The 142,539-nt window shown below is 49.6% G+C and overlaps 3 protein-coding genes across 3 annotated transcripts; 2 read left to right on the top strand and 1 right to left on the bottom strand.

Moving 5' to 3' along the window:
• Positions 1-11,954: 11,954 nt before the first annotated feature.
• Positions 11,955-38,596, top strand: DPH5 (diphthamide biosynthesis 5). The gene is made up of 8 exons (XM_054564781.1): positions 11,955-12,102; positions 12,310-12,467; positions 17,181-17,305; positions 21,416-21,524; positions 29,560-29,680; positions 34,665-34,704; positions 36,348-36,451; positions 37,783-38,596. The coding sequence occupies exons 2-8, from the start codon at positions 12,333-12,335 to the stop codon at positions 38,058-38,060; spliced, it is 912 nt and encodes a 303-aa protein (XP_054420756.1). The 5' UTR covers positions 11,955-12,102; positions 12,310-12,332; the 3' UTR covers positions 38,061-38,596.
• A 5,546-nt stretch (positions 38,597-44,142) lies between these two features.
• Positions 44,143-90,882, bottom strand: SLC30A7 (solute carrier family 30 member 7). The gene is made up of 11 exons (XM_054564940.1): positions 90,058-90,882; positions 89,753-89,854; positions 86,318-86,431; positions 82,280-82,367; positions 81,534-81,660; positions 78,323-78,448; positions 75,962-76,012; positions 72,591-72,726; positions 59,260-59,350; positions 54,725-54,874; positions 44,143-48,738 (listed from the first exon to the last, which is right to left on the bottom strand). Exons 1-11 carry the CDS (start codon positions 90,135-90,137, stop codon positions 48,691-48,693), a joined length of 1,113 nt encoding a protein of 370 aa, XP_054420915.1. The 5' UTR covers positions 90,138-90,882; the 3' UTR covers positions 44,143-48,690.
• A 398-nt stretch (positions 90,883-91,280) lies between these two features.
• EXTL2 (exostosin like glycosyltransferase 2) lies at positions 91,281-101,220 on the top strand. The gene is made up of 5 exons (XM_054564803.1): positions 91,281-91,423; positions 93,861-93,929; positions 95,303-95,730; positions 96,348-96,418; positions 99,244-101,220. Exons 2-5 carry the CDS (start codon positions 93,922-93,924, stop codon positions 99,730-99,732), a joined length of 996 nt encoding a protein of 331 aa, XP_054420778.1. The 5' UTR covers positions 91,281-91,423; positions 93,861-93,921; the 3' UTR covers positions 99,733-101,220.
• The last annotated feature ends 41,319 nt before the right edge of the window (positions 101,221-142,539 follow it).

Below are 142,539 nucleotides of genomic sequence, written 5' to 3' on the forward strand. Positions count from 1 at the left end.
AGAGCACCTCTTGCTACGAGGGGGCTCTGGGTGGGTTCCTGGGCGGGGACTGGGCACCCGAGAGACCTTGATGAGCAGCTTGGAACTGCCAGTCCCGCCCCTCAGCCTCCGGAGGGTTGGGGTGCTGGACACGGGCCTCCGCGCCGAGCTTCAGGGGAGCCCCCACGGCTCAGGGCTCAGGGAGCTTCAGGTTGGTGGGGACATCGACATGCCAGGGAGGCAGTGGCCCCCACGCCACAGGGACAGAAGCTCCCAGGCTTGGGACCCTGCTAGACCCCACCCGACATGTCTCCTCACCCAGCTGTTCCCGTGCCTCCTCTAGCATATCCCTTACCACACAACCAGGACGCACAACACTCCCCGAGCTCCGTGAGCTCCTCCAGGGAACGACGGGTCCACGGGCGGAGCCATGCACAGCTGAAGTGTGGGGCGGGACTGGGCGGACGTTGTGGGAGATTTATAAGAAACACCGACTTGGTCTCACCCCCCGTTCCTGGCACGTAGCTCCCAAACCTTGTGCTTTCCTATGTAAACCCACAGGGGCACCTTCTGTTCCACTGCGTGGCCTGTGTCACCAGGCCCTGAAACAGCCCCGGAGCCATAAGGAACAAAGGAGTGTCTTTGTTCTTCACAACAAGCCCCTTGTAACCACACCTGGGTTTCTGTCAATGAGGGGACTTCGCAAATCCCCGAAGGACGGAGACTTGTCAGGGGAACCAACTGTGACTAGAGGATCGGAACCCTCAACCCCAGCCCCTCCCTCCAACTGCTGGGGTTGGGGGGGCTGGCGGTCTCCTCAGCCAGCCTGAGGAATGGCGCCTCTGTAAGCACCCCGGAGGAGGGGGTGCAAAGCTCTCAGGTCTGGGGACACCTAAAGCTGGTGGGAGAGCGGCAAGCCCAGAGAGCAAGGCGGCTCCGGGCCCCCTTTCCGCACCCCTGGTCCCACACACACCCTCCGTCTGGCTATTCCCGAGTGACATCCCTCCTTGCTGAGCAGTGATTTAGTAAGGAGTGACATGTTTCTCCGAGTTCCATGAGCTGCTCCAGTAACCAAACGCAAACGGGGTGCTGGGGCCTCTGACCCACAGTCAGAAGCACAACCTGGACCCGTGACCAACATCTGGAGGGGGAGTGTCGTGGGCCTGGGCCTTAACCTACGGGACCCAACACGATTCCCAGGAACAGCGTCAGAACTGAGCTCAACTGTAGGACGCCCGATTGACACCTACTGAGACTTGAAGAACCGCTTGGTGTTGGAAAAAAACCTACCTCGTACCTCGGGACCTGCCCCTGGTGACTGGTGTCTGGAGTGGGGAGCTGTTTCGGGGGACTGAGCCTTACCCTGAGCTGTTGAATTGTGGGAAATGTGCTTGGGGTGGGGAAAACCCCACACGCCTGGTGAAGAAGTATGTGGTAGTAACTGGGAGTCCAGGAGAAAAGGGAGCTTTGCCTGGAAGTAGGACTCAATTACTCAGATACAAATCCTCCGTCAGATATATGTATTTTGAATATTTTCTCTCAGACATGTTTCCTAATTCTGGCTGACTTTTCTTGTCCGGACAGCCCCTAACAGACGTTGCCAAATGGAAAGTCACGCTAGCAATTCAGCACTGAAGTGCCACTCAGACTTAATCAGGACAGGAAGCGCAGTTTCTTCTTGTTTTATGGAGAGGACAGTTCAGTTTATTCTCTTGGCAAAGCTCAGTGCTCCCCCACAGGGTTACTGAGGGCAGGCACGTCGCCCCGCAGCTCGGCGGCGCTCCCCCGCTCCACGCCGCGGCTCCGCGCCCTTCCACCCGCCCTTCCACATGCCCCGCCCCCGGCTGCGGCTGCGGGCCACCGCCTTCCTATTCTGGTTCCAGCCTCGGACTGAAGATTCCACGTCTGTGGGATCACCACTTAGCGTTTGTCTGTCTCTGACTTATCTCGCTTGGCATAATGCCGTCCAGGTCCACCCATGTTGTTGCAAATGGCAGGATTTCCTTTCCTCGCAGCTGCAAACATGTGCTCCTCCTTCCTCCAATCATCTGCTGGCAGGCGCCCAGGCTGCTTCCATAACCAGGCTGCTGTGAGTGATGCTGCAACGAATACAGGAATGCAAATACCTCAATATCCTGCTTTGATTTCCTTTGCATCATGGTCCGTCCTGTCAGTTTTTTCCTTATCCTCACCCAAGGACTTTTCAGTTTTGAGAGAGAGGGAGGAAGGGAGAGCGAGAACAGCGATGCAGGAGAGAACCATCCATTGGTTGCCTCCCATGTGCCCCGGGACCGGGGATCCCAAGAGCCCAGAGAGGGGGTGGAACCTGCACCCTTTCAGTTACAGGGTGACGCTCCAGCCAACTGAGCCACGCCGGCCAGGGCTCGTGGTCCTTTCTCGATGATAAAAGCAGACGAATGCACACAAACCCTGGACTGCAGCATGATTTATGTTTTGGTGACCAGGCTTTGTTTCGGGTGGTCTGTGACCACTGGATAAAGAACGTGGGTGGCCTTTTCCCCAGCTTCCCGTAAGGCAGCTTTCGATCCTGGGAAGTTCCCCCGTGACTCGCCTGTTACGCGTGGAGGCTCCTAGAGTCCCCATGGACGAGGTGACTCAGACGATGACTGGACGTGCCCGGAAGGCCAACCGTGGAATTAGAAGGCTGGGCCCTTCGGCACAGCCCCTGGGGAGGGGAGGGGGGGGAGATGGAGTCCATCCAGCTCACGGCCAGCCGACAAGTGCGCCGACATGCGAATCCCCAACGACCATGGGCCCTGAGGCGCAGGGGGACCCCCAGGTAGCGATCGTGCGCACCCCGTCGGGCATCAGTCTGTGCGCGGGGAGCGTGTTCTGACCCCGCAGGGAGAGCACACAGACCCTCTCATCTGGGACCCTCCGGACATCGCCCCATCGCTCCGGACATCACTCTCATCTCTGGCTGGTTCTCATTCGTACCTGTTCTGCTGTGGTAAAACCACACGCTGCATGTAGCGCTCCTGAGTTCCGTGAGCTGCCCCAGTCAATACTCCATCCTCAGACGGTCGGGGAACCTCCCAAGTCTGCGACGAGCCAGTCAGACGCGAGGGCAGCCGGGGGATCCCCAAGCTCGCAGCTGGGGTCTGAAACGAGGGCAGCGCTGTGGGGGACAGGGCCCTTGGCCGCTGAGGCTGGGCGTCACTGTAAGCAGTGGGTGTGAAAACCACCTTGAGAAGGCTCTTCTGCGTTTACTGCCGCTGTGTACCTGACCCACTTTCTCTTACCTCTAAGTTCTTTGGCTCGCATAGGAGTTGTGGCCATTTTTAGAGTCACCCTATTTTGCATTACATAATTTGTGTAAAAAGCACTGTAATTGTGGACAACAGTAATTATCCGTGAAGTAAATCAGACATCAGGCACGTCTTTACCCAACAAGCGGTTACTGGGTGTCCTGCAGGCACACTCCAGCGGGCAGGGCACACTTCCTGCCGTCAGGGAGCCGACGGGTGCAGAGGCGCAGCCGGGCCCTGGGGCAGGGCGGCCGGGGCTGAGAGCGCAACGAGCCAGGACGCGTTCGCGCCGGGCGGGAGGGTGAGGAAGAGGAGCAGAGGCTCGGAAGACGCGACTTCAGGCCTGATGCAGGTGCGCAGCGTGGGGAGCACCCAGGAGGTGTGGGGGGGCACTGTGGGGAGCCAGGGCGGTGTGGGAGGTGGTGCGGGGTGGCCAAGACTCCCAGCTGCGTTAGAGGGACCCCGCCAAGGCGCCAAAAGCTTCCTACCCACTGCCTCCTACCCGCTGCGCCCAGAAGCTTGGACTTGTGCCTTGGATGCAGGGGAATGAAGTAGTAAGACATGTGTCTCAAAGAAGACTTTGGAGCGGTGTTACTAACAGACTACGTATCAGAGGAGACAGGAATCAGTTTTAGAAAGTGGTGAGGCAATTCTGGAGGAAAATAGTAAGGCCTTGGAATTAGGACAGAAAGAAGGAATTAGAATCAAGCAACAGGAGGTGGCACCTGAGGGGACAGCCCTGGGGAGGCCCCTCTCGGGAGGGACTGGGAAGACAGCTGCCAGGGCGGGAAGGGGAGAGGTCAGCTTTGGGCGCTGCACAGGCTCACACGCTGCGGGGCAACGAAGCACCGCAGGCAGGGCTGAACGAGCCGGCTGGCAGCGCAGGAAGGAAAGGACAGTGCAGCCTGAAAGTAATTTGGAGCCACAGGGGTGAATGTGATCAAGCAGGAGCTGTGCTGGGCAGTGGCGTGACGGGAGCGAGCATCCGGAAGGCTGTGCTGTCCGGCTGCAGTCGGGTACACGCTGCCGCGCGGCCGGAAACACCGGCGCGGAGGGAGCAGGCGACATCACGGAGGGGGGCGAGGAGGCTCAGCCATCCAGAGCAAGGGCAAGGGCCCCGCGTTCACCGACACGATGGGGGCTGCTGCAGTCGGGGTGACAAGCACCCCGGGGGCGGGGGACACTGCGGAAGCAGCACTGACGTCCCACTCGGGCGGCCTCCTCCCAGGACGGCGCTCGCCGCCGAGGACAGCCTGCCCGCTGACCTTTGAAACCGATGCGGAGGGAGCACTTCGCACGCAGTCTCTGCAGAGGCGGCCCCGCAGGGCAGCGGCCCAAGGGGACGTCCCCTGTCCCGAGGAGGCGGGGCTGCCCTGCTGAAATGGACGCGCGGACGGCGGTTTCTGGAACCCATGGAAGGCTTGCCACGCGCGGGGGCGCACTGACCACGCTGCAAACTAGGCATCACTATTCCTTTTTCCTCTGAAAACCGTGTCATAAAACAGCCCCCATAAAATGGGCCGAATTCATCCCAGCGTGAAGACTTTCCACTCGGACCTCAGCAGCTGTCGTGAAGGACCCCAAAGCCACTGGGAAAGGCTGCCCTGCCGCAGCTGGCTGGCACCCACGGGTGAGCGACTCCCTCTAGCACGCCACCCGCGGGCGCCTGACTCACGTTCATGCATCTCAAGTCACAAGTCACTGCATGTGATGGACCGCCAAGGTTGCCCGAGAATTAGGAAATCAAAGCAGAATACCAGGTGCCCACTCCTTTCATTCATTTAATAAAGAGTGTGCTCACTGGGTCCCAGGCACTGTTCCAGCTGCAAAGATGAAGGGAACAGGGCTCCCCCTCGCAGGAGGGCCCGAGAGCAGGGAACCGCGCAGAGGAAACGCAGAGAGGCTCTGCTTTGCGTCTGAGAGGAAGAGAGGGGCTCCTGGAGCACAGAATATGAGCGCTGAGTCTTCACAGTGAACAGTCTACCTGGAGGACAAGGTGGGTGCTCCAGAGCACGGGAACAGCCTGTGCAAAAGGGCGACAGCAAGAAACCCTGACTTCTCGGGGGCGGGGAGGGTTTGGCGTGGCCGGAGCAAAGGACCTCGGGCAGGAGGGTGGAGAAGGACTGGGGCGTAGGTCAGCTCTAAGTAAGAAAGGGCTGGGTGCCAGCGTACAGAATTCAGACTTTCATACACATGCAGGTATCACAGAAGGACTGGAACGTTTTCAGATGACAGTGACATCCCTTTTAGAAGCAACGCCGTTGGAATGCGGGTCAGGGCAATCAATGCGTACGTGCAACAGGGAGACTGGTGAGCAGGCTGCTCCACAGCAGAGGCGAGAAATGACAAAAGCCAGACAGAGCGGAGCTTGAGCCGAGGTCACAGGGAGCGCTGGAAGGGGCCAAGGTTATTCAGGAGACACAGGGAGCAATTGATCAGGGGGCGAGGGGGTGCTGGGGGTCACCCCAGAATCTCTGCTTTGGGTTAGCAGACATACCCTCATGGGACGGTCTGGGGGCGTGGGGGGCAAGTGTAGCTGGAGCTCAGGAACTCACCTGAACAACGCTGTGGAAGGGGCCGGAATAACAATAGCCAGAATCTTTTCTTCTTCTTCTTGGCAAAACTGTGGTGGTTCAGCAATATCAGAAAAGAATGAGATCTTAAACAGCAAAACTGAAAATACAGACAGCAATAAAGGGGTGAGCCTCGGAGGACTGGGGACCGAGGCCTGAGACGTATCCACGCACAATACAAACTCTTCCAGGCGGCTGGGCTGCCACTTAACCAACCAGTGCCTCTAACACACAAAGAATAGGTCACTACAAAAAGGTCACTCGGGAAACAAGGCTCACGAGGCACCCGTATGCCTGTGGGGCTCAAGAGAACCGTGTGAGCCAGTGTGCAGTGTGGAAGGGCACCTGTCCCTAGGCCTCCCAGGCCTATGTGATTCAACCACTTACCTATCCACACCGTATGCTCCCCACGTCTCCCCACTGGCATCTGAAAGCAGGGGCACCCTAGTTAAAACGCACGCTCTTTGCCTCTCCCCAAACCCCAATAAAGTTGACAAAATGCCAGTCAGGATTTCCGTGTCTCAGAAACAGGCAAATGTGGCCAGGGCTAGTCCGGCGCTAAGAGCCTGGTTCTGAGGGTAACCGGGGAAACCCAGCGAGCCCGTCCGCAAGGCCCAGGTCGTCTGCAAGGCCGTCCCGGCTGCGGCATGTCGGGATCCCTGGACAACACCCCACCAGTGCAGTTCCCCTGAACCATGGCATAACTGACTTTGGTTATCCGGCGGCCAGTCAAGCACGCAGAACGAGGTTCCACGTGTCACCTAGGTACTACGAACAGAACAGAATTAGGCCAAGCTTTTCGAGCCGCGCGGAGGACAGTGACTCTCCGCCACCCGCGCCTTCCCGCTGTGCTGCCTGTCCCCGGGGCGCGCAGCACCCCGCATGTTACCCCTCCGGGCACGTGAGCCCTCCGGGCACGGCCCTGTGTCGGGCTGCTTTGCCCGCCGGGCACCTTCTCCGGAGGACGCAGGCAGGAGCGATGCTTCTCTTAAGCCCCGAGAGTACAGAACACACAGTCTCATGCGTGACACTAAACAAACAGTCTTTTCTATTAAATCAGGCGCAGTTAAGGCCACGTAGGTGCCACAGGGCCGCCAATCAGCTGTGGAAGGACTCAGGCTAAATCTCCGCACCTGAGGAACGCCCATGACGGTGCCCGAGCCTGTCAAGCCTGTGGTCCTCAGGAACAAAGGGAGCCCGGCTCTCAGGCGGCCTCTGGGAAAGGGGTGGGAAAGCACTGCCAACGACGGGCAGAAGTGCTCGTCTGTTCCCGCGTCCGACTGGTTGCAAAAGGCCCACAGCTCGTTCCAGCTGTGTGGAAATGCCATGAGGAAGCGGGGTTCGCGACTGCAGTAACTGAACGTTATGGCAGCCGTGGAAAGACTAAATGAGAGCTTTTCCAGGGTCCGTTTCTTTGTGGTTTTAAACATGATTACGCTGCATGCAGCGCACTGCTAACTTAGACCTGAATTTATTTTCGTTTTCCTGACATCTGACAAAACTTCTGAAGTCAGAAACACCAGGCTTTGATCAGCCCTGCCCTCCGCGCCAACGGCATGGGGTCCGTGGCCATCCACGCCGATGTGTACAGTCAGCACATTTCAACTCCGTTCCGCCACTGAGAACGTCCCAGACGGACCGTCACCTCATGCGCGATCCCAACGCTCGTGGGCCAGTCACCTCCCTGGGCCTCGCCTCTGCCCTCGGCTGCACCTTCACCAAGACACTCTGCCAATATTCAGGGAGCGTCTGTTCTGGGCAAAGCACCGACCCAGGGCGCAGAGAGCACACAGACAAACAGAGCACTGCCCTCCGCCTTGAAAACCCACAGTCTAACGAGGGAAGCAACAGGCAACAGCAACAAGGCATCAAGGGAAACTGGGAGCGGCAGGAGAGAAAGCGCCATGAAGCGCGGGGGAAGGGCAGCAGGGAAGAGGGGCTTCCACGCTAGAACTGAAGGGTGAGGTGCTGCGGGGAGAGGACGCCGGCGCACAGACAGCAACAGGTGGCAACGAGCAGCCGGGAGAGCTGAGACGATGGAAACACGTCATCACATCATTACTCACGAGGAAAATGTTCATCTTTTTTATTTTTAAAATGTCAATTATTTATTTTTAAAAGTTATTAATACTAGTTATTGCTTCCATCATTACAAATAGCATTTCAGTTACATTATAATTTTTAAAAGCTTTGAGCTTTAGCCTGGAAATGTCTTCTGACTACCAAATATTCCACTTGTAAATTCCCTTTTTTGGGGGGTGGGAGAGGAGTGGTCCTAAACTGCACTTTTACCTAAGTAGAAGTTGTGTAAAACCATCCAGCCAGAGGGTCTGCTCGGCCGCAGCGCGTGAGCGCCCAGCGCACGGGACACACGCCCGGCCTGTCGCACGCTCCGTCCTCACAGAGCCCCGAAGCCAGCGCTGAGTATGATGGTAGCTGAGGTCTAACCCATGGATACCGAGTACAAGACACGTCCAAAGCTGTCACGTATGTGACATTTAATCCGCCTGACAGAAAAGTAACTTTTTTTATCGAATTTTACACATAATACACCCGAGTATTTGGGGCCTTTCCTGACGTCACGCTGCGAACAAGAGGAGTCAGAATTCAAGTGCCGCAGTTGACGCCAAAGCCCAGGCTCCAACTACAACATTGTACTGTTTCTGCAGTTGGTACACAGGGAGTAACCAATACTGCTGACACTACTGTTAGAATTTCACCCAGCTGGATTTAGTGGATGCCCCAGGACGGGTAATAGCCAGAAGCAAAGATTTGATTAACCTAGATTCTACATGAGTCTGGATCCAAACAAGCCATTCTTTGCAAAAAAATTTAATGAGCTCTGATAGTGAATAGTTTAAAAATGCTGAAAGGAAACACTGCTACTCAGAGTTACAACAGAAAATATGCTGCAAAACAATAAAAAAAACCAAAAAAACAAAGTAAAATGCAAGAAAATGAGGTTAGAGTGAATCATATCCTACTGTCTGCCTAGGTTGTAGAAAATGTGAAACCAAATCTACTCCAAGAGAATTAAGTTTGTGGACATTCTGCAATCTGATATAGAAACAGGGGTTTAAATTTGGTTAAAAAAGTTTCTAGATTTATCATGGGAAAAAAAAGTCAGTCCGTAAGTACCATAAGTGACCACATTGCTACATCTGAATAACTCAGAGTCTGTACAGCTTACTAGTAGACGCATTTAGTAACAACGATTTACATGGTTTTAAAATGTTTTATATTCTGCTTATGCTAATTTCCTGGTTTAAGGAATTACAGCATTGCTTACTTTCAAATCAAAATCTGTGAAAGGTAGAGGAGAAACAGGAGAAGGAGGCTCGTTATCGGGGTTTAGACCCGGGGAAGGGGGCCAAGCCCTGCCGAGGGCCTGGGCTGCTGCTGACCTGGGGTCCCTCCCGCTCACACCCACCCCTTCCACAGAGCAGGCTTCCTGAACCCCACAGCAAGTCTTAGGGATCATCGAGGGCGGCGCATCCGATCTAGGAGAGCAAAATGGCCCAGACTCGCACGGCTCCTGGCAGCAGGGCCAGAGCGAGGGGCGCGCTGACCGTGGGTGCTGTTGCTGGGCATCACTGTGTTCTTCCGCCACGCACAGGCACTGGGCTAACAGGGACAGTGCCTTACCAGAAAATGGGATTATGCACGGCTACAGCACCAGCACGAAAAGAACACTGTACTGTGATGGGCGAGAGAAATACTTCTGCCTTTAAAGTAAACAGAAGAATTTTACTTGGAAAAAACCAATCACATGTGAGGTGATGACCATCATTAATCATCAGGGACCTGCAGATTAAAAACAGTGAGATATCTACACACCCACTAAAATTCAAAGGACTCACAACACCACGTGTTGGCAAGAATGCAGAGAACCTGGAACCCTCACCAGCAGTTGGTGAACATGTAGGCCGTACATTTGGGAAAGCTGTTGGCACAGTTTACTGGAGTCAAAGCACACACATCCTACAGCCTGGCAGTTCCAGCTCCGGGGTGTATGTTCCAACAGAGGTCAGTGCTGCAGTCAACAGAAGACAGGTGTAACAATGCTCAGAGCAGATTTATTCACACTGACCCCAAACCAGAAGTACTTAAATGTCCAACAATAAAAAAAAAACTAAATTGTGATACATCCCATAGTGGAATACTATTTGGCAAGCAGAAAGAATAAACTTTCGCTATAGACAACACGGATGAACCGAAGTTGAGCCAAAGAAGCCAGGCATGAAAGAGTGCCCTGTACTGTGACTGCATTTATAAGAACAGACAAGCTAATTTACGGTGCTAAGGTCAACCAATGGTTACCGTGGGAGGGGAAGGCACTTACTAGGGGGGACAGAGGGAGCCCTCTGCGATGACAATGGAAGGGTTCTGCACCTTGGTCTACCTTTGGGTACGTGCTTGTACACATACACCACAACCTGTCGAAGTGTACTTACGATTCTGTGGACTTTCCCGTAGTAACCTGCAGCACGTCTGCAAGGTTTCTTCTGCTGCACTTTCTGTGAGATTCATCCACGTCGTTTCGTGCCGAAGAACTTTGTTTGTTTGCCTTGCTGTCTAGTACTGTATCGTATGAACGAACCACAATTTTCCCCTTTATTGTTGTGGAGTGCCTACAAAAGTTTAGAAAATTAATTTTTTAGGTCCCAAATGCGTATTTTTTTTTTTTTTGGCTCGCTGGTAGAGTGTTCACTAAAATACTAAGAAATAAGCCCCATTTGCAGCATTAGCCATCTTCTACTTTAAGCACAGTGTCAGGTCTACACTTGTCACCAACCAAGTTTACAGTGCTAAACTCAATGACCCAGTGATAGAAACAAGTTTTTATCCGAAAAGAGCACCTCAGAGCCTAACGATGTCTGTTTAAGAGGACCCTTTGTAAATTAATAAAATATTGCATCTAGAGGACTGGCGCATGGTGGATGAACTTAGGTAATTATTTCACAGAACTTCTGTGAACGGGAAATAGACTACGAACCAATCCAGGTGGGAGTGGAGAGGCTAATTGTTCTATTATAATCTGATGGGCACTAGATCACTATAAAATTAATTTCAAACTCTATCTCAGTGTCTGCCAAGGTTACTGCCTGCCTGGCGCTCGGCTAAGCCCTCTAAGTGTGTTCTTTCACTGATCCTCTCAATACTGCTGTGAGGGACGGTACCATTACCTCCATTTCACAGATGAGGCAACTGAAGTCTTTGCCGAAGTAAGGTCAGAAGTACTTCCTCCGGTGTTCCCACCTGGAAGTTTTGTTGTTTTAGGTTTCTCCACTTATGTCAATGATGCACTTGAAATTAATTTTTGTTTAGGGCGTGAAGGATGTCTCCACGTAGTGAAAATGGACGGACTCAGTAAGAGCGTACAGAATACGCGCAAAGGGTAGATGAGATCCAGGGGAAAAAAACATCAAGTCAAGGCTTAAGGGAGCAGAGCTGGGCAACAAAGACACAATGCATTGGGGGGAAAGCGGAATTCTGAGCAATCAACACCGTGTACTCAGATTAGCTGTACTTCTTGGATGCAGCCACTGGTGACTTTACGAAGGGCATCTCCGACGTCGGAGCGACTTCAGAACAGAGCAGTCTCAGGAATTCCCCCGAGGAAGCCCCTGGCCGAGGACTGAAGTCCCCGAGCACTCTCAAATGCCACCTCTCCAAGCACAAGGGCTGTGGGCGGCTCGACTCCGAGGATGACCCAGGCAGTCCCAGTCGCGCCCAGGGGACTCTCCGAATCAGGTCTCGGGGACAAATCCGAGGAGTCACTGCTCCAGAGCCCCGGGGGTGCCAAGCGCATTCCCCAAGCAGGGGTGCGAGCGACTAGATGTGGGCGGGAAAGGTCCTCTGCCCTCGGGCAATCCCGGGGCAAAGCCAGGAGGTCCCGCCCACCAGCCACCCGTCGCGGTCCGGAGGAGCAGAAGCTCCCTCACATCCCGGTCCTATGACGGGGACGCCGAAGCCACCAGCTTCGCTCTTTCCCCAGGAGCCACGCTGGGGGCTCTGAACTGACTAATTTCCGCTCCCCCGCAGCCGCGGAGTCACCTGGGGTCCACCGACACCCGACCCCCCTAAACCGCTCCCTGGCTCCGCGCCGCTCGATAGCCGGCTTTCGCCGGTCGTAAAATGCCGTAAAGGCGCCGGCATTTTGCGGCACCGCGGGTGAAGCGGCCGCGTGGGTTCCTTGCTGGGCACGATTCGGCCCCTTTGTGTGCTGCTGCCTAGGAAAGGCGGCACGTCTCTCTCCGCGGGTGATTGTCGGCTGCTAGGTGTGTGTGTAACAAGAGAAAAAGCGGGACAGGGTTGCTTAAGAACATATATTCCGATCCTTATGTAGGAGGCTGACCGTAAGGTTCTCCAGTCTTTCCTTGCGACCTGCGGTTCCTCCTGGTGCTACTTTGATTTTTCTTGTTCGTCCCTAGACTTTTGGTGCCCTCGGGGTAGCTGACACCTGTTCTTGTTCATTTGTCCTGCAGCCTCCCCTCCCCTGGACTCTGAAATGCTCTACCTGATCGGCTTGGGCCTGGGCGATGCCAAGGACATCACAGTCAAGGGCCTGGAGGTAGTGAGACGCTGCAGCCGGGTGTACCTGGAAGCCTACACCTCCGTCTTGACTGTGGGGAAGGAAGCCCTGGTAGGTGCCGGGGGCCTGCAGCCTCCCGGGAGAAAGCTGCCTAGCAGCCCATTTTCCTTATACTAAGCGGAACCAAATTAGCAGGTGTGCTTGTCAAACCCTTTAAAACGGGCCACTTGCTCCTTAAGTATTTGGGGAGAACGAGAATGGACATCGTACACTGGCCAAGTGATGTGGGAAATGAGAGCGTGCTTTGTCTTGCTTTACAAGTCTAATGTGGTGACTTTCTCCAGTAAATAAGAAAGGGAAGTTATTTTACACTTTGGGGGATAGTTCTCAAAATCCCCTATTTAATGAGATAGCCCAGAAATCCTCTCTGAGTTGATGCTAATGAAGGGCCGACACAGCCATAATGAGCTGGTTGCATATTCAGAAACCAAGCTGCAAGCTTCCACCTTTGAAGCATTTCCACAGGGAATGGTAATGCCTTTCTGCCTTGTATATCCAGAGAGGTCTTATCTTTAAATAGACATCTTTCAGTAAAGCTTATACCCAAACACCTGTGTGTATTGAGTGATCCTGGGACATAGTAACCACAGCATTTGTTGGTGTATCATTCGTCAGAGTTGGCTGTCCTCAAGGGCTCATTAAACTTTGGAGAAGGGGTCAAATTCCGGTTCATGGTGAAACACTAAGTACAATGTAAATTAAGATGGGAGGATCAATGAGCAGGTTATAGGAACGAGGAGAGAATTTTGGAATTGCCTGGTCTAAGCCTTCCAAACAAAAAAGGGACCTAGAGAATTCCAAGTTGTCTGTCCTCTCGGATTCACAGCCAAGCAGGCGGAAAAGCTAATGGAATTGGAGACGGTGAATCCAGGGGAACGTTGTCGTTTTGGTGTATACAGCTGGAGCTTCTTTAGGCAATTTCTGGGGACAAAGCCTGACCTTCCATGCCTTTGGTGTAATGTACTCACGTGCTTCATACAGAGATGTAAGCCATGATCTTCGTTCACACGTGGTTCATGATATCTGTGTTGTACCCAGGAAACCGTAACTAATAATGGGGGATTTAAGGCATAATTCACAACGGCAGTGGAAGGGGAAAACTGTAAAATTATATCGCTGGAAGAAATTTAGCTGATCTTATTTAAGTTCACATTCTTCCTCTCATCGACTAAGGAAGCGGCTACCTCATGTTAAATAATTAACCAGTAATTAATTACAATTGGAATACATGTAAGAGACCAGGCCGGTTTGCGCTGTGATGGCCAGGGAATACTACAGAAGCCATGGCATTGGACCTGTGTTTTAAAATCATGTAGCCGAGTGGTTTGGTTTTGTTTACTTCATTTATGCCATGGTCCAAATAGAAGATGGTAATATCTATACCGTTCTGCAGGGTGAACGGCCAAAGGGGACTCATTTGGGGGCACCCGACTACCTGCGGAGAGCAGAGGTCACTGCGCTCCACCTGGCTATGCGCCCTTGTAGCACATGGGACGTCCTGCAGTCAACTAAGGTTCTGTGACCTGGGCAGCCACGGAGCTTTTCTATGCTCCTCTCCTGATCTGTGAAAGGGATAAAAATCGTGCCTGTCTCATGTCGTAGTAAAGATGGAATGAACTCCTGTGCTACGTACGTCCGCAGCCCAGCCACAGAGGGAGCCCCCCAGTGTAAGAGAATGAGTGCGAAGTGCTGTTATTACAGATAAGATTAGCATTCCTCACTGAAGGAGAAGTCACTGTGAGCAAGAGCGCGGAGGAGAACAGCCCCGCACTTGCTCTGCGTGTTCTTGGGCAGACCTGAAATCACTTCCGTTTTCTCCCAGTGTGTCTGTTCCATCTCTTCTCCTCCTAACCTGCTTTGCCTGGGTGCCAGCTCAGGATTTCCTGGCCCTGCCGGCCTGCTGTGCAGAGACATTGGAGGGACAGAGAAGAGGACAGACAAGGACTTCGCATTGAGAAAACTGAGGCCATCTGCTGTGACCTTTCTTAACGTTCCCCCATTTGTCCCTAACCCCAAATCTGAGCCTGTCCTCCCTCTGGCCTTGGAAAATGACTTGTAACATGAGGTTCTCTTCCTGTTCAAGATGAACTCCATCTCGATGTGTGTTTTGCCAGCTTCTTTCTCCCCCTTTTTCTGGAAACTTACCGCCCATCAATTAGTCTTTCTTTCTTATATTCGATCTGCAGTAACATCCTTCTCCCCTCAGCCTGAAACCAAATTCCCGTGGGGTCCATTCTGAAAAGTCGCCTCTTTTCCAACAGTTACTATTCTCTCCCCGCCCCCAAAGCTTTTTGAAAAAAGCAGATACGATTATGGTCCCCACGTCCCCCACCTCCACTCCTGTCTTGGAGCCCTGCAGGCTGACTCCCACTGCTTTGAAATATTTCTGTTTTTTGAGCAATTATGTAGAAGCTGAGAACCCCAGAGGACAGCTCTGAGTTCGTGATCTGCCTTTACCTCTTTTGAGGTGGTTGACCGCTCCTCAAAACTGACATTCAAGACATGACTTTCTCTGGGTTTTACTTCTACTTTTCCATTTTTCTCAGTCCCCTGTATAAGCTCCTTATTTGTCATTTCATCTTTAAATGTTAGGGGTTTTTTTGTTTTATTTTGTTTAGGTCTTTGTGCTCTGATTTGTTTCTGTGTACTACTTTGAGCCTCTACTCTTCTGCTTTTTTGACTAGGTAATAATACGCGAAATGGTTGAAAGTCAAAAGATAGCAAAGGTCTATATATACATTGAAAGATTTCTATCCCAGCACCCTTTCCTGGAAGCAGTCACTACTAATTTCTTGTGTCTCTTTCCAGAAATACCCAAAGTAATTTTAACTTTTAGTTTTTACCCTGCCCCCCCACCCCCCATGCAAAACCTGCCAGCTTGGAGCCAACAGTGAATTTTGAGTTTTCTCTTTTCATCAGCGGAGAAGCCTAGGGCTGAGATTTTGCCACAGTTGGCTAATCATTCGTTGGGTTATGTACAATATAAATTTAAAATCCTGACCGCTGTTCCCCAACATCAAGCACAGAGTTTGGCACAGAAGCTGTGCAGAAGAAACAGTTCTCTGATGGCCGAGGAGAGGGTGGGCGGGGACAAGTGGAGGAGGGGACAAGGGGGCACAAGCTGAGGGGCAGTAACTGGGGTGGTGAGCACCCCATGCAGTGCACCGATCATGTGTTGTCGAATTGGGTAACCAGAATTACCCAATAAATTCAATAAAAAAGATTTTTCAAGTGAATAAAGAAAAAAAATTGGATAAATTAAAAATAATGTAATACCAGTCTCTCTACTGCTTTTGCTGTCCTTTCTTAGATTTTTTTTTTCAAGAGGATTAGTCATGTGATCATATGGAGGTGTTTGTGTTTCTCTTCAAAGGAAATTTTTAAAATAAACATTCTGTTGCCTCAATTAGATAATGAAGCATTCCTTAGGAGAAGTGATAAATATGGAGCGATGTGTGAAGAGAGGGAGGTTTTCTGTAAATATAGGGGGTAGGATTGCTGCTGGCATTAAGCTAGCAGCTGGTGGCTTCTTCATCTTTAAAAGTCCAGAAAAAACATCATTTCCTTCATTTTAAAGTAATATCTGTATTCTCTTGCATATGAGAATATAAACTTTCTGCAAGTGGTGTCTGGGTGTATAAAATTAAAGGTATATAAGAATTGATGATTAAGAAACTATAGGGTAAAGATGAAAATAAAGAGAACATTTTTCTATCCATAAAAATACCCTTGTTGTCCGGAACTTTTGGGACATTATCTCTAAGAATTACAGAGAAAAGGAAAGGATCTTTTTTCACCTTTGAGAAACAGACCCTAGTTAAGCATGAGGAAATAATTATCAGTCACACTTGGCATGGTAGCCTTTGCCTTCAGACGCTTACTCATTTTTTCATTTAGTCATTTGCTTGTCGGACCGCTGAGTACCAGGTACCCTTCCGATACAGCGGTCCTTGGGCTGGCATCCACTTTGACCACATTTGAATTGCATATGGCGCCACAGGAACTCAGCGATCAGATTTGTGACCCGCGCAGTGGCTGTGACCAGGACCACGTGGCCGCCAGCGCCCGGGTCCTGTCCTCACCTGCACACGCCCCGCTGGGCAGGCCAGCCCCTGCCTTTGCTCTCCAGAGCTGACTTCAGGGGATCGGTTCACAGAGCGTTTTTCATGGAGGCCTCCTATATACCAGAAGTCTTTTTCCCCCTGCCTCTCTTCCTTTCTTAGCAGGAACTAGGAAATACAGTTTTAAATTAGTCTTTCCTGCAATTATACAGGAATGTTTTCTGCTTCTATAAACCACTAAGTCTTAATTTTCTCTCGTTTCTCATGGAGGGTACCTTTTATTTTAGCCAGGGTCCCATAGATTTTCCCCTGGAAAATTTAATACAACTCAAACTACCACGGACATTTATAATTTACTGCTTAATATAGTTATCCTGTCTTAGTGTGCATGCATCCATACATAGTCTCTGCTCATCCTACAGTGTTCTGCCTGGTCTGTTGGATCCAGATTTAGAGGTAAATTTAAAATGCGAAAAGCCTCAGATGTTAGGAAGTCTACCTCCTTTTGGCATATCAAGATGGCCCCCAAGACAGAGTTTAATTGCAACATCATACGGACTACTAGCTCACCGATGAGTTCGAGTCAGTGGCCTGTGTTTGGGTGATCGCCAGGATTACACCAGCCCCAAAGATGGTGGGGGTGGGGGTGGGGGTGTTGCAGTGGTCACCCACTGTCTCATGGATATTGGCATTAAATCTGTAGGAAGAGTTCTATGGAAGAGAATTGATTCTTGCTGATAGAGAAGAAGTGGAACAAGAAGCAGATAATATTTTAAAGGATGCTGATACCAGTGATGTTGCGTTCCTTGTGGTTGGGGATCCGTTTGGGTAAGTTAAAGCAGATATTTGAGTTTTAACAGTATTTACTTTTTTTTCTTTTTTCTTTTTAATCAATAAGAATCATCTGTTCCATTGAAAGCCTTTTTCCTGCCAGGTTTTGATGAGGGACTCTGTTTACGTCGGCTCTGTCTAAATTCTGTAGTTTCATTATTTCTGATACTAATGTAGAAAAGCTGCTTGGCAAGCGTGTGATCATACATATCACCTCTGTTGTGTATCAAGTGTCTTTTAGAAAGTCACTTCCAACATCAAACTCCTTAATAGTATATCGCTGTTGAGTAAATGTGTTACATTATCGAGGGTCATACCTGCCATTTGCTTTGCGGGTAAATTGCAAGCATCTTCTGCTTCCTTTGTCTGGGCATTTTTTTCTTTCTTAATCATCTAGTATTTAGCAATACTGCCGTCGCTTTCCTTGCTTTGAATTTATCATCTATCAAGCCTCGGATTTCAATGTCTCCTATCCACGGGGAGCCCCGTTACTCCCCATCACTAAGAAGATGGGTTTCCGCTTGTCTGGTTGGGCATCATCAATCTCTGATGTCAAGCCGAACGGAAGAGTTCTTTGTCTCCAGCCGGTGACCCAAGATTTATGTCACAGGTTTAAGGAACGTAATGACAATTAAACCCCTATGAACCCACCACCAAGGATGCTTTCCAAAAGAATGGAGTTTCGTGTGCATGCTTCTGTCAGAGAGTGATTTATGTCAATATGCTGTGCGGGGGGGGGGGGGGGGGTGTCATTATTAAACTTGGCTGCAAATGACACTGGATAATCATACACTTAAAAAGATTTCAGTAGTTTATTTTAGCCTCTGACACTGTTTTCTGTAAAAGTAAATCTTCCCCCAAAGGAAGTACCTGTCTTCCCTTTTTTTTTTTTTTTTTTTTGAAGCCACAAAATAATAAAATACACTAAGGGTAGTTAAAGTCCTACATACGCATTATCTTAGAGCTGCCGTAGTGTCTGCTTATTATCCCAGCGACTGCTGCCACGACATGCACGCTTTCCGTTGTGTCCTCTGCGCTCACCCCGGCTTCCCAGCGCCGTGGCACCACGGTGCCCACGGTCACCCAAACACATGGTCTCAGGGACGGTCACGGCATCGGGCCACCGACGAGCCCGTGAACCAGAGCAGCTCCCAGCGAGAGCCGCCGACGGGGCGGCCGCACACCTCCTGGTGGTCCCTGCGGGAGCGACAGAGTCGGGCCTTTCGAAACCTGTGCAGCCCTTTAAAAAAGTATAACAGGGATCCACGTCTGCCGAATCTGCTCACACCCCTTTGGGGCTTGTGTTCTGTGTTTGTGCATTTGACAAAGCTGTTCCGTGGCTATTCCGAATCTAAGAGAGAGTTGTTAGCCTGAGGAGCGCTGCTGGCGACTTTTCGTTTGACCAAGTGTTTCATGTCTTTCCATTCCTCTGCCTCCCGGCTGCCACCCCTCACCTAACCCAAGCTCTCGTCCTCCTGCACGAGGTTAGCGTGGTGGGCAGTCTGGGCGTGGCCCAGGCCCTTCCTCCAGGGCCGGGGCCGGCGCCAAGTCCACATTTGTAAAACCGCAGCCTGGAGGGCTCCGAATGGGGATGTTACTACCTCTGGTGCCGCCCGGACATGAAAAACCCCACCCAGCCTGCCCTTCTCTCGACGACACGCCTGCACTGAAGCCCACGGGAGGGGCAAGTCGACGTATGTGAGAAAGCGAGACCCAGAGAAAACCCTCAGTGACTTCGGTGGCCTTGCAACCGTCCGCCCGCTCTTTCCTCCGGCCGCTCTTCTTAGTGACCGCGCCACAGCCCGGTGTGCGGCCGTGCCCTCCACGGGGGCTTGGCCCTGGCGGTATTTGTCCTGTGTGTCTGCCCTTTTTTTTTCCCCTGGAAACCGACTCTCCTTCCCTCTTCCGTCTTCCCCTCCTTTCTTCTCTTCAGCCCCAGTTTTACTGAGATAAAATTGACACAGCACTGCAAGTCCAAGATGCAGGTTCAAGCACAGTGACCCGACCTACACATACCGTGAAATGCGTAAGCATTGCTTCTGCCCCTTGTGTCGTGTTTGAGCAGCACCTGGCGCCTCGTCACTGCCCAGTCAACAGCCACATTGTCATCATGAGCCCCCTTATTTCTCAGCGTAATTAAAGGTGCCGAGTACGGATTAGTGCATAGAATTCTTTTCCTCTCCTCCCGCCTCCCCATCCCCGCATTTTCAATTGCTTTCTTAGGTAGGTTTTCCAGAACAGGTTTATAATATCAATGAAAAAAAAGTCAGAAGTTATGAACACGGACATTTCCAAGCACATATTGTCAAATTCGTTTTCCAAACGACGGTACCTGTTCATGGAGCTTCCGGGAGTTCACGAGAAAACATCGGCTCGCCCGTCACGGCGAGGCCGGTGGGTTTTCCCCTCGTTGGCATGCCTCTGCCAGACATGGCCGCACGATACCCCCCAACAGAGGTTCTTAGGAAGTAAAGTTTAAAACGATCATCCCAAGCCTTACACATTCAAGTCGGTGACCATGATGATCTTTATTTTACTGTTGCCACTGACCAGATGTTCATTGTCTTGAAATTCCCTCATAGCAATTCCCAGCAACAAGCATAGCAAGACAAATTTATTAGTATTTCTGGGCTCGTAGCTCTGTCCGTACTCGTGTGTGTGTCAACGTGATTGTGGAAGAGCCACATGCCCAGAAACGGTCACTTTTGTGCTCGCGCGCGCACGCGCACTCACACTCTTCCAGTCACAGTAAGGGAGGCGTTTTCCCGAGCCCTGGATTGGAAGGAGTGCTCGGTATAATGGTTTAAGGCTGTGTTTCAAACCAGTTTTTTGTTTTCCTGACAGCGATACAACCTAGGTAATCGTGATAAAATACCGATTTTGTCACAAATTTTTATAGCAGAAATCTGAGGGGCTCATTTCCTCACATGTCAGTTTTACAAAGTCGGGTCACTTTGCCAGCTCGTTAAATCTTCCTCGTGCACCAACCACATCTGGTCATCTTCAGTGAACTGGTAATAAAGAGAGAGACAGTTTTAAACCAGATTTTCCTTCTGCTCATCTATTTAAATAACTCACCAAGTACGTAAGTCTGTTTTCCTTCCTCTTAGTGTTAAGTAGTGAAATTCTGTTGGTGTCGATATTAAAAACATTTTTTACAACTGGCATTCATAATATTTTTTTAAAAGCTCACGCGGAATCACATTAATGGCTTTCATACCAGTTTTTATTTGATGTGTGTGATTAACACCAGGCTTCCCTGGGGGGCATTTGTTCATCTGTCTGTGACGGCCCCATGGGGTGGCAGCTCTTGATCTCCCTGCTTGGTATGCATTGTCCGGGCTTCGGCGAGCGGGCCTGTGTCGCTCTCCCTGGCAGGGCCGGGGGCTCTCGTCAAGGGGGACGCTGCCTCTTGCATAGGGCGGCTCTGAACTGATGCGGTGCTGCATTTCACAGTCTCTCCCTATTGATACGTATTCTCTCCCCACCACCGTCCAGCTAAGTATAATCATTAGTTTTAGCTCAGCCCTGGCTGGTGTGGCTCGGTGGATTGAATGCCGGCCTGTGAACCTAAAGGGCGCCGGTTCGACTCCCAGTCAGGACACGACAGGCAGCATTTGCACGCACATATTAACACATGGACAGGCGGTTGTGAGTAGCACACCGGCTAGACAGGTGTGAGATCCAACCAGGAGCCTATCAGCTAGAACTCTTAATGACAGACAAAGACTGGCGGCTGTGATAACGTTCTGTGTGTTCTGCATGTTGGATTTCAAATACGGAAACACACCCTGCCAAAGAGAGCAGATGTCAAGAAGCAGGCCTCGCCGGGCGCCGCTTCGGGCCGAGGCGAAGGCATCTGAGAGTTGCTGCTCCTGAGCTCTGTGGCTGAGCTTACCTCCCGTGGGGGTCTGTGCAGGCATCCAGGGGACATCGAGGCCAGAGCACTGCCCTCTGTCCTGGAGCCGCCAAGGCCGCTTTGTGTCAAGGGTGCCCCGGCCACGGCTTGGCGCTGCCAAAAAGCCCAGACCCTCTCTGTGGCGAAAACTCGGGAAACAACAGGCAGCGTGGGCGACTTTAACGCAGCCCGACCTTCTCTCGCTCCAGGGCCACCACGCACACCGACCTGATCCTGAGGGCCACGAAGCTGGGCGTCCCTTACCGAGTTGTTCACAACGCCTCCATCGTGAACGCTGTGGGCTGCTGCGGCTTGCAGGTAATGCACCGAGAGTGTGAGTGTGTGAGATGGTGTTTACCAGAAGCGTTTTACCTCCTTACAAATTGCAAGCCGATTTCATTCTGGTTCATGAACTATAAGATATTATTATTTTATACTACGTTTGTGTGCACTAAATTTTTTTAATAGTAAAGTTTTTATGCGAAGGTTTTGGATCACTTAGATTTTTCCCCTCATTGGAATACACCATTAAAATTGACTAGAGAAAGATTTCAGTCTTATATTAATTTGTGCACATGTGGAAAAGAAACATAACCTAATTAGGTCACGGAGGTGTTCCCCAAGCCTTTCTGCGTTCCCCGAATGACGTTCTGCGCACTGCGGGGGCCCTGCTTCTTCATACGGCCTTATTTTCAGGGCACCGGCCTTATTTTCAGGGCACCGTGATGTGGCACTTCTTAAAGGAATCCGGAAAAGGGTCAACGCCCAGTGGTGGTAGGCTTTTAAGCCAACTTTGTAGTTATTGATGTGTAAAGTTAGTTATTTCGAACCCAACAGTCTTGGTTCTGAGGGGTTCAGAGAACACTCCGTAACTGCTTCCAGGGTTTTCTTCCAAGATGTTGACATTCATTTTGTGAGTTTTATATTCATGTTCTGACGTTCACAGATAGGATCCGTGACACCTCACACATGGCCAACAGTGGTTTTAAGACTTCCTTGATTGTTAAGACACATTCCTATTTCAGATGCAGTGAGGGGGAAGGGGTATGTATCTATGAAATCTTAGTATCTATGAAAGAAGGTGTTCCCCAACATGCATTCCCGGAATGTGTCATGTAAACTAGGGACTTCCAACTGGAAGATACATTAGCGTGCACACCAAGCTGTGCCTGTATCTTCAGAGGGGCTGTGTTTTCTGTATTTCCCGGGAAGAGTGGCAATACAATTTAATATCAATTTAATATCAATTTAATCAATTAATACTGGCCAATCATTTCAGCAGTTCTGTTGCTTTTGACTCTGAAGGACCAGAGAAAAGGTATAAATGATTTGCCTTTCAGTATTCACCACTCGCTCTTAGTTACTGAATTTAAGTTGGCAGAAATTGGGCTCTTTTGTTTTCTATTAAAATGCACCCTTAAGGAAAACCTTGGCAGTTCAAGTCTGTTTGACACTTTAAAACCCCTCCGACATTTTTGTGTCAGAGGAAGTTGAATGGAGTGGAGTTTCCCTAGTCATCGTCTTTTAACTATTGACGTTCTATTTAAGAATTTCTTTGGAAAAGAGTTTGGCACTAAAAATATAAAGAATTGTGAATTAGATAAGCTCTCATATCCTGTGGATTTGGAAGATAAGAGGCTGGCTGTTTTCCAACTTCAGGCAAAGGTTATGTTAGATACTCCAGTTTTCATTGAGTAAATTTCAGGATTTTTTTCAAAATTAAAATGTTAGGAACACGTATACTTTAAAGTGTTACTTGAAATTTCTAAGTAACAAATGTTTCTAACACTTGTATTATTTGTATTATGAGGATTTTTCTAATAAAAGAAAAACCTGTGTATTTGTTTAGGGCCAGGCAAGTTGGTTGTTTTAGATGTAAAATGCTAGTGAAAAGCCAGGGATTTTTCTCAATACATGAAAGACCAAAGTCCTTCTTTTTCCTGAATTATTGCCTGAAAATCTTAACCTGAATTATTCAGGTTAAGCATTTAGCAACTTTTCCATTTACCCTTGTTTCTGCTTTAGAAGAGCCATTATAGAAAATAACTTTTTTCCTTGATAATAAGTGATATATATACTTACATAAAAGTAAGAAAATACAGCAAGTGTAAAGGAAAAAATACAAGTGTTGATAGTCCCCCCGCCTGGAGGTGCTCATGAGTTACCAGTTCGGTGTGTTTTCTTTTAGTCTTTTTATTCCACACTTGCCATGCGTCTGCTCTCCTGAGTCGGACAGGCCAAATAAAAGAAGAAATTACAAATTCTAAACTGCTTTTTTGTGTGGTATTTATCATTAATGGTTAATCAGTTGTGTGATAGAGTGTACTGATTCTTTTGCAAAAATGCGGTGACGAGTGGTTTGAACGGGACAGGCAAACCAGGTAGCAGTGATTTCTGCATAAAATGCTGTTGCTCTTACAAATCGTAAGCACGTGTTGGCACGTTCCTGGTCTGCACCGACACGTGTTCTGCGGAAGGAACAAGGAAACGGAGTCCTGTGTCCCGGGCCTCGTAGTCCGGGGATCCTTCGTTGCCCGGCCGTCCCACAAGGGCCCTCACGGCCTCGGTGGCCCGCGGGCACCGCGACGTCAGTCCCCGCCGCGTTGTGTGGCACTGAGTGCCTGCCGTGCTGAGGTGCTGGGCAGCAGGTCCTTCGTCCAGCCACGCTGTGGCCGGCGGTTGTACTCTGCAGCTGGGAATTAACCAGTGTTCCTTACATGTAACACCAGGCTTTCTGATTTTTTTCCCTTGAGGCAGTCCTCACTTAAAACAGGCTGCCCTGTCCCCGTAAGGGTACGCGTGACTGGCAATCTGTGTTTCTGATGGTTATTTCAGGTTGCCGAGGAGCCTCCCACAGCCTGACCTGTGCAAAGGCGCGGCCCTCTATGGGCCTGACCGGCTGGCGCCGAGAGGGAGCGTGCTCGCCTTCGTGCTGGAGTGCTGGCTGGGCTCCGCCTGCTTCTTGGCTCCGGGGCCCTGTCTCTGCGGCAGCCCAGGACGGCACACTCGCCCTTCCTTCCAGGCCTGCCCGGAGGTCCCTGCCTTCAGGCCTCTCCCAGCTCCCAGATCCAGCCCGTTGTTGGCGCTGACTGTTTCTGTGCTTACAAGCAAACATTTTAATGACAAACATTGATGTTACCACTTCCCCTTAAGAGTCGGAATTTGGCATCGGGCCCTTTCATTTGCAGAAGGCAACCGTGTCCTTGTTATGTGCTCTCTTGCACTTTTCTTGGGATGATCGTACTGGCGACCGCGTTCACCGTCACGAGCACCGTCATGGTTGGTCCAGGCCTCGGGTTCTCCGCGCCTGCCTCTCGGAGCCCCCAGCGGGGCCCCCCGCTTCCAGGTGTGGTGCCCAGCGATGTTGACCAGACTGAGCTGAGACCTTCGCCTCCTTGTATTTGTTAGCTTTGGCTGTGGTAACATTCCTGCCTGAGCCAGTTCCCTTTTGGAAAAGAAATGTTGCTTTAAAAAAATAGATCTTAACTGATTTCAGAATGAAACCACATAACGTAAGCAGTAACTAATTATTAGCAATCAGCATCATTCAAGTGGCACGAGCTGACGGACGTGCCTGCTGTGCCCGCTTTTGCTGTGGAATGGGCAGGCCTTTCCCACCTCTAGTCTGTGCCTCTTGGAAAGTTGGTGTAGACGAGTGCGAGCTAATGTGCTGCGGAAGGAGCAACTGAAGCTGCTCGCAATCACTGACGGGCTCCGAACTGCTCGTGATGCTCAGGAAAGAGATCCCGAATTCATGCGATGGCTCAGCGGAGACAGCGGCTCGCTGTGCAGAGGCGGTGGGGAGAGGGAATGCGATATGATGGGCCGTGTTCACGCTGAGGACGGGATAAAGAACAGTGCAGAAAATAAAACCGCGCACATCATTTGGCACGGACTGTTTCTGTAATCACAATAAAACATTTTAATGAAAAAATAATTGTGTTGTCGGTTATGGTTGACCTCAGGGTAAGGCTGTAAAACTTTGTCATCATTATGAAATGCTTCTACTTTCTCTGCTCTTGGATGTGACCTTGATTGTTGCCATAAGTTCCTCTGTTTATGTAAAACATTTCTACTTGTGATAATCAGCAGGGTTGAGTACTCGCTGTTCGTTGGTCTAAAGCATTAAAATGGCTTTAGCGTTGTCCAGGACTAACGTGGAAGTGATAAAGCCTTGCCTAGTACACGGAACACGGAACTAGGCAGGAAGCATACGAGGCCGTGCAGCCTTGGAGCTCATGCAATAAGCTCACTCTCTTTCAGTTACTTCAGAACTAATTTTGACCACCTGCTCAATAATGGGCATATTAAAATTTTTTTTCTTCCTTTCCATTTTCACTGTAACTTTTAATCACTGTTTCAATAGCCGTCTAACATCCTTTTCCACTTTATAGCTTTGGGTTGGTTGTTTGTTGTTTTTTTTTTCGGAAGATCCGATTGAGCCTTTTCTGCTCCAGCAGCCCTGCCAAGTCCCCGTGCTGTGCAGGACGTTCGCTGCCACGTGTGCGCGGGCACCGTGTTGCAAAGGCCTCAGGTGACTCGTTGTCCCCTCTCCCCTTGCGCTCTGTGGCGCTGCCCTGCACACAGTCGGTATACAAGTACCTGCCGAGCCGAGTTGCTTGTTTGTTTTAACTGTTTGTTCCCCCAAGTTGGATCTTGTCTTTGGAAGTACAAGCTTTGAATTATAACCCTTTCATTTGACCCCCCACATGGATTCACTCATTTACGTATGTGTGAGAACATAAATCTTGTCATCTTCGGTCTACCTAGTCGTTGAACTTTCTGTCCCTTGTGTGTGGCCCCGTACACAATCTTTCTAGGGTCAGCGAAAAGCACTGTTGAGTCGATGGTAAGCAAAATGCATGAGGATTGAAATAGCCAACTCCAAGACCAGTGTCCTGTATAGAGAACTAGTAACTCGGGATCATGTGGTTTTATGGTGCTGCTTGCCTTCCTTCTGTTTCACAGACTTAACTGATCTGGTGTAGAATATATACATTAGAATATATATGTCTGTATATAGACTTATATGATATATATGTCTGTATATAGACTTATACAGTATGTAAGTCTATCACACCTATACATGATATGTATGGGGCTTAATAGCGTCCTTAGCAAGTTAAATTTACTGATTTTCCTCTGTGCAGAGAAGACTTGTTTTAACTTAAGCATGACAAAATATCTTTACTTGAATATAAAACAAAAAGCATGAAAGCCTGATTATAAAGCGGAGCTCACACAGCACCTGTGCTTCTGAAGTGAGGCAATGTTGGCGGCAGCAAGATGAGCTGGGCGGCCGCTGGCGCCCTCGGGCAGGTGGCGCCAGGGGCGCTTGGGGGGAAGGAGCGAGCAGAGCTGGAACTGGGAGGAACCGGCCGGTGGCTGCTTCCAGGTGGATGGCTCAGTGCCACTCCGAGCCCTGCCCGTGGTTCCCCACCCCCACCCCTTTCGCCCCAGCCCACCCCACCCCCCACCGCTGCCGCCGTTGGTCTCCCCTCCCGGGGAGGCCCCGCGTGCGGCCTCTGTCTCCAGAAGCCGCCCAGAGGTGCGGAGAGGGGCCAGCGCAGAAGTCCTGTGATCCGTGCAGCCCGATCTCACCTTTGATCACGAGTATTTGCCACCCAGGAGTTGCCTTTCTTGTGTATCTTTTCTCTCTAACCAGACAATTAAATGGCCCGTTTTGAGTTGAAAATTTTGTTTGTCTTCAAATAAATAAAAACAAGATCCCATATGCAGTCACACTGCTTTCTGTAGAACTTTCTCCCAGTTAAAGCAAACGAACAGAGAGCGTGCGCTGCCCAGCAGGTGTGAGGAAGCAGCTCTGTCTGGGGCCTCTACGTTTGGGTTTGCACCGGGCTGCCTGTGGGGGGTCCCAGCGCAGCGGCCACTCCCAGCCGGCCAGCGCCCGGCCCCTGCCGCCTCGTGCCGGGCGCCGCGCTCCTGCTCCGTGGCCTTTCGCAGTTTGCCGTTAAGCACTGGTTTGCACGACCCAAAGGCCGGCCCTGCTGTTCTCCGAGGCCCCGGCCTCTCGCTGGCGACACCGTTTGCATGGCGTTCCAGAACTCCCTGAAGAAGTTTGTCCCCGCAGGTCAGGGTCCCAGGGAGCAGCCCGCGGTGGGGACGGGGGGCTTCCTTCGGTCAGAGGCTCATGCACGGAGGGGCTCAGCCACTGTTTCTATTCTCTCTTAAATGACCTACCCCTTTCTTCCTGAAGGAGGAATTTACCTCCATGACTCTTAAAATATGGACGTCCCATTTAAAGTGTTTACATATGGTTGCCTACATAAATTTCTTATCTTTGTTTTTCCTTGAAGTTTTTCTTAATAGAGCAGTGTATTTCAGAATCTGACCAGAGGTGCCAAAAATTCTCTTTCGAATGTAAACAGCTGAACTGTCAGAATTAAACCATAAGCCTCGTTCCAAATATTCGGGAACACTTTTGAGCTGCCTCCAAGAGGGAGCGCGGTTGGACCCCGTCAGGAGACAGCCTCTCAGACCCTCTTCTTCTCGTCATTGTCAGCGTCACTTCATCCTACCATCACGTCCCGGACATTTACTGGGTCTTTACTGTGCGCAAGGTCTTTAGCAGTCTATACGCTTTGTCATTTTACTCCTTAAAAAGCCACATGATTAGCTGTGGAGCCATCATGCCCATTTTTCCAGGGGAAAGTCCAGGAGGTCGCTTGACTTGTCCGAGGTCACCCCGCTTGTAAGAACCAGGGCCGCGGCGCCACCGCTCTGGCCGGCACGTGAAGCAGGAGCGGGACACGAGATCCGGACTGACCGCTCGCGAGACACGGCCGCCTCTCCTCGCGCGGCGACAGCAGCAGAGCCCGCGCGGGGCCAGGCCCGCCCCTGCAGCTCGGCCCACGCCCTCCAGGGACCCCACCGTGGGGCCCCCTCCATGCGTTTTTTACTGAAATACTGTTCCACGTAGCAGGGAGGTTTATGACTGATTTCGAGGGTTACAGGGTCTTTGTGCACCGATCTGTGACTTCATGGAGACACACCTTTTAGACAGTTTTCGAATGGGCTTTGGAATACTGCCCATTGGTAGGTAAATTGCAGGCCGTGGCCACACGAGGAACATGAACCTTCTTGGGAACCCAAAGTCGCTGTTGTGAGCAACGGTTGTAGTTTTTAAGACCCCAGAATATAGTCAAGAAACATCGAGCTCTGGGGATGGGGGGCAGAGGGCCCGGCTTCCCGGCTTCTCAGCTTCCTCCCTGCCGGCCCCCTTCTACCGTGTGCCGCTGCGGAAAACAGGGCTGAGGGGCCTTTGGTGACAGCCCCCTCTCCAGACCGGCTTCTTCATTTTTCAGACGAAGAACCTCAGGCTTAGGAAGTTGGGACATGTCCCGAAGTCCCCCTGTGGTGCCAGAGCCGGGTGACCTGTGGCGGAGGACTAGAGATGCCCCCCAGCACCTGGGGATCCCAGCTCCGCTTAAATTGAATGATTCATCTTCCCATAACAACTTCCAGGCTGTGTTTCACCACACAGCAAATCGTTGGGAATAAATGTCCTTTGCACAGAGCCCCAAGGAGAGGTCGCACCGACGTGTCGTGTCCCAGTTTGAGTGACGTTTTCGTGTCGTTTGGTCCTCACAACCCATGGGCAGGAAGGACAGCATGTGACCACTTCCTGGTTTAGAGACGGGGACTTAGAAAGAGCACGTCACACCGCCAACAAGTCGCAGGACCAGAATTCCGAACCAGTTCTCTCAGCACAGGCTTTGGAGTCGGACTCACGTAAACGAACTGGACGGCCCGCTGAACGCAAACTGGAACCAGGCAGCCTCTTGGCTGCGCGGTGGTCGCTGCGGGGGCGGCCCCCACCATCGGACTCCGGAGGGAGGGGCAGACCGTGGGTACAGCACGAGGCTGGGGAGTGGCCAGAGCAGCGTGCCCTGTGTGGCTTTTCCCGAGGGCCGGGGTGGACGGAGCGCTTCCGCGGGCCTCGGTCCCAGCTTCTGCTTCTTCACTCACGCGTGGGGGGATCTCAAGTCGTTTGTTCTTTGTGAGCCCCACTGATGGCTCAGAAGTCTTTTGGTGGTGGTTTCTCACTAGATTCCTGGTGTTTCGGTATTTTTAGCAGCCTCATTGCTAAGTCATGGACTGGGCACCTTTGTCCCCGAACTGAGCGCAGGACACTAGAGCATCAGGAGCACACCAGCTGCTCTGGACCAAGAGAACTTTGTTGCCTTTTTATTTATTTAATTTTTTTTTGGTGACAGACTTGATCTCCAACCCACCTCGAGTCTGCCTCTCGAGTCTTTTATTTTGGTTGTTATCTATAAAATAGCACTTCGTTCATTGTCCCATCACTAAGCACTGGTTTTGTTTTTTCCAGCTGTACAGATTTGGAGAGACGGTGTCTATTGTGTTTTGGACAGACACTTGGAGACCAGAGAGCTTCTTTGACAAAGTGAAGAAGAACAGACAGAACGGCATGCACACGCTGTGCTTGCTGGGTAAGGGCGTCCCTGAGTCAGAGCGCGGAGCTGTCTCTTGTGCTCACCTTGATCTGTGACCTGCGGGGAGCCAGCCAGCGGCAGCCACGGCCGCAGCCGGCCGCTCTGGGCACGCCGGCGCTTTCCCACTCCCTTGGGAGACGTGCATTTCTGCTCCAGTCCCCACGCGGCCGCACCGCGCGTCCTCCCGCTCTGTCCCTCGGGTGCTGTTGGTGTCCGTTCACCGCAGCGCAGCGGACCGGCCTGGAGCATCCGTCCCTACCCGGCGCCGGCCGTGCCTTCCAAGGGGAGCCCTCGGCTACGGCGGCGTGGGTCCTGGCATAGTCGGGGGTTGGCGGGCGGGGAATCTGACATGCCCTTGGGGTCCTCTTGCTGAAGCCTGGTTCACAGGTGAAGTTGGGGCCCAGGGCAGAAGCCATTTTCCCGCTGTCACCCAGCCCCTTGGTGGCAGAATTGACAGAATCCAGGGAGCCTGCACACGCAGCTCCTTCCACTGCCCCGCGCTGTCCAAGTGCTGTGTCCAGCCTGGTGCGGAGGGGGCCGGGCACCGTGATGGCACAGGCACCGGGACGCGGGCGGTGTGGTCCCGCAGACGCACCAGGAGTGTCCCGGGTCAGGGTGGCCTTCAGTGTCTGTTCTAACAGTGTGTGTGGGCCAGATACTGGAGTCAAAGTTTTTGTCCAGGACTGACAGACAGGACAGAGCTTAATGGCACCTCAGGTGACCGCGAAGGGGCACTTGTGTCCAAATCAGCAGGCGAATCCCAGGACTCCCCCTCGCGAGCCAGACGTGCGGCGCGCCTGACCTTTGCCTTCACCTCCACCGGCCGGGAGGGACCGGCGCTGCCCGGGGAGCTGCGCAGAGCTGCTCCGTCAGCCGCGGTGCCCAGGGCGCAGGCGGCGTGCATGTGCGCATTTCCAGGCTCCGGTGCCGGCGTCCGCCTGCTCTGAGCGGGTGTAAACGCCCGCGCTTGGTCCCGTGGTCAGTCTGCGTGCCTGGCACCGGCCTGCGGGACCGTACCGCCCAGTGACGCTGGAGCCACACGGACAGGCTGAGGGGACGGGCAGAGAGAGAGCCACGATTCCGGCCCCTGCAGCGAGCACAGATGCCAGGAAAGGCTCCCGTTTGCCAGAGATGGTTAGGCTGGTTGTGTGGCACAGCCAGCTGTTGCCCGGTGGGTGATACGTCGCTTGTGCGCTATCACACCCCCAGGCGGCAGGTCTCCTTCCGTGGAAAAGCTCGGAGGAGGCTTTACTCGCGGCCGGCATTTCTCATGGGGTAGAGATGAGAAACTGGCATCTCAAGGAGTTAGGAAGCCAGTGCCCATGGGCCCAGTCCAGCCGACGGCCGCTCCGTAGGTGGAGTTGGCGCTTCATCGTGTGTCACCTGTGGCTGCGTTCGGGCCACCGTGGCTGCAGGGAGCAGCTGTCACTCAGACTGGTGGCCCCAAGAGCCTAAAATGTTCCCCATCTGGCCCGTTACTAAAGAAGTTCACCGGCGCCTGGTCGAAGTGAAATCTTACCTAATCTAGTGCGACATACGCTGTGTCCCTTGCGAGTCTCTTACCCGTTGCCTTGTTTCACTTTATTTATTTTCGTCGTCTTACCGCCCATCCGAATGATTTTATTCATTTGCTGGTTTTCTTCCCTTCTTGCTCTCTAACATCTAGGTGTCTGGCACAGTGTAGAATAAATATTTATGGCAGTTAATTGGTTGAAGAGTTTTTCGTTTATTTTCTCAGAGAGAAAGTCTTTAACTCTTCCTAGTTGATTCAGTTCCGGCCAGAACGCGGTCCTGGTACTCCAGTCACAGAGACACCGAATAAATCCGACGTCGGGGTCAAGCTGTGAATGGTCCTCTTGCTTTTTCTTTTTTTCTTTTTTTTTTTTTGCTGAAGGCTCTATCCCACAATCAACTGGTATGCTACGTCTTCTCATTTTAGCCTGTTGTCAGTGCAGTTGCATGCCTCAGTTTTGTCGTTGGGTTTCCCACGTGGAAGGAGACCAGACGGATTTGTTCGTAGTTAAGTCTGCGGCTGCCGAGAGGTGGAACGTGGGGACCCACGGGGGTCAGGTACTTTGTGTGTCCCCCCCACGAGCTTCACAGCTGAACCGAGAGGTTTTAAAACAGAGCAGGAGACAAGAGGCTGAAGACGCAGGCTACCCCAAACTTCTCCGTATAGCCTTAAAAAACCAATGGGGAGGGAGTGCAGGAAAGTGGCGTTTCTCTTTTGGGAGGCTTTGGAAAAGCTGTCAGAAAATCGGACCACGGGTGTCTGTGGGGTGTCTGTTGGGCGTGCGTTCGCTCTCCGCTCCGTGGGGTCTGTTCTTTTGGAACCCAAAGGAAGTGTTAGACTCGGGCCCTGCCCTCAGGGCTTGGAAGTCTAGTTGGAACTGACATGTTGTGTACAGGAAGGTTCGAGAGAACAATTAAGTGCCATTGTGTGGGGAGGCAGGAAGGACAGACCAGGATTTTGGCTTTTGAACTCTCCAAGAGCTGCCACTTTTCTTGGCTTTCCTGGGAAAAGACAAACAAAGTTAAACAATATATCTTTCTTGCTCCATTAACAAAAGCAGGAACAAGGTGTGAAGTAGAAGATACCCTGATGCCAAATCCTCAAACCGTAGTTCTTATCGTTTAGTCATCTGGAGCCTTGTCATTTAATTAGTGCGTGTTTATTAAATGCCCGCCTTGGGGCCAAACCCTTTGGGATCGGTGAGCATATACCATGGTAGGAAGCCCCGGAAAATTTAAAGTTTATTTGGAAAGAGAAGACCAATATATCGGATACAATTAGAGACTGGTAAAATATAGCATTAGCTGTATAGATGTTCCCAAGAGCGACAAAGGCCTCATGAAGGAGTCAGGACTTAACGCTCCTTCCGGGTGCATAGTTAGGGCGGGCTGGTGGGTGGGCACATTCATGCAGGAGACGTGTGCGGTATCCAGCCCGAACTCGGCATCACGCTGGGCCCTGGCTCTGCGGTGAACAGGAGAAGCTTACATGCTACCAAGTAGGAGGAGAGGAATAATTATGGCCCCTCCCTGACAAGGAAAAGACACCAAGACTGGCCTGGGCTGAGATCGAGTCCCTTATGGTCGATTGCAAAGCACGTACCTATCAAAAGTCCCCCATTCCTCCCCATTTTTAAAATACAGTGTTGTAGAGCAGTGATTTCTTTTTTAGTTGAATTTATTGGCGTGACATTGGTTGATAAAGTTATACAGGTTCCAGGGGTACAATTCTATATAACACATCCCCTGTGTATTGTATTGCGTGTTCACCGCCCCAGGCCAAGCCTCCTTGTGTCACCATTGACGCCGGTACCCTCTTCTCCTCCCCCACCCCCCTTCCCTCTGGTCATCCCCGCACTGACCTCTGTGTCTACGAGGTGTTTGTGTGTTTCTTAATCCCTTCACCGTTTTCGGCCAGTTCCCTCCCCTCTGACGGCTGTTAGCCTGGTTTCTGTATCTGTAAGTCCGTCTCTATTTTGTTAGCTTGTTTTTTGTTCATTAGATTCCACCTATAGGTGAGGTCGTGTGGTGCTTGTCTTTCTCTGACTGGCTTACTGCACCGGGCGTAATACGCCCCGGCTGCATCCGTGCTCTTGCAGAAGGTAAGCTTTTCAACCGTGCGCCACAAGAATTTTTAAAACATGCAACGCCTGAGTATTTATTCAGGGGCACTGACATCTTTTCCCTTAAATGTCAAAAACAAAAACAGCCACCACAACAATAGCCATCTAGTGCAAATGGATCAAAATCATACCTATTTTTTTTTTTTTTTTTTGTCAGCTTGGCAAAAAATATGATAGAGTTTCTTGGTGTGCTGCAGAATTTTAGTAGTTTGTGTGCCATGAGATGAAAAAGGTTGAAAATCGCTGCTGTACGGCATATTATTTAAAAATTTTTTAAAAAATGGAAACACTGAATTACAAACTTTACAACTGCAGATAACATTTCATAAGCTGAAGGTGAATGAATTAATACATGTGTTAAATTGTGAAAAACCTTTCAGAAATCATTTAAAGAAACCTACTTAGACTTATACGGCTAATGGTACTGGAGGCCACATCTTCAGTAACAGATACACACCTTCCCCCGAATGTCCAGATACGCGGAAATCTTAAATAATGATTATTTTGAACCAGAAAAACACTTCCGCTGCAGGTTCCAAGAGCACGTAGAAGCACATGGATGGCTAATCGGCTGTACCTTGTTTAGCATCCTGTCTAAGAAAGAGCTGTGCAGGCACGGGGAGAGCTGTAGCAGCGTGTCAGCAAGACCTCACTGCCCGGCACGTGTTTTTGCAAACACCACCCCTGGCTGACCCGCTTGTTTTGAGCGCGGGGAGCAGGAAGCAGCTGCGGCCGCCGCCACCCCTCATTCTCAGCCAGCCTGGCCGAGACCCCGGGGTCGGAGGGCCCCACGTCTGAGACGCTGGGGCCGCTGGGCTTCCGCGAGCAGAGGCTGTGCATCCTGGCCCCCAGCGCCCCTGTGCCTGGTGTCCGTGCTTGGGGAAGCCTCTTGACATCTGACTGTTTAGTGTGAAAGCGTTTCTTCATGAGTTACAGGGGCGCGGCTTACCGTTCATAAGAAGGCGAAAGTCTTTTTGCGTATGCAGTAAGAGCTGCCCTGTATGTATGTTACATGCATTGAGACTTACCTTCCAGTGCCTGAAAAACAGCCGAGGATGGGCGCTTGTCACCTGGGTTAGCGCAGATGCCAGCCGGGGGAATGCGGCATTGCCACAGGGCTGGGGGAGCAGCGGTCAGAAGCGCCCGCGCACGGCCTCGGGCCCGCCGCGCCTTGGCCTCCGGACTGGGTGCCTTTACGCAGCCGTGGGCTTCCACTCTCTGTCTTTTCATTAAAAAGCTTCTAGATACTTGGGAAGGACGTTTCCCCCAAACGTAGGTTTACACAAAGGATTTTGGAAACAGTGATTAATTACATTAACAGAGAACTATTTTATTACTTCCTACAGACATCAAAGTCAAGGAGCAGTCTTTGGAAAACCTCATCAGGTAAGTCTTACTCGGAGACTGCTTCCGTCTATTTTAATCCGTTGAGCAATTCAATAAGTTCTGCTTCGATGACAGCAGTTCTAAAGATTGTTGAAAATCAGCTTTCATTACAGTTAAAAATTAAATACTTCCTATCTTTATTTTATTTATTTAGACAGAGGGGAAGGGAGGGAGAAAGAGAGGGAGAGAAACATCAGCGTGTGGTTACCTCTGGTGTGCCCCTTATGGGGACCTGGCCTGCAGCCCAGGCCTGTGCCCCTACCGGAAACGAACCTGTGACCCTTTGGTTTGCAGGCCAGTGCTCAGTCCACTGGCCCACACCAGCCAGGGCTGAATACTGCCCATCTTACGGCAAGCGTGATGGAGTGGGAATGACGACAGATTTCATGGGTTCGTTACTGAGCGCCGTGGTCAGCGCCGGACAGGCACCCAGTCGGTGTCTGCGGAGCAAATGAACGGATCTGCAGTTAGAAGGCGGGGGTCTGAGTCCAGGGCTTCCTCTGGTGACGGCTTGCAGGCAGGTTGCCTCCATCTCTGAGCCTCCTTTTTCTCCAGTGAATAATGAGAGGAATAATCTTTCGTGGCTTAGAGAGCCAGCCTCCAAATGGTAGCTACTTCCCACGGGGCCGATGAGCACTCGGCACATGGCTCACGTCACTGAGGAACTGGCTTTATAATTTCATTTTAATTAGCTTGAAACTAATACTCACCTTGCTTATTGGAAAACTTCTAAGTAGATTTAGAACAACTTCAGTATGTAAATCTACTTTTACAACCATGAATTTTATGAAATCGAAATACAGATCAAGCATTTCCAATGAAAACTTAACGTTTGGATCAAGATGTGCTATAAGCATAAATCACATGGCATTTCAAAGACTCAGTACAAAAGCAACCTCTTTCACAAGTTTTATAGGAGTAAATGTTGCAGTATAATGTTTTGGATACATTGAGCTAAGTATTATTAAAACTAATTTTGCCATTTTTTAAACTTTTGTCAATGCGGCTACTAGAAAATTTTAAATTACCCCTGCGGCCTGCATTGCATTTCTCTTGGACAGCCTGACTCAAGAATTGTTTTGAAAGTCTGAAAATAATCTATGCAAACTGTTGGATAAGCTGCGCAAGCTCTGTTTTTATCGTGATCACTGGGCGGACACCATAGGCTTTTGGGTCCTACAGACGTACGCGTATCTTCCCCTCCAAGATTTTGAGCTGTTTACCGTGTACTTTACTTTCTCCGGGGAGGAAGCGAGAGGAGCGATCTGTGGTTTGAACATGGCAGTGAAAACGGATCTGTAGAGCCTGATGAAGCTATGATACAGAACCAGTTGCCACTCATTTCCAAATATGCTGGCCTAAGGTGTTGCTGTGAATTAAGGTAACTGTTAGGCATGTAAGTCGTTGGCCTTTTGTTTCTGCCAACATTTCACTGAGATCAGAGGGCAGTTGAAGGAGAATAATGGAAAAAGCTTGAGAGGCTGAGAGAAACCGCTGTATTTGCGCTTTAGGGATGCTTGAGGTGGCCGCCGCCTCAACCAGCACGCAGGTGTAGGGGCGAGCGTGCCTCGGGGAGAGCTCGCCTTCGTGCGCCGACGCCGTGTCACGGCTGAGCCCCGCGGCACCCGGTGTTCTCCCTGCAGGGGAAGGAAGATCTACGAGCCCCCTCGCTACATGACCGTGAACCAAGCAGCCCGGCAGCTGCTGGAGGTCGTTGAGAACCAGAGAGCACGAGGAGAAGAACCAGGTACCCCAGGCCTCCCAGGGCTCTCTTGGCCCGCCCCCCCCCCCCAGCCCCCACATTGCGACATGTGAATCCTGGGGCCCCAGACACGCACACGTGGCTAGGCCACCACCACTGGCCCGGGAGTCGCTGTGCGCGCACAGCCTTACCGTGGATCTCAGAGGCCGAAAGCTGTCGTGCAAGAAAAGCAAAGGAGTTCTTTCTAGACATGTCAGTATCACTCCAGAAAGCGAAGATTGTTCACAAAGTAACTATCAGTCACATTTGAAGTAAATGTGTTATTCTATATAAATATTGTAATAAAATACAGAACTCTCTAGTGAGCTTTTCCTGCAAAAATATGTTTATTCTGCTTTTTCTCACTCAGCACGGAGACCAGGGCGTGTTTTCTTCAGGAGAGAGACAAGAGGGTTTTTCCTTGTGTTCCTAAAATCTAGACAGAATGCAAAGTTTATGATAAAATGTTTATGGACAGCAGATCTTCACTGAGAGGTTTTTAAATGAACCAGTCATTATAATTGAAGGTGCTGACTGCCTTTGAGCACCTACCTCCTGATAGAAAAGACCCAGAAAGTCGTTCTTTGCCTATTGCATCCTCATTAGTAGGCCTTCCTCATGTCCGGAGGCCAGGTGTCTCCGAGGGTGTGTCCCATCCGTGACCTTGCGGGGTCCCTGCCGCCAGCCTGCTGAGTTCCCAGCTAACAGCCACACCACGGGAGGGCGGCGCTGCAGAGCACACCACACCAGCCTTCGCGAGTGCCGGCCGTTTTGACCTTGAGGGTAGAAGCAATGTCGTAGTGCCCATGATTTCTTAAGGGCTCTGCAGTCTACTAAATACTTCTATGTCCCTACTACCCTGGCCCGTATAACCCCCATTTAAAAAATGAAAAATCTGAACTTTGTCACCTGGCGGATCAGGTGGCCAAGCAGAAACTCTGATTTGTACACTGATAATTCTCATAATTCTGTAGTTTTTCCAGTATAGCTTGGTCCGTGCGAACCTCTCAAGTAGCTTATTAAAACCGTAAGCATGTGATAACACTGTTGCCTCAGAAACCGTTGAAAGACATATGCTATGCAATGTTAAAGAGCGTGGACACAGGCATGGCTTATCAAATCCTCAACACTTACGCTGGGGTTGCCAGCCGTTGTGTTCTGAAAGGGCCAAGAGGTGGGCAGTGCGACTTTATGGGTCAGGCACACAAAGAACTAGAAACGCCTTAAATTAGATCACTGTGGCTCCCTTGACTGCCCTCCTGGTACGGGTGTTGGCTTGGCCGTGGGACAGAGCGGTGCGTCTGTGGGACTGAATGGCGGCCTCTTTCCTTATGCAGCAGTCACCGAGGACACGCTGTGTGTTGGCCTGGCCCGCGTCGGCGCCGAGGACCAGAAACTCGCCGCGGGCACTTTGCGGCAGATGTGCTCCGTGGACCTGGGGGGCCCGCTGCACTCCTTGGTCATCACCGGAGGCAGCCTGCACCCGCTGGAGGCGGAGATGCTGAGCCTGTTCCCCGTGCCGGCGGCCAGCTCCGCGTCCCAGGGCCCCGCCGGGCCGCACACAGGCGGCTCCGACGTGGAGGCTGACTTCAGCCCCGGCGCCCGCTCTCTCTGACCAAGGGGACAGGTCTTCCGTGTGCCCAGGAAGTACAGAACTGGCGCCCAAGGAGAAAGCTGTCACGTCACTCAACGCTCGGCCTCCTATGGCCGGGAGCTTTCCCTCCGACATCATCAGCGGGCGCTGCTCTTTTGCCAGTTTTTCAGGAGGTGAGCGCGTGGACCAGACCTCGCTGGGAAGCTTGTACCTGGACACCCTCCAACAGAGGCCTTGAAAAGCAGCTTCTCGTTATGAATGCATCTGTATAGGGCGGACCTTCCCCTTCCTTCAGAAGTCGGCTGTCCCAACCGCCGAGGAGCCGCCCGGCGGCGGCGGGACAGCTGTGCACACGGAGGCGGGCAGGGCGCGTCACCTCGCTGAAGCTCGTCTGAGCACGTGCCACCGAGCGACTCCCTCTGAATCGCCGACACCCTAATTACGGAGCTCATATTATATATTATGTAAGCGTTGAATATAAATGTGCAGCCAGCCATGTATAGTTGCTCTTTGGTTTTAAATAGCAACTTTCACACCCAGGCCGACAATTGGAAAACTTTCTGACTACAAAATAAAATTTAAAAAAAATTAAGTCTGAATGCAGTGGTGATCAGTCAAGCTTCGTCCTTCCTCTTAACCCCGTATGCCACTGTATAGGTGCATGTAGTCACGTTCTTATCAGTCGTACATAACACTCCATTTATTGTCTCATGAGCATAGAGTTTTATACTGTCTGTTAGTTCACAACAGAAAAAGCTCTGTGACACTGTCGCCGAGCCGCTCTAACTCAGCATTTCCATGCCTAGTCTGTGTGTCTGCTCAGTAAGTTCGTTGCAAGCTGAACAAACACCTCTTGTCTTCCTGGGAACATCTGTTAGCAGGACATTATTTTGACTTAATTTATTTATCTGAGGTAAAAGATTTTAACATCTAGGAAACATTCCATTTTTTAATCAACTGGACACAAAGGGGAGAGAGCTGAGGACACGTAAGTGGCCAGTTCTGCCTTGTTTTCTTCTGAGGCGTTACACCGAACACTGAGGAATTATAAAACGAAGGACTTCTGGCTTTGGTAATGGCGGGGTAGCTCCTCATGCACAAGCCCCCGCAGCTATGGCTCGGGGCGGAATGTAGTATACGACCTGCCGGGGCCCTGAGGAGAGACCGAAGCAGGCCGGGAACTCTCTTACCTGGCTTCCCTCCAGGCCATCTGACGGGGGAGGGGCGGCTGGAGCTCAAGAGGAAATGTGGTCTCACCAGCTTGGTCCCACCGGCTGGAGGTGTTTGAGGAGCTTGGACACTAGAGGGGCTGTCCACTGAAGGAGGGAACCCTCGCGGTGCGGGGGGAGGCTGCCAACCTGCTCGCGACCTCTGCCGTCTCGGGCTAACTCCCGCACTGTGGGCGTGCGGTGGGGACCCAGGGAAAGCCACAGCCGCGGCTGGAGAAGCTGAGCAGAGGGTCCTGCTCGTTGTGCAAGGAGACAGTTTTGAATTTGCGTTCTGACAAGTTAGAAGGCCCGGTAAGCATTTTGGGCTTGCCATCCAGTCCTCGGAACGGCCAGGTATTAGTAATAAAGGTTCTGCCCAGGACAAAAGATCTGCACTGAGACTATGGGCAAAACCTGTAACGTGCCCTAAAATCAAGGTGCCCAGCCAGTACTTTCACTGCAGATAGAACAGAGCTTCCCCCTGTCAGGGCATGATAACCAAACGGGTCTCCAGCAGCAACCGCGACTAGGCTGCCATACAGTAGGAGGTATGGGCAGAAGGAGACCCTCACACAGCCCAGATACTGGAATCCACAGACAGAATGTCAAAGCAGCTCGGGCACATTCGAGGAGGAAAAGGAGAGGCGTTTGGAACGAATGAGTGAAGGTGACTGCTCTCAGCAGAGAACTGGGAACCCACCCACCAACCCCCAACCCAAATGGTGGGACTTGGCAGAGTGCAGGCGACAGGGGACTAGAAACTAGCAGCGCTGAGGAGGCAGCGAGGGGCGGAGGGCAGGAGGGCAGGAGGGCGTGGCCTCGGCGCCGGGGGCGATGCCAGGCAGCTTCACGCCCCGGTGCAGCAGGTGCTGGAATACCGTGCGGCGGCAGCATCGGTGAAGGGAAGAACGTGGATTCCCGGCTGGGGCCCGTCCGTGTGCAGCTGGCGTGTTCTCCCCGCGTCTGCGTGGGCTTCCTCTGCCTCCCAGGGGTGCGCGCGGGCCGTGAGTGGGCTGCCACACTGCCGGGGGAGAGGGGCCGTGCGCGAGCGCGAAGGAAGACCGGGTCCACATACGGGTGACAAGGGTGGATCTGCAGATTGTCTCTGGCCAGAAACTTGGCGTCTAGTCACTGAATTCTGCCGCTGTGCCACATACCTTCACGATCGGGCCTCCATCCTGACCCCTGCAGCCAGGGCACGGGAGCAGGGGGAAGCAATGGGGTTCTGCCCGAAGTCAGGGCTCTGCCCCACGGAGAAGAGCGCCCATCACAGGGTGGCCTGGGGCTTCCCCAGCAGCTGGCCACCAGGGCAGGGTCACCTGGGGCGTCTTTGGAAGCCAGCGGGGAGCTGTGGCTCCAACGAATAGAACCAACCGTGCGGTAACTGCCTTGTCAAACGAACAGCGGTCTGACCTGAGGGCCCCGGGGTGGGAAGCGGGGATAGCGAATCCCACAGACCTCACTTTATTTATAATTTTCCACGTGGTGACCAAGGATTCTAATTGCTGCGCAACGGCCTGTGCTGAGATGTGAACCTGAGTTATTTGCCTGCTTCTACCCTTTTAAAATACTATTATGTGCCCACATGCAGGAAGGACTTTGGGACGTGCTCCTGTTTTTGCATTGTTTTGTTTTCAGTCCTTGGCTTTGGCAGCGGCTGTCTCGCTGCCTTGGAGTGTTATCTCCCCGCAGCCATTACAACTCCTCTTGGTTATAGGAATTCACAGAAAAAGGCACCTTGCTCACTTACATGTTGGTAGTGTGTGCGCTGAGCCTGAACCTCACGGTAAATGTTTTTAAAGCCTGAAGTACAACTGGATGAGCGGACAGATTTTCGCAGTTTCAGTCCCATTCGAGTCCTCCTTTCTTTCTTTTCTGTACAGAATGACCAGTTCTAAGTCGCTGTCATTGTACCTGCGTTTGTCTTGGTCCTGCCTGCTCCTCCGTCTTCGCTGTCTCCCTGGCCTAGAGAAACAAAGGGTTGGCTTGTCACCCTATCGTGGGTAATGGGGCTGGCCACAGAGCGAAGGACAAGGGGTTTCCAGAGCCGCTCAGAGGGACCTGGAGTCCGCGGGCACCTGGGAGCCAGCACCGCGGGGGCGGGGACTGGGCGTTTTAGAAGAATACACAGGGGCCACGCTCGGGAGGGAGACCTCTCCAGGTCGGGCAGGGAAACACGGCCATGAGGAATGGGCCGAAAACCCTGCGTGTGAACAGAGGGGGCTGCTCTGGGGGGTATGGGCAGGTCACGGCAGGCCTCAGGTGGGTCAGAGGCCAGTTCCAGGGAACATCGGAAAGGCAGGGGGTCCTGGCAGGTGCTGGAGACCCGGCAGGTCAAAGTGCAGGACACAGACGGGCCCAGAAGGTAGTCAGGAAACCAGGGCGGGGGCTGTGTTCAGAAGGCCTGCGCGCGAGTCTCACTCAGCAGATTTTCTTGAGTCTCACTCAGCAGATTTTCTTGAGTCTCACTCAGCAGATTTTCTTCGGCTTCCTGCCGAAGGCCAGGGCTGTTTGGGGTAGGGGTGCGGCCTGGGGCAGATGGGAAGCCAGGCAGTCCCTCAGAGTGACTGCACACGGTCATCCAAGAGGCACACAGGGCGGTGGGGACGCAGAAGGTGACTCTGAAGGGTCACGGGAACGAAGAGAAGGGCTTTGTGACAGGGGCTTCAGGACATGGCGGTGGCCACGTTAAAGTGCCAAGACCTGAGGGGGAAGGCTCAGCCTTCCAGTTCCTCTGCTGAATCTGAGACCGTGGCACTTCTGCCACGGCTGCGACGAGAAACCACGGATGGCCTTGGATTTGCTACAAGCTGGGGAGGAGCGGGGCCGCCTCGAGGGGCCAGGGAAAGGGCTGGAAGGAAGTGGAGGAAGCCCGTGCGGACCACACACGAGCTGTCTGACCTCACACAGAGGACAGGCCCTCGCTGTGGGGCCTGGACGGACACCGGCATAGGGCTGCTTCGGACGAGGGGGGCCGAGGGGGCAGGAGGAGGGGCCTGGTGGGTGGGAAACGCACTCTGACAAAGAATCGCTTCTGACGGCGGGCAGAACGACTGGCGGGTCCGTGGACGCTCCCGTCGGAGGCTTTTGGCCTGCGTCCAGTGTTCGCCGAGCTCACCCCGCGAGAATGAGGTCAGAACAACGGGCGTTCGTGGAAGTGTCTGGAAATGGGTGCCGAGACACGGCTCTGCGGTGCAGCGACGAGCGAGAGCCACAGGGCGCCGGGCACGGGCTCAGACCCTAGTCCCGGCTCCACGGGTTCTGCGGCTGCCCGGCCACGGGCGCCTCCCCGTTGCCCCCCTTCCCACGTCCCCGGGGCCCGTCCCCGGGGCTGTCAGGGTCACCGTTCTTTTTGGTGCCTCAAACTGACACACACGAGTCAGGTAAAAATTTTTAAACAGCAATTTTATTGGAAGAATTCTAATACAGTCATTTACTCTTTTTAAATACATCTGAGGTTAAACAAAACATACAAAAATGTCTTCAGGTAACAAAAAGTGAAGTCTACATTACAGAGTTGTTGTACTTCGGCGAATCGGTTGCTCCCTCGCGCATGTGCAAACCAAATTACAAGTCTTGGAAGCGGACGTTCCAGCCTGGCCTTAGGAACGTGTGGTGCCACCATCTCCACCGAAGGAATCAAACCCAAATTCAAACTGGGCCACATGCTTAGAAACCATTCAAGACAGGAGGTCAGGTGTTGAAGGGGCGTAGGGAATATACCAGGAAAGGATTAGGCAATTTTTCATTCACAGTATTTCTGCTATATAAGGCCCATTCTGTTTATTGATTAAAATCACAGATGTTGGGGCAAAAATCTCATTTGGGCAGAAATGTCACTGAACTTGCTGCTATTAGAGGAAGCAACAGGGCTACCTGGCAAACTCTCGTCAGAGATACATCTAGTTCAACACAAAATTTTCACCGAGCCTCATCGCTGCATGGCATGAGAGACGGAAACAAAATTCACGCAAGTAAAGCTTTGCTGACTCAAGCAGGAGGGGAATACACAGGCGGGAGCAACAAGAAGGGATGAAAAGTAAATGAAGAAATACAGAGACACGCTACTAAAATTTAGCGTCTAGGAGGAAAAGAGGGAAAAAAGATTCAAAACTATCCCAGGAACATTTAAATCGCTGACTACACATAGTGTTATTACAGAAGCACCTTTATGGTGTCTCTTGGGAAGAGTTTTGGCCAATACATCTGGGACAAATGAAGGAGAAGACATGCTCTGCACAGGCCTTTAAAACGATATGAATATGGCAACTTCCCTTAAAAACAAAGGAGACAACATGGCTTCTTAACTTGGATGCAAGAGACAAAATTCAAGTGACCCGGGTTCCAGGCCCTGTTCTGCCCAGTCCCCCTCCAGCTGCATACAAAACAGCCCCGGCTTTGCGTTTGCGCTGCTTCTGCATTAAGGTAGACGACCTGCTCACGGGGACTGGGGGGGGGGGGGGGGGTGGGGGGGAGGAATGGCCTAAGGGAATGTAAAGCCACATCTATGTGCAAAAATGCCCAAGAAGAGCTGAGGAGGCTTTGCACTAAACCGGTCTTACCTGCCCCAACCCTGACTACACCATGGCCTTGCTCACTGAACGGACTCTGCGCATTGTAAATCCGTGCTGAGTTCGGGAGTCCTAGGGTGTATGAGACATTCGTTTTTCTTCCAACGCCATCGGCAAAATCACTGATGATAAATTTTGGGAGCCGCGGGAAGAGTTCAGAGTTAAATAGTATCAACTAGACTTACTCCTTTTGAAAAGGTGTCCATAAAATGAAATGCAAATCAACCCCAGGCGCCGCCCTCAGGCCGCACAGAGCGCTCTGCAGCCCGCCCCGCAGGAGGAGGGCGCCGCTGGCTGGCCGGGCGCCCCTCCCGACTCAGCCGGCCAGTCCTGGGTAAACAGCAGCTTCCTCCTCCGCCAGTGTCACTAAAACTTGCTACTTTTTTTTTTTTTTGAAGTTCTTAAAAGAGTGCTGAAAGGAGTTCTGATCGCTCTTTGTGGCCTGCAGTTTCAGTTCAATGGCAAAGGCAGGGAGTGAGCAAAAGAGGTGACAGAAAGAGCCACTGCCACAGCCGCTCCCCAGGCCTGCTCGCTCCCCACGCCTGCTCCGCCACAGTGATGTTTCGTGGGCTACAGCAGGGTAGCAGCAGGGCAGTTGGCTCTGCTGCCACCTCTGGGGTCTTGAACTCACTCGAGAAGACAGACATAGGGACAAGGTCCAGAGAAAGCCCGGACTCTGGTGCCGATGCTCCGCACCGCTCCTCGCGGGCAGGCTGCTCACTCTCGCTGCAGCTTCCTCAGTTGGGGAACAGGGCACGATTCCCTCCCTCCCCGGCGGCAGGAGAATCAGGAGAAAGTGTATTTGAAAACACTCCGTCAATCATAAAATCATATAAAATTCTTCATAGAAACGTGAGGATTTCAAACACGATAACATGAGAAAGGCCACGCAGAAAGCCTGACTCAGGAACACTTGATAAAGGTTAGACCCCAAACTTTCTGGATAATTTCAGTTAGAAAATGGTTAAACAGAAACCAACGCCTATCTTGATTCTGTGGCTGAGATCGGAATCACTAAGGCTTCTGGGGGATGTGTCTTGAAACAATCTCCCATTATTAAAACTTTTGATCAATGTTCTTTACAGAAACAGATAGTTTCTTTTTTTCCAAAGGTCTTGTGAATCGGAAACTCGTTTTGAAGATGGTGACCAAAAAAAATTTTCTCAAGATGATTAATGCTTACATGGAGACTTGAAAGTAACAGTTTAGCATTTGGGATTCTGATTTAAGAGTTCAAAATTTCACCCTACTGAACGAAAGAATTTATTTTGTTCCATACAAGATTTATTGCCCAATTTTGTGTGGCTCTGAGGACAACGTCAGACCGTTCGCAAGCTCTCCAGTGACTGAGCGATGAAGGAGCAAGACTGAAATGACAGGGCCTGCCAGCGAACCTGGCTTCTACAAAGACCCGGAGTTCACAGAATGCACACAAAAGGGAGAAACCAAGAGAGCTTCCCACTTCATTTAGCCTCGGGCAAATGAGCAGGAAAATCCACTCACAGGTGAAACGGGTCCAATGCACAGACGTCGTCAATTGTGTAAAAATCAGGAACTGGCTTCACAAGAGTAAAAAAGTAAAAATAGAGTAAAAAATTTAATTATCTCTTCCATAAGGAATACTATGGAAATAATATTCTAAACTGCATCATTAGATATGAAAAATAAGACAGTAAAACTCCATTTATAAAGTGCAATCATGTACCAAAAATGGAGGTCAGAGGTCCTCTATTTACAAATGCTCTCTCGTCACATTTACAGAAAGGCAGGCAGCCCGTGAAGCGGTGGCACCGCAAGTCGGAAGACCTGGCGTCCAGTCTTGGCTTGGCCACTACTGGTCTCTGCGACCTTGAGGAAAGGCCAGCTTTTCTGGGCTTGACGTTCTCATCTGGAAAATGAGAGGTAGAACAGACTGCTGCGAAGGACAGTCGCCTCAGGTGTCAAATTCTGTGTCAAGCAACGGAATGTTTCAGTTCTTAAACCCCAGCGTTCTCTGAGGGGACGCTCACGTTACTCATCTACGACATGGACGACACAGGCGAAAAAACATCAGAGGACTCGGCCCGACTGCACTGGGGGTCGGTGACTTGGCTGCTTTACAAAGTGCACAACGGTCACAGCATTTTGGTTCCTGGCCTCAACGCTGAGGCATTTGGATGCAGAGGAATCAGAGTGCCAAGGACATGTGACCACACTTCCTCCGGCCTCGGCAGAGGATGGCATGGGGGTGGCCGTGGGGAACACGGAGCTACGGACACACTAGGCCTTGTCCCTCACAAAGGTGCGGGGGGGCGGGGAGTGGAGTAGATTGGGCAAGAGAAGGGGGCCTACAGGGGGAGCCCTTCCTCCTGGTCAGAGTAATCTAGACTCAAAAGCACAAAACTAGTGTAGATATTTCTGCTTGGGGACGTTTACTTGGCAAAGTAAACTTTCCCTGAGCAAGAGAAATGTGGTCTCTGAGAATATTTTGGTTTTTCAAATATAAGCAAAGTTATACTCAGATACTGAGGTTTCCACCTCCCCCTCCAAGGTCGGCCCAACGATAGGGACATTCTAAATTTATTTTATAACAATAATCGAGTAGCTATTTCTCAGCGAAATCATCTGCTTCAGTTGCACATCTGGGCCAGGAATACCAGTAAAACAGAGCAATTCCTGAGGGTGTGGAAACAAACTGCTTTTTCTCTCTAATTTTCTACTGCTGCACGTGCAAGTTTAAAAACATTTAATTAAAGCATCAATGTTAAAGCCAACCAGCCAAACGATAGGAGCTGGCACTCTCGGTGGCAGGTGCAAAATTAGATTTCCCTATCGCTCTGGTGTTCCATACAGTCAAGGTCTTACCCAAGAAAAAAGCCCACACGCCTGCACTTTGCACACTGACAAAAGCTTCGCTTGGAACAGGGCGCTCAGTGAAAGGCAGAATTGGACCTTCAAAACCACTCATAAATTTTACAAGCCAGTGCAGATATTCTCTCCACATGTGAAATATCATTACAATTACACACGGTTAGTTTTTAAAGACACATGTCCTAAATCCCTGACTTCGCCTGGAAGTCACTTCCCGTAAAAGCCTGAACCCAGTGAGCGACCCAGGGTTCCAGCAGGCTTGGCCGTGGGTGAGACCTCGAAGTGACTTCCCTCTGACACTCACGACAAAGCAGCGGTACCATCCTCAGGACACATGCTTGTGTACGTCCCCCTGCCCAATGCAGCTCAGCAGCTGCTGCAGCTGCGCGCGTTCCACTGCAGGAACGCGGAGCTTCAGAGCTGCCCGGCAGTAAGAAAAAAGGGTTTGAAAATACTAGTCTGCAGAGAGGAGGCCACGGAGAGTCCGTGGCCATCTGCAGGGGTTTAGAGAAAGAAGCGTGAAGAGAGCAGTTCAGTTTCCCTAATACAGAGTAGTTCATAAATCGTGGGCCAGAAATAGGGAAAAAGACACTCTAGACCTTAGACAAAATCTACAGCAGTTTCCGCTGCAGCTGTGAAAAGTGCTTATGATCGACCTACATCTCAACATTCACTACCATCCTGCCGGGTTTTAAACCCCCAACAATTTCACTTTTTTAAACTTAAAAGGGGCTACACATTGCGGTGCAACGAAGTACAAATGCGACAGAATGTTTACACAGACTGGTCAAGCGCCTGTCATCTCAAATTGCAGTTTTACTTTCCAAAGACACAGGCACTTGGCAATCAGCTCACCGGTGAACTCCCAAGACGCCTGTGTCGCGAAGAGCTCCCCAGTCCCACGTGTGCCCGGCCTCCGCCGGCCCAGACGCAGCAGTGGCTGCTGGGGGCACCCGGCTATGGCCACGCAGGCACGTGGGGCGCGCGGCTTGGCGTTTGAGGCAAGACGAAGCCAAGGACACCGTCGCAGCCATTTCCGTCTTTGCTCCATGCTGCCTTTTCCTTCATCAGTAAAACCCACAAAACACAGCAAGGACGAACAGAGGAAAGCTCGTCATAGACACAGTAGCTTCTGTAGAAATTTGGAATTTAGCAGTTGGAGAAAGTCAAAACAACTACCTTTATAACAGATGCAATTGCATGTTTTGGAAACAATCCACAAAATAATTTAATGTGATAGTTGAATTTGATTTAAAAAGCAAAAAATTACCTTTTATTTTTTGATGAGACAAAACAATAAAAGAAAATTTCTATACATCTAAACCTCCGCTGAAGCACACAGAATGACAATCTGTATACGTTACTAACAAGAGTGTCTTACTTTGTACAGATTACAGAATATCCATTTAAAAAACACACATGACTTTTGACGGTAAATTTCTCTGCTGGCAAATACATTTTCTGAGACGAAGGCACTTGGAAAACCCAATATGGTTTGGTTCATAAGTTTGCAAGGTACAAACAATTTCACAAACATATGATTATACTGAAGAACGTCAACAACTGTGACATTACATATAAAACAGATTTCCATTTCTTTTTTTTTTTTTTTTAATAACACTGGTTTTGTGGGAAGGAAGAAGGCGGTTTCCAGCCACTTCAGTGAAGGCCTTCCAGATGACCAGAAGCCCACATCTGCACTTTTTACGAGCTGGTCAGAGGGGTGGCATGAGGACATTGGAAATTAAAAAAGAAAAGAGAAACGAACCAACAAACAAAAAACAACACCCTGGGACAAAACCAGAAAGCTCAGAAATCAAAGTGGTTTGGAGGGGGGAGTACAAAGGACCAGAGCAGAAGTCCAGGGGGGGTCTCAACCGGACCCCCGACCCCCGCAGGGCGCACGCGGCTGCCCCGCCCGGCCGGCGCTGGGGAGCGGCAGTGACGCCTCCTCTCGGTTAAAACGCTACGTACAGTACCGGGAAGGTCGGTCTCCGAAGAAGCCCAGCTTCTTCTCGCTCCTTACATGGCTGCAAAGTCAATCTGTACATAAAGCTGTCTCACTCCGGCCTGAAAAGTTTAAAAAACAGAAACATTAGAAAAATCAATTAAGCCCAAAAGCAAACTATACAGTTCAGAACAGTGGTCAGAACAAACAAAAAAACCTCATTTTTATGAAAAGGGATTCCCTCTGCCTCTGAGAAATAATTCTGTTTTTCACTCTAGTGAGCCAACCAGTTTATTTTGGGAACAAGTTCGTTCATAAATTCCAAAGAGTCTCCATGTTGCCGTAGGAAAGCAAGCCAGGCTCCTGGTCCCGTGCCTGCGCGAGTGACTGCTGGAGGAACGGGGTCCCCGCCGGCCGCGGGGGCAGCGCAGGCCCGGCCGTCAGCTCGGAAACCCGCAGCCGCCCGGCCTAAACCGCCCCGGCGGCCGCGCCGGCTCTCCGGCAGAACCGATTCTCCTGTCTGCTGTCCGTCGTCCCTTTTCCGTCTTCTCGCCGAACCCGTTCCAGCCAACACGCCGCTGCCTACCCCGTCGCAGTGTGTCAGGGTCACCTCAGCGTCCTCCGTCCCCAGTCCTGACTCTGTGCTCGTTTCTCCGCAAGGACGGGGGCGAGTGCCCCTCCTGCTCCAGCGCCTGGGCGCCCCTGTCACCGCGCCTGCGGATCTGTCTCAAGCCCCCGCTGACCCGTCCTCCTGCCTTCGCTCCCCGAACACGGAAACGCCTCGGTCCTCGGGGCCCCCCTTTTCTACCCCTGTTCCCCAGGGCAGGGGTCCCCCAACCCCCGGCCTCAAACTGGCACGGGTCCCTGCCCTCTTAGGACCGGCCGCACAGCGGGAGGTGAGCGGGAAGGCAATGCGCTTGAATCACCCGAAACCACCCCCGGGCCGTTCGAGCTAAAACTGTCCTCCCAGAAACCGGTCCCTGGTGCCAAAAGGGCTGGGGACGGCTACCCTGGGGGTCTCACCCCGGCCCGGGGCGTCAGCACCTCCCCCCGAGCGCCCACCCTCCCGCATCTGTGCCCCAGGCTGGGACCCTGTCCTCTGTCAGACAAGCGGCCCCACCCAGCCGCCCTGAACACCGTCTCCTCCCCGCAGCCCGACGCCCATCAGCTCCACAGCTCAGTTCCCCGCGTGGGGTTTCAGCACCGCAAACGCAGACTGGGGCCGCCTGCCCTCGCCCCGCCCCGTGCGCCCCCGCCCGGTTCGCAGGGGCCTCCGGTGGGTCTCTCGTCCGCACCGCAGCCGCGGCAGTGCCGCTCGGTCACCCACGCCCGCAGCAGCCCACCGCCCTTAGCCTTCCCGCGACAACCACAGCCCCGGGGTGCCCTCTGACCCCAGCTCTGACTCCTCTCCCTCCCGGCTGCGGCCACACTGCCCTTCGGCCTGGGACACCGAGCCTCGGAACCACGTGACACAGCCCGTCTGTCACCTCTCCAGTCAGACACCAGCAAGGCCTACGCTGGCCACCCCGGGTAAGACGCCCCCAATTGCTTCCTGGGCACCTCCTGCGCGCCAGGCCCTGTTCTGGCCCCTGAGGGTGGGATGGCGGACCAAGCAGAAAAGACGCCGCTGCGCTCGTGGAGTTTGTATGCCGTCGGGGGCCGGGAAGGAAGGGAGGTGAGAAACCGGCCGGCAGACAGACCGCGTCAGGTGACGCTCCCGGGCCAGGGGCGAAACAGAGCTTGACACAGAGGCGGCGCGGGCCTCGGCGCGCCGGCCCCGGCCCCGCTCCGCGGAGCCTCACGCGCCGCCTGCTCGCACGCCGCGCCCCTCCGCTGGGTTGGTGTGCCCGCCGCCGCCCCCCACGAGGATGCAATCTGCCCAAGCCAGGGGGCTCATTTTGATGCGGACTCCCTCCCAGAGCCTCGAGAAGCAACCAGCACACAGTGGGTGACTGGTAACTATTTGCTGGAGGAACTGAAAATCCACCAATTTCCTTCTTTCAAAGAAAAACGATTTGTTTAAGAGCACAATCCACTACAATAAGTTCATGTTGGTACCACAGAACGGAAAGGCCAATCAGAACAGTCAAGCGAAAGGGAACAGGCAGAGTAGGGGTAAGACACTGGCATTTCCTTCTTCCGGTGATGTCTGGGGTCCTCGAGGCCCACTTCCGGGCACTCGGGGAGGGCAGCTCCGCGAACACGAAGGGGCGCCTCCGAGGGATCGAGATGAAGAGGCGGGCAGGCCCCAGAACCTCCCTGCAGAGAACACAGCCCAGCTTTCCGCCTCATTAAAAAAGCCATCCTCGCTGTGATACAGTTAAAGCTCGCGGAAAACAGGTTTAACAGCGCCCTCTCCTTAAAGAGCTTTGTGGCATAAAAAGAACCAACTTAATATCTGTATGAGTTTTGAGCTAAAAGTGAAAAGCAATTTAATTTTTCTCATTTTAAAAGTGTTGATAAAATACCAACCCTATTTATCTCACAAAACCTTTATACATTCATTCAATGTTTGACAAATATTTCATGAATCCTTTCTACACGCTAGGCACCATTGCAAGGACCGTGTGTGGTAGGAGAAAGGATTTCATATGCTCTAACAGGCTACTGAAACAAATTATGATGATTGATTAATTATATTTGATTCAGTCAACCTACGTGGCCCCCAAAATTACTTAGGAACTCTTCTGTAAAATTCGTCTGTGTCTAACCTTAAGACAAAACAACCATGGCTCCAATAAAGTGGCCTAACTCTTTTTCTAATGAAAGTAAACTGGGGAAATCCTCTGGGTCAGCCCAAGGGCAGAAACGGAGAAGGCGATAGGAAATGACGGATGCCCAAGGCAGTGAGAGAGAAGGAGGAAAAACAAAGAGGCCGGTAAACTGATCTTTGCATAATCAGGAGCTCATTACTCGCCACCCCCGAGGGGCTGCGGCTTCACACAGAGGTTCGGTCTAACGAGGCCTTCCTGCTGCATCAGCCTGCCCTGGTGGGACAGCCTCCAGTTTTCCAGCCTCCCATCTTCCTTTCCCCGTTTCCTTCAAAGCAGAGAGAAAGGGGGAATTTCCAAAGAATGCAAACTAAGTTTTCTGATCAGTTTATTCCCCCCCAGAGATATGGACAAAACACCCAGCTGATCAAAAGCCTGCTGGGTTCCCTGCAGCACCCTGCCCCGGGGGCTGGCTTTAAAGCGAAGAAGTCTAGAAAAACTGTCTCACTCTCCCCCGTGAAAGCTAAACTAGCTCATAATCAGTAAATACTGCCTATGATAGATTACAAGTCATGGACAATCCTAACGTGGGTCTGGGGTCCTTCTTCCATAAACTGGGCACAGGAGTCTAGTGGGGACGCACGGGCTCGCCACACTCACCACGCCTTGTGGGCGAATTAAGGGAGCAAACCTAGGGGCTTCCTAGCCTCACACCCTGCGGCCCTTCACTCTGACCCCCTCAGGGGGCTGGGTTCTGGGCCACCTCAAGTACGTGGATGAAGATAAGGGGAAAATGCAGCCTTGCAAGCCAACTGACCACTCCTACAAACGGGAGAGACAGCTGCCCCCTGGGGCAGGAGGCTTCTCCCGTGGCTGCTCCGGCCCCACGGACACAGCGAGCAACAGTGACCAGGGCACAGGAAGGGGTCCGCAAGGCAGGGGAGTGGCGGAGCTGGATGTCCACAGCCCAGGAGCACCCACTGGGGCTTGCGAGGAGGCTTTCGGGTTCCTTCCCGGTATCAGTGTGGACTTCTGTTTTGAGGCTGGAGAGCAGAACATAGAAGGCCAGAGTAGGAAGCTGGGGGTTCAGGGCTTAAGAGGCAGAACAGAAATGGGCAGAAGAGGAGAAAAGATGGAAGAAATGAAAGAGGTTCTGTCGGGGACTAGGTGATGGGCAATAGGCCTGTCTTTTGTACTTTGTGGAATTTAAGAGGCCAATGAGCCCCAAGCATATTCTAGATTTTTCTTCAAACCTCATTTCTAACAGAACAAAAATGTATTGAAAAACTTGATAGATGATTGTGAGCCAGGTTAAAACAAGAAACACAAAGTGTTAAATTGCCTTCCTAAGCCAGTGTCCCACTTTCTCCTGTTTAAATACTAAACATAAAGAATAAGCTTTCTATGTCATCAATTCCAAAATGATAACTCATTTTTTTAGAAGGTAACAGAAGGGGAGAATGAAAGAAAGGACCTTTTCAATGCCAACAGAAAACCTTCTGGTTTAAACGCTGGATTATCACATCGCTTCTAGGCCTTTTGGCCAAGATCAGCCGTAGCATCTATTCTTACAATTTTAAAAACTGGATTACCACTTATTTAATAATCTCGAAGAAACCTGAGTACTAAAAGCACTGCCAATTCCACATTAGTGCACAGCAAGCCGTCTGCTTTAGCCACTGAAGATTAACCTATTCAAACGGGGGTAAAAAGGACATGCCTAGTATACAGTTCTGAAATAATCGCAAAACACAGTCATAGAAACAAAAAAGAAAGTGACACTTCTCAAACTTCTCATGTTATTAGCCTTTTCAGTTTAATGTTATCCTCAGAGATTATAATGTTTTTAATCAAAAACTATTACTTAAATTCGGATTTAAAAATTTAAAAATCAACTATAAGAAATTTAAAAATATCATAAAGCCGAAGAGTAAAACTAATGAGAAAATTCTTCTGGTCTTTTGGAACTAAGGCCACCTGTATTCAAGTTCCATACCTAGAACATTCGTGTGATTATTCTTCTCAAAAATGGAGTCATTTGTGTTTGATTACCTCTCAAAAGTAAAACCTATAAACAAGATGTAATTTAAAATTTAACAATAAGGTTAAGCCCTGGCTGGTGTGGCTCAGTGGAGAGAGCACCAGCCTGTGAACCACAGGGTCACAGGTTCGATTCCCAGTCAGGGCATGTGCCTAGGTCGCCAGCCAGGTCCCCCCAGTGGGGGGCGCGTGAGAGGCAACCACACATTGATGTGCTCTCCCTCGCTTCCCCTCTGAAAATAAATGAATAAAATAAAAAAAAATAGTTAAAAAATTTTAAATTTTACTTCGTGAAATGAAAATGTTGCTGGAAGCCCTGGATCTACTGAGAGCATCTGGATATGCATTACTGGAGCACAAGCAGAAAAAAACCAAGTGAATCAAACAGCTGTAGCCTGCCTGCATCCCGGCGGAAACAACACCGTGCCGCCGGGGGAGGGGAAGTCACGGGGCAGCAGGCGGCCCCTCCATCCCCCCGGGGCCTCCGAGGGGCCCTCCACGGATGAAATTAGGTTGGCTTGCCCTTGGCTGACAAATAGGCTTAAAATACTTCTCAGAGCTTAACATTTTCAAAACCCGAATACAGTTTCCAAAACTAAAGCAACAGCTGAACAAAGGGCCAGCTTCGCCATTTTCAAAGCCAGCATTTCCCAGGCCCCCCGAGGAACCCCGCTCCGGCTCAGCGGCGGCTCAGCCCTGATTCCTGGGCCGCGCCCGCGCCGAGGGCCCCGGGCCGGGCCTGGGGGACGCGCTGTCCCTGTGCCAGCCGCCGCCCCTGCCGCACACAGAGGCTCGGGGCCAGGCCTGCGCCGGCCACGCGGAGGCCATGCGAGAGGCGTGGCTGTCAAGCGAGGGGCCTGCCGTGCCTGGGAGGACCTCCTGTTTCCCCCAGGCTGAGCCAGTGCCCAGCGGTGGGGCAGGGAGGGCGCCGCCACCGCCGCCGAGGCCAGCTGCCACGGCACTGTGCCCTGTCCTCGCTCCGCCGCACCGCGGGGACACTGCGGCCGCCGTGACCCACACACGGTGCTGAGAGCAGCTCAGGGCCCACGAAGCTACGGGCCCACACCGGTGCCGCCTAGATTTGCCTCCCGCAGAAACGCGCGCGCTGTGGCCTCGGCCACCACCGGGGCCCGCGCTGATCCGGGGGCCGTGGGCAAGCGCCTGCCGCGGACGGCGGACTGTGCCTCCCGGACCCCGCAGGCAAGTGCGCCGCCGAGGAGGAGCACACTCACGCTGCCGGCGCAGTGCGCTATACAAACCTATATATATGCCTCAGAAGTTAAAGGGTACATCTCTTTAAAACAGGGGAGACGACAAATCCTAACACCCTTAAAAGAAGTTAGCAAAAAAGGCATACCTGAGTAAAAATGTTATGTGTTTGGCTTAAAATCCACCTGGCGTCAGCGTCCGGTGCCACCACCAACTTCAAGGTCCCCACGTACACGTCGGAACACAAGGTCCAGAAATGCTGCTCCTGTAAACTGTACACTCCCTGCAGGTGCTGCACCTGAAACACAAGGGCGGGCGTTGCTCATCGCGGGCACCGGTGCCCTCGCCCCGTTGTCCCCCGCCCCCCCGCCCCGAGCTCCCTGCAGTGCGCGGTGGGCGCCCCGCACCTGCGCCCGTGCGCGAGGCACCCAGGCACCCGGGCCCCGGCGGCGGGCGCTCGGGGGCAGGGGCGCGCCCGTGGCGTGGGCGGGGCGGGAGAGAGGGCGCACGGCAACCGCAGGTTTTCCCAGCCTTCAGCCGGAGGGCCAGTAGGGGCGCAAGTGAGCTAGGAAACAAGGCAAACAACGACAGAGTCCATCAAAGATGCAGGAACGACGTACAGCACAGAAACCGATCATCCCGAGGTTTAGAAAGTGAGAGAATTCGCAGGACAAAAATCTAGTTCTGTGAGAAGAACAAGCGGGAGTCAGAGCTTCTTAACAGGGCAGCCGTGGGCGGGACAAGTCTTCACAGTGCCCGGCGTCAGAATCTGCGCCCCCGCACCCCGCGCCCTCAGGGCCCAGGGAGCTGGACACCAGCTCGCCCGTCCCCAAATCGTGTGACCACCGCAAAGGAAGGCCGTCTCTGAGCTTTTCCACGGGCTCCTTAAGGTCTCCACAGCCTTAGGGTGAGAACCACTGGCAAGAAAAACTTGCTGGAAGGGATGGAGATTTAAAAAAAAAAAAAAAAAGGAATATGTAATTTAACGAAATACAAAATGGAAAAGAGATTTTAAAAACCATGAAAGGGAACAGTATGAATACTGCATGAATGTGTGAGTATGTGAACGTACAGGACATTACAACTAGCAGAATCCAGACACTGCTCACCACCCCTGCTACCAGCCGATGTTGCAGGGGCAGGGGACGAGGGTGGGGCGGCAACACCACCACGACTAGGACCGAGTCGGGGTCACGGTGGCCGCCTATTAACTGGTCTCAGCCTCTGGGTCTCTGGCCCGCTCCCTCCTCCATTCAGCCCATGCAGATCACGGGTTTATCCCGAGAGGAAAAGAACAGACACCAGAAACTCTACTACTATCATTCTTCAATAATAAAGAGGAAAAAGCATAGCCATTTCAAAAAAAAAGCATTATAATTCAACACCTATTTATGCTTAGGGAAAAAATAATTAGGACACTTCCTTAATAAAAGCCATCTACCAAAAGGTACAGAAACTATTTAAAGAAAAAAACGTTAGAGGGATTCCTTTGAAGATCAGGAAAAAGACAAAAAGGTCCAAATCACTGTGACTGTTCAATATCTCTGTATAGATCTGGGGGTGCAGGAGGAGGGGACAGACTAAGAGCGATCAATACCCAGAAGTTAAAAAAGAAAGGTCACGCTCTGTGTAAACAGCTCTTTATCACAATTAGAGCAGTTTAAAAAGGGACAGGCTACCCGGCGAGGGGCTTCACAGGGTCCCGGAGCCGGAGGGCCGGCCGAGCGCCAGAGAGGAGAGGCCTGCGCCCAGACAGCAGCCTCGACCGAACGAACAGCAGGGCCTTCCTGGTTTCCGAGGTTCTCTGATGGTTAAGTAATCTATTTGGGATGTTAATGAAGATAAAGATGAATTTATATGTATCAAAAATAGCTACTTTTATCAGAACTGGATGAACACAGGCATCATTTTCTGTAAACCCCACGACGGGGGGCGGGGGGGCGCAGAGGTGAGGCAGAGCCCCCTGCACCCGTCTCAGCACCGCCCCTTCCTGGGGCGGCCGTCAGCTGGACGCTCCCCTCCTCCTTCAGGCCTGACGACAGTGTTGGGACCGCACGTCCTCTGCCTCTTGCAATGCCATCGCCCAGAACGGTCCCCTCTGAGTGCACCCGCCGCCGGGCACACAGGTCTCTCCGCACCCTCAGAGACAGCGGCACGGGGACAGAGGCGGTCGCCCCGAAGCACAGAGGAAGGCTTGCTTCCCGCAGGAACAGCCTCTAACTCTCCTCCCGTTCCGGATGCGGGGCACGGGCGGCTGCAGACGACAATCCGTGCCGCGGCCCCGGCCCGGCCCGGCCCGGCCCCTGGTGGGAGAGGGAGGGCAGGAGCTTCCGGGTCTGAGCGACGTGGGCCAGAGTCCCGATTCAGCCCCTGGCATCTGCGACCTTGGAGGAGTGACAGCGTGACCTCCGAGCCGGGACTGTGCCCCGTGCAGGCACCGGGGAGAACAGACACAACCTGCGACACCGTCACTCTGTGCCGGGCCGCCCCCGGGGGCCGCCGGCGCCGCCCGTCCCCTCCACAGCGCGGGCTGCGCCTGCCTCCCACGGGCAGCCCTCGCGTTCCGTGGACCCCAGAGGCCCATTTCACCCCCTCCTGCTCCTCTGGTCTCCTCATGTGTCTGCCTGACGACACCGCCTTGTCAATCCTCGAGAAAACAGAGGCACCCAGGAAATCCCTTCTCCTGTCCCCAAACCCGCCTGCGGACCCTGACTCACGGGAGCACATCCCGGCTTCCCTTGGGGACACGGCGCCCCTGGGCTCCCTGCGGGGCGTCCCGCCAGAGCGCTGTGGGCCTGTCCCTCCCCCCAGCTCCACAGCGGCCCTCCTTCAGTCACCCCTCCAGGGCCACGTCACCAGTACCCCCCAACCAGTGGGCCGTCCCCTCCGTACCAACCGGGCTCCAGAGCGCGCCGCGCGGCACGGAAGCCACGAGACCCCCGCGGTGAAACACAGACAGCAAAGTGAACGGAAACCAGCCGTATTCGCCACACTTCATGTGCCCAACGGCCACCGGTGTCCAGGGCCTCCACGCCAGAGGGTGCAGATGACAGAACGCTCCCATTACTGGGGGGCGTTCTATGGGACAGTGCTGTTCTAAAAAGGGACACCTTCCCCCCGACTCTGCACCCGAGCCAAGCGATCGTTTCCGTGCCCCTTTAACAGCGCGTCGTCAGAGCTGCCTGTAGTCCCCACTCTCTCTCCCAAGCCACTCAAACCGCGCTCCCGCCGGCTCTACTGAAACCGTGCTTACCACGGTCACGAGGCTGCCGATGCCTCTCCAGTGCCACCTTCCCGGCCGCGCTGCACAGCACAGCCGTCTCCTTCCTCCCTGTGCTCTGGGACCCCGCACACACTGCTGGTCTTCAGCTCCCTAACCCCCACCCCCCACCCGCCCATCCTGGCTCCCTAATGTTTTAAGTCCATTCATGTACTGATGGCTCCAAAATCCTCTGAGTCCTCACCTGTCCCTAAAACACCAGGTGTGCCTATCCAACTGCTTACCTGGCCCGCCCCCTAGCAGCACAGCCCGCATTTCAATCCTAACAAGCTCAGGGCCGACCAAAGATGTGGCGGGTGCTTCCACCCTCAAACTTGCATCAACACAGCCTCTGTCTGAACCAGGGGCACCGGCGGCCACCAGGTGCGAGGGGACACCTTTCCTCCCTTCCGCGGATACACTCCGTCTCCAAAAACGCATCCAAAACGTCTCCTTATCTCCCTCTTCACTGCGACCAGTGGAGTCCAAGCCACCATTGGTCCGCTTAGATGACAAGAGCCTCAGAACTGGCTTTCTTTGCGTTCCTTCTCCCTGGAATGCGTTCTCTACCCGCAAGCAGAACAACTGCAGAGAAACCTGGAAACACTGTATGCCGTTCTTGTTGCCCAAAAGCTGCCTGATGTCCCCATTTCATTAGAGTTAAATCCAAACCTCTCAGCAAGGTCCAGGCCGCTCGCTCTGAGCCCTGCCTCCTCTCCAGGCTTGTCAGCCGCCCGTGCCTTTCTTACGCGTCAGCCACGTGGCCTTTGTTCTGTTCTTCACACACACACACACTAATTTCGTCCCCCCCGCCCTGCACCCAGAACTTCTGCATTACCATTTTCCTTTGCCTGGTACACTTTTCTCCAGGGTTTCATAAGTCTGGCTCTGTCCTGTCTTCAAGATTTCAATGTCCTTGACGGACTTCCTCAGTAAATCTGAGGTAGCCAGTCATGTCTGCCACTTCGCTTTATTTCTATGATAGTAATTATCACTGGTATTTCATTCATTGCTTTCTTCTTCAGAGCCTGTGTGTCCCTGTCAGGCACAGCCCTTTCGGAACAGAGACCCTGCCTGGTTTGTTTACCATGACGTCCCCAGTTCCTTAGAAGACTGTCGGGCACAACGCGGGAGCTCCAAAAAAAAAAAAAAAAAAAGTGAATAGATGCCGCTATCATCTGCTATTCATATTTATATTCTGAAAGAACTGCTCGATTCCTGGACAAGGGCAATTTCTACCGCACTTCGTTTGTAGAGCGCCGCACTTTCTGATGACTCTACCCTGGTTTGTGGGGGCGGCACTCATGGTCAGCACGCAGCCCTGGAAGGAGACTGAATCACGCACACAGGCCGCCCGCAGTTAAAACGCCCTGGCAGTTTGGAAGCACCACGTAACCCAAGGGTTTGGGGGCTTTGAAACTTACCCTCTGATAGCACTGGGGCAGAATATTGTCCAACAAGGGAGGAGTTCTCTGCATTAATATCCCAGCAGACTCTCCTAAAAGAGGTATGACACTAAAGAGAAGGGAGACATCGAGTTTATTAAAGCCACATTCTGACAATCGCGTCCTGCAAGAAAGTGACAAAATACCTCCCTAGAGCAGGATATAACGAGATTTACCAGAGTAATAGGAGGAAAAAGAATCTAGTCATTGTCCCAGGTTTTTCATGCAATCAATAAATTTTTATCTAAAATAAAAGAGCTAGATAAATGCATCTGTGTACAATATAAAACACTACACTTACTCTACTGAACAGTTCTGGAGGATCTAAAAATCTAAACACAGCAGTCATTCAACTGTTATTTAAAATAAGACTTCAAACAATAATAAAAAATAAAAATAAAATAGACTTCAGATGGCCAGAATCTTCCAAGGTAATCTATAAAGCATATCGTGACCAACTAACTGGTCCTTAACAATTATCAAATATTTCATACATTTCTCTAAATAGTGCTGTTAAGAAAAATACAAAAAAAAATCAGTATGATATATGTTAGTCCAGTTGTTTAGTATTTTTTCCAACCCAATTATAAATCTCTTCTTTCATTATTTAAAAAACACACAGAAGCCTGGATATGACCACGGATGCGGTCACTCAGCACCTGCAGTGAGAGGGCTCAAGCTGCCTGTATGTGTTCACACCGGTGGCCGGTCCTCAGCCAGCGATGCGGAAGTTCCTGCCTTAGGCTGGGTAGGTGACTAAATGTACACGCACAAGAGCGGATGGTGAGGACTCGAATGCAGTCGTTTTCGGAACTGGCGACGCATCGGATTCGCCTTTGAGTCTTGTTGGTCTTCGGCTCTGACAGGCGGATTCAGAGCCTTTCCGGGGAGGCCACGCGGCCCGGGGCGGCGCGGACGGAGGGAAGGCGCTGCGTGGCAGCTCCGGGCACCGAGTGGGGCAGCGGGGCGGGCGAGGGGAGATGGCGGCTCCGGTACACTGAAGAGCTTCAGCCAGTGCTCTCCTCTAAACTTGCAGAATCTCAACATTTCCAAAGCAAAACCCCTCCTGAGTACAGCTCAGGAGACAGAGATGAAAGGAGCAGACACCTTTCAAGGAAGGGCGACGCTGAAGTATAGCTGAAGGAGAGCCCACAGTAAGTACCTGTTGGTTCAATGAATGGTTATGTATAGATACCAGATGTTTTAGACCCTGGATTAAAGAAAGAAAAATGACCCGGGAAGAAGTCAGGAGGCCGTTCCCACACTTTAAGTGCACGGCGCCAAGGGCTTGGATAAGGTCACAATAGGGACAAAGAGGAAAATTAAACAGAGATTCCGAGAAGTAGCTGTTGTGTAATTGGATACAGCGAAGAAACAGCGCAGCGATGACGTCAAGGACCAGCCTTGGAGACTAGAAGCCTGGGGGCGGGGGGCGGTGGGGGGGGGCGGGCGGTGGGGGGGGCGGCGTGAAGACGGAAAGCTCGGTGTGGGCAGGGGTTACACCGCTCTCGAGTGGGACCAGTCTCCAGGCACATGGTGACTTAAGAGCCAAGATCCACCCCACGGCACCCCGAACCCTCCTCCTCCCTCCAAACCCCCGTGGCTCCCGGTCACCGGTTCTCACGATTCAAACTCCTGACCCCTTCTTCACTCATCCCCTGCCCTTCTTGCTATGGCGCACGTCTACAACCATCTCCCCGTCTTCACGTGGGTTATTCCACCAAGGGAATTAATTAATTAGTTAAACCGCCCTTGAATTATTAACGTCATTAATTTTAATAAGACGTTTACATTCAACAGCAGCAAGCATGTCACCAAAGCATATGGATGCACCACTCTCATTGTATCTGAAAAGAATTTTTAAAAAATATAAGAATTGCAGCTGTAGGAGCTATACCTGAGCTGTATTGGGGAGGAAAGGGTGTTTGCTAAATCACCCAGTGACATGCCATTTAGAACCAAGATCAATTTCTATAATAATTTCAAAGGTCATAAAAATGCAAAAGAAACCTGCAGAAACCCTATTTTTGCCTTTTAAAATCATGTTTAGCTCTGGAGTTTGTGTCCACATTTTTCTGTTAACTATTGTAAAGGGGAATCATAAAACAGACTGGAGCATGACTCTACCCACCCATAATGAAAGGGTACGGGGAAAACGACAAGCGTAGCAAATTCCAGACTGAGCTCAGACTCCGAGCCGCGTCCAAACCTCAAAAGTAAGCATTTGGAAACAGTTAGAGGCTCGCTTCTGGTTGACCAACTCGATTCTAGCTTTAACAATGAAATGCCATTTTCCTAGCATATATAAGAAGGGATGAGTCATTTGCTATATGAGTTTACCAGTAAAACAGGGGAATGATTTTATTCTTCAAAAGCTGAGGTAAATCAAATTTATAATCATGTGATCATAAACATAAACTTAAATGTTAAAGTTTAAATCCTAGCAGATTAAATAAGCAAGTTAGTTATTATTCTCTACCGCCAGTAACTGCAAATGAAAATATATTCAAATCCTACTTCAAAAGCAGCTTTTAGTGAGTCTCACCATTTCATAAATAAAAAGGGTATACATTATAAAAACTTTTGAAGAACGTCAGACTAGTGATAATCATAATCCTTAACAATAAAAAATTTCCAAGCTAAAACTACTACTTAGATCTGGGGATAAATATCTATTAATAATAACTGAAACATAATTACTACTTCAGCTTTTTTAACTGGCTTTGAGCTAATTCCTTCTGCATGTTATCAGTGGCTCTTACAATATACAAACACAGAGAAAGAGCCAGCTGTGCTTTTTTTAAAAGAGCACATAAATTTGAAAGCCTGGTATATGTCATAGACTCCAAAATGTTTAGCGGACAAAAAAGCCACAGATAATTGACCCCAAACTGTAACGTATTCCACGTTAGACACGGCGGTCCTGTGGCAAGCTGTGAATGTGCTGCCGTATTTGCGTACATACAAGTAGATTCCATGGTAGTGAACAATTACCTACTTAGCCACAGTTCCTGAGCCTCATACAGAACAGATAACCCAAGCGATGAGGACTGCGGCAGGCCTTCCAACACGCTGAGTTTCCGAAGCCCGTGGTTTAAATCACTGCACCTTCACACAGAGGACCTACTCTACTCAATAACGGGAATCCAAGATCCCCTCGCGCACCCCCAGACCTTGGGGCCAAACGCATGGAAAGGTCGCCCTTTTCCTAAAACTTCTGGGACTCAGTTACAACACTTAATGCATCTGGTCTTTAAACCAAAAGCATTAGTAAATAATGTCAAACTAGTAAATGATTAGTGATGTCTCTGATTAGACAACACTTAATAATTTTTAAAGTGCTTTCATACATTTTTTTCTAACTTGGTCCTCACAACAGCCTTAAGTAACCTTAGGCAAACGATGGAATCACGGAGGTAGGCAAGATCACGGGGGATCGTTGAGGCAAACCCCCTCCTTGTACAGAAGAGGACCGCCGAGGTCTCAGAGCCCAGAACGCCTTGGTTGCTGCGCGCTGGGAGGAGGCGGCGCCGGCGCGACCATCCCAAGGCGCGAGCTCCCTGCCTGGCACGGGGTGTCGCACCGTGACTAAGTCCTCTGGAGTCAGGAATCAGGCCACACTCTTTTTATTCCTAGTGCCCACCACAGGCTTGGGCTATAATAAGCACCTGACACACGTCTTCTGAATGTATAATCCATTTTAAAGTTTCAAACACTGGTGGAAGATTATTAAAATATACAACAGCTCTTGTTTGACATGACTTTCAACCCTGCACAGTAACAGCTAAATGGCAAAAGGCTCTTATCCTCTGTGCCGGTATAGGTGAGAAAGAATTATGTGTACTGGGGCCACAGCAAGCAGCGCTCCTAATTCCTGGGGCGCAGTGTATTATCCGAACAAAAGCTCTCTCTTCATTCTCATGAATAAGACACTAGAATCACACCAGCACTAGCAGTAAAGAAAATGAAATGATCTATTATGTTCCCATGAAGAACAATGGTGCAAAGAAGAAAAATGAATGGGAGTCACACTAATATGCTCAAAAGGAGGGAAAATGGAAAGAGGCAATAGGATTGATGAAGTGAGAGGCGCAGAGCTCCACAGAGACGCGCAGCTCTGAGAGGAGGTCGGGCAGGAGGGAGTGCACGACTCTTCCTACCTGCAAGAAACCTCCACTTCCGAAAATACGCAAGTGAAGAAACAGGACTTTGTTTACAAAACCAGATGGGACTAAAAAAAAAAAAAAACAAAAAAAAAAACAAAAACAAAAACCAAATTAAGTATTTTCTGGCAGCTTGTGATCGCAAGTTGTAGTTTGTTAGTTGGTTAATGTTGCGGACCTAAAAAGACCAACTCTGGGTTAGTTTTTTTCTATTGTTTTTCTATTCTGTATTTAATTTATCTACTCCAATCTTTAGTTCCTTCCTTCTGAGGGCTTTGAGTTGTTTGCTCTCCTTTTTTTCTAGTTTCTTAAGGTATAAGGTTAGGGGGTTGTATGAGATCGTTATTCCTTTTTTTTTTTCTTTTTCTTTTTTGAGAATCCTTATGAGTTTATTTCAGAATCCTTATGAGTTTATTTGAGGCACTTGCTCAGATAAACTCATAAAGATTCTCAACTCATAAACTCATAAACTCAACTCACAATTGCCAGGAAGCAAGATTTCAAATGCTCCTTAAAAAAAAAAAAAATGCAGGCATTTATTATTACAAACTTTCCTCTTAGTACTGCCGTCACTGCGTCCCCTGCATTTTGGTCACGTGTGTCTTTGTTCTCACTTGCCTTGAGATATATTCTAAATTCTTTTGCAATTTCTTCGTAACCCAGTGGTTGTTAAAAGTGTTGTTTAATTTCCACATACTTTTGGATTTCTGTGTTTTCCTTCTGCTATTAATTCCTAGTTTCATTCCAACTGTGGTCAGAGAAGATGTTTTGAATAATTTCAATTTTCTAAAATGTGTTAGGAATTCTTTTGCGCCCTGACATAATAGTCTTTTGGGGAGATCATTCCATGTGTGCTTGAGAAGAATGTTTACCATGCTGTTGTTGGGCGGGCGGGTCTGTATGTGTCTGTCAGGCCCAATCGACCTGAGTGTTGTTCACATCTCTTTCCTTATTGATCCTCTATTTCATTGATTTCCTGGTTGCTCTACCCATAACTGAGAGTGGGGCACTGAAATCCCCCACTATTACTGGGTTGCTTTCTGTTTCTTCCTTTCTGTGGGTGGTCACTGCTACTCTCTTTGGGATCTTGTTTGTGCAGAATATATTTTCTACCCTCTCCCTTTTAGTCTGTGTGAGTTCTTAGATAAAGTGCATCTCCTATCGATAGAATAAAGCTAGATCTGAATTTTTTAAATTCCATTCAGCCAGTCTGTCTTTTAATTAGTATGTTTAATTACTCACATGGAAGGACTTACCATTGCCATTTTGTTAACTTTTTGTGTGTGTGTCTGGTGGCTTTGTGTGTCTCTCTTCCCATCTTGCTGTCTTCCTTTGTGTTTCATTGACTTTTTTTATTGGGACAGGTTTTGATTCCTTTCTCATTTCCCTTCGTACACATTCTAAAATATTTTCTTTGTGGCTATCATTGCATGTGACAGGTTGCTTTTCTCTAGTTGCTTTCAAGATTCTTGCTTTATATGTGATTTTTTAACAGTTAGGACGTGATTTGATGTAGGTCCTCTTTATGTTATCTTAGTTGAAGTTCTTTAGTTTCTTGACTTTGTATATCCACTTTTTTCTTCTTAGACTTGAGAAAGTTTTGGCCATTGTTTTCTGCCCCTTTCTCTATTTCTTTACTTTCTGGAACTTCCATAATGCATGCTGTTCTGCTTGTCCACAAATACCTTAGGGTCTCTTCTCTTCATTTTCTTTTTTCTCCTATGCCTCAGTAATTTTGTAAGTCCTATATTTGAATTCACTGATTCTTCTGCCTGGTCAAATACACTGTTGAGTCCCTCCAGGAAAATTTTCAGTTCAGTTACTCTTCTTCTTCAGATTCAGAATTTCTGTTTGGCTCTCCTCAATAGTTTCTATCTCTTTGTTGCTATTCTCATTTTGTTCACATATCATTTTTCTGATTTTATTTAGTGTCTGTGCTTTCTTTTCATTAATTGGGTATCCTTATCACGGTAATTTTGAATTCTTCATCTGGCTATTTATATGTCTCCTTTTTTGTAGGTCTGGTTTCTGGAGATCAAATTGTTGCCTTTAAATATCTCACAGTTGGCTGTTTCTTTGTATTTTGTATTTTTTATTCTTTGGATTTCAGTATCTGAGGAATCAGCCACCACTCCCGACTTTGTGCTCTGGTTTCATACAGGGAGGTCCTTCTCTACATAGTCTGGCTAGAGATTCTGAAGACCTCGCAAGTCCGGTCTGCATATGTATCCTCTCTGGGCCTGTGCATGTGACCTGCTGTTTGAAAGGGTTTGCTGGCTTCTACTCAGGAGCTCTTCTGGCATCTGCAATAGGCGGCCTCTGCAGCTGCAGTAAAGCGCAGCGCAGGGGGAGGGGGTTCCACCTACCGTCTGGCTGTGGTACTGCCAATTCTCGGGTATGGCTGACGTCTTTGTTCCCCAGGATGCCCAAACTGCATCCTGCCCTTGTCCATACGGCAGGTCCTCAAACAATGTCCTGTCGTTCAGCGTCTTTTCATTGTAACACTGATGAGATGCTATAAAACTAACTGTTTTTAAAAAGATTTATTTATTTTTAAGCAGAGAAGGGAGGGAGAAAGAGAGGGAGAGAAAGAACGTGTGGTTGCCTCTCCTGTGCCCCCTGCTAGGTACCTGTCTTGCAACCCAGGCCTGTGCCTTGACCGGTAATCGAACTGGCAACCGTCTGGTTTGCAGGCTGGCGCTCAATCCACTGAGCCACGCCAGCCAGGGCAAAACTTAGCTCTTATTTGTATCAATTAGCCTACGGTAAACAATTGGTTTCATTATACATGCTTTTGCTTCAAGTCACAGCTTCCAAGAACCTATCAACAATGGTGAGGACTTACTATGCTTGGACACATGCAAGACAGACACCAGTCTCTCAGGCAGGCCCCCTAAAAGTCAGTCAGAGCTTGGCTCCACTCCTCTCCCCTGCCCAGAAGAAGAGAGGAGTCGGGGTGGGAGCAGCTCTAACGGGAGAGTGTCGTGAATTTTCTATCAGGCAGCTGGCTTCCCACTAACCTAGGGTGTAAAAACCTTTTAACAACTGGTCTCTGGGCTTCTCACAGAGGTGCTTCATCAGCCTGCTGTACTGAATCTCTGTGTCCACAGGAGGAAGCGAGTCGAGGACTTCCTACTCTGCCAGCTGGCCGATGCCACCCCCGCATTAGTCCCTCAGGACTGCATACAACTCCTGGTTAATAGACACTGCTGTTCTTCCCAACCTTTGGCGGCAATGAATACAGCCACAAAGAATGGCCTTATTTACATTCTTACATATATTCTGCCATTTTGTCCTTGGGATATATTCCTAGAAGTGGCATTGTTTGATCAAAGGCAAATGCACATTTATGCAAGATGCTCTCCAAGTCTCTCCGCAGAGACGGCGCCCTCCTCACTTCTATGAGCAATGTACAGGGTTCTTGTTTTACCAACAGTGTTTAAAGGCTTCCACACTCAAGTTTTACATATTTTATCTCTAGATTGTCTTTGCTGTCGCTACTGAAAAGGTGTCTTCTCTTTAATTATATCATTCAACTGAACGTTGCTTATTTATTAAGGGTATTCATTGTGAACACCAATCATACCTGAAACTTGGCTAAATTATTTGCCATAGTTTTCCCATGGGTTTTACAGAAATACAATCCTATGTGTTACATAAAAGAATAATCTCTCCTTTCGCATTTTTAAGCCTTAACTGCTTTCCCTTCTCCAGTGTTACTGGCAAACGATCACTAATACATTATTGCATTTGCTCCGTTCTTTGTAACGTTTCCAGATGCCCACTTTACAGGCTCGCTGCGCTGGGCTCTTCCCCTGAACCATCGAACACGTGGATGACTGCGGAGACTATTTCTCGATTCCCCCAAGGAGAGTACATAACCAGTACTTTCTAGATGTGTAGGTGCAAAGTCAATAGTTCATATAAACGGATGCTTCAAGGCCTTAGGGTATTCTCTCCCAGAATGCTGTTTGAGAAAGGGTGCTAAACTAACAGGTATTTATAAATGCACTATGATGGTTTTATATATACTTGAAAAATACAATGACCAGACAAAAATGTTCACATTGTGGCTACATATACAAGCACCAAGTTAAAATCTTGGGAAACTCTTTATGTATCTTAATCCCCAAAAGTATACTTCATCAATTTTAACAACTTGCAAAGCTAACCACAAAGGAAATTTTTAGACACCACCCAAAACCATTTTTGCATTTTTGAGAAAAGTATCTCTCTCTCATTTCTTCTTATGTATTTTATGTAGCCTCTTCTATGTTTAAAAAAAATGCTTACGTTTTACTTAACATAGACCACAAACAAAATTATCTATTTGACCATAGAATCGACAAGATTTATCAAAATCAGTATCTGGTCCAAATCCTGTGTTCGTGAACAAAGATGATGACCTAAGATTCAGAATTTCAAATTTATAGTTTTGTTTTATTAATACGCTTTCTTTCCATTTCCTACCTCTACTTATGAACTTGTCTGTCATTTCAAAAGCCTACTGCCCTTGTTTGCCTCTTAAAGTTGATCTAGTTTTTCTTCAATATGACAATAAATAAATGTATTATTCAAAAGGTTTGCCCCTAACAAAAAGAAAATTTCCTTTTCTTTGTAGTAACAAATGAGTATGGTAAAAATGTACACAGCACCACACAATGGTAAGTAGTGAGTTGTGAAAAACTAATTTAAAAGAAAATTTCAGCAAGTCCTCAGAAATACCACACGAGTAATCATGCTCATTTCTGCATCCTGTTTATGTATTTTTTCCCATCATGCTCAGGTGCCCCTTTGATTTAAGTAAATCAGAAATCAAGCTCCTGATCTAGGTAAAGGGCATCACTTCAAAACCACAGTGAAATTCAGAGCTACAACTAATTGCTCAGAGGCCTGCGCTCTAAGTTATGAATCTCCTTGTCATTCCAATTCAGCTACTGATGGGAAGAAAGGAGCAAATACATTCTGAAGTCTCTAACAAGCAGTATATGTGTTCAGAAGATAAAAGTTACGCTCTCGTTGGTACACTCAGTCTGCTGCTTTTCATTGGGAAACAAAATTCCTCATGGTAAAACCCAGTTTCACCACGAAATTTATATCACCATTTGCCTGTGTTGGAAAATGGGGCGAGAACAACTGCCTTTTTCGTAGAAATCACTCACTGCGAGGCTGAGAACGGGACCCTGGGCAGGGAGCCTGGAAGGGAGAGACATCTGCGTCCACCGCACGGTCCCGACCGAGGACGTTTAAACCCGGACAGCGTGGAAGGGGTCCCAGGATGTCCCTTGCTGTGGATGAATTGCTAATATATACACAAATTAAGGGTAAGGGGAAATTGCTCCTTTACACTCTAGTTTGTTGAGTCTGTAAGCATTTTCATCTATTTCCTAAAATCAGCTTTGGCTACTCAGGCAAATGCTTAACCAATTTGAAAAACATCTCAAAGTGATCCTGCCAATATTTCATTACCATGTGAACATTTACATAAATGAGGTTTGCTTTCTAACAGTAAAATAGATAACTGGAATGTCTTTATATCGCACTTGGAAGCTCAAGTTGTTCTTTATTGCCCTCCATTTAAAAAAAACTATGCTTTCTTAAGGCCAAGTCAGAAATGTTGGTTTGCCCTGCAGACTTCAGAAGAGAGCATAATTTTAAAATTATAGCGCCCAGAAAGACCTGCATTACATTCACGGATGATTATATACAAGTAGACAGTGTGCTATGTATACATACATATACACACACAGTATAATACATAAACACACAAACTATGTATGTTCTCTCATCTACACACACTTTACAATAATAAATCATTCTTAACTGATGTCCTGTACCTTATTGCCATTTATTATTGTTGAATTAAGACCTTGCTAGCTAATAAATCGTCCCAAAACTTTATTGACTCAAAATAATAATTGTACTATCATTCACCTAGAGCCTGTGTATATTCTAATGCTAACCAAGCTTAATGAGCAGCAGATAGCAGAAATTTAATAATGGGGAAAAAAGCCTAAAAATGATGTAAAGAAACACACCTAACGGTGGTTATGTGATCTCTACATGTTCTTATCCTGACCTTTATTTCTTCGTACTTTTCATCATTTTCCAAGTTTTCTACACTGAGTACAAGTTTATAATTGGAAAAAGCTAAAAAAGTTTTCTTACTCAGAATATACATAATACAAACAAAAAAAATACCATAAAAAAGGAGGCTCAGAGTCAAAAGAAAAAAGCCACAAAAAAAAGCACCCACAAAAATATCAGCACAGTTCTCTGGGCTGGTGGAACTAGAGTTACTTTTTTCCCCTTATTCTTTTCTACACTTTGCCTGTTTCTTTCTCAGCAGAATTATGTCCCTAATATTTCTAAAAACTACTCTCCAACATGCAGCGCGCATTAAACCCTCGGCCTCTTCCCTGAATGGCCACAGCACGCCCATGCCCCCCCGGAGACCGGCTGACCGGAGGGCACTGCACCCGCCCCACCGCGCTGTTCGGGAGGCTTCCCCCTCCCACCCGCGCTCCGCGCTCTACGGGCCGGCGGGCGGGTGCGCGCGTCCTCCCCTCTGCTCACAACCGCCCCATCACTGTGCCTCCTACTCCCGCCCCACCCCGCCCCGCACACGCAGCTCCTTCCAGGCCCAGGCCACCGGGCTCCCCACCCTCACCCCATCCCGGTCACCGGTGGGACGGTGCTGGTGGCCCCCCTCCCGTCACTGAGAGTGTGGCAAGGACCTGTCTGTCTGTCCACCGCTGCCCTTCTCATGACGCTGAGCGCCCATGTCCACGCGGCAACGCACCCAACACCAGGCCCCCGGGCGCCGGCCTTAGGGGACACGGCCCAGGGCTCACCCCTGGAAGCCGAGCGCGGCACCTCCTCCGAATCCCTGCGCCCCCCACCTGCCCAGAACTCCAACCCAAAACCCCATCACGCTGCCTTTTTAAAAAATCAGCTATCACTTCCTTTAAATGTTAACTTCCCACCGCTCTGACCCCTGCCTTGCCGCTCGCTCACTGTCATCACTCACCCAACAGCCCCCAACCAGTTCAGGCCAACTGTCTATCCCACGCCCTCCCCAGCGGCTGAATGAGACCAGAGAAAGACAGACAGGCGTGCGGGCTGTTTACACTTCGAATTCACGACCACAAACTTCAAAGGGGGTCTGCACAGCGCGCCGCTCCCTTTGCGCAGGGCCTTGCAAAGGAGGCCACGACAGCTCCCCGACCCCCCAGCCATCCCGCCCGCAGCCGCTCGCTCGGCCCAGGCCTGCACTCTCACCACCCCCTGCGTGTCCTCCCCGCGCCCCCACCCCCGTGGGTCCCCGGCTGACCTGACCGCTTCCTACCACAGGCGGCCCTTCCAAACACTGCGGGCCCCTCTCCCCCGCCCTGAGACGCCACGGAGCGCGCTCTGCCTTCTCAGCGCCCTGGTGACCAGGGCCTACCTAAGAAACACGTGTTGAAATGGCGTGTGCAGTTTCTACTGGGTTATATTCCAGCGAAAAAGTTTCCTCTGTGTGTATGTGTATTTGTGGCATAACTGAATGGGAGTAGGAGAACTGAGTAATCCTATTTGGAATCAGAGAAAATAATTCTGAGGTTGACAAAACCGAAGTTTATTTTGATGCGGATCTATAGCGCACCAGCTTCCTGCCTGGAAGAGCTGGGTGGCGGCCCAACAGCCACAGGAAAGGGCTAGGCCGGTGGCGGAGGAAGCGCTGTGGGAGCCGCGGCCGGCGTCCTGCGGCTGGACCCCTGCGGTCGGGAGAGGGACCCCGGGGCGAGAGCATTTCCCCTGGGAGGCAGGGCCCCCCCCCCCCAGCAGAGCCCAGCGTGCGGAGGCGCACGTGATTTCGGGGACCTGGGAGTGAGTGACTGCAGCCCGAGAGTGGAACGTACGCTGACAAGCGCGAGAGGGCGACCGGGGAGGTGACGGGTGACCACGTGGAGCCCACTGAGGGGGGCAGGCTTTATCCTGAGAGGAAGAAAGAGCGGGGCGGGGGGCGGGGAGATCTAGCAGGATGTTTTTCTGAGGGCCACGCTCCTCCTTAAAGAGATGGCTTCAGCCACAGTGTTGAGAACAGTGTGCGGGGGAGCCTTCCTCTTCCCAGCAACGCAGGGCAGGTGCATTAGGAAAAGAGCGCAAAGCAGGTGAGTGTCGAGATCCTTCCCTAAGAAGCACGAGAGGCAACTAAGGATTACAATACAGGATCAAATAAAATAAGCAGGGAACGGACAAATGAAGAGGTACACTGGTAAGGTACCAAATCGATGAGGAGTTACTTTCAAGGACCGCGGGACAGCTTAGCCAAACTTTCAAGGAGGTCGAGTAAGATTCACAGAGATGAGGAAAGGGCTCGCCAAACTTTGTAAAAGATTTTACACAGTTGCTTCCTAGCAAAAATGACTGAAAGAAAACAATCTATTCTACTTAACTCTAAGCTATAAAATTCATCATAGGCTGACTACTAGAAGGCCTTGTCATCGTTACAAAGAAAGTTTTATTACCAGTAAAACCATATGAATACATAAAGTAACACAATTCAAGAGATAGCTTTATAAATAATTCAAGGTTGTGAAATAAAGGCCTATATTATTCCATTATTCTGATAAAAATTAAAACAATAATAAAATAAACTGACATAAATTAAGAGAACAGCTGTACACATTGACACCACAGGAGGCAACAGAGAGCCAAAAAGGCTAAAAGACAGCCTTCCTCAAGAATGTACTGTTTGGAGAGGGAGACAGACACAAACGTCCTTCAGGCCTCACTTCTCCAGGACTTCTGCAATGATGATGTGACTTTACAGGTTAAACACAGTTCTAGAAGAGACGTTAACCTTCTTCACATTTGGCAGCGCAAGACATAGATGTCAAAGAAAGAAGATTCTAACTACGGTTAATACCTTTATATTTCTAATGCCCAGCTCTACACGATGCTGGATTCAAGAAAATGACCACTGATCAGAACGACAGACCAAAACGTTTACCTATGAAATGCAGAAGGCAGCATCAAACCCTGGGCAGATGAGGAGAGGAAGGACCTCTGCAGGAACTTCTTAAGGGCCAAAGGAGAGCCGACCTTACGGTCGTTCAGACGGACCGCCTCGCCCGCGCCTGACCGAGGCGCAGCCCCACTCACCTGACGACGATGAGCACGGCGATCAGGATGGAGCAGATGGGGTCCGCTATCATCAGGCCGAAGTTCTGCATCACGACGGCAGAGATGATCACCCCGATGCTGCCCAGGGTGTCGGCCAGGATGTGCAGAAACACGCCTAGAAACAGAGCGCCCGGAATCAGCACGGCACGGCCCCGCCGCCCCACGGCAGGCACGTGGCCTCAGGCTGCCCTTGGTCTCCTATACCCAGCGCCACCTGCCAGCTTGGAAGGTGGTGAGAAAGCAGACTAGCTGTTCAGTCATGAGGAAGCAGTACCTTGGGAGTTGAAATCATCTTTCCTGTTCAAACCATCAGGGGTTACTATAGCTGATGCAGAGTAATATAAAGGAGGAAGTAGGGTGATAAATTCATCTCTGGTTAAAAGAGTCCAGAAGTTAATTAATATCTTGTTAGAAGGAAATTTCCCTAGGCCGAAAGAATCTGTGAAGAAAATGTTGCTTACGGCTACAAATATCAGAACACGTATTATGGACCCACAGAGCCCTCTGCTGGTCATTAAAATTCCCATTTGAGACGAAGTTCCTACAGATCATGTAACTCTATTAATCTTGACATATTTAATTACCTTGAAGTTTTTGTTACCTAAACTTACATACTAAACTCAAACTTGATGTAAAAGAAAGTAGAAATTTGAATATTTAAAGTAGATGTAAATATATTTGAACTTTTAATAATTAAATATTAAATGGATAGGGTACTGATATTGTAACTGCCCAAGAACCTAGATATAACATTAACATTGACGAATTGACACCTGACAGGAAAGCCATTAAAAAATGTCAAGAAGTAAGTTTAATAGAAATTTTTTTTTTAAATTTTAACTAGGGAAATTATTCAACATTTAGATCTTTAATAGGGAAAATCTACTGTAGAGCAAAACACCATCTCTGACACCAACTTCAACCAGATTGTCACCGAAAAGAGAACATTTGTCAACAGCATCGACTGCTCTATCTAAAAAGAAATTCCTAACGTGTAAATAGTGTGTGGCTACTTTGGAAATACTTATTTTTCTTGATTTGTTATTCACTGAACACCAAATAAAATTACTCCCTCAGTAGCTATGTACTTTTTCACCTGTATAACCTTCTCTATCTCATGGCACACGTAATGTCTACAATTCTGTGGCACACCAAAAAATATTTTTGCCAATTTGGCAAAAAATAAGTAAAATTTTGATTGACAAAAAAAAAAAAAAATAGTTACCTACCCTTTTTGTTCCAAAGCAACTTTTTTAAAAAATCAGGTACCTATACTATATATAAGGATTTCTGTGACCAAGAATTAACCAATCAGACACAACCTTATTATGTGACGTGACCAATAAGATGCAACTCTACAATATGACCTATATATTATGGTTCAAGATGGGGCATCCACACTGGCTACTGTGTTGGCTGCTGCCATTTTTTATTTAACAATCGGAAAGAAAAAAGGCCAGTGTCCCTGACTCAGTAGTCTCGTGCTGCGTGTTTTAAACATTCTTGCAGCACATGGTTGAAAATCACTTGTATAGGGTAGTGACCTTTATAACAATCCTTGGGAAAAACTGGCTATTTTTCAATCACAAAAATATGTTAGAAGAACACTTGTAAGAAAAAATATTTCATGTCCCTAGGGTATTTCAATAGCAAAGAATAAGTGTTGGGATCACCGTAAGTTTTAAAACTAAATTGGAGAAAAATATACAGCAAAGTGGACTGAGAGTCCCTCAAGCTTCAAAACTCTTCAGTGATATGTGATTTTTAAGTCTTTCTGTTTTTTTAATCAGTGTTTTGGTAGAATCAGAAATGAAAATAACTCTGAATATCACAAGGAAATACGAAAGAATCATCTGCTTTGACTTCCCTTTGATTGTTAAGTCCCTAGCTACCTCTCCTTTGCTGACCTGAGTGCTGGTTTTATCAGCAACACGCACTGCAGCAAACGAGTGAACCAGCCAGTTCGCGCACTTTTCCATGCGTGAGTATCTGCGAGGAGAAGTGTTAGTCCCAGGCAGTTCTCCCTCTTCCTGGCCTTCCGCCATCCAGTGGGCTGCTCCAGTCACCATAGGTGGACGGCACTTAGCAAACAGGAACCATTTCCATGGCAGCTTGTGTAAAAGGTGATTAGGAAGGCTAGCTGAACCTCCCCTCCAATTGCGATGATTTCCAAACTAAAAGCAGCCTCTCGTTACCAAGGCTGACTTACAGCCTTGGATACAGATGCATCACACATGCACGATGACACGCTAGGTCAGCAAACGCTGTTCCACAACGGTTCTACATATGTTGCAAACGGAAAGCTAAAGACTGGAGGACAGGCTTCGCCTCCTCAACTCGCCCCTGCAGGAGGGAGGAGAGCACTCCCACAGAGGGTGCTCAGAGAGAGGGCTGTGTCAGGAAGCGGGGGCGACGCGCAGGCGCACGGCTGTCGGGCCACGAGCCGCCCAGAAAGCCAGGCTGGAGCCGGAAGCTGGCAGAGGCAGGTGGGCGGGCAGCTGGGAATGAGGAAACCTTAACAATGACGTCTAGAGGGGAGCTCAGCGTCGGAGACTGGTTCACATCCCCAAAAAGAAAGCACCACAGCTCATACACAAGACTGATTTCCCCTGGCCTGTTCAGCTCGTAATACGCTGTTTTACATGATGTGTCAGCTCTTAGGCGTGGTTTTTGACGCCTGCGGATATAGCTGAGGTCTCGCCTTGCATTATTGCATTACCTTCTAAAAATGTAATATACTTTATCTTTGAGAGCAGTTGCAGATTCGCAGCACAGTTAGACCGGGAGACAGATCTCCCGTGTACCCTTTGCTCCTACGCACACTCAGCCACCCCGTGGTCAACGTGCCCCACCAGAGTGCACGCTGGTCACGCCTGGTCACGCCTGGTCACGCCTGGTCAAACAACGCTGACACACCCTTCTCTCCCAGATTCCACGGTTTAGATTAGGGTTCACTCTGGGTAGTGTGCCTCTTTGGGCTTGGGTGCATTTCATTTGTGGCACTAAATTTTCCTGCAACATGAATATATATGGACTATGATTCTTGGAAAAATTGCTTAATAACCCTAAAAAGGGTTATTAAACGTACTACAATGGTGTTACTATAGTCATCGGGAGGGGTATTATTCATATTTAAGCAGTATCGTTTCTGAATATTTTATTCTTATTAAATCTGAAGAAACAGCTACATGACAATTAAATTAAAAGAATGTCTGCTAATACACCTAATATACAAATACGAAAACTCACTAGGAAGGCTAACATGTTAAACGCAAATACTATGTTATGCGTTTTTCTTAAAGGAAAACTATGAAACCAGCTTCATAAAACCGAGAAGGTCCTTGTCATACCTTGTAAAATCTGTCTGCTGGGTCCTGCCGTTTCTTTAAAGGAGGGGCCATCTGTAGAGAATTAAGTTAGATGATTTTAAAACATGTTTTCAATTCCTGATTCAATTTTTACAGTTGAGGGTATTTTTCATTCACATGTACTATGAAGGATGCAGGACTATATAGCCATATTAGACCTACAAAATTATTTTCAAAACAATATAGTAATTTAATGGAAATAGACGTGAGAAATTTCAAAATACATCAACAGGACAGCGTACAATATTTAGGAAATTATTACAGTAAGCAATCTGGTAAAAAAATACAGTAAGGAAAAACATTGTGAAAGTCTAATATTCGTAACATTCTACCCCTAGCTCGCTACGCTGATTTTAAAATTAGAAATGCACCAAACCCCAAAACTACCGGCTGAAGTAGTAAGAAGCCGAAGGGATGAAGCCAGCACGGGCTCCAGGGAAGCCGGCGGGGGCTGCCGGCGTGAGCTGCAGTGTTCCCGTAGCTTTCGGGGAGCGTGCCAGCTGTTTCACCCAGAAGCGGTGAAAACGTTCATTTTGCCTTTATGATAAAAGAAATGACAAAACTCTACAATCCGTACACAGAAGTGCTCTGAGGATCGGTGATGAGCTTTCAAATGGAAACAGAAACCACAGGTGAACCGTGTGAGGCCGAGCGCTGGCCGCGAGCAGGGGTCGCGGCAGGGGTCGCGGAGAGGACGCGCCGCCGCCCCGCCCTAACGGAGCGCAGCCGCCGCGCGGTCCCTGGTCCGCGGCACCCACGGGCCGGCTTCCCACCGCGGCGCTGGCAGGGCCCTGCCACGCCCACGGCGGTCTGTCTGGACGCCGCGCTGCTGTGCGGGAGCAAAAGCGTGGCCGCCTGGAAAACCCTGCTGAGGCGGCCCAGGCACCAGAGCTCTGTCTATAGGCAGTAGGTCCAGATAAAGACAGTCGTTTCTGGCAAGACTACTTCTAAAGGTGTATCCTGCGGTACTAACATAACAGCTGCGTGAGACAGCGTGACTCCCGGCTATGCGGAACCTGGAAGTCCTTCCGGACGTCAAGTGTGTTACGTGTTGCAGAGCGTGGCCGGCTGCTTGCCAAACCCCTTGCTCCTTCTCCGCGGGCAAACAACTAGACCACAGGGCCCGGGCTGCCTAGAGTTAGGAGCTGCATGTGACTAAGGGGTGAACAAAGAAATAAGAGATGGAAGACACTTCTAGGTTCCTAAGGATGTCCCGCATGACCTCTGACCGCACTCCGAGGGCTAAGAAAGCCACCAAGGCGGGGAGCCTCCCGGGTCCTTGAACTGCCAGGAGGAGCAAGGCCCCCACCCTGTCGGTCGGACACAGGACAGAAACCGTTACCGCTCCCACGACCGAGACAGGAGGGAGCCCCGAAGCACACAGCGGGCGGCGGGACCCACAGGGCAGCACGGGGCTTCCCGGGGCGCGGGGGGACCCACCGTGTCTCCTCCAGACCAAACGGAGTCGTGGCCCCACCGCCATGGCGTCCTCGGGCCGGCTAACGTGACCCCGAAGGCAGAATAACAGTTCGGAGGCTTTGGGGTCAGACTCCTTGTCTTGGAAACCTAGCATTTCTATCTTACTAGCTGCTGCGATGTCATGGTAATTTTTCTTTCCCACTTCCCCTTCTCCCTCCTGACCGAAACAAGGGCTGCCTCTCACCTACCTCAAATCTTACTAAGTAATTACTGCTCAGACTCCAAGCCCCCTTTCACGTTTCCAAATCTAAAGCTTTAGAATTCTGTCGATATGGCGAGTACACAAAATATTTAAGTATATAATTTATTTAAAGATGAACCACATTGTACCACTTAAGCAGCTCTGTCAATCTATACTTGAAAATTTCATGAATAAACGATTTAAAATGGAATTTTTAAATAAAATATAAGTTGCTAAATACCTTATAACTGAGTACCCAAGGCCATGTAAGTTAGCATATAAAGATTCCTAAGATCATATTGAGGTACATATCTATCAAAATTACGATGAAGATGTGAAGGCTGGAAAGCTCCTATCGTACTTTTATAAGCCTATATATAGCACAAAAGGCCTTATCGCACTTTAAAAATACCACTTTCATCTGCTGAAATGCAACTGTTCCTCTCTCACGGACTCTCACTTAATACAGCGGCTTTTTATTATAACACACTCACTGGAAAAAAGCTACACCCCCTGCCTGCACCAAGTTAATGGCATCATGTGCTCAAAAAGAACTAGCCCGGGAACCCACGTCCTCTGGCTCACAGAAAGGAAGTTGATTGCAATACTTTTTAACAGGCTCCCCTGGCCAGGAAAAGGCCTGCGCCGAACTCCCGCCGGGCCAGAGGCGCCCGCACACTCACCGTGGGCACGGCCGTGGGCGTGGCCGTGCACAGCCCCGTGTTTCGGCTCGTGGCTGTGGCAGTGGTCCCCCCGGCCGTGGGCCTGATCCAGAGCGCCGTTGAAGAGGGAATGGCTGTGCCCGTGGTCTAAACACAGGGTGGAACAAAGGGACGTAAAAATGCATCATTTAATGGTACAATACCGGTACCCGCAAAAGCAAGTGGCTCTAAACCCACATTCGATTCACTCAACACTGACTGGTAAAAGGTGTTCTAGGGTCATTAAAATAACACTTGAGTTCCTGCTACATAGCACAGGAAGGAAATAAAAGCAGAGACTGACAAGCCGATCCTAAAATTTATATGGAAATGCAAGAAATGACCCAGAGTAGCCTAAACAACCTTTCAAAGAAAATAAAGAGGAAAATTCACATATCGTGATTTCAAAACCTACCTCAGAGTCGCACAATCAAGACAAAACAGTGCTGACGTGAGGACAGACACACAGATCGAGATGGAGCTGAGGGTCCAGAAACGAACTCTCGCGCTTCTGGTCAGCGGCCTGCTGACGAGGGCAGCAAGGCGATGCGGTGGGAAGATCATCCCCCCCCAGACGGTGCTGAGGCCGCTGACCGTCTGTGCGCAAGAAGCTACTGGACCCATTCCTCACACCAGACACACAAGTTGACACAAATACTGTCGATCCCTGATTTGACTCAAATGAACGTATTTTAACCCCCAAATTTAAGGACGGGTCCTCATGAGAAAATCTACCAATGTAATTACTAATTTTAAGTTAACTAAAGGAGGAAACAACATTACTTCAATGGGTTCAGGAATGCTCTTTGGCTGATAAAGCAGTTTCATCAGAAACAAACCAAGTGCATCGGACCCAGCAGGAGTACTGAGTAGAATTCTTCACATGAGCAACGGTGCTCGACCGTGACTACATGTTCAACTTGGCTGGAGGGGGTTAACATGTACTGGGTCTCTTCCTCCAGAGCAAGGAACTGATATATTTCAATGTCCTGGGATTAAACCTGGGCATCACTAAAAGTTTCCCAGGGATTTACCCTCGCTGATACAAGGATATGAGCCCGAACTCTCTGTAGTCAACACTGCGCTAAGGGTGCTGGCTATGCAGAGACACAAACAGGAACAATAGTTACATCATTCTTAATAAAAACTGTCAACTACCTAAAAATGAACCAAATGAAAAACATAAAGAGCTTTATTTAAAATGTCTGAGACAATTTAATAGAAGACATGAAATTTAGTATGAACATGAAATTTAATGAGTTGTGTCAATTTTTCACAATTGACCATAAAGACAGTGAATTCCCAATCAAAATTCTAAAGAGATTTTTCATAAAACTGGACCAACTGATGAAAAAAAACAAACAAGTAAGACACACCCAAAAAAACCTCAAAAAATCCAGACGCAGGACGTACCCTACCAGACATTACCACACAGAGCTGACAGCAACTATTCCAGTGTCAGAAGGGCAGTCCAAGACGGTCAGGTGAAAGTGTCCTTTGACATTGGCCGGGGGGGAAAAGATGACGCCCGGGAACCACTCATTCACACAGAGAAAGAAAAGTTAAGTCCTAGCTCCCCAGCACAAAAATAAATTACATACAGATGCAGGGCCGAAATGGACGGGAGGAAAACATCAAACCAAAACTGTCACAGTATTCAGTAAAAGAGAACAGGTTGATGACCAAGGGGTAGAACCTCCTTCAAGCAGAACACATTCCAGAAAAAATGTAAGACAGAAAAACTAGACTATATCCAAGTTAAAAACCTATACATAAAAGTTTAAAGACAAGCCAAAGACTGGGAAAAGATAGTTGGAACACATAAAACAAAGAACTAGCATACAAAATAGATTAAATATATTTTAAAAGTGCTTGGCCCTGGCTGGTGTGGCTCAGAGTGCCAGCCTGCGAACCAAAGGGTCACTGGTTCGATTCCCAGTCAGGGCACATGCCTGGGTGCGGGCCAGATCCCCAGTAGGGAGCATGTGAGAGGCAACCACACATTAATGTTTCCCTCTCTTTCTACCTCCCTTCTGCTCTCTCTAAAAATAAATAAATAAAATCTTTTTTAAAAAGTGCTTCTAAGTGGATTAACAATAAGACAATAGAAAAACAGGCAGGCAGGCAGGGAGGGAGGGAGGGAGGAAGGAAGAAAGAAAGGAAGAAAGGAAGGAAGGAGGACGATTCTAGAATAGAGAAACACCAAACAAAATAACATTTTTATCAATATTAGCAAAATAGTTTTAAACCCATAATATTAAGTTTTGATGGGGGTGAGAGGAAATAGAATCTGCAATTATTAATGGGGAACATGTGAATGACAGCCATTTGGGAGGGCAATTTGCTGATGTCTCCTGAAACTCAAAACTGCATGTCCCATGCTCCAGCAATTCTACTCATCTGCTGATAATGGCTTGACTGTTGTTCCTGCTCGTCTTACTGCACAGCGCCATTCAGAGAATCTTCTCCAGCGACGGAGACGCTCTGCAGTTGCTGTCCAGTAGGGCGGCCCCATGCGGCTCACAAGCCCTCGGAATGTCACTAGTGTGACTGAGGAACTGCGCCTTTAGTCAACCGTGATTTAAGTTTAAAGAGTCCCGCGTGACTAAGGGCTGCCGTACAGCACAGCAGAGCTCCAGAAAAGCACGCGCCCGTGTTCGTTCCCAGCACGTGGCGTTGCGATCGACCGGAGGAACCCGAGTCCATTCGCACAGGCTGGTGAGATCTCCCAGGGGACGCCACCTGGTGGAGTCCCGTGCGCCCGCTGACGACCGAAGGGGGAGGGACAGATGGGCCGAGTGAAGGGTCTCAGGGACAGCGTGCACGGCGGGCTGCACACCCACATACACGGCCATTTCCTAGTGCCTAGATGTGTCCTGTGGTTTTGATGCTTATGTGTTTGTTTTATATAAATGGCGTCATAGTCAACAGGTGAGCTACAGGCGTCTAGAAGGACCCGCACCCAAATGGTAACATGTGCAACTGAGAAGGTGCTGGGGGCGGGGGGGGGGGCAGGGAGGGCGTGGCGCAGTGGAAGGGATGGTTCGGGAAGACGTTAATGAGAGTCCATAAACATTATTAGCATTGTTATTAAAAATCAACAGTTTAACTTTAAAAGTTATCCATTTGCCCAAGAGCGGTAACTATGAGAGACACCAGAATCTGAAGACGCAAAGGGCTCGAACCATCATACCAGAGCCGTGAGAGTGCCCGTGGCCTCCGTGCTGGAAGACGAAGATGCCCGCCAGGTTCACCGCAAACCCGAGGACGGAGACCAGCAGCAGCCTCTCGTGGTGCACGTCGGGAGGGGCCAGCGCGCGCTGGAAGACACAGAACGCAGGTCGCAGTGCTGGGCTTCCCAGCGCTCAACCGGCCACAGCACAGAGCAGCTGGGCAGATTTTTCAGTTATGCTCAGAATTAAAATCTCTCCCAGAATAGCGGCCAAAACAGCATATAGAACTAAAACCAGTACTCACATACTGTAGAAAAGGTAAAAATAACTGTTTTTAAATACATACAAATATTTAAAAGCATGAGTATCTGTTCCAAAACCCATCTTTCTTTGGGATCTTAACAAATTCCATTCATTTTAAGTTCATTCATCTTTAAATTCTCTCTTCGTTTTAACACACCGAATAGTAAGGAGTCACTGGCGAAACTTTCAGAGTCTGTTTAAAGAACTCTCCTCACTGCCTGTGTTTTACTAGTGTCAACACTTCATTCACATTCGTTTTCAGTTTCAAGTAGTCACACGTCTATTTAATTTTAAACTCTTCCGTAAACTCCGCCTGCACACACACAGTATTTTATCTAAGCCATGGCTGTCCTCAGTACTTAATAATCGTGTGAAAAACAGCTCTTATCACATGTACCTTTAGGAAACAAACATTTTCATTACAGAAATGGAATTTACTGACTCTAAGCATTATCTACTATACCTCAACTCCTTCTGAGAAAATAAAAAAAGCAGTGAAGATCAAAAATAGCCCATTGACAAAGCCAGCCAGAACTTCTGCTCTGACATACCTAGAGAAGAGCAAAGTAAACTCAATTATTAAGTTATTTCTTACAAGTCAAATAGTAAATTTACGTATGTCAACAATTCTAAACCACCTTATATGGTTTTAAGTGGCCAGCAAAGTCCAGGATTTATAGTGTAATATGTTTTATTGTACACATGTTCTAAAAATAAAGGAACTTAATTATTAAGAATTATGTTTAATAGCAAAATGCCATAAATTACATAATTTCTACACGCAAAAAAAAAAAGAAAGAAAGAAAGAAAGAAAGAAAGAAAGAAAGAAAGAAAGAAAGAAAGAAAACTTTCTTAAAGTAGATTTAGAAAGACCTTTCCCAAAACGTGTCTCAAGTCGCCACTGGAGAAGGAAGAACAGGACCAGACATGTGGGCAAAGAAGGACCCAAAGATAAAAAGTAGAAGAAAAAAGCTTGAAAAAGAGGGTTTTATAACTTATTCATTTCTTCCTTCCTAAGAACACCTCATGCTTTCTGCTTTTTTCAGCTTTCAAATCTTCACAAAGTGAAGACTTGAGCTGAAGGAAAATATAATTATTTCTGAAGTATCCCAGAAACTTGAGACTTATATTCCTAACAATCTTTTTCTAGGATTAACAAATGTTACAAAACCTTTTACCTATTTTTAGAATCAAGTCTAACTTAATATAATTCTAAGTAAACTATTTCTTTTTAATTGCCTGTCTTTTCCCCCATGGGCTTCTGAAGTTTTCTGCTTCCCTCCTGTGTGAGGCACTGGCAGAAGCCTTTGTTTTTCCATAAGGTATCTCTGGCTTTGGAAAGTCATTAGAAACAACGTGAACTCGACAGCTATACTTGTTCAAACATTATTCCAAGGGCACTCACAGCTCTTAATTACTCTGGTCCTTAAAGAATAGGAACATCAAAGACACTGCTTTTTCTCACTGTGTTAACCTCTAGAAAATACAACTTTTACTGTAAAACTATTTTTAAAGTAAAAGGAACAAACTCTTTATAATGTACTCTGTCCAGAATGTTGGGGCTTACCCTGTGCAGTACATTCCAACACAGCATACATTTCTACACTCAGAAATAATGTGTATTTCTGCCTTCTAACATGTATCCATGAATTAAATTAACATATTACTTGTCAAAGCATATACTTTCCCCCCCTCCCGCCCCCGGAGAAGAGTTTCACCAGCTCTGAAGAGCTGACAGCCTGCTCTCCCTCCGCAGCCCGCACTCGGCCCGCACTGATCTACCACATCGGCAGCGTCACTGCTTCCAAAATACAAGCCCTTTCTTTCCCCACCCGCTAGTCCCACAGCCAAAGCTTGCTTGAGGGCCCCGTGTCCTTAGAGTCCACCAGGCTTCAAGGTCAAAGGCAGGAATGCTTCCCAGGCATCATTTTGTCCCTACTGCCTGGCTTAGTAGGTGCTCCATTAATCCTGCTAAATTGTTGGACTGCAGCGATTTAAAGCAGTTTCATGTATCTGCTAAACTTAGTTGCAGGATAAAACGAAAACCGGTGGGCAGCAGACATGCCTGCCTTTACATGGACTGTGTTCACTGCAGCAGAGCGAGCCTCAGGAGCAAACCACGCGCCTCCCGGGTGTGTCGCTGCCTACCTGTGACCGTATCGGAATTCTTCTGCCAGGACAAGAAAAGAAGCACGTGTCCGTGCAGATGTGCATCAGCATGGACCTATGACGTGGCTCTACCACCTGTTCGGCGTCTGTCACCTTTATGCTGGCTTTGCTTTCAAAGACAGGAGTGTACGGGACACAAAGGTGGCTTTCATGTAAAGAAACACCGCAAAGCCTCTGCTGCCTCTCGGACCCGCCCCGCTGTGGTCCCCACGTGGGGTCAGCCCGCTGTAGCGGTCGCACTGAACTGGGCTTTGGGTCTGACCCCCAGGCTTGGCCTACTCAGTGTCATACCGGGGTGTCGACACCCGCATTTTACTCCTGCGGCTACTTTAACAGCTCTAGCAATTATTAAGAGTTTCAAACATGGTGTCAGGTTTTACTCCCTAATTGTTTCTTTCTCAAAGAAAGTCTTTAAAAAGGCAAATAGGAGAAGACAGGATAAGAAATAAAAGGTGCCAAGAAGATTACTCTCTTGTATCAACTAGTTAAAGCGGAGTAGTATAACCCGCCCTGGTACCAAAGGTATTCAAACTCTTAAAAACCATTGTATAGCAGCAGACTGTGCATTCTAACCAGAAAATAATAGATACCTCCAAACGCAAGGAACTGGGCAGAGTTTTTACCGTCACCTGCTGCTCATCCAGAAAGACTCTTGAATAAGATAGTCTCACTAGACTTTTGATATACAATATTTATGAATTACTCATTTTCCAATACAAAATGGTAAGTTTACACATGATCTTTCTTTAATAATCCAAAATATACTTAAGGATCTTTGATTTTATAGTGCCGTGGAAAATGTTCTTTTCTGAGTATTCGGTCTCTTTAGAGTTACAGATAGACAGGATCCCTTGCTCTGAGCTCTAACAACGGTATAATTAGTGTTTTCTGTCTCACTTTTCATAGTTTTACCAGGAACCTTGCCACTTTGGTTATACTGTAAATCAGGAACTTCTGTCACGGACTTTCTATCTGTGTCTCTTTGCATCCGCGACAACTGTGCACTTATCTTTACAGGACTGTTTCCCCATCAGACCACAAGTTCCTCAGGGCAGATGCCAGATCTTACTCATCCCTACTTCACTGGAGTAATGAAGTCACGGCCGCAAGCCCCCGGAGACAACAGAGCGTGTGCAAGGAGCAGAGAGCGCCTGCTCCGGAGCAGAGGCAAAGCTGGGCGCGGAGGCGGAGAGGGAGGCCCGAGCGCGCATGGAGGGGCAGAACGGGACTGGGGCCAGAGAGATGGGGACACTGCCCTGCAGGGGGAGCCCCCAGGGAAGGACGGAGGGCTCGAGCCAGAGCCAGGGGGGCTGGAAAGGAGGGGGTGGTCAGGGGTAGGGACAGAGAAGGATAAGGGGAAAGATGTGAGGGCGGAGAAGGAGAGGGAGAACTCAGGCCCAAGAAACAAACGGAAAATGAACAGGAGAGCGGAAGAGGTGGGAGAGAGAGGATGCCTTTAGGAAAGAGGGAGAAAATGGGACAGACCGTGAAGGAGGGGGACGTGGGAGGCGAGGCCCTCACAAAGCAGGGAGACAGGCGAAGGAGAGAGGGGTGGCAGGGGCGCAGACAGAGGCAGAGGGTGGGGGCGCGCAGAGGGCGCAGGCTCTGCCCGAGGCTCCCAGAGACGCAGCGACACTTCGGAGCGTCCTGGGAGCCCCAGGGAACGCTGAGCAGAGTCTGGCCGGCGGACGGCGACAGCCGGACCCTCCCCAGCGGCCTCTGCCTCGGGGGCTCCAGGCTCGGAAGCGAGAGCCCATCTTCCTCCCGCATGGAAACACACTCCAAATAGCTGACCGACTGGCCGGACTGGCCAGACTCAGCAAGAGCGGGAGGAGAAGCTCGTTACATCACAGCGGAGGTGAGGAGAGTGTGTGACATGAAGCCACTCTGGGAAATAATGACCTTAAATAAACCAACAGCAAAATATCCCTCCTAAAAAGAAAAAGAAGAAAGAAAGCTGATGATCTGCATAGACTACAACTGTTCCTTTATCTTCTTCAAAACACTAGGTGAAGAGTTGAGAAATTCCCTTATCTAGTAACAATCTCACATGAAAATTTCTGGCAAAATCAAGATGCCCTACCTCTAAGCAAACCCCCCCCAAAACCCCAGTAAAATTGTGGATTACAGGTATATAGCATCCAAAAACAGGTAACCCTAATCCATGACATCAGGAAAGTGGTTACCTGTGGGAAGGAACCAGGAGGCATGAGGGTGTCCATGGTTCAGCTTCCACAGGTGCGTTCAATTTGTGAAAATTCTTTGAGCTTGAGATGTGTGTATTTTTCTGTATTTCTTACACTTCAACAAATAGGTTTATAAAAAGTCTTACCCATAAGAGAAAGCATCATTATCTCTCCATTTCGAAATAACAGACGCTGCCAATCCAGCCAAAATGGCAGTGCTATCGAAAAACATGTGAAAAGAGTCGGAAATCAACCCTAGGCTGGAAAAGAACAAACACGGTGCGTATTAGAGTAATAACCAAATAGGAGGCACGCTTCTCTAAAAATCTAAGGTTCAGCCTCTGCTCATCAGAAACTAATCTTCCAAAAAGACAACACTGAAATATGACGAAGAAGAAAAGTGTGGGGAGGTGGGGTAGGGAACAGTACAGGTAGATTAATTCCATACGTTAATTATTCCTTCATTCTTTCACGGAGCGAATACGAGTAGACGTCCTATGTATGACGTAATCAGGGGCCTGAATAAGACAGAAGACCCTACTTTGATAAAGCTTACATTCTAGTGGAGAGGTGAAAGGCAACAGGCATTTGATGTGGGGAAAACACACGCAGAACTTATCTAGTCTTCCACTGTGTACACTATAATTAATTTCTTCCTTTAAAATGAAGGCTCTGAACAAGAACCAGAACCTTTGTTTGTGAAGCGTGAGAATGTTTTGTCCATCTTTTTTCCATAACAGAAAAAAAAAACTTGACATTTCATGTTCATAACATCTTGGAACTTAATTATTACAGAATAAAAATGAACACGGAAATGACGATGACAAAGTTCCAGTGAGAAATTTACTCAAAGAACTTAAAATCTAACTGAACCTTTAGAAACAGATAGCCCAGTCATAAAAAGAAACCGCTGATCAGTCAGCAAAAGGAAGTAAACATTGTAGTATCTAAAGAAGACAGGGAAAGCCAGATTATGAAGAGGCCCGAGCAGTTTCTAAATCTGCCCCGCTTGAATGGGAACACATTTGTACTCCCAAGCCACTGATAAAGGTTAGTATCAGGGAATAACTGGTTGTGGATCTGATGGTGATCATAATGCTGAACACAGGCCAGCTGAGCTCGGTATAACAGACACTGGTTCAGAGCTAGACTTCAGGTCTAGGAGATACCACAACACAGTCTGGAGACGAGAGTCCCAGAAGGCAAGCCACAGAAGAACACGTCATGCGCTACTGATGTTCTCCTTTCGTCGTGATGACGTTTGACAATGACTTGGAAATCAGTGGTTTTAGTAGTTTCCTCAACAGATCTCAGCAGACCAAAAGAATGACTGTGCACCTCACTCTCCCTGAAAGAGACAGTCTAGGCTCTTCAAATAGGAATGACTTGAACAAGACACTTCACATAGCAATTTGTACAATGGACGGCCACAGTAAAACATAATGTATTGTAATATAAAGTAACTATGGCGAAACTCCACACATACAGACCAAGACAGTCTTGGCACAGTCAGCACATATGCCACAATATGGCACAATTTAGGAAGAGTAAAATATATAAATACTATATACTTATAATCAATGGTTATTCCAATACAAGTTAAGACAATACAGTTGACCCTTGAACAACACAGCGGTTATGGGCACCCAATCCCTGTGCAGTCGAAAATGAAAGTAACTTTTGACCCCCAAAAATTTAACTACTAAGAGCCTACTGTTGACCGGAAGCCTTACCAATAACATAAACAGTCAATGAATACAAATTGTGTATGTTATGTGTATTATATACTGTATTCTTTCAATAAAGCTAGAGAAAATATTATTAAGAAAATCATAAGGAAAATACATTTATAGTACAGCATGTATTTGTTGAAAAAAATCTGCATGTAAGTGGACCCACACATTTCAAACCCATGTTGTTCAAGGGTTGACTGTATAGTGCTTTTAGCGCATACAGTACACTGAAGAGGGAATAATATTACAAGATACATATACATGATTCCCAGAGGATTGAAACTAGTTGTTACATATATTGAGATGTGATTGTTTCAATATGCATCTTATACCCAAGTGGTCACTAAACCAATAACCTTCATATTTCCTGAATATTGTTGACAAAATTAAATTCATATTTGCATTGAAAAGTAGTCCATTTTTCATGTAAAAGTATACAGGTCATAAAAACTGGTGATATTATCTAATGTCCTTGCTCAATTTCAATAGTGATAAAGATCAAGGACAGCAACTGTCTGTGAAATGGACCTTAAAGGACAGAAACTAAGTTTACTTAATTAATGGAAAATGAAGAACAGATAGCACAGGTTCTTAATTGGGGGTTCAAGAGCTATTTCGAGGAACCCGAGAACACCCGAAGTTTTATATAAAATGCTTAGTGTTCATTTCATCAGATTCTCAAATGTGTATGAGATTTGAAGACAAACCAGTACAGCTAAAAGTGCGATATCGTATTGTTGGTTGAACAATTTTATAAGACCTTTAAGTATTCAACAGCAAATAACCAGATAGTAGCATTTCATTTCTAGAGTTAAACTGGATATACTCCTTCCCAAAGCAGTTAAACCAACAAACAACAGAAGTGACACCGAAAACCATCTACTCAAGAGAGGTAAGCTTTTATCGGCCAACAATTGAATCTGAAAAACAACCTAAGCAAACAAGAAGACCAGAGACAGGATCATGCATACAGAGAGCGTTTTGATGGTTGCCAGGTGGGAGGGGGTGGGGGGGAATGGGTGAAGAGGTGGCGGAATTAGGAAGTACAAAGAGGTAGTTACAGACTAGCCATGGAGATGTACAGTATAGGGTAGGAAATGGAGTAGCCAAAGAACTTACACTCATGACTCATGGACAGGGGGGTTGCCAGAGGGAATGGGGGGTGCTGAGTGGAGGGGGGCAAAGAGGGAAAAATCAGGACAACTGTAATAGCATAATCAATAAAGTATAATAAAAACTACAAGAAAGTTTCTACTGCAGTCAAGACCAGAGGAAAATCATAAGACAGTTTCTGCATTAAATTAAAGACGGAAGAGAATGACACATAGTTCTTCAGACATCCCCTCTACAAACCTCTTCCCCATCCCAAGACCTAATAGCAAATTAAGTAGAACCTCTAAAATACTCCCTCTCCGAATCTTAAGGGTGAAATCCAAATGCCACTCCCCCCGCCCCCCAGAGAGGCAAGGACACTCCCCCGCGGAAGCAGAAAACAGGTTTCTCCCAACCAAGAAAGTGGGCAAAGCTAAAACGTGGGGTTAGAGACAAAGAGAGATCCACCTGCCCGAATGAGGAGGGGCCTTGCTTGCCACTCCACTCCTGTTTGACAGAGTGGGTGGGGGCAAGAAGTGGGGACCCAAATCTTAAGACCTGCTGCTTGCGACGGGCCCGGCTGTTCAGAAATGTAGCCATGCCAGGCTGGTGTGAATAAGAGAAACTAACTGGACAACAGCGGTGGCGGCACAGGCAAAACCTGAACCTGCCGGTGACCGGCTACGTGGCACTAGGCAAACAGCTTGGAATCCGCCACCCCACGGCTTCCGCCCCGGCCCTTCCCGCTTTGGTTACCAGTTGCTCCAGATGCCGTAGAGGAGTTCAACAAAAGCGAAAGAGAGGTTCAGGCACAGGAAGAAAAACAGGTTCCGAGACGTCTTGTCCGACAGGATAGACCTGGCACGACAAAGTGGGGAAGTGCCCGAGAGTCAAAGGGGTGCCGAGGCCGGACGCCGCGTCCCCTTTCGGGACCCTCCCAGTCCACACAAGTGAGGGTGTCCCTGACGCTGCCTCCCTGGACCTCGGGCCATCCTCCGATCTGGGCCTTGTCCTCCTCCCTGTGTCGGACACCCGCTCCCCGCAAACAGGGCACCCCGCACCTAAACCAGCCCGAGATCTTGCCGAACAGATTGAACTTGGGTGGTTTGTATTCATCGTCTTTGATGGACAGGGGCAACATCTTCAATGCCCGGCGAAGGGCCGGGTCTACTCCCCTCTGGAAGTGGCTCCGTGGGTGATAGTAGTGACAATGCTGACGCCTCGGACGGGAATCCCCAGCGATCGCCCCCGGCCGCGCGCCGCTTGGAGACACAGACACCGACACACGCCCGGGAACTCGCCGACTTCCGGCCCGGGCCGCGCAACGCGTCCTGGGATGGGAAAGGGGGCGGGGCCGGAGCGGGCTCCGCGAAGTGGGCGGGGCTTCTGCCGGCGCCGGGAGGTGGCAGAGCTGCTTGACCTCCGGGGCGGAGCGGGATGGCAGGTAGAGCTAGACGGTCACCGACTGGGGGTGGAGTCCCGCCGCCTGCGCTCCGGCAGAAACTCCTGGGGTGGGACGGGCAGGCTGGGCGCTCGCGGCGCCCTCCCCGACCGCCTCGCCCGGTGTCCCGGAATGCGCCGCGCCCGGAGTCTGCTCTTTCGCCATGACCCCCGTTGGAGTTAAGTCCCGGCGCGCGCCGCAGCAAAACCCGAGGATGCGGGTGCGGCTTGTCCTCTCGCCGCCGTTCCACTGGCAGTGCAAGTGATAGTCCTGCTTGGTGTACTCTGCGGATCCCCCAGTTTTAGGGGCCCACCGAGCTGCCCCGGAAACAGTCGGGTCCCTCCGTAAGGCCACGCGAAGGCAATCGGGAGGTGTCGTCCTAAGGAATGTGGAAACGCTTACGGGGAGCTGCTGCGAGCCCGTGCTCAGTGGGGGTTTGGTTGGTGCATTGCTCCCCGAGACTCAGCCCATCGGTACCCCACGGGCCGCCGCAGGCTCACCCTCCCCGCTCGTTACGAGTGCGGGAGAAGCCGACTTGTCCCGGCATCCAGGGGCTCCCGGGGTCGTTGGGACACGCCTTCGGGCGCCTTTCCGGGACTCCGTTTGGGGAAGGTCCGGTACATCACGTGAATGACTGACGGCGTTACCTTGGGGAAGAAACAGGGCAAAGCAGGACTGGTTCGGAGGTTGGCTGGGAACTGGAAAACCGCGCTTCCTGGGAAGTGCCTGCGCTGCAACAGGAAGTGGAGCGTCAGCGAGGGCGGGCGGGCGGCCCGGGGACGGTCCCAGCTCCCGGCGCGCACGCTGCGGGCGGTGCGTCCTCCCGGAAGGCCGGCCGGCGCCGCAGGCGAGCTGGATGCTCGCCGCGGGGTTTACAGCAACACGCGCACACTTCTGCGGGAGCTCGCGAACCGCCCCTTCCGTTTCGTGACGACCAAGCTGCGAGCAAATACCTCCGCGGCCGTGCAGCAATCTCTGCTCTCGAGGTAAGGGAAATCACACAACGCTGTTGGGTTAAAAAATGTTTGCAATGAGGGTGATGTGTGTTTTGCTTCGGTTCTTGGAACTTTGTGGGGGAGGGTAGTGAGTGGGTCGTTTTATTTTTGAAAATATAATTTATTTATTTTCTGACTTAAAAAAATGTTCATGCTCATTAAAACTGCTGTGCAGAAACAGCTAGATTCCAGAAATTAAGTTCTGGAACGAGTATTTTGACTTTGCTTTTGCTGGCGTATATTTCACTAGTACTTCCACTGAAATATAGAACTATTATCAGTTAGTGGCATTTACTTCTATTTCTTAGGAAGCTTTTATATTAGCCGTAGACTTTGAATTTCACTCTAAAAATTCTTTGAATATCTACTAAAAGGGTGCAAACCAGGTTAAGGATAAGTAAATATTTCCGTGGCAATTGGGTTTTATCTGCAAAACTGCACTATTTCGATATGATGTAACTTAGTGGGGAGGGGGAGGGTCTACAGAAATAACCGAATTTCTGCAACTGATTTCCATAACTCAAGGTCAGCTGCAACTTAAGCATGTATTTTTGTATTCTGCCTTTGAAAATAAATGCTGCAGTATGCTGATTACCCGAGGGAGAGAGGGTGCAGGGAGGTGGAAGAGGGTAAAGGGGGGTCAATGGTTATGGAAGGAGACGTGACCTGGGGTGATGAACACACAATGCAGTATACACATGATGTGTTATAGATTTGTACACCTGAAACCTATATAATTTTATTAGCCAATGTCTCCCCAATAAAGGCAATTTAAAAAGAAATAAATTGTGCATTTTATCCTATATTGCTATGAATGAGAAATCACTCTACTTGTTTATAGAGAAATCTGCAGTACTCCTTTTCAAATAGTTTTAAAGTGGGTTGGAGAAATTAAAGTTTAATTTCAGTTATATTGGTTTCCTGGGACTCCCAAAATCCCCCATTCCTCACCCCAGAGATAGAGATGTTCCCGTGACTGGGAGGACCTTCTCCTTTCAAAAGTGTCAAAGCCACTCAAAGCTGAAGTCTTGGATGGCATAACTACCAAGTTCAACGCTGAAGGCATTTTAGTGGAAATATAAACTGGCCACTATTTAAGTCAGGAAAAGTTGTATGAACGGAAAATGTTTGACTGTGTCTCAACTGCTTTTGGCATCTTGAAATAGTATTTGTTCACATCCATCAACCATTGTATATTAGTTATACTTTATACTTTAGTATAAAGCTAAAGTTAGTGTTTTTCATTCATTCAGCAGTCATTTAATGAGTGTCTGCTGGATGCCAGACTGAGTGCTGGGCACGGGGTTGGCGGGAGGAAGTGGGTTACAAAGCCAGAAAGGTCCAAGGTCCTTCCCCAGAGGATGTGGATTGAAGAACAAGCCGATGTGAGGACTGGGGATAGCAGCGGGCGAATCAGCTGCAGACTGTAGCCCTGTGCAGTCCAAGCGCCCAGAGCTGCCCCTGGTACAGGGAAGAGGGAGGTCTCTCACTGGGTGAGCCTTTGATACGTACTTAGTCATCCTTCTGCCCTTTCAATAACTTGTGTCCTGAAAGAACAGGATTCTGGAAAATCAAAAATGAGTCTTCAGCTCTTTTCAGGTAGTCATTACAGATGCAGTATCTTTACAGTCTCCGGCCAGATTCTTAATCCCTTAGTATGCTACAAGATTTAATGGGTGTATAAGATTATAAAATAGATGATACCGTAATGAACGTTTTAAAACTAATAAGTGGGTTTCTACTCTGAATGTTTTAATATTTGTTTATATCATCTCCTCATTCATTGCATTAGGTTAACTATGCAGAGTATATGGGGGAAAAACCAGCTTTTTAGACATAGAATAGATGACTGAGAAATGAGAGCAGAGAGAATTAAGGGGCCGAAGCTCATCGCCAGCCAGGGTTCCAGCTCCTTTCAGGCGACAGGCAGTAAGGGACGGGAAGGATGCCATCTGTCATTCCTCAGTCATCACCCCTGTCATTTGTCCATTACCTATTTTAAGTCCTTTGGTTCTTTAGATGCTTCACGTTGAATGCCCTGGGAACGTTTAGTGAAAAAATGCGTCTTGGTACTTAAGAATCTAGAAATCGAATACAAGCTATCATTACTAATGCATTCAGAGATTTTGCTCTATGGCAGATATGTTCTGGTTTCAGCCATGTAAACACATAAGATAGTGGGGGTGATCTGCACTTATTCTGCTTCTGAATACTTAAGAGCAACCTGAAAACAAAAATGTAGCAGTAGTAGCAGCAATCTATAAGAAAACATTATCTACCTCGTTGCCAGAATGTAATTTTTAGAACACAGAACAGCAATTTTTAGAAATAATTAAAAGCCTGTGGACAGTTGCATTAAAGGCATCTTTAAAAATTCCTGCTGATTGAACGAAAATATCACAGAAAATTCTTTGATTTCTCTTAATAGCCTCGAGAGAGTCTGTTCCCATCAATTACTGAAGCCATAAGGAAAAAGAATTCAGACCGTCATGATGAGGCAAGTACCGGTATATTTTTGCTGTGTTTAAGTTGTGATAAAATAGTCATATTTGCCATCCTCCTTTTTTTTTTAAAGATTTTATTTATTTAGACAGAGGAGAAGGGAGGGAGAAAGAGAGGGAGAGAAACATCAATGTGTGATTGCCTGTCACACGCCCCCTCCTGGGGACCTGGCCCGCAGCCAAGGCGTGTGCACCCCTGAGAATCGAACCAGTGACCCTTTGCATCTCACCTATTTTTAAGTGAACAGTTCCCTAGTGTTAAGTGTGTTTACATTACTGAACAATCCATCTCTTAAACTGTTTCACCTTGTGAAACAGAAATTCTGAACCCACTAAGGAATTCCCCATCCGCCGTCCCCCAGTCCTTTGCCAGCCGCATTCCACTCTCTGTTACTGTGAGGCTGGCTACTCTAGGTTCCTCCTATGAGTGGAATCATAAAGTATGTGCCTTTTTGTCTGTCTGGCTTATTTCATTTAGCATCATGTCCTCAAGGCTCGTCCATACTGTAGCATGTATCAGAGTGTCCTCTCTTTCTCCCTCCCTTCTTCTCTCTCTAAAATAAATAAAAATAAAATCTTAAAAAAAAAGTCCCCAGGCTTTACCAGATGTCCCCTGGAAAGCCATATTCTCCCCGGGTGAAATCTCTGGTGTAGAAGATGCTAGAATAACAATATCAAAAATAACCGAAGGGATGTGCTCCCTACCTATGAAGAACTAGTATGTTAACATATGTTCAAAAAAATATCATTTGGGGGATCTTTGATGTGGTTAATTGATGGAATGAATAAGCACATACTGTGACAGGCAAAGCACATAGTACAGCGTCTAGTAAGTATTGAACCCACTATAATTGTTTGCTGCTGCTGCTGCTGTTATTATCTGCTTCCCATATTAGGGTTCTGCATGGGATTTTATTTGGAAAAAGTCACCTTAAAGTAGTACACTGCAACACAGTATGCGTATGTCAGAACATCAAGTTGGACACCTTAAACGTATATGATTGATATGTCAACGATCCCTCAGTAAAGCTGTTTGATAAATGAGTGTACTACTAAGAAAACATCCCATTTGAAATCAGTCTCCGTTTTAAATATTTTTGTCATACAATGCGGGTAAATTTTAAAATGCACGGCTTCCCTCTTCCTGGTTGGTGTAGAAGGCCGTTTGTCCGCAGCCGCCAGGCCAGCAGGCCAGCAGGGAAGCTGTCCCCACGGACCTCCTTCTCGCAGGCCGGGTCACCGGGGCAGCAGGCGGGGGAACTGACATGGAATCAGCGAAACGAGACCGACCGCCCTCCTCGCAGAAAGAGCAGAAACCAAACATGGAGACCAGGGCGAATGCTAACGCTTGTCTCCGTCCCCCCTCCAGGTGTTGCCACATCTGCAGGCCTCCTGGCAGAGTGCCAGGCATCCGCGCCCTGCGCTGCTCTCTGGCGCTGGTCCTCACGCTGCTGCTGGTGGCTGGGGCCCTGACCACGCTCCTGCCCAGTAACAAGGACGACAAGATGCTCACGCTGCGGAGAGTGGCCAAGTCCCCGGGCAGGCCCACCCCGGACGGCTTCACGCTCATCATGCAGACGTACAACAGGACGGACCTGCTGCTGCGGCTGTTGAACCATTACCAGGCAGTGCCGCGTCTGCACAAAGTCATCGTGGTGTGGAACAACATCGGGGAGAAGGCGCCCGAGGACTTGTGGAATTCTCTAGGGCCGCACCCCGTCCCCGTGGTCTTCAAAGTGCAGGCGACCAACAGGGTGAGGAATCGGCTCCAGGTCTTCCCCGAACTGGAGACCAGGGGTGAGTCGCCGCGGGGTTCCCGGCCCGGCCGGGCGGCCGCTGACCAGAGCTGGGGCCTCCCGCTTGTCTTAATTTTCCCAAGAAGATAAGGGAAGGTGAGTCCTAAGAAAGCACCTCGAAAAGCTGATGTTGAGATTCCTAGATGTTGAGAAGCAGTTTCCTCGGAAGAAGGCAGGTGCCCTAATATAACAGCAACGGAAGGTTAATGTTGTGAAGGAAGCTTCATTCACACGTCATTGCATCACAGAAGGTGGTGAGATGCCATTCACCTCACGCTGAACGTGCTTCTTGCCCCCTCCTTCTCCTCCTGTTCTCAGCAGCTTCGTGAGGTCTGCTGTGAAGGACGTCGGTGTTACTTATTTATAGGCCCATCAGTTCCTATGATAGTGAATGAAAACTGCATGATACTTTCCCCCTCAGGCAGTTATAACATCAATTACAATCCAAATAAAAACTTTCTGCTAGACAGATCTCACCAAGAATACACGTTTTTTATTTAGTAATTTATTGGATAATACCTCATTGGAAGGATCTGTATAGACACCGATAGGTCTTGCTTATTTTGTTTTCATTCCCAGACTGTCTGGTTTTAATTATTTTTTTTCCTTTCATTTCAGCGGTGTTAATGGTAGATGACGACATGCTAATTAGCGCCCAAGACCTTGCTTTTGCGTTCTCTGTGTGGCAGGTAAGGCTGCTGAGTCCTTTGTGGAGTCATCAGCAGAAAGCCCTGTCTCAAGTCTACCCAGAGCAGCTTACTGGGGCTTCATGTGGGAGCCGTCCAGCATGGCAGACGCAGTGTTTATCTGAAAGACACAGAAGTTTGCGATGTGGTCATCGCGACCTGCTGTGCGCGGTTAAGCCAGCCCACGGGGCACTCCGTCTTTCACCGGTGTTTGCTTTATCCTTTGGATTCTGGGCGGAAGGGCCAGAGCCGCCTTCAGGGGACAGCGTGGGCGTGGGCAGGTGTGTGCGGCGGCAGAGGCCGGGTCCGGGGGCTTTCCTGCGGTCCCGGGTGCGTCTCAAACGACAGGTCTGTTTTGGTAGTAAGATGGCATATAACCTCCATTAAGAGGAAGTGTTTAGTACATCCACAAAATTTAGTCCTCATTCTGAGGTCATTGTTTAGAAATTAATAATAATTCTGAAGGCACCAAGGAAGTGGCGGTTTGTGTGTGTTTTTCCTTGAATCCTGGCGGGCACAGGATGCTCCCTAGTCCGCTATTCTGTAAAAGCAGCCCTTTCCCGTTGAGAATGTGTCCGTCGTAGCTGGCTTTTAGAGGTTGCCCTCCAGCGACCTGGAACCAGACCGCTTACCAATGCTCTCAAACGCTGTCCAGCATTTAGACACTGAGCTCCCCAATAAGTGGTTTCCTTTGCTCTCTCTCAACCGCCCCCCTCCCCATGAGCTCCTTGGGGTGGAGCAGCATTAGACGTGAACGGTAAGTGGTCACGAAGCTCTGCGGACACCAGCTTTCTCCAAACTTCGGTTTTTAACTTCATGCCTGTGTGCCAGTCAGCAAACGGTTTCCCTACCAGCAGTTTTTTCCTACCCTGTAACAAAAGCTTCTTAGGCAAAAAGTTCTCAAGTAATAAATACTCCAGCTGGGAGAGTTTTATTTCAGGTAAAAAATGAATTTCCTTAAAACATCAGGGACATGGGGGGTGGGATATGAGCGCTGTGGTTTATTAGAACAATGCAAGTAAACCAAAATTAAAGACGAATAAATACGACTTCAGGCTTTCACTGTAAAAATATCAGGAACAATTGCAGCCCGCGGCCCGAGAGGATCTGACTCCGAAAGCCCGGCGCCCGCCCCCCGTGCCCTGCAGCGTGGCGACGTGGGTAGAGGCGAGCAAGAGCGGACGTCTGCCTGTGCCCTCCGCCCTCCCCCACCGCCCCCCCAGTCACCTCTGCCGGCCTCTCCCCCCTGCCAGCCTGCGTCGGCTCCGAAGCCCTGCCCCCTGGCCCTCCCTTCGCGGCCAGCAACACCTGTCCTTCTGTCCTCCGCGTCCCCGTGGTCCATGCGGCCGCACGCCAGCCTTGCTGACAGCCTGTCGTGCCGCGTTCACAAGTCACGTCGTTCCCGGTCTGGACTGTGACTTCTTTTGTCCGTGTGAGAACATCCAAACCTGGAGAGAATTTTTGTAAAAATTTGTTGAAGGCACACGGGATAGGCCTGGAAGCAAGGTCTCAACGGACTGGGAGACGTGCTTCCTGGAATGGCAGTTTGCAGCTTTGATGCGTTTTGAATTGGGGCGGGTGGGACAAAGCCAGGCAGGGACTGGATCACAGCGGCGATTTTCGACCGTTCGCATCTCATGGCACATGTAAAATTACTAAAATTCTGTGGCACACCAAGAAAATACATTTTCTGCCAGTCTGACAAAGAAGATAGGTGTAATTTTGATTCGTCCACAGCTATTGCTGTGTTGGCTGTTGTCATTTTTTAATTCGACAAGCTAAGGGAAAAAGGGCAGTTATTGCATGTTTTAAAAACACCTTCAGCGCACCAGTTGAAAATCACTGGATTACAGGTTACTTAAGGTGGCGTGCTCTTTGAAGGCTGGTATTGCCTGTTTCAAAGGTGTGTTCACCTAGACGCACGGCGGTAGTGGGCTGGCTTCAGGCAAAGAGCAGCTTTTCGCTAAAGAAATGATGGGCCTGGGGTGCGACCACCTGCCATGACCTGCCCTGTTAGGGATTTAGGGTCCGAGCCGCCCAGGCACCTGTGGAACCTACGCGCCCCTGACACGGGATGTAGCCCATCCTGAGTGTGTGTGTGTGTGTGTGTTCTACTTTAGTGTCTGTTCAGCAGGTGAATGAAAGTCAAGTTACTTGTGGGATTAGACCTTTTAACCCTGTAAGTTCTTACCTTTTTCACGTTTCGCTGGTTTTCTTTTGTTTGATTTTTTAAGTCACTGTCACCCTGATATTCCATACTGTTGTTTTACTCCTGGCCTTTCTTCAATTATCCTGACACCACACACACGCGCGCGCGGACATGTTTTTAAAAAGGAAACACCCAGGTTGAAAAGGGATAAAAATAGATTATCTGAAAGCAGCAGTGACTTTCAAGAACATTGGCATTAACATGGAAAAAGAGTAAAATCATACGTATAGAGCCATAATTTTATATACCCCTTAGAGATGAAAAGTTTTTCAAAATAATCACTTTGTGTCTTCTTGTCCCTTGGAATGAGTAGCATTCACACAGTCAACTTCCTTGGGGCAAGCGTTGAAGAACTAGACTCTGGTGACCAGGATTTATTAATAGCAGATGATGTTCGGATTTGGAGAACATGGGCCAGGGTAGAGATTTGGGTTGTGATGGAATTTGACCTGTAAACTTAACAGGATGTAGATGTGTGAAGTTGCCCTGAGTTAGATGAAACAAGGAACAAAATAAAGTTGACAATTTGTTGAATTCTCCCTGTAATAAATCGTTGCCTTTCTCTCCGTGTCTGCTCCAAGAAACAGCCCACCTAATTGTTCTTTTTCCATCTGTCCAGCAATTCCCCGATCAGATCGTAGGATTTGTTCCTAGAAAGCATGTCACCACGTCGTCGGGCGTCTACAGTTACGGAGGCTTCGAGCTGCAGACGCCGGGCCTCGGGGACGGCGACCAGTACTCCATGGTGCTGGTCGGAGCCTCCTTCTTCAGCAGCGAGTACCTGGACCTCTTCCAGAGCCAGCCCGCGGCCGTCCGGGCCCTGATAGACGAGACGCAGAACTGCGACGACATTGCCATGAACTTCCTCGTCGCCAAGCACATCAGCAGGACCTCGGGGGTGTTTGTGAAGCCTGTGAACATGGGCAGCTTAGAAAAGGAAAGCGCGGGGGGCCACCCGGGTATGTGGCACCGAGCCGAGCACTTCCTGCAGAGGTCCTACTGCATCAACAGGCTGGCGGCCATCTACGACGGCATGCCTCTCAAGTACTCCAACATCATGGTCTCTCAGTTTGGCTTCCCGTACGCCAACCACAAAAGTAAAATGTGAAAGCTGGGTAGGAGCAAAGCTCACAACCGCTTAGCCTTTGAGCAACTCCTCCATGCCACGGTTGGTTGGCTAGTACTGTGAAGCAACGTCATGAACTTTCATCTACTCCAGAAGTCTCTACAAAGGAAAAAAAGGTACAGTGCTTCTAGGGTAGGAAAGTCACATGACCTTCAAAAACCAAGAACCGGGGGGTCTTCTGACGAGGGATCTTCATCCAGGGACACAGCACCTAGGCGAGCAGCCCGGTTGTTTACACGCAGAGACAGTCCTTCGATTTCCATGACTCCAGGCGTTGGCCTTGAGGACCCAGAGCTAGCTGTTTCCAGGACCAGAACCTGCAGGGACGCGTTTCTCTGCATTTTCCTTGAAGGATGCTCACTTTCTTGGACACTTGAAGGGCCCCCTTCGCAAAAGCCGTGAGAGGAGAGACGGGTCTTGCTCCCTTGTCGAGGCAGCGGGGCACGGGCGCCCCAGGGCTTCCCCGCGGTCCCCGCAGCCGGCCTGGCCGGGACGGACCAGCCCGATCCGTTTCGGTGCAGCCCCAGCGCTTTTCTTTCTGTTCCTCGTCTGCCGTGCCTGGGGGGTCCGGTTAATAGCGGAAGACCGTCCAGGGTTGTGCCTGATTGTCGTGGGCGTTGACTGCACAGGTCACCGGCAAGGGCAGCCCATGTTGTGAGGCGCAACTCTGGCAATTTGCAGCAGCGGTCACTGTTTTACTAGATTTCGGTGGTGCGTTTTTGTCCCTGAATCTGACCTTAAGATTGTACATTAATTCTTATATTTTACATAAAGTGTTTTTCGTTTAAGAAGTGTGTATAAAATAACTTCTGAAAGAATGTTGAATGAGAACCAGCAGAATTTAAAACCCTTAACATCAGAAGCTCTTTATTATTGAGGCCTAGGTTATCTCATGGGTACTAAACAGTTGTGTGTCATGTACACAGTCAATTTCTGGCATTCAGAACTTCCCCCCACCCCCGACACTGACTCCATAATAAGAGCTAAGGCACCGTTCACCATTATGGACCTTGGGTTATGTAGATACAGGAACAAATCCGAGATCTGCGCCACCGGGGAGGAATTCTGCGGGGAGTCCGCACCGGCTATCCGCTGTCTGTCCTGTGAGCTGGTGTCTGCGCCCCACAGTTTTGGCTTGGTCCCTCCCTGTTCACTACTGGCAGCGAGGACCACTTACGTAGGCCCTTGTCTCCTAACCCCCGCTCCCTTCCGCCTCCGCCTCCTTATCACATAATGCCGTTGTATTCCCACAATTGCAGAGCCGTGAAAATATTATTCTAACCCTGGTTTATGTTGCAACAATGAGGTCTTTGTGCAGTTAGTTCATCACACGTTTGTTTCTTTACATTGGCACACATGTGTGCGCCTTAAGATAAAGCCAGTAGGACACGGAACCTCACTAAAAATCTATAATGTTAATTCTCTGCCTTGTCCAAACTTAGTAGCAGCGTTTTGACTCTTGGGGTTGCATTGTCAGATCAATAAAATGAACTTTTACCATTTGAGTGTTCTGTGTTCATTAAGCAGACTCATGTTTCTGTGGTTGGTATTTTTACAAATTTCTAAATACTGTTCTAATGTATTGCAGAGGGTAAGGCAGACACATTAGCTACGTTCCCCAGCGTGTAAATACTCACAGGTTTTTTTTTTCCAGTTTGTGGTTATCAATTTGTCGTCAGCATCACATAAGTTAATTATATCATATTTTTCAGACATAGAGCAAATATGAAAACAGTGAAGTGCAGTCTATGTTACAAAGACTTGCACTGTGGCTAGAATTCTGCTAAAACTCTCCTTCCGTGCACATCTCTTCTTAGGCTCAGGACTAAAACAGCACCGGGGAAGAAGGCAGCTTAGGGGTTACGTGTTCCCACAGAACACACAGGCTCACGGGCTTCCTAGACTTTCTATTCACCTAACCTCTTGGAGCCTCGGTTTCCTCATCAGCCAAAGTGAGAATCCTATATACTTAGGGGATTGTTTTAAGGAATAAAGGAGATAGCATGTGTAAAAGTAGCACAGTGCCTTGCCCATTAAAATGGTCAATAAATGAATGTGCCGGGATGTGCCGTTGATCCTAAGTGCACTTACTATGCAACTCAGCACCCAGGTATTTCAAAGGCCCCTGGACCCAGCAGGTGACATGCTCAGGAAATTGTTTTTACATAACAGTGGCCAGAGAACAACCATGGTTTTCATTTTCATTTTCTTTATTTCAAGGACCCTTTTTCTTATTAAAACACAACAACATACATAGTCTAGCAATCTCAGCATAATCAGAGCAGCATAAAGAAGAAATTACAGCCCCAAACCGCACTGACAATGGCTAAACATCTTTGTGTCTTTTCCTCTCGCCTCTTCCAGGCATGTCTTAAGAGCATGGTTTATTCAGTATTCCATTGGCCAGATAAGCCATCAATATAATCTATCATCTTACCATTTTATTCGATAATTTCTTACTAGTAAAGCATTTGGGTAACTGTCTTTGCCTGTGAGCCTGTCTATGATGATTTCTTTAAAGTCCAGTCCAAAACCTTCAATGCCTGAATCTGTCTCGTGTTGTACCTGCTCTTTGAGTTTTTGGTACCTATGGCCATATACTTCTAGAGGCGTTGCCATAGCTACACTGACATCACATCTCGGGGGCACTGCTTCCCATCAGACCTGCCAGCATTGCATAGCACCAACATTTTCTTTCTCTTTTCCACGAATGAACTGCTTGAACAACGCAGGTTTGGAAGTATTTGGGCTACATTAAGAACTCCGTGTTAAGAAGACTGAAAAGACACTCAACTGTCAAATAAAAGATTCGAGGGCAGTGAAGCTTCAGGAAGATGTTAAATGCTTCTAGAAAACTTTGCCCAGGCTCAAGTACAGTCAGTGAATTGCTGACCCTTTGCTGGTCCCACGGACAAGAATTCTGAAAGCCACACCTACCAAAAAAATGTTCACATTTGTTCCTTGTGCAAAGACCTGGGCTTTGGCCCCATGCTCAGTAATGGATATGTGTGTGCACATGTATGCGTGTGTGGGTTCATATGAGTGCACCTGCACACGTCTGGTGGCAGGGGGAGGGCAGGAGGTCCAGGAAGGGATGGAGGGTGGATAACGCTGGGGCAGAGGAGCAGTGTGGGGAGGCCGGGTCTCGCTGGGTGCTGGGCCCTCGGTGGAGAAGTGGGGCCCCCCTCCAGCGCATGCTGCTTCATAGACCAGTTCTCACCGTTCGGCTGGGGTCCACCAACTTTCCCTTCTCCCGCTGCCTCTGTCTGACTCTCTGCCCCTGTTGTTCTCCCTTCTCCCCTCCCTCCTTTTCTCGTCTCAGGAAGAATCCCAATACAAAACCAAAATATTCTTTTGAAAGGCATAGGAGTGTTACTATTTTTTGTTTAATCGTCATTGTATTTTTTTCCATGACCGTTTCGTCCCCTTCTACACCCCTCCCCCCACGAATCACCACAGTCCATGCCCATGAGTCCTTTTTCCTTTTTCGCTCACTCCCCCCGAGTATCTTCAAAGCCACTTTACTGCGATGGAACGCAGAGACCTCTGCTTCGTTGGAGACCTGCACCGAGTCCTGGCTCCGCCCGATTCCTTGTCTGTTCGACGGAGCTCATGCACGGGCCCCGCAAGTTCACTGGTGGCCTTTGGTTTCAAAGGGCACAACGTTAGAGATGTTGTAATAATCAGTCATGCAATTCCGTGACCCCAGCTCTGAGCAAAGAACCGGAAATTTCCCTGGTTAAGGCCTATTTCTCACCCCTGGTCTTCTCGTGCCTCTTTCTGTTTTCACGTCTGAAGGAGCAGACGTGGGTAGGACCTAGGAATACATACATGACCCCCGAAGGGCTGCAGAACGGTGTACAGAACACAGTGTGTGTTTCAAAAACATAGTTCTAGGTACATGCAGAGGGTTGAGATCAGGTAAGCTAAATACAGATCCTCAAATCCTGTGTGTGTGTTTAAGTATTTTTACTTTAAACGCGAAACTTAATGAAAAGCTGGTGAAAACCACGTCTACACAGGAAAGAACCCTGGAATGACAAAACTAGGAAACACCTGTCTCCCATCAGGTAGGTAGTAAGTTCAGTAAATCTATCTGGGTCCCAGTTTCCCGTCTACGGAAGAAAGGGGTGAACTAAACGATCCGTAAATTCCTTCCCAGTCATAAAATTCTGTGGCTCTAAATCCCAGTGTTGAATTGGCAGGTCTTGAAGGGGCTGGGTTCTGCCTCTTGATGAGAACGCGAGTCGAGCTCGGCTGAGCTCACCCCCTCCCGGCCCCCCCGCCCCTAATCTCCCAGGAGGCCTTTCTCAAAGTGAACACGAGGTAAATCAACATCGCTACTGTCGTGTGATTTTAGGACAAACAGATGTGATGGCTATGGGAGGGTAAAGCAGAAGATGGCGATGATGTCTTAGCTCAGCCGGGAACACTGCCCGGAAGAAGTTGGGAGTTGAAAGCTGGTTTGCTCCGCAGCCAAGCCTCTGTGCCGCCGGCCCTGAAGAAGACCCGCAGACCCCTCAAGTCACATGGAACGGTGACTCGGGAACGACAGGGGCCTCCAGTCATTTCTTTAAACCGCGGGTACAAACACAAGTTTCAATGACTAAAACTCGGATTCTATTGAAATTTGTGACGCAGTTTTTTTCTGGAATTTGCTGTCTCACCAGCAGATGTCAGTACAACCTAATTAATGAACGTGTTCAGTGGGTTAAGTGCCTGCCAGTAAACGAGTGAAAATGATCTTAAAATGGCAACGTTAAAAACCTAGTCTCGATGTTTTGCAATGAAGAATATCTTAAGTGGAGCTATAGAGAAATCTTAACCCTTCAGAAAGGTCACCATGGGCCCTTGCCTGGGTGTATCCTATTACATGGCTTATAACTGATGTGTGGGTAATTATACTCTACGTGACAACAGCATTTTCAGTGACATAAAAGACACAATCTTACATGAAGTACAAAATGCTAACTTGTGATAAAGTGTAAGAATAACAGTCTTTTAAAAACTCACACATCATAGACACTACAAACAGAACTCATTTGTCTCTGGTGACAAACTTACAGCCCCTGGAGAAACCCAAGTGTTTTTTAAAATGTAAACTTTGCCTTCCACACAAGCAGCCTCCTCGGACGGCAGTGAGGCCTCTTACGTGGGAGACACGGACATGGCCCCACACAATCTCTGCGGCGCAACGGCCCCACGGGGCAGGTGGGTCCACAGCAAGTCAGCGCAGCAGGCGGCAGGCGACCCAAGGCTGTTCTCATCTCGTGGCGCAATGCCCAGTCCTCCAAAAACGCCTCTTCGTGGCCCTGGGGTGAAGGGGCCCCTCCTTGCTTTTTTGTCATCCTTGGAGATAAAGCTTTATTTTGTGCAAAAGATTTCTCCAACAGCGATAGGGAACACAAGCAGACCGGGACTGAAATTAGAATAACATAAAGAAACAGGTATCAAGTTACTTTTAGAGAAAGCAAAAGGCAGTTTTATGTAGAGTTTCAAATATACCCTTACCATATAACCCACCATCCCCAAGAGAAGCCAAGCGATATATCCACGAAAGACCTGCATACAGTGTTCATTAGAACTTTACTCTTCCTCTGCAAAAGCTGAACACAACTCCGGTCTCCATCAACCAGCTAAGGGGTGAACGGATTGTGGGTTATCCGTGAAATAGGGTGCTACTCAGCAATAAGGAGGGACACACTGCCGACAGATGCAGCAGCGTGGCTGACCCCCAGCCAGCAAGCCATGGGCGGGCGGCAGGCCCGAAGGGCCGCACACCGTCCGACTCCGCGGGGCTCGCAACCCGGGAAAGGCAAAACTGGAGCGGCAGGAAACAGGCCAGCGGTCCCCCAGGGCCTGGGCGTGGGCATGGGGGTGACTCGCCAGCCGGCCTCTCGCGTGCGACCGTGGGCGAAGCCTGCTCTCCCTCTCCGTGAACTTGCTGTTACAGAAATTGCACTAAATACTGTATTTACATTCTTTAACCTTGAACTTCTCAAGCTAGACTTATCACTCCCTAAAGTCTCCCTCTCGCTGGTCATTGTAGGAAAAGCCAGGTCGAGTATGGAGTTTCTTTGGTAGAGAAGCAGTTAATAATAATTCGAGCTTCATTCGCCCTGTCTTTGGAGAGGGAAATGACACGATTCGGCCAGCAGGTGTCGTGTGCTCACCGGTGAAAAACGGACGATCCTTCCTATCAAAATGCTTTTCAAATTAATATTGGCCTCATATTTTCACCTACAGGGATTATGAACGTTGTTTCTCTAAATGAATGCTCGAAAAAGGAAGATGTTCTAAACAGTCGGTCTTTTCCTCAGTTTTGTCCCCAGCTCTCATCAAGTGTGGTAATTAAATCTCTGTGCCACGGTGGAAAAGGACTCTCGGGTGCTCCCTCATAGGTAACGTCCGAAGAGTTTTAGAAGATGGCGTGACGGCACTGCCGACACGCTCACCCAGCCCCGGCCCACTCAGCCCTCGGCACCAGTCTCTTTGGTCTCGAAGTCCCCTCCACGTGAAGCCTCCCTCTGGCGTCTCAGAAACTACACGTTTTCATGTGTCCTGAGGAAGCGGCGTCCCCAGTGCCCTGGGACGGTTCTGTGTAAGCCTGTCCCTCTCTCCTCTTGACCGCTCCCCGAGCTGTGAATTCCTGGGGGTACCAGCGCCGCCTCCCCAGTTCTGTAGCGAAGCCCCTTGCGCTCAGTAACGTTGACGGCGAGCAGCTGGGTAAACGGATACTTGAAACATTTGTGCCGGCTCAGAACAGGCGGCCTTTCAATGGCCGGGTAAAAAGGAAAAGGGCCAATAGTGCGCAGACTGACTGAAAAACACCCGGGGACACGTGACTGTTTTCCCTGGGGGAACATTTGGGACATTTGGGACAGACCTGGCTGACCAGAACAAGGGCAGCGGCATAGAAAAAACAGGAATTCGGGAGAAGGTGCATGGTTTACGGGATGGATTAGGAGGGAGCCTTTAATCCTTCTGCGCCAAAGACCCTTTGACATCTCGGGGAGCCTGTGGACCCCATCTCGGATGACGTTTTTTAAAGACAGAATAAACTATGTTAAGATTACAAAGAAAACAGATTACATTTAACTACAGTTTTTAAACTATGTTCAGACAATTTGTTCATAAGATCCAGCGGCAGGTCAGGTAACTACCATAATTTTATAAAAGTGACGAATGCAAACGTTATTTTGAGAAATCTGTGGCAACAATAATATGATACAAAAATGTACTTCTGACAGTCACAGGCACGACTAATCTTTTGAAGCTCTTGCCTACATTCGTAATTGATGAAAATGTGAAATGTCAGACGAGGGAATTAGAGTTGCGATTTTTCTCCTTTCTTAATGCGAAGACCCTTCACATTCTATCCGTGAACCACGTGAGGGGGTCTGTGGACCCTAGGTTAGGAATCCCTGAGCCAAGGGAAGTTAGGATGGTGGAAAACAAGGGACCATGAAGGGCGAGGGAGCAAAAGGACCCTCTTCTGCAGGCGGTCGCTTCCCGTCTTTCCTTCAGAGGCCCCACGTTCAGAGGGCCTCGGCCCCACTCCCACAGGCCGCAGGCCGGGTTTGCAGCCCTCGCCCCAGAAGGCCTCTTCGCCCCGCCCCCCCAAGCCTGATGTCCAGCTCGGCATCATCTGGGGAGTGTGTCTGGGCCCTTCCTTGGCTTGATGTCTTGTTGGCTTTGGCACTGCTGACTGCGTTCCTCTTAGAACTTCTTTCCTCTTTGGGCTTAACCCTTTCTCTCCCTCACACTCCCCTGGTTCCTTCTCCGGCTCTTCCTCCTCTTCTGCCAGCTGCTGTGCCCGGCACTTCTGCCTCTGCCTCTGTCCTCCCCTGCCCCCTGCCAGCGCCCACTCTCTGGGAACAGTCTTGCTCATCGAGTCAACATCGCAGCCCAAGCCTCTGCCCCGAACCCCAGTGCCCATGTTCATCTCTGGATGATGCCACTCTTCTTAAAGGTGCCAAGGGTCCCTCAGACTCAGCATTTCCCGAATTAAACCCATTCTCGTCCCCTCCCTGCCTCTTCTCTACGCTCCCTGTTTGTGTGAATCAGCCCATCTGCCCAAATCAAAAGGCTGAGAGGTCCTTTTGGCCTCGTCTTCTCCCCATCCCTAAACATAAAATTAATTGCCACAATTTTCAGATTACCTGTTTGAGATCTCTCGAGACTATCCCTTCTTCCCAGCTCTGCTCTCACTGCCTTAGACAGTCTAATAGCTGTCAGCCGGGCCCTGCTAACAACCGCCAGGGCCTGTGCCTCGTTTTTACACGTGCTGATTTATCTAATCCTCAGGCCACCCGGCGAGGGGAAGAGTCATTATGCCCACGATGACCAGGGAGGGCGCGGAAGCAAAGGGAGGGGCGACACCCGCCCACCCTCGCAGGGCTTTTACGTGGCAGAGTCAGGATCAGAGCGGCCGTCCGTTGGGCCCCAAAGCCCAGCGGGTTCTGTTGCCCTCCGGGTCTCCGCTGTTGCCCCCGGAAGTCCGCTCATCATGGTGCCGGTGCCGGGGAGATGCTGCCTCTCAGAGGCAAACGGGGTCCCCGCGCCCTGTGCCTGTGACCTCCCCGTGCCCCCGTGACCCCTCACCGTGGAACTCGATCATCCTCGGGGCCGCGGGCCGGGCTCAGCCCGCTTCTCTCCCGCCCCCTCTGCTGCCACCACCCCGGGGCGCTCCGCGCGCAGGTGCGCGTCCTCGCGCCCTTCCCTCTCCTGTCCCCGCTGCCTCCTCCGCTCAGGCTGAGCGCCGCGGGCCGGCGCCCTGAACACCGGGCACGTGTTTCCTCCGGTTTCGGGGGCCCAGAGCCCGAGGTCAAGGTGTCGGCAGGGCTGCTTCTCCCGGAGCCTCCCTCGCGGGCGAGCAGACGGCGCCGTCCCCCTGCGCACCCGCACCCCCCGCCACTCTCTCTCAAGCCCCCAACGTACCCCTTCTCTCTTGTAAGGACATGTTTCAGAATGCGTGTTATTTCTCGTACGTCTCTTTTGACCCCCTCGAGTGAGCTCTGCTCCCAGGCCCCGGGAGCGTGCTTGGGTGTGCCCTTGGGTGGTGGCGTTTCACACTCGCCCACTGCGTTCCTTGCGCAGGCTGAGCGCAGGCTCACGGGGGTCGGCGTCAGCAGCGCCTGCTCCACGGCGGCGTCCCGGTGCCGAGCGCAGGGCGCCTCCCAGGAGAGGCACGCAGACCTGAGTGATAAACGGGCAGAGCTGTCGGCGTTCGTCAGCCCCTCCCTCGCCTGCTTTCAGCACGAGAGAGGGGGAGAACGAAGAGAAAAAGCGGTGTAGAACCTTTTTGTTCCATCACCAGCTCCAAGTAAGAATCCTATATATAGAATCTCTACAGAGTCAAGCTTTCGCTAAAATATTTCCAGAAGAAGGAATATAATTAGCTTTTTTCCATTTATGGTAGATCACAGTTTTAGAAAGTGCTTTATTTGATTATTATTTAATCAAACGCGGCCTCCTTGATTTATCTGCCCTTTGGAGTTTTGTAGGTTTCCATGTCTATAGTATAAAACTCCAAATTTGCGCAAAAGGGACAAAATCAAAAGGATTTAAAAAGTGGTAAAGACGGGTTATTGTGCATAGAAATCAGCTGGAATGTCGGCTTTTTATCCCAATAAAACGCACAGGTCTTGCTGCTGAACTGGGCTGTTCACAGGGACGTCGGGAATGGAGACGGGCAGGGGGGCCGGAGGCCGCGCCTCGAGGCCCGGCTTGGCCTGGGATGCGGGACGTGGGCTTGGCATTGTTATGTGTCCATCACACGGGGCCCGGGTTCCTTCCCGGTTGTGGCGCCGGACGTGGGAGCACGCGTGGCAGTTTCTCTCTGTGCCGTTGTTCTGTCTGGCCCCAGTCACTGCCGCCTGTCCTGGTCACCTCAGTGGCGCCACTTCCCTCCTCCACCGCCGCGCACCTCCTCCAGCTCCCCTGTCGGGGGGCACAGCAGTTCCGCTGGCGTGGAGACAGGAGGCCAGCGTGTCCTTCCTGCCCCTGTGCTGCAGCGCCCGTCGGCCACCCACACTCGCCCCGCGGGGGCCCTCACCTCTGCGCCCTGCCAGTCCTTCCCACAGGCGGCCGCGCCCCCCCCCCTTCCTCGCGCCCGCTTCCGTCCCGCTTTGGTCTCCAAGGCTGCCACGGCCTCAGGCCAGCACAGCCCACTCGTGCCAGCGTCCTCACCGCCTCAGAGGCGGACGCCCTGCCGCCCGCGTGGGGTCCTCGCCTGCAGCCCTCCAACCCCTCAGGCCCAGCCTGTCCGACTTAGCGTGAGCGACCGCGCCTCCCCAGCCCCCGCCACCGCGGCCTCCCACCCCCAGCCGCAGCTCCAGGTCCACTCTCCCCTGCGCCCTCCCTCCCTGCAGCCCACCTGCGCGCACCGCAGTGCGTTTGTGTGGCCTGCCGCCTCCTCTGGCCGTTCTAATGCCCGTCTGGAGCCCTCTTCCCTCCACACATTTTTGTCCCCATTATTCCAGACTTTGTTCATCCCCTTTCCTTCCTCCCCTCTATCTTTCTTAACTGTGAGTTGTAAACAACAGTAAATAAAACTATATGAACAGTTTAACAGATGGTTATGAACAGGGCACCCAGATCACCACCACTCAGATGGCAAAGAGAAAATTACCCAAATAGTGGGGAGCCTGCCCCCCACCCCCACGGACCCTTCCCAATCAGGTTCACAGGATGAATTTAACAGGACGTATAACTTAGCACTTAGAGTCATTAAACAGCATCTTGCTTTTTCCTGTGGCTCAGGTGTGTCGGCTTTATCCTTTCCCGCCCAGCCATGGGCCCTCGAAGGCCAGGCACTGTGCAGGGAGCTCTTGAGAATTCCCTAGGTTCTGAGCCGCGCAAGCAGACGTGGCTATTCCGTCGATGCTCGCTCACTGCATATAGAGAAGAAGAAGCGTCGTGCGTTTCTGTGTCCAAGAGCTCACGCTGTCGCGTCTCCCAAGCCCACGGGGAGCTCTGGAAGGGGCACGGCTCCGTCTGGGTGCTTCTCGTCCCGTCCTGCGCCCTCTGGTTTCAGTTGTCTTTTCCTTCACGCGGCGCTGAGCTAGCTTGAGAATTTCGCCGGGAGTTTCCAGTTTCACAAAGCACAATGAAGAGGAGTGTCTTGTGGGTGACTGGAAGTCCATAGCACCGCAACCGAACACCAGGCACGCTCCCCGCGTCCGTCAGAAAACTGCCGCACTCACCAAACAGCCCCCTCCCCCCACTGCTCAGTCCTCTCTTGAAAACACCGCGCCTGGCAGCCCCGTGTCTCGCGGATTAAACACCTTGGCCAGGGCTGCTGCCCATCCTCATCCTACAGATTTCCTCGCACAGGACGTCTAGCAAAGGCTCCGTGCCAGGAATAGAGAAGAAAGGGTGCACTCTGCAAATTAGGAAATGCACAGTAACAACAGCAAGGAAATCTCTGAGGGAACTCTGTACGTGAAACATATGGCTCAAGGACGTGCTGCACGGTAACTTAAAAAATGCATGAAGTGTTCAGTGGCCGCTCACAGTAAAACAGCACATGGTAATTCTAATCTTTGGTCAGACCCCCGAGCCACGGAGCTGTGGGGTCGAACAAGTGTTCTTGCAGAGGAGAGCCTGAGGGTTAGCAACAGAAGGGAGGAAATCCACACTTTTGTCCTATCTTAGACCTTCTATGCCTGGGGCAAAATTCATGGTCTTGGAGAATTATTTCTGTGGGATAAGCAGGAAGAAAATACATGCTTCTTGAAAAAAAAATTTTTTTTTATAACAACTCAGGTCATGTGCAGGCCAGGGAAGCATCAGGCAGGTTAGGAAGCTACCAAACCTGCCCCTGACCACCAGTGCCCAGTCAGCGGAGCGACCGAGCTTGACTTGTAAACTTCAGCTGTGAGGAGAAGGGATGTAGGCGACAGAAGATGGTAAGGTTATTTCCGCATCACCCCGCCTCGAGGAGAAGCTGCTTCAAGCACGTAAATGGGGTTCTATATGAACATCATCGTCCAGAGAAGGCGAGTCAGGAAGTGCACGGGAGAGGCTGAAATAATCGGGTCTGTCCTGTCTGAGGACGCGTCCTCTGGCCGAGGACATGTCTCGGCCGAATGGACCACCGTGTCCGACAAAAGGCGTGAGCACCCGCCCCGCTGCGCCTAAGCCTTGATTCAGGAGAGAAAGCAGCAGGGTTCAGGTATCCCATCAACGACGTGGGTGCGGTTTCCGGGTTCCTTCCTCTCCAAGCTGCACGTTCAGTTCACCGTCCCGGGAGACGGGCACCCCGGAAGGCTGTCGGTTAGGGCGGTCGGCACCAAGCCAGGGCCCCTCCGCGGCAGCCAGCGACCCTGTGTGTTCGGGCTGGTTTTCTCTCTGGCCTTCTCTGTCCCCATGGAAAAAAACAGCGCTGATTTTCTTGCATGCACAGGCTTAAATTTTTCATACCATCGTTTCCGTTGGTTTTTCATTTCGTTATTAGGATGAGCTAAATATCTTCTGAAAACCCAGAAAATTTCATCATGTTCTTTCTCTCTTTTGAAGATTACTTCCTTAAAATGTTAAGGGAGCGCAGTTTCAGTTTCTGCCTTGGTAATCCACTGCGCACCCTGCACGCGCATTTTTTAAGTTAGTTCAGAGCAATGTACCAACTCAAACACTTTAATCTATTAAGTTAACAAATGTTTGTTTACCGGGCCCCTTCCTGGGCGGTAGAGATACATTTAGAAACACATCAGGAAGAACGTGAAGCCCTTGCTTCTGTTGAGCTTATGCGCTAGTGAGGAAGGAAGAGCCACAAAATACCACCACTGAAGCCAGGACGCCAGCCCCGCCGTGATAGCCCAGGGGCATCCGCAACTCGGATCCGTGCGGCAGACACAGGGTCCGGCAGAAGTGACGCCACTGAGTGTGGCTGGTCCGGTACGTGAATGTCTCGCGCGAGGTGGACAGCAATTTGAACCTTCCACGTAAAGTGCCCTATGGTGTGCTTCAGTGTGATATTGTTATGTTACAGAATGACACGCTTATGATTTTGCAATGAAAGATTTTTATGTAATAAAAAAGGGGCGTTATTTGGCCGGACTCTATGTAAATATCTGTGGAAGCCCAAAGGTGCTGCTTCTCTGCCGCAACCCTGACCGGTACAAGCGGTGAGCAGGTTTCCATAGGTGACCGAGGTGTCCCTTCCCTGAAGGCTCAGAGAAGCTCCAGGCTTGGCCGGAAGTGACAGGCACGGGGGAGACACCGCCCTCGGCTCCGTGCACAGGACACTGGCTGAGGCGGGGACAGGTAGCTGTGGCAGTGGCTGGAATAAGAGGCGAGGCTGGGGAGCTCTGCCTGGGGTTGAAATATGTGTCGCATGTGTGAGGGAAATGCCAGTTCAGCTGGGGAGGGGACATGAGGGGGAGGGTTCGTAGTTCTCTGTCCCTGCAGAGCAGCGCCCTCAAAGACATGGGGTCACTTCGTTACAGGAATGGTAACTTGCCCTTCCTGTCGCGGAAACTCCTCCCTTACCTTGGTCCCGGGTTATTTCAGGGTTCAACGGAATCTCCCTATTTGGTAAAGAGGCCCCTGCCTCCGCTGGTGTGAAAGGGGCAGCCTGTCCGCGCGCCCTGGGAAGAACGCGAGTCTCCCGGGCGGCGGGTGTGGAGCCGCAGGCCCGTGCCATCAGCAGCGTGGGGCCCTCCGGAGTTTCTAAAACAGGGATGTGGTTTCTGTTTTTTGGACAGGTGCCAGCACTTCTCCCACAAATGCAGGTTTTAAAACTGTGTTTGATAGCTCTCACCTCTCTTGCCCTCCCTGAACTTATGTGGAGCCAGAGGAAGGGATCTTTGCAACCGTAACAATAGGGCAACAAGAAGTAGCCTTAGGGCATAGTCACAGTATGTGCTCAGCGTGAGCAAAATTCTTCTTTAGGGTCTGCCTGGATATAAACATTGACAACAGGAGTCTATGCTCAGTGTAAACGGTTACTTTTATATGATTAAATAGGAAATACAAAGTGAGGTTTTCATTAACTACCTCTGTGTCTTTGGCCAACAATGTAAACATCTGGGCTTCCGTGTCTTCTTTTCCATGCAGTAAGGTGTTTGGGTTAATAAGTGAAGCTTCTTCTAGTTCCAAATTTTATCGTTACACTCATTTTGCAGCAAAATTTCCAGTCAACAAAGAAGCCCAGAAAAACATCAGTAAAAGTGGCATTATATCACTTATTGTTACTGAGTTTCAAATTCCTAGTATTTGGTGACAGTTTATGCATGGAGTTGTTTATTCTCTTAACAGAGGAAAGAGTAACACCCAAATGCTTATTATACTGGGATGTGTTATCTTTAGATTTGTATCTCTTAAATGCAGCGGGAAAAATTCCCTTTGTATCTTCTAAAGGAAATAAAACAATTCCCTTTTAATAGCAACAAATTAGCTCAGTGAAAGTGAGGGGCGCCGCCCAGCTGGCAGAGCAGCGGAGGGGAGGGTCACAGCCCCTTCAGGATCCTTGCGCCTCAGAAACTCCTGCTTTTCCTGGGAAGTTCCCCAGATTCCTGAGAAACGAAAAATCTCCGGATTCGGATCTGATGAGAACTGAAAGAACACTTCTCTAACAATTGTGTTCACACTGTTGTAAAAGGGCAAAGTTTGAAATCTTAGTGGGCGAATTGGGTCAGATGTGAGAAATTCTGAGACCAACCGTCTTCTTTGCTCAGACTCCTCGTGAAATGGAGAATAAATCCAACCCAGGGGCCAGGAAGGGCTGGGCTTCTCTTCGTAGAAATGGGAGCTAATTAAACTCTCTGGCAAAGAGGAAACAAAAGAATGAAAAATAAAGAAGGTGAAGAAGAGGCAGAGAAGCTTCTAGATCTTAGAAACAGGAAAGAGTTAACCCCCCAAACCACATGGCGGTTTCAAGCCCTGGGCCCAGCTCCTGGGGCAAATTTCCTATGGATCTGCCTGGGCTTGAGAGGATGGCCCAGCCAGGGGCTAAGTGCATCCCCTAAGCAGCTCTGGTGCTTTTGAATAGATTTGGGCAAATCTATTTTCATGGAGATGCTGAGGATCCTTCTGAAAAACAACTCAGGGGAGGCAGGTGAAAGACTCTTAGGGAAAAAAGAGTTTAAAGGGAACAGATACCAACTAATGAATAACGATTAAGGACAACCATTTTTTCCTAAACGTAAGGGAAAATGTATGTCATGAAAAATGATAGGAAACAGATCCCCGTGGTAAATATTTATTAGGACATAAATATAATCAAGACAGGGAAGAGAAGGCCAAGTATCAACTCATGTACCATGTTACTTCTGTGCACATAGTGTTTGACACCTTTTCCGAGTGGATTAAACTTTGTGTGCAAATAGACTGATTTCCACATGTGGGCTCCAAAGTGTCCCAGTTTTTGCCCCTTTGCCTGCCTCTGCCTGCCCCCCCCCCCCGCCAGCGATCCCCCCCTTAGTTCATGTCCATGAGTCGTGCGTGTAATGAGCTCTTGGGCTTCCCCATTCCTATACTATCCCTAACATTCCCCCGTCTATTTTGTACCTACCAATTATGCTTCTTCGTCCCAGCACCTTCCCCTCATTCTCTCCCTTCCCCCTCCCAGCTGATAATCCTGCCAACGATCTCCGATCTCCGTATCTATGATTCTGTTCCTGGTCTGGTTGTTTGCTTAGTTCGTGTTTGCTTTTTAGGTTTGGTTGTTGATAGTAGTGAGTTTGTTGTCACTTTACTGTTCGTGGTTTTGATCTTTTTCCTAAATAAGTCCCTTTAACATCTCATATAATAAGGGCTTGGCGATAATGAACTCCTTTAGTTTTACCTTGTCTGGGAAGCACTTCATCTGCCCTTTGATTCTAAATGACAGCTTTGCTGGAGAGAGTGATCTAGGTTGTAGGTCCCTGCTTTCCGTCACTGTGAATACTTCCTGCCAGCCCCTTCTCGCCTGCAAAGTTTCTTTTGAGCAATCAGCTGACAGTGTTATGGGAACTCCTTTATTAGTGCTATTTTTTAGTTTTGTTATTATTAGTGTATTCTTAACCCGTACATATCGTGAGTGGCAATGGATCACATTTTCAGTATGAGAACCCTTAGTAAGTTAGCGTGCAGCCTCTGAGCTAACGTGGTAGAAGCCTTGTCTGCATCGCCCTGTTAAACTCAAAGGCTTCACTTGAGCGGTTCTCTCCGCTCAGGCCTGCGCTGCTCCTCGCGCGGCACCCGGCGGCGCCGGGCACGGTCACTGTCTTTGTTCTTAAATTCCCCTTGTAAACGCCTCAAACTTGTATTTCCCACAGCACTGTCCTTTGTTTTCTCTGCCTCGGCGGATGTGCTCTTCTTGGCGTTGGCGTCAAAGCTAGATGGATGGGGCTCATTGCTGACTTCACCTTCTGGCAGTTTTCATGGACACTTTACCTTTAAAAAACAAAACAAAACAAAACCCTCTCATTTTCCCTGCATGCATGTGCTCCGCGGCAGTATTCCCGCCCCCGTTAGTGGGGCGCTCACTCGTGGAGACGAGGCCTCCTCTCCAGCCCGCCCTCCCCGCTCCTTCCGCAAACGCAGGTCTGACCACCCTTCCCCGGTTTCAGACGCCGCCTTTCTCTCGGGGGGTGCCATGCCCTTGCCGGACAGGTCCTCGGAGATTCCAGTGAAATTAAAGATGCCTTCTCCAACGCCCAAAGTTCAGAGAAGACTGGAACGGAGACATGTTGAAACGCTGTTCATTATTGGTGAGTTGCTTTTCAATAAATCGACTGCAGGTTATCTCTTGAGCACCTGTTATGTGCCCAGCTGTGTCAGACATTGTATCCATTCTGTCTGAGATGACAGAAAAATTAAGGAGTGTCTCCTAAACTGGATCTCACCTCCACCACCAGGTCGCCATCTGCACATCCTGCAGTCACTGCGGAGCAGCTGCCAGGCGCGAAAATAACTTTTGCGGTGACTTTGATATTGTAACAATAAACCTAACAAATTTTAACATTCAAAAACTTTTTATTTTGTTCCTCCTCCCGCTCCTCCTCTGCGAGCTACTATAGAAGATGCAAATTAATTTCTATACAGGAAGTCAACAACAGAACTTCGATGTCCTTGGAATATTTTCCGGACACACTTGACCACTTAATGAAACTTATTTTAAGAACCATGATATTACTGACCAAAATAAGACACCTAATTACCTAACATACGTTTCACAATAGCGAGGGAATCCATCCTGCTCTTATCAGTAACAGACGGGGAAAACAGGAGGAAATGACTGTGAAGGACATGAAAGGGACACATAGCAGCCTCTCGAGAGACCGCGTCGCCTGCCTTACCAGCGAGGGATCCTGCTGATGTGTGAAGAGATCATGTTTTCTTCAACTATACAAATTCTATCCATCTTTTCATTGTCTGACCTGTGCGCAAAATAGAATCTCAGAGTCATCAGAAAACAAGAGGCTCCTTTGGATGCTAGGATTTTTCCATTTTTCTGTGTTCCTGCTTTCCTGGAAGAGTCGTCTTTGTTTAAAGGCTGCTTATAACAAAATTCCCCTTCCCATTTCTCCTGTTAGACTCCCCAGAGGGCCCTGACTACCCCCGGTGAACAGGAACCAGTCAGCGCAGAGCCGTGGGAATTCCATTCTATCATACAAAGTCGGTCGGAAATTATAAGCCTCGAACAGAGCCAGGGGTGCGCAGCCCTCCCCGGCGGGCTGATTACTGCCTTTGCGTTTCTGAGTCACAGCCTCTGTGCCTACGAACACCTGGCGGCTGAAATCACTGAACCTGTGAGCTCTCTCCTGAAAGGGCGCCCTGCAAGCGCTTGCCCTAAGCCTCAGCAGTCAGTTCAAAATCCAGGGTTCTGTTGTTATGGCAACCTTTATACCATAGACATATGCAAAGAAAAGAATACCCCCTCACCAGCAACATCAAATTATCATGACAATATCTGTGTTGAAGGTCGAACCAACAGCTAAGGGCTGAAGCATAAGAATCGGGATAAAACCTCACTTTGAGACCCGTTTAGCACGTGTATAACCGTGACAGTGGTGATGTTGGTAAGGGACGGGCCTGGGGAGGGGAGGGGATCGGCTGTCCCCCTGGGGCCAGAGCATCTCAGCGCGGAGCTCCAGGCAAGAGCCAGAGCATGCGGCGAGCAGGGAGGGGGAACCGCACAGCCTTCAGGAAGCAGCCTCTGCCCTGCGCCCAGGTGCAGAGGGCCTGACCGTGAGGCGACAAGCGACTGCGTGGCCTCGGCCGCTCCGCTGAGTTTTGTCAGAGCCCCCTCGGTGGGCCCAGCCACGATCCACCGTGCCGCGGAATGGAATGCCGGGAAGCCCACGGGGGCATGGGCCAGAGGGCACAGCCAGCTCCTTGGGGAAGTGCCCCCGACCCACCGGTCACCAAACACTGGGGCCTGGAGCCACGTTGCTCCCTCACACCTGCAGCCCTGGGGTGGAGGTGGAGCGGGGCGAGGGGTGTTCGCTTTATGATGGGCTGGCGGAGAAGAAGGATCACGCTCAGCTTATGGGTGGGTGGGCGAGCTCAACGCGGGGGCCCAAGAGGAAAGGCCCGCCGCTGTCCAGCCCTGCTGCGGGGCGGCCCCGCGATTCAGCAGCGAGGGGGGTTCTCGCGCCGGGCAGAGCTTGCGGAGGGCACGCTGCTCTTTGTGTGGAAGGGGCCCCAAGGAAGAAGGTACGGGGACCCCAGGGTCATGGCGAGCCGCTCCGCTCCGTCCCGACAGGCCGAGAGAAGGAGACACTTGATCACGGACAGGGAAGCCCAGAGAAGAGGCACGCGGGTGACCAAAGGATGCGGCTGTGAAGTGTGATGACCTTTGTGTCACATCTTAGCGCCCAAGAGAGACCACGTCGTAGGGCAGAGGCACCAAACAACCAGGAGACACAAGGGCCCAGCCAATTAGGACACCGTGCGGCCTCTGTCACCAGCCACCCCTGGGGGGGCACGTGCAGCCCCATCGCTTGAGGAGACCCATGAGCCAGTGGGGAGCACCAGCACGCACCGGGAGGCCACCGAGCCCCCTTCAGAAACCCGTGACAGGACCCAGCTCTCATGCCGGCTTATCCGTGGATTGCTTTCCGTTTGACAGTCAGGTGTTAGAGATATTCATCTTAATCTTCCCCTTGGAGAGTTAATTTTTAGCCTGATATTCTCCACTGGATCCACAGTGGCTGAGTCTTGCTCACTAAAATGGAAACTCTTCCCACCTGAGATCAGTCATCAGTCTGTCCTCAGCACGACCAACTCATTCTGATTAGATCTCAGTGTTAATGAGAGCAAAGTTGAAGTCATTGCCCTTTTTAAAAAATTCATTTTAAGAAGGCATATTCTGTTTTTAGAACATCTGTGTGTCGGACGGGCGCAGGCCTCCCGTCTGCTGCCTGTCATTCAAACCCTCAGCCCGTGTGGTGCGGAAGGTTGGATTGCTTTTCCTTTTTGATCCTCACCCAAGGATATGCTTATTGATTTTAGAGAGAGGGGGAGAGAGCGGACAAAGAGGAGGAGGATGGCAGCGATCCATTGCCTCTCACATGTACCCACGACCGGGGCCCAAACTCGCAACCCAGGCAGGTGCCCTGACGGGGAATCGAACCAGGAACAACGCCCAGCCCACTGAGCCACAGCAGCCAGGGCTGAGCTTAGCTCTCTGTCCATAGCTGAGCTGCGAACACCACAGTCTCAGCTTCCGCGTGTCCTCATTTTCCAGTGGCCATGAAGAAGGAGCCTCCCTCATCGCAAAATGCCAGGACCCTCTGGCTCTGCCCACTCCTTCACTCCTGGAGCCAGCGGGAGCTCTTGGCCTCACTGTGGCTGTTCGGTGGTTCTAAGAAGATCTACTTGGAAGCATCTTGGTAGTCACAGGGTTAATGTTTAGGAATAGGAAAAGCTGTGGGGACTATCAAGAACTGGAGAGATTTCTCTTTAGTATCGAGTTTGGCGACTGCCCAGCAGACAGCGATTTGTTTTCAGGCTTGTTGCCTGCAGGGTTGTTCCTCGGGGAGATACTGTCAGTGCCTGCACTGTGTCACCGTTCACGGAGCATCGGGAAAACGCGACTGAGTAATTCCCGGTCGGCTCGCCCCAGGCGGGTCCTGTTTCTCCTCCTCGTAGACCCACAGTCCTGCGAAAGCCTTGAGGAAACAGAAGCAGGCACACTCGCTTACGAAACGAAACAGAGTCTTCAAAGTGGCCAGACCTGCTTCTTTGTTCCAAGGCAGTTAATCCTATGTCAGGCTGCGCGGCAGTGGGAGTCGTTAGTGCTATTTGCCAAGTATTCCTGTTCACGCCCCATTCTGGACCCGTGGCAAGCTCCCACCGTCAGGCTCACATACTGCTGGGAAGGGAGCCGTTTTGTCGCGTGAGTTATGAGTAAAATGATATATGTCCCTTCTGGGGTAGAGCACTTCGCGTTCACGGTGAGACCCTGCAGGCTTTCTCTTTCCCGATGATGTTAAGATAAAGGCAATAATAGCTGTTTCGTCACCTGGGGTGTCTGAGCGTCTGGGGTAAACCGGGCCCCCCACCCTGATCCTGCTACATTCAAGGAATAAAACGTCTGTTGTCTTGAGCCCCTGAGCTCTCGGGGTTGATTGCTCTCCTGGTTGTTCTGACCCGCCCTCACTGCTGCCTCTCCTCACAAAGGAGCAGACGTGTAAGTCGCCTGTTGGATGCGACAGAAGGAGGGAAATACCGCAGGGGCAGGGCGGAGCTGACCTCGGAGGTCGCAGGACCTCTGGCCTGGAGTTTTGCAATCTCTGCTTGGCCCAGGCTGACAGTTGGATCCCTTTGACAAGGGCATTTGTCAGCGCTAAGAGTGCCATCGGCAACATGCCGCTGAGAGAGCCTCCCGGTGCGCTAAGCACAAGATAACCTAGAAGGGCCTCAAAATAATGTGGTTGAAACACGTCCCTGCAATTTCTAAGTTTAATTCCACTCATCACATTCAGCACAGTAGTGGAGACAAGCATCCTTCATGTAAGATACATCTTTATACTCAAACGCTCAGGCTCGTGGGTGGAAAAAATCCACTTATTTTTCTAAGTATATGGTGCTATGGACCTAAATACATTTTCCCAATGAATCCCTAAACCCTGTGGGACAGGTATCGGCATTGCCACCAACAGGTGACGGTGACAACGTATTTTTACATGCAAAGCGTCGTGGAAGGTGTTCTGTGTACACCAACTCATTTGTTTACGACAGCAAGCCCAGGAAAGAGGGAGCTGAGACTCAGAGTTTTGGAACGTCTTCCAAAGACACACGCTGGTAGGTGACAGATATGGGACCCTTACTGAGGTCTGGTTTCAAATCTGGACTTGCTCAGCAGTGCGGCAACCGCTTGGGAGGGGTTATGCGCATTAGGAATTTAGCATCTGTTGGGAAGCTGGCTAACCCAGACATTGCCTGACATGAAGCCAAGAAAACCTCTGGCAGAGCTAAGCAAACATAACCAGTAAGCTCCTTTTATAAATAACTATTCCTCTGAGACGTTCCCTGTTGTCCATCTGTCCCAGCCCTAGCGTCTCATCAGGGGCTTGGGGTCTCATCGACCTCGCATAGCAAGCAGCTATTACACGTGGAAGGACCAGTATCTTCATCGACCCCCCACGCCGCCCCCGCTCCTGGGCACCTGCGTCCAGGCATGAGCCTCTCTGAATTCAGCATCTTCCGATCTCTCCCTCCCTTGACTTGGCCCACACCCGAGCCCAGGAACGCAGACCTAGGAGGATATTTTTTGGTAGTAAGACAGGCATCGATCGCTTCATTGTTCCCTGCAGGTGACTATTCCTTTTAACCTAACTGGGCCTGTGAAATGTCACCAGGCAACGGGAGAAGCTCAGACACCGTGAGCCTGTATCTGGAACACAGACCCTCTAGAGGAGGGGTCTGAAGTCGGGAGAGCGTATCCCTGACGTGGGCACAGCCTTTTTCCTTTTGTTCATGCTCGGTGCCTCCGGCTGGGGCTCCAGGCGTGAGTTTCCCAAGTGCATCCCCGCCCGTAAATGCTCCTCCTGCCCCGCCCTCCGCCAGCACCTCGGGTCGCTGGTCTCAGCCCGCACAGCCTCCACTCCGTCAGCGTCAGCGGGTCCTCGCTCCAATTCGTAGTCTCTATGATAATCCTAAACCGTAAATCTAATCACGTTTCCTTCATCCTTCAAAATATCTGTTGGCTTCCTGCTACCCCCAGGGGAAACGATGAAGCACTGTAGCCTAACACACAATGAAATCTGATCTTAGCTTCCTTGTCGACCCTCCATTCCTGACACTTCATCCCAAATCTCCTTCCTGCCCCCTTCCTATCTCCGCGGCCTCCTGGCAGGTTCATCACAGGACACGAGAGCGTCTCATGGCTCTTCGGGTCTGTGACTGGGAACCTGGCTGGAACGCCGTCCCTGTGGCATTTCCCTCTAGCAAACTCGTACTTATTTTTCAAAACCAGCTCACATGTCAGCTCCCTGGTGCAGCCTTTCCCAGCAGCCCCCAGCAGAGCTCATCAGTCTCCTTAGGGGACCTCAGAGCCCTTCCTTGCCATCGATAGCACAAACGTCATTGTATAAAACGTATCTATTCATAGGTCTCTCTTTTCTACTAAATCGGGAGCAGGGCCTAGTATAGCTCATGCACCGTGTGCTCCCCATGACTTGGACATAGTGCTTGGTACATAGTAAGTGCTCAAAAAAGTTTGCTGAATAAAAGGAGGTTTTTTCCCCTCAGAATATAGATTGCCAGTCCAAATCAAGATTTCGATCGTAAGAGACAGGCACGGTGGTCCCATCACAATAACCTGTGCCTCCGGTGACTGAATTTTAGCAAGGGATCCGCAGAAACAAAAACACACTTTTGACACAAATACCCAGGGAAGCAGCATGCTATTTCGGGCGTCTGTCATCTGCCACTTGTCTCCCGAGCAACTGTGGACGGCGCTCGGTGCCCCTCTGATGACTGAGGAGTCCGAGTTCTGGGAGCTGCTGCCGGCGTCTCGCTGTCGCCGCGGCCCGGGGCTCAGGCTCCTGCACTGTGCGAAGTGTCCCCATTCCGAGCACACTGAGACAGATGGCGCCGTCCTCCTGCAGGACTGGGTGGTCAAGCTGCAGGGCTCTCGGTTAGCAGACCCCTTTGCCCGCGGCGCATGCACATGTGTTTACTGTGACGCGCTCTCTGCTCAGAGAAAGTAACGGACAGCAAGAACGGAAGACTCACATGCATCCCAGTAGTTTACTTTGGACTTGTTCCTAGAAAATTCTTTTCCCATTTATTACCCTTTTCCCACCCAGAGAGACCCCACTAAACCCCCACCCTGGACGGGAAGCTTCCCCCACTGCTCGGCCCAGTTGCAGTGTGAGATAAACCCCGAGCTGCTCTTTCCAGGGGTTCGGGGCCTACGATTGCCAATGTTCCCCCCAGTGATTGCCAATCCCGATAACGCGCTACTGCCAGGCCTCATTTATCAGTCATCCGCGAGCCTCCCCCTCGTAGACACGTCTGTTTATACATTGCTCGTATTCCAGAGGCAAAAAACATATGGGTTCACTCATTCCGCTGTAGCAGTTCAGAATCAACGGTCCACTTCAGCCTAGCTAATTAAGCCTTCCAGTTAGATAGCTGATCCTGTTCCCTGCACACATGGCCAGGATATTTGGGGGAAGGGTCGTCTTATTGCAATCCCTACAGCTATGCGGCTTCGTTGGTGTTTACGGCTCTTCGTTCCTGCACTCACAGGTTTAGATAGCAGGCGTGATTGGGAGATCATTTAATCAGTGCAGCTTATAAAAATTTCCCACCAAACTGTGCTGACTCATCCGCATTTTAATGTTGCCAAACACGTAGGCATGGCATTGCAGCCCGAATTCCTTGCTAAGCAAAATCAGGAGAAGATGGGATTTGGTCCTCCTAAGTGTTTTTATATATAGTAAAAAAAAAGACGAAAGGCGTGGTGAGTGTCTTTTGTCATCAAACAAAACCTCCACGTTAGATCCTGCTATTTAGTTTGGGTAATCGGAGCCATCACCGCTGAGACAGTTTTTACATTAAGAGTAAAGTAACAGCCTACGGGGCACCAGCGCGGGGCATCATAGGCCCAAAGCGACTAGACTGGGCGCTTGGACTCTTTAGTTTTTCACGTCTCCATTTTCATAGCTTTCAGATGGGGAACTGAACCCAAAGTGGTGTTTAACTCCTCCTTCCCCTTCATTTCCTCCTCCTCCTTTTCCTCCACTTTGCCCTCGAACCCTCCCGCCCCCCTCCTCCGGGGAGGCTTCTAAAGCCATGAGCGTCCACGTGTAACTGGAAGGGCAGAGCTCCTCCCAACTTACCCCGGGGCTGATGCCTAGGCAGGGCTCCTGAAAGCCTGTTCTCTCCCGCCTGTGCGCAGAGGCTGACTAGGCCCCCCTGGATGTGCTGTGTTGGCTAAAGTGCTGAAAACCGGCCGCCTCGCAGCTCCTGCCGCGCGACTGATAGGAGGGCGGGTTTGCAATGGGCGCCCACTGCCATTCCGCTCACCCCTGGGCCCACCCTCTAGGGGCCGTCCCTTCGACAGCAGGGGTCTGCGCAGATTCGATTGCTGAGGGAAACCATGCCACCTTCAATCCATGGGGCCAGGCCACGCTGTTTCCGAGCCCCAGCGTGTCTTTGGGAGGTGTTTTGCCCACCTGTGTATTTGATTCTCTGGCTGGGACGGGGCGCCCAGTAGGGCGTGTTCTGTCCCGGATCTCACCCAGGGGAGCCCCCCGCCCCCAACAGACTCGTTAAAGCCCTGCCCCCAGGTTCCTCTGAGTAAACCCATCTTTGGAGACTGCACTCTGGGATATTTTATATCCCACACATTGTCTCTTGGGGGAAGGAGAGGAATTCCAATGAGCTAAATTCCCATCTCTGAACCCCCCGCAGTACGGTGACAGGTGACCTCCGTTCTTCCTGTGTCCCTGCCTCCCAAACCCCGCAGTGTCGGTCGTGTGGAGTGCTACTGTGCCGGAGACAAGCTTCATCGGTGTGTGGTCATCCGTCCACTCAAGTGACTGCTGAGAAGCCACCGTGCTTTCCAGTGTGGCCGCTCCAGGTCTCCCCCATCCCTCCGGGTCTTCCTCCAGGTGTCCTCTCTTCCCCTTCTCTCCCCACCCCGTCCCCCCCCGCCCCACCCCCACCCCCAGCCCAGGGCCCTCCTGGTGGGCCGCAGGGGCAGAGCCCGCTGACGGCTTCAGGCAGGTGGGCAGCAGGCGCCCCGATTTCACACAGGCACACCCAACGGCTGCTTCCTCCGCCTCCCCCTCAGGCAGCGGCCCTTCCCCGCGCCCGCAGGCCCGGGCTTGGGGGTCACCCTCAGTTTCCCTCTCTCCCTCATCCTCCTCGTGCCAGCACCTCACCTGGCAACGCCCAGTCCAGCCTCACCAGGCCCTGCCTCATTTGGAGGGACAGCGGGCCATCAGCATTGACCTCAGAGGCCCTGGCCGCGGATTGGGGAGCAGGGGGGGCAGAAGCCCGGTGCTTCCCTCCCTGTGAGCGAGCCTCCCGGAGGCTGCGCCCCCGCGGCCCCGGGTCAGCCCGACAGCGTCCCTTCCCCCTCCCCGCCCTGCCCGGGCCTGTGCCCCCTGCTGCCACTGCCCTCCCAGAGCTCTCGCCTTGCTCCGCGGCTCCTCCATCACTTAGGTAAACGCTTCCTCCTGAAAGGTCTGCCCTCGCCGCCCGTTGGGCAGGACGGCACCGGGTGCCCACATTTAAACAAATCACCAGCGAGGGGGTCACAGGAGCACAGCTGTCTCCCGTGAGCCCACCTGCGTCCCCCCCACTGGGACGAGCCAGGAAGTGCCTAATCGCCTGATGTTCACCCTCCTGTTTCACCTTCTACTGCGTCTTAACTAAAAGCCGAAAAGGACAAGCAAGTGCAGCATGTGCAAGGCTGCTCATCTCTCCTCACCTCTGGGGGCGTCCCGGAGCCTTCTGGGAAGCCCCTCTGCCCCGTGGAAGGCTCCCGAGGCCGGCAGGGTGACGCGGCGCGGGAACCTGCCCTGCCTCTGTATTGTGCTTGAGTCTCGTCTTTCTGTCCCCTCGTTGTCACCTGTTGAAATGTGTTACCTTGGGCTCTGCCCTTATTTGATTGCTGTGGGTGGGAAAAAACATACTATTTTTAAAATGATTTTTCTTACTGTATATTTATTGGGAAACAGAAATTCTGGAAGGAAGTTTCTGTCAACCCTCTTAAAGTGGAAGTCAAATGACATTTCTATAAAATTTAATTACAGGCAACATTAAACCACACTGTGTGGGGTTGGATTGCCGAGAGGTCACGCTGTGCAGAGGGCCAGGGAAGCGAAGCCTCCGAACGCCAGGGCGGGGCTGCTCCTGAGCCCTGGGAGGCGCACGTGCTGGCTGCTGGGGGCTGGCCGGGCGCCAGCTCCTCCCTGGGTGGCGGACACTCGTGCTCCCTACTTATTTACCAGAACCTTTCGATGTGTTTTATGTAACTTTTCCTATACACGTTAAAATTCACAACTGAAAAAAGCTTAAAAACTCAAGAGTGTTCTATGTAGTTTTTCCTATATGTGTGATAATTCACAACTGAAAAAAATTAAAAAATCAGTAACAGCTACAGACTATAGGACATTGTTCCTTAAAAGAAACATGGGCTACGCTGCTCACGTCTAGTAGCCTCGTCTTCCGGGGACCGCAGTCGTGTCCCAGGGCAGCTAGAATCAGACCCAGGTCCTCCCGTGGACCCCCGGCTTCTCGCTCTGGCCCCCACCCACTTCCCCCACCCATCGCGCCCTGCTCTCTAGCCCCACCCACCCTCACCTTAAATGCTGAGACTGTGTCAAAGGCACGCCCACCTCAGGGCGTTTGTACTTGCTGTTTCCTCTGCTCAGAGCACCCGCTCCGAGCTCCTCGCTGTCACATTGGCTCCAGGGCATCGTCGCCCCGGGCCTGCGGCCCATCCCTGACCTGCAGGACCTGGCCGGCCGTCCTCCCCGTCTCCCCACCACCGCACTCCGTCCCATCCCCTCGCTTCGCTTCTTTCGTAGACTTACCCCTACAGGAGATTACGAAACCCGAGGCATCCGGACCCTGGCCGCTACTGGAAGCTGTCCTGTTGGTGTTTGCTCGTCCGTGGCCGCCTCCCCGCGGACCGTAAACTCCGGGAGAGCAGGAAGCACCTCCGTGTTGTTTTCGCCTCCAGTGCCCAAAACCGACTGGCATGGAGGCGATGCTTCTGTGTTGCATGTTTGTTGAACATGGCATGTTCCTTTATAACGGTCTCTGCCTGTGAGTGGAAGTAATCTTTTTCTGAGGTGCCTTTCTCATGGGCACCTACTGTATCTCCTGAACGGGATTACAATCGGGGGCAAACAGTGCCAACAGGGGCAGGACAAGGGACATCGGCGAGTGAGGTTTTCCGGCCACGGAAAGGCTAGTGGTGGGGAGCCGGGGTCACCGGTCAGTGTGAGGCCCACGGGAGGGGGCCGCGTCCACCCAGCTCCAGCCGCTCGGGGCCACGTGAAATTAAAGGGACAGGTAAGAAGGCAGAGTTTTATTTGAGTTTCATGGAAAAAGTCAAATTTTTGCAACGACCCTTTTGACTCATTCGTGAAGTCACTAATCTTGACCTGTACATTCAGACACAGACAGTATCTATTCAATCATTATTAAACGTGACTCTGCTTTGCATATTATCAGGCAAGACAAAACTAATCACCCGCTCGGACTGTCCGTTCCCACGACATGATCGGGCTTACTTCTCAAAACCGACAGTTTTCGTGCATCTGGCAATACCGCAGATCTTCCCACTGACGAGCGGAGCGAATCAGCCCTGCTCGTGGGAGCCGACGCCGGGGTTGCTCTGTGGTGAGCAGGTGGCTGAGGGCCCGTGCTCGGCGGTGAGACAGGCCTGACAGCCGAACCCACAGCCCAGCAGTAACCACGGGCGTCCGATTCCAGTGATAGCTCAGTAACACGAGCGCTGGCGAAACAATCGGGGGACGGGAGGAGGGGATTCACGTAAAAAGAGTGAGGGCGATGGGGATGGGGACTCAGTGGGTAGGGACCCGAATAAAAATAAGGCAAGGAGAGAAGGCGAGAAAGAGAAGGCGGGCTTGGCGGTGGAGGGTCGGAGGGGAGGGGAGGGGAAGAGAGAATACCCCATTAAAAAAGAAAGGTGGAAAGGACACTATGGGAAAGGAAGGTCACAGACAAGAGGAGCAGGACAGGAGGGTTGTCACGGTGGCAGGAAAACGTTGGGCCCCAAATCTGGGGTGTCTGAGAAATCTGGCAATGATACCTGTGGCGGGGGACACGGGAGGTCCCGGCAGAGAGTGTCGTCGGAACGGAGTTTTCGCAGGTGTGGTGCTGACTCTGAGCTCCGCGGCCTCCCTTACTCCGATCCCGGCTCTGAATAACAGGTGGTGTGAGCGGGGTGCCCGAAGGTCCCGCTTTCTAGGTGCAGCTCAGGCGCGGCAGGACCTCTCCCGAGGAGGGTCCGCGCTGTGCGGCAGAGGACCTTGTCACGCTGCCCCGGAAGCAGTGCCTTCCGTCGGGGAGCCCTGGCTCCTCGCTGGGCCCTGGGCCCCACGGCCCCCGAGCACGGCCCACAGTCACCACGTTCAATCAGAAGTGTCCATTTCGTGAAACCTTTCTCACTGTAGCCTGCCCTGCTGATAGGGCTTGTAAAATACCTGCGTGACCGACCCCCGCTGGTGTTTCGCCGCAGCCTTCGCGTCTCCACAGGGCAGGAAGACAGCCACAGCAGCGCCGGTGCGCACTGATGGCCCCGCCGCCGGTCAGAGGGCGCTCGAACGCAATGCAAGGCATCACGAAGAAAAATGAAAATGCCTCATAAAAAGGCCTGTGTGCATAAAAAGCAAGTTTGAAAAGACAACAACAACAAGCTGGGAAAAAACATTTTTCAATGTATTGTGTACTTCTGACTTGCCAAAGTAGTAAATGCTCATTAAAAAAACAACGAACAAAAAAACAAGCACTAGGGAGGATATCTATGGAAAAGGGACCGTGACCTCCCCTCCCCCACCACAACCGCCCCCGGCCTCTGTTTACAGTTTGTGAACAGTTCCGCACAGTAGAAGGGCTTTGTCTATGCCCATATACACATGTGCACCGCAAGCGTCTCCTCTGACCCCTCGCGCCTCTCCCGCCTGTACAGGGTGACCTCTCCCCGGCATGGGTAGGGGAAGAAATTTTCCTTAATGAGGATTTTTCTAGAGAAATACAGAGTCAGCGGAGTATCTTCATGTCTCTGTTCCTCCTTGGACCACAGTCACGTGGCCACGGACGCCCCCCCGAAGCCCTTAGGTAACCTGCAACAAGGGGGTGCTGTTTGCTCTGCTCACGGGGCCACGAAAGGCCTGGCGGGCCAGTGCCCGCGCTCTCCCCACGCCCGGGCTCCGTGGTCCCCGCGGCCGCCGCGGCACCGCCGCAGGTGGCGAACTTCAGCCAGGCGGCGACACTTACGGGAAGGCAGAAGGCTGCGTGCAGACCAGGCTTTCCCCGAGGCTCCGGGAAGGCGGCTCCGAGAAGGCGGCTCCGAGGAGTGGCGAGCCCGGCCCCGGGCAAGCCTCAGCCCGCTTGGCGCCCGGGGTTAGCTCTCTTGCCAACACTTTCTTCTGACCGCCACCCTGGCATTCCTCTAAAGGAGAACGCAAACGCGTACCTTAAAGAGCGTCTTACTTAATAACTGAGTTATTCCCAGGAGGCCTTGGCGGGACAGTCAGTGGTAGTGGTGGATGCATGAAGTCCCGGGCGACAGGCCCGGGTGGGGTGACAAGAGCGAGCCCTCCAAACAGAGCCGCCTTCCGGGGCTCCCCGACCGGCCTGGCCCAGGCACCTGTTCTCTCATGACGTGTGGGCTGCGTGTTCAGCCCAACGCACACACACACCACACACAGGCACACACATGTTCAAATGCTAGTTTTCAGAGGCCGCACTGTGTGAACCGCTGGGAATCTAAGACCGTAGGGACATGGCACTGCCTCAAAATGTGTGTGGCGCACATTGCACTCTGGAACTGGTGTTTTGCATTATTTTGCAGGACAGGGTCAGCTGCGTTCTTCACTCTCAAACCCTTTCAGATGGGGCTCCTGAGACCTACATGGGAGAAGGGACAGGTGGCCGTAGCCTTGGCTCACTGATGAGGAAGTTATCGGGCTCATAATGCAGTTAAATTAAGAATTTTCCATTGGAGAGTAGCAAAAACCGATTGTTTTCTTCCAGTGACAATTACACCTGCTGGCATGTCATGTTCTGTTTTAGTAAAGGGAATAATACTGTGCACATGCTAAAACTTGTCGGGAGACATATTTGTAGAAAAAATGTGAAAGGGTTAATATCCTTGATAAAAAGGGCTCTTATAAAATTCATCATTACAAAGTTTGTAATAGCTAAATGGGAAAAATACCAAAAAATAAAGTAACAATGAAACACCATCGTTGTCCATAACATTTATCAAAAAAACATTTCATGCCAGTTCTGGGGACAGTGTGATTGATGTGAGGAGCCCTCTCCTCCGGTCCTGATAGAATTTTAACTTAGCAGAGCTGATCGGAAAAACAGTTTGGCAATATGCGTGAAGACGTGGTCTCCTGGTACTTCTAATTTATTAATCTCCTCTAAGTAAATAATAGCAGGCATTGCCAAATAATTCATCCATAAAATATTTATTTCAATACTAATTAGAATATCTAAAATTTAGAAACAATCTAAGTGTCAGACATTAGGGGCAATACAGATGTATTATGGTGCCTTTGTGCCAGGATATAACGTAACCCTTAAAAATGTTTCCAGAAGTTCTTTCTACTAACGTAGGAAAAACCGTGTGATGTGTTTAGTGAAAATTCAAGATAAAAGAATTATCTGGAGAGCACCATAGAGATGTATTGATTGACAATTAAGTAAACAGTAGCTAATTCTAGCTATTTAGGGGTTGACGATTGAATCCATTCTTCGCCCATTATTTGTTTGTTTTTCATGCATTGTTATTTTTTTCCAAAATTTTCCACAATGGCATGTATTGCTCTTATCAGAGATAAAACCCTTTGTATTTAACAACCGCTGGCAGTCAATAGGCTGGGCCGAGACAAACTATCAAAGCCACAGAGAGCAAGGCGGGGGCGGAGCCTGGCCTCGGGCCTCCTGATTGGCCAGCCGGTTTTCAGCGCAGACGCGCTGCAGTTTGAAATCCTAGAGGCCTTACATAGCACCACACCGCTCTCACCTGCAGGTATCCTGACAAATCTGGGGGTGAGGATTCGTTAAGTGCAGTTACCCAGATTAAAAAATGAATATCCATCCATATTACTTTAGAGTGTCCTTATGAGGCAATATTATTACCCCCAAAGTTATAGTGAATTAGGCACTTATATTTAGGACAATATCACCTTATTATTAAAAAAAAAAAAGTCTGGTGCTTACCTATACAATGTTAATGAACACTGATGTGTATATTAATAAGTATATAGCTAAAAAGTAATCCATACCCTGAGGAAGTTTAAAAATTATAAGTTAAATTCAAAACTATGTAAATGAAGGAAAACATATCCCTCAAGAAGGGGCTGTGTAAGGATTCAGATTTAAATAAATCGATTACGGATTCCCGTGGGAAGCTTTCACACTGAGGGATAAGCCCCTACTGAACGAAATCTGCAAGCTGCGCGATAAACCCCCGGGTGGGCAGTTTGTCTGGGAGAGCTCGGTGGGCAGGCTGCAGGGTGAATCCAGCACTTTCGAAAACAAGAAGTTCAGTGTGAACTGAGGAAGCAAAAGCACCCCTAGATCCTTTCATTTAAAGGGCAAAGAGCCAAAAAAGAAGTTCATAGAAGTTCTACTTGAAGTTAGCATTCCCTAGAGAAAGCAAAAAAGAATTCACAGTTGTTTCTTAAGCTCAGTGGGTTGGTTCTGCAAGATGTTTCCCAATACTGTTTAGCGGTTTAGAATGTAAAATATCTGTATACTTGAAATTTGCTAAGAGAGTAGATATTCTTAACCACATATACACACACAAAAGGTAACTACACAAGGTGATAGGTATCTTAATTAGATGGTGGTAATCATTTCACGAGGTATGTGTACATCTTGTTGCATACTTTAAATATCTACCATTTTTCTTTGTCAATTGTACCTCAACAAAGCTGCAAAAAGAAAAAACAAAACTGAGGCGAAATGCCAGAAAAAAAGGAGGCACAGGTGGAGAGCCCCCAACCCCACTTAAAACAACTCAAAACGGTGGCTGAGCGCTGACCGTGCGGCCATCGGCAACGCTCTGAGAGCAGCCAGGGGCCGAGGGGGATGAGGGCCGGTTTTCATTGCTGCTCTTCTCACAGCCTTCGGAGGTCGAGTCCCGCTCATTCACAGGATCCTGGCACCCACCTCGGGCTGTGCAGGGAAAGCGCAGAGGGTCCACGCCTTCGGAAGGAGACTGCGTTTCGGGACAGAGGGGTTCCCCTACGGCTACAGGCAACGCTGAGATAGAGCCTCCCTCCAAAAGGGTGCACAATCAAAGCTCCATGACTTCAAGCCTTCCACGACCCGGCAGGAAAGACACACATCCTTCAGAGGAAGAGAGCAGAACACAGGGTCTTTACATCGTCCTGTCCACAACGTCCAGTGAACAAGAAAATGAACAGATGTACCAAAACATCAAGAAAGAGAAAACTCAGTCAATGGAAATGATTCAGGTGTTGGAATTAGTAGAAAAGCTGTTTAAAATAACTGTAATAAAGATGTGTAGAGTTTCTGGAAAAAGATGGACATAGTGGATGTAAAAATGGGTAATTTCAGGAGAGATTTCGAAACTGCATGAAAGAGGACAGCGGAAATCCCCAAAATAAATAACACATCTAAAATGAGAAATTTTGGAATGTATTAACAATAGAGTGAGTGCAACAGAAGACAGGACCATAGCAATCATGTAAGCTGAAGCTCACAGAGAAGACAAAATGGAAATAAAAAGAACACAGGTGCTAAATGACTTGCTGGAAGGAACAAGTAACCAAATCCATGTAACAGGAGGGTCAGAAGGACTGAAGAGAGGGTGTGGGGAAGAGAAAGCATGAAGAAGTATTAGCAGAAAAGTTTCCAAATTTGCTCAAACAGCATAACCCACACATCAAAGAATCTTTGCAAACCCCCAGTAGAATTAAAATATATATATATATATAATACCTAAGCATGCTGTAGCCAAGCTACTGAAAACTAGAGATGAAAAACAGAACAAGCTTAATAGTAGCCAGGAAAATAAAATACATGTTAAATGTAGGTGAACGACAATAAGAAAATTGATCGAGACATTGAAAGCTGGAAGACAATTGAATGACATCTTTCAAGTGCTAAAGAAAAAAAAAGTAAATTTCTAACTGAGAATTCTATATTGAGGAAATTATCCTGAATATCAAAAATGAAAACAACAGATTCAACACAATCCCTCTCCAAATTTTAACAGCAGTTTTCGCAGAAATGAAGAAGCTGATTTTCAAGTTCAGTATGAAACTGCAAGGGTCCCTGAACAGTCAAAATTGTCCTAAAAATAATTAAGTCAGATGCTTTGCACTTTCCAATTTCAAAACTCACTACAAAGCTGCACGCTGGCATAAGAGTAGACTAATAGGCCAATAGAATAGAATTGAGAGTCCAGAAAAACACCCATATGTCTATGGCCAATTGATTTTTCACAAGGGTGTGAAGTCCATTCAATAGAGAAACAGTAGCCTCTTCAACCAATGGCAACTGAATCACCACATGTAAAAGGATGAAGACAAAGCCCTACCTTACACGTATATGAGCTAAAACTGTCAAACTCTTAGGAGAAAACATAGAAGTAAATCTTTAAGAATTTAGATTTGACAATGGACTCTTAGCTGACACCAAAAGACACACATGACCAAAGAAAAACATCAAAATAAAAAAACCTGTTTATCAAAAGAGATGATCAAGAAAGTAAAAAGACAACTACAAAAGGAGGGGAAATATTTTCAAATCACATATGTAATAGAGGTTTAATATCCAGAATATATTTTTAAAAGTCCCTGCAAGTCAGCAAAGAAGACAAACAGTCCAATTATAAAGTGAGCAAAGGGTTTTGAAAGACACACCCAAAGAGGATGTGCAAGCGGCCAGTAAGCCCAGGAGAAGGTGCTCAGCATCACGAGTCATTAGGGAAATGCAAATCCGAACCGCGGTGAGGTGGCGCGTCCCACCTGTTTGCGCAGCTGCGATTGTTTTAAAAAAAAAAAAAAAAGGGAAATAACCAGTGTTGATGTGAATGCAGGGAACGCTGCTGGCAGGATGTAAAATAGCTGGGCCTCTCCTCAGAAAGCTAAATACACACCGATGCAAAAATTCTTAGCAAGATGCCTCAGAGAATTTAAAACAGGGACTCAGGTATGAGATATCTGTATGCCGATATTAATTGTTTCATTATTCATATCAGCCAAAAAGGGAAAACAGCCCACGTGTTTATCAACAGATGAATGGAGAAGCAGTGTGATTATAAACACACGATGGAATAGTATTCAGCCCCAAAAAGGAATGAAACTCTGGTATATGCTATAAAACGGGTGAACCTGAAAACATTAGATTAAGTGAAATAAGCTAGACAAAAAGGACAAACATCGTAGGTTGCCATTTACATGAAATATTTATAACAAGCAAATTCCCGGGGACAGGACGTGGAGGAGAGGTTCCCGGGGGCTAGGAGAAGGGTGGATGGGAAGGTATTCCATAATCGTAGACGGCAGAGATTTTGGGCTGATGAAAACCTTTTCAAAGAGACATGATCGCTGCCTGTTATGAATGTGATTAATACCAATGAACTGTATCCTTAAGATGATTAAAATGGCACATCGTGTTATGGATATTTAACCCTAATAAATTTTTCAAAATATATTAAAAAATAAAAGCAAATACATTTTTTAGATAATCAAAAACAGAGTTAATATGTTGCTGAGCAGCTCTGCTTTACAAGAAACGTCAAAGGAAGCTTTTCAACCTGCAAGGAAATGATACAAACTGGAAATCTTGATTGAAGGAAGGAAGGAAGGAAATGAAATATGTGGGTTAATGTAAGGGCCTGCTTTTCTTAATTTCTTTGAGGTTAACCGGCTAAAGCAAAAATAATAACCGTATATTTTGGCTTTAAAATGTATGCAGAAGTAAAACGTATGACAGTAGCACAGGAGACGACAGGAAGAGACACAAGTGAAACCGCGCTGCCGTCCGCTTCTCGCATTCTGTCTGGGAGTAGAATGTTAATCCTAGGTCGACCGTGACATGTTAAAGATGCTTATTATGAGTCTAGAGAACGCACTGACTATAATAATACCAAGAGGTAGATTAGAGGAGATAGAGGAGATAGGATGAAATTCTAAACAATACTCCACGGAAGACAAAGAACAGGAAAAAAAGAATCCCTGAGACAAACAAAGAAAACAAAGAGCGAGATGCTAGATTTAAAACCAAATCGTATCAATAATTATATCGACTTAAATGAAATAATAAAGTTAAAAAGCAGAGACTGAAGACTAGATTTTTTTTAAAAAAGCATGATCACACTATACACAGCTTAAAAGACGGGCACTTTATAAAGACACAGACAGGTTGGGAAAAAGGCTGGAAAAATACCCAATAAAAACAGTAAGTATAGTGTAGTCACCAGTCTGCTATTAGTATCAGAAAAGGACTCTTCAAGACAAAGAATATCATCAGCGATGAAGTTACTCCATAATGATAAAAGGGCCAATTTATCAAGATCTAATGACCCTGAATGTATATTTCCCTAATAACAGTTTCAAAATACATGAAACAAAAATTGACAGAATGAAACAGAGAAACATGAAATAGATTTGCTGTTATATGTTGCTGGATCTCATTAGCCACATGAATCTGGAGGCTTGATATTATGATGTCAGTCCTCTTGGTGCGTAGATCCAAGGCAATCCCATTTAAATTTTACACAGGCCTTTTTGCTTTGTGTAGATACTGATCATCTAAATTTAAAATTTATGTAAGAATGCAAAGGACTTGAAATATAATCTTTAAAAAGAAGAATAAAAGGACAGCTCTTATACTAATGGACTCCAAACTAATTAAACTATTTAAAAGCTACAGTAATCAAAGTCACATAGGTATTGAAAAAAATATAGATTAATAGATTGAGGGAACGGTATAGAGAGACTAAAAATAAATACATGCATTTAAAAAGTCAGTTAATATTTGACAAGACATCAAGATAATTCAATGGAGAAAGGGAAGTCAACAATGTTGCTGCATTAACAGGATACTTGTACGGAAAAAAAATAGTCTCAGCTGCCATGTTGTGGGGAATGGATGATGGGGCAAAGCTAAAAAGCTAAAAGTGTAAAGCTTGTAGAAAAAAATAGAAAAACTCCTTCATGGCTTTCACGTATATGGACGTTTCTTAAAACTCCAAAAGCCCTACCCATACTGTAAAATATATATAGTATAATTTACAAATATTAAGAACTTCTGCTCTCAGTGAAACTCTGATCATTAAAAATGTCACCAAGACATGGCAACCACCGAAGTGCCCATTGGTAGATGACTGGATAAAGAAATTGTGGTGCATATATACCATAGAGCCATAGAGAAGAATGAAATCTTGTCACTTGTGACAACATGGATGGACCTAGAGGGTATCGTACTAAGAGAAACAAGTCAGACAGAGAAAGACAAATACCATATGATATCACTTATATGTGGAATCTAAAAAAAGAAAGAAAAAAATAAACAAATAAAAACAGACCCACACATACAGATTACAAATGGGTGGCTGGCAGAGGGGAGGGGCATGGGAGATGGGTAAGGAAGGTGAAGGGGAAAAGAGGAACAGTTTCCAGTTATAAAATAAATCAGGGGGATGTCATGCACAGCATAGAGAATATAGTCAATAACACCGTGACAACTGTGCACAGTGACAGGTGGTTACTAGATTCGTGATTGCATCGTAAGGTATATAAATGTTGAGTTGCTGTGTCGTATGCCTGAAACTAATAGACTGTTGCATGTTGACAATCATTGAATAAAAAATAAATTTTAAGAAACACTTGGCCCTCTCTCAGTTCTTGCGTTACGACCCTACAGCATTCGAACCTGGATCACTACATCCTTGAAAACCCCTCTTGAGCTTCTTTGAGAACACGATTCCCTCTTTTTTCTTACCTTTCTAGCCAGTGGACCCTGATCAGCTCTGTTGCAAGTCAAATCATCGATTTAACTTTTTTTTAGTTGCACTCAAATGGGGAAGCTGGAAAAGAACTTGCGTTTCGGGGCTAGAAACATCACTGTCGTTAAAGAGCCGCTCTTGACTTGAGCTCAGCTGGATCGAGTAGAGTTGAATGGACTTGATCTCCTCAGCCGCCCCGTCCTGTCCTGGGTAAGGGAACTGCGTCACGGTACCTCTTTCTATGGACCATCTTGGCTCTCTGCACAGCCAGGGACCCCAGAGTCCCACCCTAGGCTGTGGCTTATACCCCCACTCCCGACCACCCCCACCTGCCTCAGGCCATCCTCACTGCCTTTGTATTTTTGCAAGACGCCTTATCTGATGGCTCCTATAACACCCACTCCTCTTTGGGGGTGCTGAGTGAGTACCGTTCCGAAGCTCACCCCAGTTCAGGTAACTCTGTTTCGCTTTGTCTGCAGAATAACATCGATGCTCCTTAGGTGACATTCAAGGCCCTCTGTGGTCCAGTTCTGATGTCCTGGTCCTTTTGAATATCTGATTCCAGCTCGGCTGATCAGGCAGTCTCGAATAACAACATGTCACCTTCAATGAGTCTTTCCTTTGCCGAGCACGAGTCGTCCTTCACATGGTGGTCCCAGGCTCCACCCCAAAGTGACCCGTGTCCTGAGCTGGCCCTCCCTGTCCCTCTGCCACCCCACTCCCGCCGCCCGCCCCGCTCCTTCACCTCCTTCCACCCTTGACCCGCCAGCTGGGGCACGCTGACTTCTTGACTTCTCCCGGTGCTTCTGCCATCTTTTTTTGAGTTCTGTCTTCTCATCCCCATGACATTTGTCCAGCTTTCCTGTTTGTTCCCGAACCCTCTGACCTGTCCCCTGGATGCCCTCCTTAGAACTTCCACTACAGGAAGGGCTGCTGGCACCGGCCTCTGACTTGGGCCCTACTCTGCTCTTTGGCTTCGATCCCAAAAGGGTGGGCCCCTGGACATTCTGAACCTGATTCTTCTGATTCATTATAAAATCATAATAGAGATTTCCTAGAATCTCAGGTGTAAAAGGAACCCTGAGGTCTCTAACGGTCCGGCCTCCATCGGAGATGAGAGCCCCGTGTTCTTCCTATTGTTTTGCCATTCTTCATAATAGTCTTTCAAATAGCCAATGGCAGATTTCACATCTCCAAGTCTTCACTTTCTAATCTCAACATCGCAGTTCCTTTAGGCGCTGTCTCCATCCCTGATTCATTTCCTCTAAGTTAGCTTTAATTAGTTATTGCCCCTTTAATGAGTGGCGGCCCCTTTTCACAATGGACAGAAGTTTAAAACAATGTCCCGGTTATATCCTGACCATTTTGGACGAGAAGAGGGTTTTATGTTATTTATATTCCCTTTTACCTGGCCCTAGCTTTCTCCATGACGCAGACTGGGATCTTTGAAAATGCTTTTTTCTAGAGCCAAATATCAGCTACTTCCTGCTTCAGCCTCAGCTTCATCTCAGATCCGAATCAGCGGGGTGGGGTCAGCGGGGCCCGAGCTCCCACTGGGTTCACCGCAGCCACGCGGGGCTCTGCGGGCGGCGGCCCCGGGGTCGCCCAGATCTGCTGCGGGCGCCGCGGCTCACGCACCCTTCTCTCTGGCCAGTCGTACCGCCCCCACCCTCCCAACCACCTAATGTGCGAGGCACCTGTAGAGGGAAAACCTTCGGTCTTTGTAGTTGACGTCTCAGTAGTAGCACCAGGTTTCTTTTCCTCCCCAGGGGACGGAGACGCCTCCCTGTGCCCGTCTGCCCGGTGAGATGCCCCCGCTCTGGCTCTGGTTGGCCCAGGGCACATTCCACCGTCGTTGAAGGAGTTATCCCAGCTGCCGCCCGCCTGCCCCGAAAGAGTGCAGAAACTTCATCTGACTTCATCTCGTCGCTTCACGAAAGGACAAAAGCCAGTTCAGTTCGACAGAACGTTCTTTCCGGTTCTTTCAAAAGTTCGTTATCGCTGCTCCCTTTCTATCTTGAAAGCTTTGGAATCTTAACTCGGTCCACGCCGAGCTCCCCGTTCTGCGCCGTGGGGCAGTTTCCTCCATTCCCCCGGGTTAGTCAAGCAGGAGCGTTTGTTCATGTATTTGGTATTGTTTGTATTGCAGTGTGATTCTTTCCCCTGGAGGGATGGCGTCCCCTCCCCGGGACCCACCCGGCCTTTTGTGCTGGCCGCCTCCCTCCTTGCCTTTGCTGGCCGGGTCCGCCTTTCGCGCCGGGTGTAGACGTGGCTGTTCGCCGTGGCTCCTGGCTGCACCCCGAGCTCTCTGAAGGGAAGAATCCCGCACGACTCCTCCTAGTTAGAGCAAAGCACCCAGCAGAAGTTTGGTAAAGACACGCTTTCTGAAGGGATGGATGAGAACATTCACTTTTCTCCTCAGTTTCCCTCCTCAGGAATACCGCGGCCACCAATATCCTACAAAGAAGCGCTCTCCGATGCCCGGAGTGAAGTTTGTTGTCTTTTAAATAATAGATGTCGCTAGATTTCTTTCCAAAAGGCTCCAGGACTCGTTTCTCCCAGCCATGGAGGGGGTGCCGCTCTCCTCCTCCCTTCTCGCCTCGAAATAGGTATGCTGTGTCTGGCTTGCTCTCGGGTGGGCTTGTGTATGCAAAGTGGCACTTCATTACTACCCATTTGCCCTGTCCTTGCTATGGAGTTTGCACGTATTTTCATATTTTTTGATCTTTCTGAGGTTCACTTCTGTGAATGTGTTCTGTCTGTAAAATTTTATACCCTTTGCCCATTTCCCTGTTCAGTTGCTTGTCTCTTCTTAGCAGTTTATAAGTTCTTTGGGTGCTATCGATATTTATTCTGTGCTTAACCTTAGCACCGCAAAAACTCTTTCCAAATGTCTTGTTTATCTGTTGACTTTGTTTATTGTGTACTTTGCCGTTCATGTCTTTCAATACGATTTTATAGTTTTCTTTATGAACTTTTTTGACAAATTTATCTCTAATTATTTTGTAGTGCTTGTCAACATTAGGGAAAAAAATTTCTATTTCTAGGCCCTTATTATTAAAATAAAGTAACTGATGTATGTATGCTTATCATGTATCCGACGATTTTATCATTACCGCCTGCTATTGTGGATGTTACTCAAATTCATTGGGTGACCTAGAGTTTCAGTCAAGCCATTGGCAAAGGCCAATAATTTGATCTCATCTTTTCCACACCAGCTATTTCATGCTCTTGTTGTTTTGCATTTTCCAGAGCTTCTAAAACAATGTTATTTAATCACGGTGGTAGCGTGTATGCCTGCCTAGTCCATAAATTTAACTTAAGATGTTCTAGGATTTTATTTATTTTACAGAGATAGTTCTGTTTCCTTTTCCTAAATTTTCTCCCTTTTAATTAGGAATTCTAAATTTTCCTTTTTCATTAATAGTATAGTTCTTTCCCCTATCTCATTTTCAAGGATAGATTATCTTTTTTACGTATATCTAAAACATTGTCAACTTCTCCCCAAGCAAGGATCCCCGCACCGACACACCCTTCTCCACAGTCTGCACTTCCTCATGACCCCAGAACGCTGTTGAGATGACGAGGCAGTGGTCCTGTGCCAGTGCAGGCAGGGAGCAGGACTGAAGGGCTGGGGTGTGTCGAAGCGGGAGATTGTACTAAAGTGAAGGGGGAGCCCTGGCTGGTGTGGCTCAGTGGATTGAATGCAGGACTGCAAACCAAAGGGTCGCCAGTTCAATTCCCAGTCAGGGCACAGGCCTGGGTTGTGCGCCAGGTCCCCAGTAGGGGGTGCACGAGAAGCAATCACACATCGATGTTTCCCTCTCTTTCTCCCTCCCTTCCCCTTTTCTAAAAATAAGTAAATAAAATATCTAAAAAATAAAGTGGAGGTGGAAGGGGAGAGATGGAGCCATTGTGGCGAGTTGGGGCTTTTTATGTATAGGAAACACAATCCAACAAAGTTTGGGGCAGAGACATTTATAAGTGGTAGGCAGGCAGTGGGCGTGGGGACACGCTCCAGTGACCCCAGAGCAGTAACCGGGAGACCACAGTTGGCGGTCGTTCCAGCACGAGGGACGAGGGCCATCAGAGGCAGGAGGGAAGGAGAGGTTCAGCGGTGAGGAAGAGGAGGCAGGCTCTGATAGTGGCCTAGATTCCAGGGGTGAGAGGTAAAATGACTAAAGGGGTTCGTGATTTTTTTCCATTGTGAATCCTAAGTGTTCTCTGAGCCATAGATACTAGTTTTTTATTGTTACTGTAGTAAATTATTACAAACCACATGGCTTAAAACAGCAGAAATTCGTTATCTTACAGGTCTGGGGGGTCGGCTGAGTCTTCCAGGGCTAAAGCGAAGGCATCCGCAGGGGCACGTGCTCGGGGCAGGGGTGGGGGTGGGGGCTTAGGGGGCATCCACATCCTGACCATCTCTAGCATCCAGAGGCTCCTGCACTCCTTGGCTTGTGGCCCCATCCTCCACCTCCCAGGTGTGTTACTCGACCTCTCTTTCTGCCGTCTCATCTCCTTCTCGAATTCTGTCCCTCCTGTCCCCCTCTTAGGAGGACCCTTGTGATTAGACGGACCCACTTCATTAATCGGGCAGAATCTCCTCACCTCAAGACCCTTAATCATAGCCATTACCACGTGAGGTGCCATTCACAGCCTCCGGGAATTAAAACATGGACAGCTGCGGGGGAGGGGTCATTATTCAGCCTGCTACACGGAAGTCTGGGCTGAGCTCATCTTTGCAAAATGATCAGGTTCAGCCAAACACACACACGATCTGGACTCTCTTAACTCTCTGTATCTTACTGCCTTTTCCGCTTGTTTGGTGCATTAGCACCCTTTTGGGATCAGGCTGGGTCTCTCTGGGCTGCTTTAATTATTTCTCTTACTCTCACTAGGACAGATCACCACGAAGCACTCATTTTGTTTTTTATTTTATTTTGTTTTGTTCTGTTTATTTATTTATTTTGCTTTTCCACCTGTTGTTCTTGCTGTACTTTTACCTCTTCGTTTCAAAGTTTCCAGATTCAAAAAGTCCAAATGCACATTAAGATCAAACATGTGTTGTGCTTTGAGTCTAGAGCAATTTCCTCAAGAATTTGCACGTGATGGCAGATGGCCCATCTAAACATAGTAACACATATGTTCCTTCTAAATTCAGCTGCAACGGGGAAGTGCCCGATGAACCAGCCTAGATGTTTAACATAAGCAACCCAGGATCCTTATGTTCCTCAGACAAACACACAGCAAAAACTTATCTGGACCGTATTATCAGCTCTTCTTCTTTCCCATAACAAACTGAAGACCAAAGATAAATTTCTTTTTTAAGATTACTTCCATCTGTCCTTCAAAGACATCTGAGCCTGTAGAAGTCTATTTCGCGTGCGTGAGTTAAGGGCAATATGGCGTAGAGAGTAGCAGCGTGGGGTCTGGAAACAGACACGCCGTGGCCAGCTGCGGGGCCCTCTGTCACTGGCCCTGGGAAAACGGCTGAACCACACTAGCTGAGTTTCCCTGTTGGTCCGACAACAGTGCTTAGCTGGCTTGTGATAAGAGTTAAGTGAAACAATCTGTGCAGAGCACTAAATCCAGGACAGATAGTAAGTTCTCAATACGTATTAACTATCAGTTCTTTTTATCAC

Source organism: Pteronotus mesoamericanus, unplaced genomic scaffold (assembly GCF_021234165.1).
Source record: "Pteronotus mesoamericanus isolate MK-2021 breed Mesoamerican mustached bat unplaced genomic scaffold, CSHL_Meso_final scaffold_99, whole genome shotgun sequence".
Taxonomy (NCBI): Eukaryota; Metazoa; Chordata; class Mammalia; order Chiroptera; family Mormoopidae; genus Pteronotus; species Pteronotus mesoamericanus.

Excerpts from the sequence above, each read along its gene's own strand:
- DPH5 (XM_054564781.1), top strand. The coding sequence starts at position 12,333 with ATGCTCTACCTGATCGGCTTGGGCCTGGGCGATGCCAAGGACATCACA. Across the intron at positions 17,306-21,415 it reads GTGGTTGGGGATCCGTTTGG|GGCCACCACGCACACCGACC; the intron begins GTAAGTTAAAGC and ends CTCTCGCTCCAG. Across the intron at positions 36,452-37,782 it reads AGCACGAGGAGAAGAACCAG|CAGTCACCGAGGACACGCTG; the intron begins GTACCCCAGGCC and ends TTCCTTATGCAG.
- SLC30A7 (XM_054564940.1), bottom strand. The coding sequence starts at position 90,137 with ATGTTGCCCCTGTCCATCAAAGACGATGAATACAAACCACCCAAGTTC. Across the intron at positions 81,661-82,279 it reads TTTTCTCAGAAGGAGTTGAG|CGCGCGCTGGCCCCTCCCGA; the intron begins GTATAGTAGATA and ends TGTGTCTTCCAG. Across the intron at positions 78,449-81,533 it reads CGGGCACTCTCACGGCTCTG|ACCACGGGCACAGCCATTCC; the intron begins GTATGATGGTTC and ends CCCTGTGTTTAG.
- EXTL2 (XM_054564803.1), top strand. Across the intron at positions 95,731-96,347 it reads CCCCGAACTGGAGACCAGGG|CGGTGTTAATGGTAGATGAC; the intron begins GTGAGTCGCCGC and ends CTTTCATTTCAG. Across the intron at positions 96,419-99,243 it reads TTGCGTTCTCTGTGTGGCAG|CAATTCCCCGATCAGATCGT; the intron begins GTAAGGCTGCTG and ends CCATCTGTCCAG.